Below are 144,179 nucleotides of genomic sequence, written 5' to 3' on the forward strand. Positions count from 1 at the left end.
CACAACAACATTTACACTGCTCACTTTATTCACACCCACAATTACAAATAGCAAAAATGACAGGATGGGTAAAACAGCTAATCTAAGCCCATCAACTGGTGATAGATCTGGAAACCACATCTCTTCACCAGTGCCCCATAACTTACCAAATAAAAACGACGACGTAAACCGAGGAATGCAAAACCCATACGAAAATCTCAAAGGAAGGGACCTTTTTATTACCATTTCATAATTTCAACCTGATAAAAAATTTGGCTAGTTAAGTTGTACAGCTTCTCTACGATAAATTAAGAAATTTGTTTTTTTAACGAATAAATGTAGATTAAATCTCTTTGTATATACAAGGGGAAAAGTTAAAAAAAAAAACAGATTGAAGGTAGAGATTCAACTACATTAATATGAATGATTTCAAAAATTGGAAGGCTTTGGAATTCAGAACATTTTATATGTATTCGGATGACCTTAAAAGATATTTTTCCGGAGCCCTGAGTACAAACACGTTGTTTTTCTCCATTAAGCCACTAAAATTCTTATCTCTTCAAGTCATCATCAAATATTGATGATGCTCATCGATGTTTTATAAATTTCGTCAGCATTTTTTACTTTATTTAGGGCCATTATCATCTTTTGTATAATTTTTACAAACTCGCTCATGTTTTCTATGACTTTTTTCATAGTCCTCTCAATTCATTCAGCTGCTTTTGTTTCAAAAATTATTTTGGGAATTTTAAAAACTTGCTGCGAAGTGCTATAAAACCACTTTATCAGTAGGTCAGACAGAACCTCAATAATGAAAAATTCATTTTATTAGCTGTGCAACGACATCAATAAATTAAAATTTGAACGATCCAACTCCTTTTTTTGATCGGAAATGGAGCTGTGGTAAAAGTACAAAGGGTTTCTGAATATGTTTTTAGGGGAATTCCATTAGCATTGAAACATATATCAAATGGGGAGTTACTTTATTTTACGAATGTCCCTTTATAGCAACTAATCCTGGAATTTTCATATCAATTTGGCTTGAAGAAGGTCTGGATGAAGAGTGCTATCCCATTCATTTACTTCACGATTGAATAAAAGGTCTCACTTTGCCCTTAGTGAAATTTGATGGTTGTGAAGAAAAAAATCCCAAACGAGAATATGTTATCATTCCCTTACTTTCATCAAAAGTAGTTATTGTGATACTGGTATATTTTTCCGTTGAAACCTTATGTACGTATTTAATATTTTGAAATATGTGTCCAATATATCTAAAATAAAATATTGGGCGTTCATAAGGTTTACTCTGTTTCTCTAGCAATTTTTGCCCGTCTATGTCGATGATTGTAGTCCCAATATTGTTTAGAAACCGTTATACGCTACTCACAAGATATCGAAATACATGGGTAGGGAGAGCATAGCTTTGACTTAAAAATCAAACACAAATATTGTTTAAGTGATTTTTTTTGTTCTATATGTAGATGATTTGTAGTCCAGATATTGTCTAGAAACGGCTATTCTTTTCCAACAAAACCTTGTTTTTAAGCAAACATTTTGCAAATAATGCAGCTCGAATTGCAATGTAGAAAAATGTGCCATTTCGAAAATCACAGATTTAAGTGTTTGCTGTAGTGCTGTATGCAGAATCCGCATAAAAATTAGGACATTTGACATTTTAAAAGCATAAAACCTCAAATATCTGTTTCAAATATATGAATAATACGTGTCTTACCCACTTCCAACATACGATTAGAAAAACGATATGGGAAATACAGAAAAAATATACGTAAATATACAGTCCTAGTTGGGATACAAAGACAAACTAATATACTGTGATTATCGTCTCACACTACAGCCTATCAAAGAGTTGTGCAGTGAATCTTATACTATTTGAAATTTAAAAGGCATACATTAGATTTTCAATAAAAAAGGTATGTGATATACAATTTAGCTTCTCCAACTCTCCCATGTGCGACCTGAAGGCGTAAACGTTCTGCTCATATTTCTTCACGAGGACCAACTGATCCTAAAATTATCACTGTACATTTATTCACACGACAAATTGCACAAAAATCAATTTTTGGATGAAGAAGACTTTTAATATAATTGCAGTTAACTTTTCTGTTCTGATCTGTGATCTTGTGTTGAGTATTTCATCGTTTCTCTGATTCTCTCCCTGATTCTCTCCCCTTTTTGACTGTTTGAATTTGAGACTTGTTTGAGTCACATGACAATTCTTTATTTGCTCTTTGCAAGAAACACAAGAATCAGATATAGATAACTACAACGAGCACTGAATAGAAAGATATGGAGGAGGTATTATTATATAGACAGATTTTCTTAACAAGTGTGACGTAAATAACGCATGGAAATACGCATATCTTTTTTAGGAGTCTGAAAGTGAGCGTGGGTCCGAGGAAGAGAGTGATTCAGGTTCAACCAACAGCAACAGTAATGTTCGCCTTCCTCTAAAAGTTGCAAGAGTAGGCTTATATGATGAGAAGGAAACGTTATTCATTTCTGTTTGTAATTTATGTATGTTTTTCAGGTTGAAGATGATTCTGAAAGCTGCGAAGAAGTTTCACAACCCAAATCTTCCTCAAATAAGGTGAAGATGGGTTCACATTCTTTTACCGATGAGTTATTTTATTCATGTTGTAATTTTCAACTCTTTGCAGGCCAAAGCTAAAAGCACAAAAAGAAAGAAGAAAACTCGTGCCAGCTCACGTTTCCTTGAGAGATGGAAACAAATCCCTGAATTTAAAACATGGCTGCAATCACGCCACAATCCTAATAGGAATATAAGTACTGCCTACTGTACTGCTTGTTCAACGTATTGAACTCAAAGAAGGATCTGCAAAAACATTCAAATACTCAAAAGCACATTGTTGCAATGGAAACGGTTGCTAATTGTTCGAAAGAAACCCAACGTCTGTTTCAATACGTAAACAGTGGTGAAGACAAGAAAATTGTTTTAGCAACCATCCGGCTGTGCCTTTTGATTGCCGAGAAGAATTTGTCATTCAACCTCATCGACTGGCTGATTCCAACGTTAAAAGCATCATTACCAGACAGCATAATTTTGGAAAAAAGTTATGATGAGTCGCACTAAGTGTGGCAGTGTTATGAGATTTGGTGAATATTCCCTTATTCATTTGTATTTTGAAAATCAGTACAACAATAACAATATTTCTTTCTTATTTAGGAATCGGGAGCTTTTTGATTTTGACATTACTGGAAACACTGAATTCCACACCGTGATCTTAAGTTATCGACGAGACCACCGATGTTTCCGTCAGTGCAGCCCTTGCAATAGTAGCACAGTTTTACAGTGCTAAAGACAAGCGTCTCATGGTTAGTCTGATAGAAATAGCGAACTGTTGCGATGCTACTGCCACCGGTATAACCGACACTGTTTTTGAAGTTTTTTAGAAGGTGGGCTTGAAAACTAGCATGCTAGTTGGTTTTTGCGCCGACACCTGCAATGCAATGTTTGGTGCACACCACTCTGTGGCAAAAATCCTTCGTGAAAAAATTCCATTGTAACTGTGAAGTGCAACTGTCACATGAGTCATTTATGTTCACAAAAAGCATCGCTTGAATTGCCCAAAATTTGTGAAGACGTGGTTCGTGGAACATGCAGTCATTTTTCTCGTAGTCCGAAAAGGCGAGAAGCGTTCAAACGATTTCAAAAACTCGTCGAATGCGAAGAACACATGCTGGTATCATCAGGTCAAACGCGATGGCTAACTCTGGAGTACGCATATATATGTGTGTTAGAACAGTACGATGCGCTGGTGGATAATGTTCGCGAACTGTGTGAGACAGACCCAACGACTGCAAATGACGTGATTTTGTGTGGACTGGAAGATCATATTATCAAAATCTACCTGGAATGCATGAGCTACTCTTTAAACCAATTTAACGAGTTCAACACCCTGTTTGGTTGGCGGAGATATAGGCCCGATCGAAATAGGCCCCGACGAAATAGGCCCGGCCAATAGGCCCGGACGAAATAGGCCCCTACGAAATAGGCCCACTTTATAAATATTTTTAAAGTGGGCCTATTTCTCCGTCAAAGTGGGCCTATTTCTCCCAATTATTTCTAAGTTCCATAAGGTACTCTGAAATATTTTATAAAAACATTCGACCTATTCTACATGAGCGAGAAGGCGGAATAATCTGCGAGAGATCCGCCACCGTATATATTCATTGCCGTAGCTCAAACCACGATGAGTGATTTCACACATTGCCGTTTCGTTTTTCACATGTTAGGCAGCTGATTCCCGTCTTTATTTTTTGATGAACGTATTCCCCTTGATCTTAACTGTAAAACTCATTTGTTCAAACGTCGTTTTCACTTATTAACTATCGCTAATTTAAAAAAATGAACAAATTTCCGTGTTTTCTTCGCCATTTATTTGTTCCGTAGCTCGATCCCCCCTTCAGCGGCTCAGCCTTGAACGCGTCTCTCCCCTTTCAGCGGCTCAGCCTTGAACGCGTCTCCCCCCTCTACCTATGCCAGTACTCAGGTGAAGTAGGAAATGAACATGTTTGATGAAATAAATCTTACGGATTGATTTCAAACATATCCATAACAATTTCATGTTTTTTTTTTAAGCAACAAACGCATATCACTTTTAAGTTTCTTGTTTTATGGGGCTGACGCGAGGTGCTGCTCAAGCCGGCCAGAAGGGTGGTCGAGCGGGGGAGGCTGCACGCACTCATGGGAGAGGGGTGAGTGAAGGGGGGTTTACCTGGGCCATACCATACACGCCCATGTTTTCCCTTCTCCGTATATGTTAAAGGATGGACTAGTAGTTAGCAACTCGGGCTATGAATCTCAAGCGCCGGTGTTCGAATCTCGGCCATGTCGATAAAGATTTTTATTTACAAAATATTTTAGAAAATTAATAGCTCAACAGCATAAAGCGGTGTGGAACTATCCTGGCGAAATTGATGGTTTTTTCTTTTTTTAATTGATTTAATATACAGCACGAAAAGGAAATTTCTATTATAGTTGAATACCAAATGTGGTTTTGAAGATTTTCATCTATCGGTGATAGTAGCGTCACTAGCGTGGTTCAATAGCGTCATGAAGATGGCGTCATCTGCTCATCGTCAACTTCAGCGTTTAATTTACAAATAAGAAATAGAAATCTTATAAAAAAATTAAAATAGCTTCAAGATGTGTACATTTTATTTTTAATCATTTTAAAATTTGAATTGCAATTTTCGTTACATTTGATCTGTAAGAATTCGATTCTGAATCATTCTCATTTCAAATCGATTCACACACATAGCAGACGCTAACACATCAAGCGTCATCAATAGCGTGGTCTATGGTGCAATGCTATCACTGGAGTAAGGCGTTTATCTTCTATTCGGGTATGTTAGAGAACTCTTATCATGTTATTTTCAATCTTTAGTTTCTAATATTGTAATTATCAACTTGTGTGGATAGGTAGCGTCATGATTGGCCTACCCTGATGGCGTCATGATCGCTGCTGATTGCCTTTCAAATAGGTTTTCAGCATTCTGCTTACACCTTTGGCATAGAGTCACATATTTCACAATCCAACATCAATTGGTACCAACAGCAGCCCTTCTCTCCATCATCCAGAAGGGTCTGAGATCAGTGTTGGAGATGTGTGTGACAATTTTAATATGATGAAATTTATCTACCACCAAATTTTTACTCTTATGTTTTTGTTTTTCAGGATGGTTCGGAACAACCCATGGAAAGCTTATCACTCATTGATGCTGTGATGCCTGATGTTGTTGCAAGTCGTCAACAGCAAACCCAGAACAAACAGAAACCACAAGTGGTAAAGACAGAACCACCAAATTCCAATGGAGATGAACCCATGCATTCCAATCGTAAGATAGTCACTACTTTTTTTTGATCCCCTGAACTGCTTACTTATTTTCCCTTCAACTATTTAATGAAGGCTGGGAAGAGGAAACAGGAGTAGAGATACCTGCCAGCAAATCTACTGTACTTCGTGGCCATGAATCTGAAGTTTTCATCTGTCTGCGCCTGAACCCAACAACATTCAGAAGGGTGGAACTGAAGTTCCGAGCAACAAAGATGTCACCTCACTTGACTGGTATGTAAGTTTTGCTATGTAATGCTATGTGTAATGTAATGTGTATGTAAGCAAGTGCTTTTGACGGAAGTGTAAGTTTGGTTTTACTATTTCATTCGATTTGTTTTAATTTTATTTCATTTCAAGGTATTTGCTGGGATAACTGAACAGAAGTTTTAAAGAAAGACTGAAACAATTGACCTTGAATGAGAATGCAAATACCTTGAAATGAAATAAAATTAAAACAAATCGAATGAAATAGTAAAACCAAACTTACACTTCCGTCAAAAGCACTTGCTTACATACACATTACATTACACATAGCATTACATAGCAAAACTTACATACCAGTCAAGTGAGGTGACATCTTTGTTGCTCGGAACTTCAGTTCCACCCTTCTGAATGTTGTTGGGTTCAGGCGCAGACAGATGAAAACTTCAGATTCATGGCCACGAAGTACAGTAGATTTGCTGGCAGGTATCTCTACTCCTGTTTCCTCTTCCCAGCCTTCATTAAATAGTTGAAGGGAAAATAAGTAAGCAGTTCAGGGGATCAAAAAAAAGTAGTGACTATCTTACGATTGGAATGCATGGGTTCATCTCCATTGGAATTTGGTGGTTCTGTCTTTACCACTTGTGGTTTCTGTTTGTTCTGGGTTTGCTGTTGACGACTTGCAACAACATCAGGCATCACAGCATCAATGAGTGATAAGCTTTCCATGGGTTGTTCCGAACCATCCTGAAAAACAAAAACATAAGAGTAAAAATTTGGTGGTAGATAAATTTCATCATATTAAAATTGTCACACACATCTCCAACACTGATCTCAGACCCTTCTGGATGATGGAGAGAAGGGCTGCTGTTGGTACCAATTGATGTTGGATTGTGAAATATGTGACTCTATGCCAAAGGTGTAAGCAGAATGCTGAAAACCTATTTGAAAGGCAATCAGCAGCGATCATGACGCCATCAGGGTAGGCCAATCATGACGCTACCTATCCACACAAGTTGATAATTACAATATTAGAAACTAAAGATTGAAAATAACATGATAAGAGTTCTCTAACATACCCGAATAGAAGATAAACGCCTTACTCCAGTGATAGCATTGCACCATAGACCACGCTATTGATGACGCTTGATGTGTTAGCGTCTGCTATGTGTGTGAATCGATTTGAAATGAGAATGATTCAGAATCGAATTCTTACAGATCAAATGTAACGAAAATTGCAATTCAAATTTTAAAATGATTAAAAATAAAATGTACACATCTTGAAGCTATTTTAATTTTTTTATAAGATTTCTATTTCTTATTTGTAAATTAAACGCTGAAGTTGACGATGAGCAGATGACGCCATCTTCATGACGCTATTGAACCACGCTAGTGACGCTACTATCACCGATAGATGAAAATCTTCAAAACCACATTTGGTATTCAACTATAATAGAAATTTCCTTTTCGTGCTGTATATTAAATCAATTAAAAAAAGAAAAAACCATCAATTTCGCCAGGATAGTTCCACACCGCTTTATGCTGTTGAGCTATTAATTTTCTAAAATATTTTGTAAATAAAAATCTTTATCGACATGGCCGAGATTCGAACACCGGCGCTTGAGATTCATAGCCCGAGTTGCTAACTACTAGTCCATCCTTTAACATATACGGAGAAGGGAAAACATGGGCGTGTATGGTATGGCCCAGGTAAACCCCCCTTCACTCACCCCTCTCCCATGAGTGCGTGCAGCCTCCCCCGCTCGACCACCCTTCTGGCCGGCTTGAGCAGCACCTCGCGTCAGCCCCATAAAACAAGAAACTTAAAAGTGATATGCGTTTGTTGCTTAAAAAAAAAACATGAAATTGTTATGGATATGTTTGAAATCAATCCGTAAGATTTATTTCATCAAACATGTTCATTTCCTACTTCACCTGAGTACTGGCATAGGTAGAGGGGGGAGACGCGTTCAAGGCTGAGCCGCTGAAAGGGGAGAGACGCGTTCAAGGCTGAGCCGCTGAAGGGGGGATCGAGCTACGGAACAAATAAATGGCGAAGAAAACACGGAAATTTGTTCATTTTTTTAAATTAGCGATAGTTAATAAGTGAAAACGACGTTTGAACAAATGAGTTTTACAGTTAAGATCAAGGGGAATACGTTCATCAAAAAATAAAGACGGGAATCAGCTGCCTAACATGTGAAAAACGAAACGGCAATGTGTGAAATCACTCATCGTGGTTTGAGCTACGGCAATGAATATATACGGTGGCGGATCTCTCGCAGATTATTCCGCCTTCTCGCTCATGTAGAATAGGTCGAATGTTTTTATAAAATATTTCAGAGTACCTTATGGAACTTAGAAATAATTGGGAGAAATAGGCCCACTTTGACGGAGAAATAGGCCCACTTTAAAAATATTTATAAAGTGGGCCTATTTCGTAGGGGCCTATTTCGTCCGGGCCTATTTGCCGGGCCTATTTCGTCGGGGCCTATTTCGACCGGGCCTATATCTCCGGCTTCCCTCTGTTTCAGTCATAAATCCCTTTCTTTCATTTGATAAAACGAGAAAACAGCAGACTGATCAATGTTTTCGCTCGCAATTTCATGGAAGAGAAATATGTGAATTCGGTGAACCCTTTACTTCTGAATCCGTTGGAAAGTGTTAAGTACTTGCCAGAGCATGAAATTTATCTTGATAGGTCCATTTCTTATTATTTTAATATGCATGCTTTGACAACTAATGAACTGAAATCTATTTTCTCTATAAATCAAGGAGTGAGAGCTGCAGAATCGGTATTCGACTTACAACTCGAAACGAGGAATCCTTTTCCAAATATGACTGGATCAAACACACAAGAGACATCAAGTATTTTTAATTAAGCGTATTTTAAAGCACATTTTCTTATGTCTTTCGATGTCTTTAGCGACCGTGGCAATCCAGCCATTAAGTCAACATGATGCTTCACAACAAAGGACGAAAATTGAAAAATTGGAGAGGGATCTAAAGACTCTGCGTCACAATTGCAGAAGATGGTACACTGTTGCTATCCGACAACTTCAAGAAAGATTTGATTTCAGGGATCTTATCTACGAGATTACGGAGCTGCTTGATCCACTGAATACCAAATCGTTGAAACCAAATTCTCTGACTTTATTATTCGGGCGATTTCCAAACTTAAACACCATGTGTAATCGCCAAAAGGCGGACAACGAATGGCGTGACCATGCTTCCCTCCCACCTTCTTTATTCAAAGTTGAAACTTCAGATGAAGTTAAAAAGTTGTCAGTTGAATCGTATGGTCAACACGTACGTGCTCCCGCAGTTACCGTCAAATATCCGGGTCGAACTATAAGCTGAGCTTGCATAAATACGGGATGAGATAACCACTGCATATGTGGAATTCGGGCGAGTAAAAACTGAAGACGAGAGACAAGTTGAATGAATCAACTTCATGGTACGATACAGGCCTCTTAAAGAAACTGAAAAATCTTTTATGCCGTTGCTCATAATGGCGGCTAAGACAGATCTCAAACGAATACGAGGTTATCCAATGTTAGGTAAAGGTAAGTCGTCAGTCCACCACTGGCTCCGATGCACAGCGCAGTGCCTAAAATTCAGGTTACCCAACTGAAATTCTCGGGAAAAGCCCTCAAGTACCACGGGAGGTGACAAATGTGAACACTACCCACAACAGCTTGGCGTGCGTGGCTACCAAGAAAATCACGACAACCACGGAAAGCTTCAAGCTTTTCAGGGGAAGTTACGAAGGCATCTCTAAGTGTTAGCTGACAGATTTAGTAACCCGATTCATGTCATCGAGGCACACGAAGCACTGCTTAGGCAAGCCGCAAGTAAGCCATTACCAGCCGACTGATCAGCAGCACAACTACGAGAAGAACACTATCTCACAACGGAATAAATAATGTGATCTCTACTGAACTCTATCACAGAGAGGTTTAGATTTGGTATGAGGATCAACAATGTACCAAACCTAGACCAAGTTCTGATGCGTTCTGAAGCAGCTCAAAACGCTGAAAAAAGACAGATAATGATGGATGACGAACAATGCCTACACTGTCTAGGAAAGGGTCGCCTATATCACGACTGTCAGACAACTTAAGCTTTTAATTACTGCCAAGCCATGTCACATGAAACAGTACTCCGTACGCTAAAAAGAAAAGGCCGATCGTCCGGTCCAAGACAACAAAGCACACGAATTCAAATCTTATCGATGGAAATTGGCAACCGGGGTCGCTCTCTAAGACCCAAACCGAGACCGTTTGTACAAATGCGAACAACTCAGTCTAGAGTCTCACAGAAAAGAAATGATCACGAAAGAACCGTTGAACGAGAAAGAAAAGGTCAGTGAACGGTCAGTGAACGGCGAATTTCTTGAGCAAGCAAATTGCTCTATGTTTTTATATTGAATTGCCGGTAGGTATACTAATTTAAGCACCTTTCCCCCTTTTTAGATTTTTTTGCGCTTTTCCATTCTCTTCTTCCCTTCCTTTCCCTCTTTCAACTTTCCAACCAGGACGAACAAAATTAGAGGAACTGTAAGCTTCCTCAGCTATACCTTCTGTCAATAAAAAAAACATATAGAACCATTTGCCTGCCCAAAAAATTAACACGCCTGACTATATAACTTTTTTAACGGCATTTTCTATATTATTAACCAAAAAGAAATGAGATGACAACATGGACAGGCAATTCCGGCTGTTGTTTCTAGAAAGATAACAGTGGTTGATGGAATGTGTCCTGAAAGAAATATTGAAACGAACGCACCTCGTTTACCAGAAGTCAACTTTTTTCACGATTGAAAAAAAGAAGCTTATCTGCAAATTAATTTTGTAATGCGATATTACTGTGTTTATCGATCCAAGCGGTTGGTAGTGTCATTTCGAATCAAATTCAGCTTGCGTTGTGGCGTAACGATCAAAAGCTTCTGCTTTTTAGAAAGGCCCTTTAATTTGGCAAATTTTGTGTAAACAGTTTTCAAAACATAAAAGTAACAAAGAATGTAAGTTGGTACGGTAAAATGTTTTGCGAAATCTTCGGATTTCGGCACAATCTTTATGAGTTATTGTTACTTTGGTAAAAATACACGTCGACGTTTTGAATGAATGGTTACTAAATTTGTCGATTTTATGGCAGAAATAATGTAAAACTCTGAAAAACTTCGAGGAATGTATAAATTGCGTCGACCGTTTCATCTTTGGTAAGGACATTCTGAACAAGTTGCCTTCTATTTCCTTTTTTATTGCTTCTTATATCATCAACAACCCTCACAAATGGTTGTCGCTTTCAAAAAAAAGATTGTAAAGGAAATAGCCGGTATTTGCTGTCCTATAAGTGCCATATATCTCTTTGACATTACCATAGGTTTTGTACGTTTTTTGCTGCTTATCCAGCTGTTTGTAAATTTTCTCCATCAGCGTTGTGTGAAACTTATACGACATACATCCCTTTCGTCTACTGTAACGTCATTAGAGTATTAACCGTAGCTTTCCACTCTTTTACCATTTTCCGATTATAATATTGGAAAATTAGGAATATGCTTGTATACTGGCAAGTTTTTACATTTTATTAATACCATGTCAAGGTTTGTTTTAATATAATTTGATTTTTGCTGATAAAATTAGAACAAAACTTGACTTTCAGTAGATTTTAATATTTTGGGGTTGGGCATCTGCAGAAAGTGTGTTTTTTGAGAAAGCATGAGCTTAAGGTGAAATGTCAAAAACATATTTTCACTGAATTACTCTGTTTGCGCAATTAAGATGAATTATTTAGACTTACTTTTTCCAAGCGTTAGTTGTTACATGTTGCTCAGAAAACGGATGGTTTTCTATGAGCTACGTTCGTTGCGCAATATTTATAAAATTCTCTGGTTTAAGTGACAACTGAAACTGAATCCGTAAGGGGACTCTGGGGTTTAATAGGAAAAAACGACTCTGAAATGCGAACTTCGGAGAAAAACACTTTATCTCTATTATTATTATTTGTCTATTATCTATTATTTGTCGATCTCTGTTTAAGTATTTTTATTTATGGAGGTCTCTTACAAGGTTAATCTAAGACCCCATTGCGGCCAGATAGATGTTTGGGTCGTTTTATCCCACTCTTGTAGCTGATCCAGAAAAAGTAAATCTTAAGGTTATTTTGCGTGTTGTGATATTTTATTGGTAAAATTTACCCATGAAAAAACCACGGATTAGAATAGGCATTTCTTATAAGGTCATTGAACGATCGATGGCTCACCTCCATCACATTGTTTGCTTGGTTGGCGTAAAAAACGAGTCTCTGCAGGCCGATTCGTTCTAGCCAGAAAGAGAGAATGTAAATCTTTTACTGTTACCAATTTTATTGTAATGTTACAATCACTTGCTATTGCTGATTGTAGAGGTTAGGCAGCCTATATATAGTATTCTTCGGTTACCGTTTAAAAATAGCTTGTCCCTCTCCCCTGATTTGACAGCTTGACATGACACAGACGTGCATTTTGTTATCTAAGATTATAATCTTGCTAAATACATTAATATTCTAAATCTGACATTTGCTTGTTTCTCTAAACTTAACAAATTACCGAGGACATGGCCTGCAAAATCGCCAGATCGTAAAGTCTCATACAGGAAGCCTGGGCTTGGAAATTCTTCCAGTCTGTTCTAAACCAACTTCTATTAGACGATGAAGAAAAGCTTCATAAAAAGCATGGATTTTTCGGTTCATGAGAAAACGCCACTTGTATGCCCTACAATCAATAAAAATAAATCCTTTCATAAGCATATCGAGATTTTATTTAACACAATTTTGTTGAGTTGATTGTCGTTGTTCATTCGTTCGTTGTTCATTGTCGACAACCACCTGCTGAACAAAAAAGCATTATTTACCGTCTTGAAAGATAATTTGAAGATATTTTGACATTTGAAGACGTACCAAATTGCTAGAATCCTCTTCGTAAAATGTCGCATCCAGGAAAACATTCATCCGAAGAAAAACACATTCACTTCTTTAAATCCGTACGCTACGTGGTAGACCTACTGCGAATCAACAAAAATTGAATAGTCAGACAGAGAAAACCTTGCATGATGGGTACTGTATGATCGTACAGAATTCAATGCTTTGGAACTATTCTTGCAGCAATGCAGGTCAAAAGATTTTTTATGAATTATCATTCTGGGTAGTGCAGGGAAGTACCTTTGAAGCAATCAAACGTCGTATTTCCTTCCAAAATCCACATGGTCGCCATGCAAACGACTATCCAAGATCGTTTGAACAGGTTTTTAAAGGATTTGGCGGGCACAGGGTAGTCGATGTACTCATTCGATATTTTCCAAATCCAAGTCTAAAAGAAACTTAGTTCTTTACAACAAGATGTAAAATACTTCAATGGAAACTGGATGACCTTGAAATCAATTTTGTAAATTTCTAATGTACAGTATCCTGCATGGAAATCGGGACACCGATTTTTGTTGTAAATCCATCTAGCGGTACATAAAATAATGAAATTGTAAATCCATCTAGCGGTGCATAAAATAATGAAACATGACAACGGCAGTTTGAAGTCCTATGCTCGTCTGCTATTGCAAAAGCTAATGAGCTCACCCAAACAATTGTAGCTGGACGTTTATCTGTTGTTTTCGTGTGTCATATCTCGGAATGGACTATTTCCATCGCACTCTAGTCACACAACTTGGTGCTATACACATTTTCTACCATGTAAAGGTAACTAGATATACTTATTCCTAAAGTTCAATGAAATAATAATGTTGTGTTTCATGCTAGGGGAATAGCTTACGAAAGTAGTATGCAGTAAAATGAGAAGGCTTGTAATTTTTATGTGAAGTCAAGTCTCAGCAAGGGTAAATGTAGTCTATTCATTTTCAATACTCTTTCAAAATTCTAAAGTCCCTTATAAAAAAGGTAATTGAAAAATTAGACACTGCATTATCCACTTCACTGCAGAAGTGTCAGTCGGTGTCACCCTACACAATCAAGATTGTTTTTTGTGTCCATCCGTTAAGTCAAAGAAGGAAGTCCCTGTGGTAGACAATAATCAAGATGTGAAAACCTCATCAGCACAGGAGGAAAAGCCGAGCATCTTTATTTTGACATTATTCACAGACATCAGTATCCATCCTGAGGTAATCTAACCAGCTTCTCCTCTTAATTTAAACAAGAATGAAATATGTGTTATCTAATGCAGGTATTGAACAACATCATCCGTGGCTGATGAGGACTGTGACATGTCAATGGAGGGCTGCATCTTGTTGTGGCTAGCAACTTGGGACTTTGCAGTGGTTGAATAGACGAATTCTTGTCGAATACCCTTGATTGACTAACGTTACCCAAACACATGTTGTTACAAATCGACGATGTTCTACCTAAGGAGATTCAAGGTATCCTTACCTGTTGCTCGCCCATCCCTTCGCTCGTTCGTTAGCATTTACTTCATCTCCATGGAATCATATTAAAAGCAAGAGAGATGCCTCTCGCCACTCTACAACATCACGGCCAGCCAGTAGAAAAGCAATGAGAAGTTGAAGTCAAGTTAATTTTTTCGATGGTTCGTTTGATGTTTGCAGATGCTGTTTTCAATCGTTGTTTTTTCCGTTCTTCTACTTTTGTCGGATTTGTTGTGCTATGTCTTTTAGGTGTGCTGCAGGTTTGGGTCAGTTCTTGTTCTGCGAGTGACTTGTCCCAGTGTTAGCTGTGATTCATAGGGTTGAGTCACATAATCTGGTGAGTTGGGAGTTGCATAGTTGAATTGCATAGTTGGTGAGTTGCGAGTTCAAATGATTAATTAAATGGTTATTTGTTTGAAATTCACGCCAAATGAAATTGAAGCATGTTGTAAGTGAAGAAAACCATGCTTTGCCTTTTCATTCAAGTAAAGAACGTTGAAAATACTGATTAAACATGAGAATGTTAAATTTATCACCATCCATCCATATGGTGGGAATTGAGCACGATAACCACAATGCAATAATAATATATTAATTTGGTTTTGATATAACAATAAAGATATATTTATCAAATAAGGATTTAGAATCTTAACTTAAAATTTGACCGTTAAGACTAAAGCTTTTTTCTCTTCATTGTAACCTATTCTGTCACCAAAATATTACCAACAGAAGGAATTTTTATGTTCGGATTATATACAGGGTACTATACTGGACAATAACCGGAAAAAATCGGCTGATTGTTTGTTCAAAACTGAAATACAAGTAGGTTAAACAAGCTGGCCGTTACATGTGGAAACAATGTTCGAATTCGGAATATTTCGGAATACTTCGAAGGTCATTCGCGAATTAATTCGACTGAAAATGTACTGGAGTGGTGGCCAAAAACAACTGACATGCAGTAAGGTTATGCTGTTACTATTGCTGTCAAAATAATCAACGTCATCGACTGAATATACATATCTCTAGATAAAAAAGCCTTTATTCAATCAAAAAAAACAATTTTATACAGAGATACAAACAGGAGCTTTTCTCTATCGGGGGAATAAACTTATGTGAAGATTTACCACTTTTAAGTAACTGTAGAGGGATTACAAGGGGATCGTGACACTTCAGGAATTCTAGTGTTTTTTAATGAACATCACGATGACCTTCAACTTACGAAAGCACTAACTCAGACAACTGAAACTTGAAAACGGACATTTCTTTCTTTTAATACACTAGCAGACTGCAGTAAAATACAAACAACTTCACGTACCGCTATTTCAATCAAGCCAAATCTGCAGCAAGTTTCAGCTTTCCCCCGCCACGGTTCAAATTAGTCGACTAGCCGCACGACTTTTGACTATGCGGATACGAAGCAATTTGAAAAAGCTCTATACAATCAAAGTGTTTAGGGAAGAGCTTTACGAAAAAAAAATGTATTTAGTGTCTACGAATTTTACATATGCAGAATTAGATTTTTTTTTATTAGCGGGCTTTTGGGCTTGAAAGTGAAATACAAGGAAAATAAATTATCGAAATTTTCTATAAAATTTTGTACAGTTGAACCGGCGAAGCTAAGATAAACAAAGACTACGACAAACATAGACAAAGCTACCAGACAAACAAATCCGAGGCACTATGAACATGGAATTTCAATGTCTTGAGTTGACATTTTATTTAGCTCTTGCTTTAATGCTCAGAAGGGCTGACTTTCCAAGTTCAAATCTTGATTAGATCCCAAAAAAATACTTATGGTATACAACCACCGTTTTTAACTTTTAAAATAACTAAAACTTACATACTCAAAGTACACATTGACAAATCCTTGAGATTAACATTGATCTCAAATACTACTTCTTGGACCACATAAAGAAATATAGTCTCATGGACCAATTGGCTGCGCTTAAAATCCATGTGCGAAAAGCTGTCAAGACATCGATTCTGGATTTAAGATCATCAGAAAGATTTTGATACAATAGCCTCCCACGATACAATTTGTTTAGACCAATTTAAGTGGGGCAAATAGTGTCATCCCATCTGGCTGGGTGCAGCCAAAGTTACTCCTTACAGCTTAACTAGATAAAGTTAGATTTCGGTAAATAATTAAATTTAATTGAGTTACTAACCTTTCGGTACAGATGCCAATTATGTACAACGATGCAAGAAAAATTGTAGGAAGGTTATCAGATCAGACCCAGTTCTTTTAGCATTTCACGATCCAAGTCACACAGCTCCAATAAATTCGTTTCTCTCTTGTGGATATCATAGCGTTCTTTCACCAGAGGGTTTTTTGTAGAAAAATCAGCAATTGCGATTAATTGCTCCTCAGTACAAACCATCTTTAGTTCTTTACTGAGTGTTAAGAGCCTTGGTAAACGAATGGGTAATACCCATTCGTCTACTTACGTACCCATACGTGCTTCATTGCGTGTGTTGCGCCTAGAAAGTCTCAATCATTTCATGTTTCCGTCCTACGTCGTTCTGTGTCATCTTCTTTCGATGAATCTTCATTTCATCTGCGGTCATAGGGTTCTCATCCACACCTTTCAGTGACTGATTCATCTTCATTTCCTCACCAACCCGTAGCAATCTTGGCACGTTGAAGCGTCGTTTGTTGCTTATGTTTCTGTTAGCGTCTAGGGTATAGTTGAATTATTCCACACTCTCCCCATGGAAGCTTGCTTCAATAATTCCCCAGCTGACGTAGCATAGTCACCGAACAAACTTTGTTTTTCAGAGAAGTCAGCATCTATGATAGAGGCTTCTACTTCCAGAGGGTGCAGACATTGAATTGCTCTTGTGGTTTTACAGGTGCTCCGTCTTCATAAGCTGCATAAGCAGGAGTTTGACTTGTCTTAATTGCATGTCTTTACCGTAGACTAGTTCCGTGACCTGTCCTACTAGCTAATTGATTCTTTTCCTGTTCGTCTCGAACGCTATCACCACTTGACCGAGTTGGATCGGCTTGACATGATTTGTAGTGACGTAGTTACGATTCAAGTCTCTGAGGTAGTATGCGTGGAATACTAACCACCAAAATGCTACTAATTGTCTACGTTCAGTTTCCCTCTTCGTTATATGCTATGCGTTTGAGCTTAGTTCTGAGTCCTCTTTCAGAGGTACAGCATCCATTTGATTTACGAAACCACCTTTAATGAGCTGGTTCGGCGTTATTGAGTATCGATGGTCGGTGACGAAAAGTAGAGGTATTTTGTTCACTATGTCGATCGCCTACCTCTGTTATGACTGTACAGAACATATCGTACTCATCTGTTAAGGATTAAATGTCTTGTGCAATGTCAGCTTCACTGTCCTGACCATTCTTTCCCAAAACCGTAAGTAGAGTCTTGGTTAGACTCCCCATACAATATTGTTCTTTAACATGTAAGTCCCGACTGATTCGTTTGAAAACATTCGCTTCAGTTTCTTAGCGGCACATTTGAACTCTTTTGCGTTGTCTGAAGTTAATATCTTTCTTGCCGACCCTTTAGAGCGCAGAACCGTCGGAAAGCGTTTAGAATTTCTGCGATGCTCTTTTTTCCACGTGATTTTTAGGTGGACTGCTCTAGTAGAAGCGCACGTGAACAACAAAATATACACCTGCTTCTTCTGTACAGTCATTTGAGGGTTCATGTGCTGATATTTATAATTTACATTCCCTGATACGCCTGGCACTTCACTGGTGTTAAGTACCGTGGGACCGATTGACGGCTCGTGTACCAAGACCTCAAAGGAACCAGTAAGTCCAGTAACCGAGAATGGGTCTTCAATTCTGATTCTCTGGGCTGGTAAGTCTGCGCGGACTTCATCGCAAGTAGGCGCGTTTTGTCTTTGACAGGGTACGGATCGATCTAGGATCTTCCGTATGACTTGTACATGTCTAGGTAGCCAGTAATCGACTTTGACTGTGATTGTAATGTCGTTTATACCTAAGTGACATGTTTAATGTTGATGAATTTCTCTTAACAGGACCTCTGTAAGGTAATGTTCTGGTGGTAGTAGAACTAACGCGTCCTGCTCCTGGTAGGTCAGGTATTGCCTTTGTCTACCGGTGCAACGTATCACCTTATTTACCGCGTCATAATATGGTTTGAGCTTGCGGAAAATCTTGTTTGGCGGTTTTTTATGATCTAATATTGCCTTGAAATCATCGGGGTATGATTCCCTTTGAACTTGACTTATGAAATCAAGTTTCGCTTGGTACAGCTCGTGAGGCAAAAGTCTCATAAAATTCCTGACTATTGTCTTCCCAAACTCACCAGATTCTGGGTCTATTTCCGCCATCCAATACTTGTCAATTTGAGTTACTTTATTGCTGGTAACTTTTCTTCCGCGGAATGCGTCTATGGCTCGTTTGACCATGGCTCGGATAAGAACCACTCTAGGCCACTCGCTGTATTCCTTGTACCATAACGGATGTATGGGTCTGGTTATGTTTGTTTCAATTAGATTTACTGTCACGTTGAGTGGTTTATACTGCAGAAAATGGTTCAACCAGTCCGGGCCGTTCCCCCACTTTGACTGTGCGAGGTCTTTTAATGTAACTCCCCTAGATAGGAGATCGGCTGGGTTTTGGGAACCCTCGCAGAAATGTTTTTCTGCTCCAAATTCTTGGATTTTTGTGACCCAGTTCTGTACCCAGATTTCTGGTTTTTTGTCTGTGGCTGTGATCCAACAGAGCGAAATTTGGGAGTCCGTTCATGAGACACGTACATGAGTCTTATGCTCTGCTCTATTTTGGGTACATATAGCTTGACCTAGCACTGTGGCCATTACGTTGCTTACCAGTTATAGTCTGGGTATGGTAATCGATTTCCTGGGTAGCGGGGCTACCTTTGACTTGGCGGCGATCAGTGGAATTTTTTGGCCTGGCTTTTCGCATGAAACTGCTCTGTAGGCCGTCTCACTTGCGTCACAAAGATATGAAGCTCACTCGGCTTTATTTCGTCGATCCGCGTCCACCGTGGGATCTTTATCTGACCTAGGTTGTCAAGCCCGGAGATGAACTTCTCCCAGACTTCCGTTGATTCAGAGCTTATGAGCTGGCAACACTAAATTTCTAACATCCAAGTAGTCTGCATAGATCGCTTTCCTTTAATCATTGTCGGATTGATGAGTCCCAGAGGATCATACATTCTGAGCGCTAGGCTTATAACAGTTGTCTTTTAGTTAGCCCGTCTTTTATTCTTTCTGCTTCGCTTATGATGCGATCAGCGCTGAAAGAGAATTCGTCTGTCCGTGGGTTCCAGAGAATATCCAGCGCCTTCTTATTGGTATTCTTATAGATTTAATCGATACCAAGCTTGGAGGGTTCGTCTGAGAATTTGAACTATCCCCGTAGAATTTCTTTAAGCTCAGGCAAGTTAGTCGTCGTTTTGCAAAGCTTCATCTTAATCTCCCAGAGAATTTTGAATACTAGACGAATATTTTCCGCTGCTCCTTGTGGGCTTTTTTCTCCCCCAATCCAATCGTAGACATAGATCTGGTCGAGGACTCTGGATGTTATGCTTGGATGTTGTGTCTCGTACTTCTCTAGGTGTTTAGTGAGAACAACCCTAAGGATAAATGAACTTGAGGTCAGCCAGAACGATAGTCTTTTCCAGCAATAGACTTTAAAGGTGGGATTCTCTGCGTTCAGATCGTCTACCCATATGAATCTTACTATCTGACAATGGTCAGGGTGTATCAGGATTTGCAGAAACGCCTTCTCGCCCTCTTCTTGCTTTTCGGGGCGGAACCTCATAAGGATCCCCATGATATGTGTTTTCATGTTAGGTCCTACTTCTAGATTGGCATTGAAGCTTCGCATTCCCTTATGATGGACGGACCCATCGAAGACAGGTCTCACCTTAGTGGTTTCTGCTTGTTCTCGGAATACTGGCCTATGTGGGACCATAGCTAGAGGCCCATTATATTCTGGGTTTGCTTCTTCGATGAAACCATCCCTGATGTATACAAAACACAGAAATCTATTCCATCGGGAAACTGTTTAGCTACTACAGCTCACATAGTAGCTATTCAGGAGATCATAGGTAAACATCGACATGGGCTAAAGGTTGGAGATCTTTTTCTATAGGACAAAATGAATTACGATGCGGTTCGTCACCTTTCGAAGCCAGGCATTCGTGAATTATTGTTGCAATATGTGCCAAAACCTGAAGGGACTTGTTTTTATCTTAAAATTATGGATAGTTTAACATCCAGTTATCTCGATAAGAAAGTTCCCCCTTTAGATCGTGTTTACAAAATAAACGCATCAGTTTGTTTATCAATCAGGCAACCACTTTATTACTTCAAATGCATATTTATGTGCGGAGATAAGTGCTCATGCATTTGTGATGTTGATAAGTAAGCTAAGATGAGATAGCAATCCAAAACTCTTTAAGCCGTGGCTATTTTCAAGTCAACCGTGTGAATCTTACTTTAAACCTTGCTGTTCATTAAACTCCGGTAGGAAGCACGAAATTAAATTTTACCCTACTAGATTTAATTTATACTCGTTGCAAAAAAGTTGATGTGTCCCTACGTTTAACTGGACTTTGACTTTCCGACAACATATCGTATATCTAAGACATACTAAAACCTTGAGCGATACGGTGGTTCTGAAGAAATTTATGTGTGCAATATACTACCATCAATAGATGAGATTAGGGTAACAATGGAGAGAGTGAGTTCAGACGCAAAGGCAGCTTTGATGAGACTTGGTGTTGATGTAGCCGATCCTGACGATCAGGTGTTTAATTTTGATTTACTATTAGCTTCCAGATTAAACGAACCATTAGAGAATCCTGCACCAACAGAAGATGATATAAACGAATTTCACGAATGTCAGAGGTTCAATACGAGGGCGACCCATTAGATAACAATGTACTATATGAATATAAGCAAAGTCTTCTCAATGTGATCTGTCATTTAATTTCCTCTGATGGTAATTTAAATGACTACTCAACAATCCTTGAAAAGTGTCTCGTGAGAAACTGTGCTGCAAACAGTACAAGACTCCACAATGAACCAGAAGCTTTAATTCATTCTAGTCCATTCGTTGTTGTTACCAGAAGTAACGGTTGTCAAGTCGCTTCAAAAAAAAGAACTCGTATGGATGTGTGAAAATGGGGTTAAAAAGCAAAGTAACGATTGATTTAAGCGGGTAACTCAGGGACATAACTTTTTGTTAGCGAAAAAAATAATTTTTCGAGTAGTGGAAAAGAGAAAAGTCAGGATAGGATATTTGTGTCTGATTCTGTTCTGGAAAAAGAAAAAATCTAGAGTTTTGGTTGGACATGTACTGTCTTTGAGTTTAATAGATGCTTAAAAAAACGATGAAGCCAATTTATGATTGGAAGGAAGGAGATAAAAATGTTGGTGTTATATGTGATCATAGGTTTAATCTAGATCATACAAGGCAACAAATTTCAGGTCAGTTAATTGAACAAGCAATGTTTTCTCATGGATTGTACCCTTTTGAATATTATGTTTGCAATCTACCTTCCGTAAGTTTCTCTGTTACTTAAAATAAATCTGATGTAGGGGAGAACGGGGCTATGTGGGACATGGGGCTACATGGGACATCACAGTTTAGAGCATGTTCCCGTAATTTTGTTAAAATAATTTTTTTACCAAAATGAGGCATGGTAAATGCTCAAATCAGCTTTCCCTAGGAAATTTATAAATACATCTATAAAATTTTAAATAAAAATATCGTTTATTATTGTTGATAAGAAGATTTTCAATTCAAGTGAATTTCCATCCATGAGTTGGAAATGGGAGACATGGCCAAAGAAAATCCTTTCATCCTGACCAACAATCTTGTAAAAAATTTATTAAAATAAATGTATTACATCCCCGCCATTGTCAACAAAGCGTATCTTTAATCTGCTGTATCTTTCAACATTAAAGCTGGATTCCTACAGGCCGGAATCTAGTATTGGCACGTTAGTGATTTTCCATTTCGTTATCGTTACCGTTAAGTTAACGAGAGAACTCAACTAACGATCGTTCGTTAACGCCTTAATAACGTTAACGATAACGCGTCGTTAACGTGCGTTAATGAGACTCGTTACCGTTATTTTTCTTGACAAAAAAATGGCTGTAGTTTAACTTTAGCATTATCTTGAATGTTTGTATTGTTTAAATCAAATCAATTATCAAACAAAAGCTGAAAAAAAATGACAATTTAAGAAAAAAAAATATATCTGCATTTTTGATTTGACATTTGACTGATTGGAGAGATTTTCATTGTCGTAACGTGTGGTACGATTGAATGTGCAATGAGGCAATTGGGATTGAGCGAAATGACGGAATGGGTTGGGACTTGGAAGTATTTCTTCAGAAAAGGAGTGGCCTAAGAAGATCCTTATTACAGGATAAGAAAACTTTTGTCGCAAGATTTTCCCCTGTTGTCCTGTTTTTTCGTCCAACTGTTTGCTAGCCGGCAACTGAAAAGCCCCGTTCCGACGATACTGGTGACGCCGGAATAGCCAACAGACTCAGTGAGAGTCTTTGAAGAAAGGGAAATCTAAGTTGTTGTTCTTCTTTCGTCCAAAACAAAATTGAATTGATCTGAATATGATCAGTCGTAGAAGCAATTTCAGAGTGGGAAGAAAAGTTTAAGAAATCAATTAATTCCATTTCAATAGCGCAGTGGCCTTGGACGTCGTTGTTAAATTTAAATCCGTCCCCCTCTGAAATTTTGGAAAGTGAAGATGATGATCGACTACCAGCATTGGCACTAATAGTCTTCTGGTACAGTCGTCGAAAAGAATTTTGAAATAAATTGTTTGGTACATCTTCTTCCGTTGTTCTTCTTCCTTCCCTGTCATTCTCGGAAACTGGTTTCGAAGAGTAGGGGATTCCCATTTGTTTTGCAAGTTTAACAACATTCGTAATTGCCACGTTACGCAAAGCAGAATCGTTGATTACAAAAAAATTGTAGTTTGGATCTAACATGGTAGATACCAAGTATGTGGGATCGAAATTTGACGACGAAGGGACGGTTATAAAATCAAATCTTCTTTTCAGGTCAGCTAGCATAGCCTTAGATACTAGTTTCAAACCCACGACTTCATCAGAGGCTTCTAAATTAAGCTTCAATTCTTCAATTGTTGGGAATGCTGCTGAAAATGTCACATATTTGCTTCCACTAACCAGCTGGGTGTAGAGTGCAAATGAGGCCAATAAATCCACTATGGACTTCAACATCTCCCAGTCAGAATTAGACAATCCATCCCAGCCTAGCTCTTCCCAGACTTCGTTCACATACTTTCGCACTTGAGTGAGGCGATCGAATACAAGGAAGTTGGACGACCACCTTGTTGAGCAATCACCAATGAGTTTCTTGTTGCATTTTTCGATCAACATTGGGGTGGCTTTTGAGTAGGTGTTAAATTTACTCACAAGCTTTTTTGCGCTTGAAATGACTTTAACAAAGGCGGGAACGGATCCTGTTAAATTGGACAATGAGTTTGACTTAAATTTGTCAAATATTGCCATGACCAGTTGCAGCATATGGCTTATGCAGGGTTTCCTTGAGAGTTCTTCTAGGTCTTCAGCTGATGAACCCGAGCTTGTCTGATTTGTGAATGTTCGCAGTGAATCAGTAAGTTGATTTTCAAATTGCTGATATTCAACCTCCTCATTTTCTATGTTGATCTCAAGGGTATCTTCATTAAAGAGCTCAACAGAAATGTTTGAACAATCGTCGGAATCAGGGTCAGTGTTTGAATCTGAGCGTGAAAAAAATTTATGAAATACTTTCCAGAGTTATAAATGTAAACAAAATAGGGAAAATGCCTCGTCTGTTCTGATCATCATCTGAATATAAGCTATCGTCTTCTGATTCCTTGTTACTTTCGTTCACCACAGACTCAATAATCTCTTCCATGTGGTTAGATCGGACTACTTTGAACGCCTTTACCATGTTGTTCCCATTATCAGTAACAATAATGGGAACTTTTAACTCCCATTCCTGAAACGTCTCTTTCACAAGTTTGCCAATCGCATCCCCGGTGTGGGGAGGTGGGAAAGGAATCAATTCAATAAAAGCTTCCTCAAGTGTCTTATCAGCTGAGACGTAGTGAACAGTAATGCGTAATAAACGAGAGGTATTACGTAAGTGAGGATACGTTAAAGTATGCAGTGGTCAATGTAAACAACATTACCTAAATAGGACGATGTAAGTCCTTTTTTCGTCCAAATATCGGCAGTAGAAAGAGGCTCTGTTAACGGAGCATTTTTCGGCCCCGTTAACTAACGAATAACGTTAATTTTTTTCGTTATTTAAAAAATAAATAGTATGCAAAAAATAGGAAAATTTACGTGCCAACCCTACCGGAATCCCTTTATTTTACCATAATGGTTTCCATACAGGAGCAAACTACAACACTGGCTATGCTACGAATAGAGTCTTGAAATTTCTGTCTTTACCGATGAAAGAGTTATGTCATCTTTTACTGAGCCACTTACATTACAATTGGCATTTTTCCGGATGAAGTGGAGTGTGATTTGAAGCCTGATCTGGGACTTTTTGTGGAGCCTGATTTAGAGCCTACATTTTCTAGGTTCACGTTCATGAATAAACACTTAGCATGTGAGCACTGGCAAATTCTATTCAGCAGCTACAGCTCCCAGCCATTTTGTAAATATTTTATGTTAAAGACGTGCGTTTGGTTTTCAATTACGGTATGGGAAAAAAATCTAAAAAAAGTAATCAGTGCATCTACTATAAACAAATCGAATTGTATATTTGGATAATATTGCTGACGGTTGACTGTTTCTAATTACAAAATCCATGTTGATATTCAATTTCGTCCAATAAGAAATTGTAAAAAAAGTAAGGATACGACCTGCTTTTATATCGACTTAGTAGTCTGTACGCGATTTCCGTAAAGATTGTGTTTTCAGAAATTATATTGTTAACTCAAAGGTATCTGTGACAAAAACAAACAAAAATAATAAAGGTATTTCTTTTAGTTTATTCTCATTCGGTTACAACCATAGTATTCCTTTCCATCACAAGTCTAGATCCAATTGTCTTACGTTCAACCACATTGAGGGTAGATTCTCTGGGTTCTGTATTCCGGGGCAGAATTTTATGTCCACACCAACAGTTTTTATTTAAAAGATTCGATTCTGCCCCCATTGCAGTTAGTTCTATTCCAATGATTTTATCCATCCTGCGGATATCATAGAGTCCATCTAAATTTCTACTTCTTTTTCCCATGCATATGTTTTCTGTAAGTATTTTGCAGTGTGCTAGCTATTAAACTTCCCAGGAAATCTAGCCTAGGTATAGTAACTGAACTTGTTTAGCTGGGTGCCACTCTTGCTTTTACCGCAATAAATGCAATTATCTCTCCTTGGAATAGGTATGTACTGCCGCTTATGCTTTCTCGCTAGCATCACAGAAAATGTGCTTCTCGCTCGTCCCAATTTTTACTATTCCTGTCTATCTACTGATCCAAATTTCTTTCATTACCTCTAATCTGTCTATGAACTTATTCCATTCTTTCTATGTTGAGTTGAAACGTATTCGTCTAACTTTGTAAGTTCACTTCATAATTTATGCATGCTTAACCTTGCTTTCATGGTTGCTGAAAGCTTGAACATCATTTAGTCAATGGAATTATGGCTTCTTTGAATATATTTTCTGTCCACACTATCGGTTCTGTCACTACAACAACATCGTCCTCACTACCCATCCAGTCATCCACCAATAGCTGTTTTTCTAGCCCATTCACTCTGTCTGGGTATTTGTCTTCATACGAGCTCAAGTGATGTGTGATACCGCTCATAAAAAAAATGATTCAGGTCAAGCCGAAGGAAATTCTTTTTCATTTTTAATGCACGATTTTTTTGTCTTTACTTGCTGGGAAAGATCACCATAGAAATATCACCATTTGTGAATGATCCTCGTTTAGCTCTTGTATCAAGAATGTCATTTTAATGTCTAATGTTCATCTTATTTTGTTCCGCCTAAATCTCATAATTGTTTCCTGTTTTGCCATTACGGCTGGATTTAGGTTTCGACCTGCTTCTAAGAAACTGTTGGAGCTTCTGTCACCTTTCTGTCTAAATGATCCATGAAATACTGGTCGTACTTTCGTAGTTGTTTCCCACTTCACCTTATGTATACAACGACAACATCTTGTTGTAAAGACCGTAGAAGAAAGAATTGTAAGGATCGATGATTCTTGTATTTTAAAAACAGATGATGACTCATTTGCCTCGAAAATTCCTGTTGGTAGGATTTTTTCTCTTTCTCTACTTATTGAGAGTAAAAAAATAATTGGGAAAACGGGTTTTAGAATGGGAGTATGATCATGATCAAACTAATTTAGGCGCTTAATGCATTGTGTGTGAAATCGTGTGGGATTCAAACAAGAATGAGATCAAGTTTGACTTAAAGGACATTATAGTCTCGTCCCTTGGTTTCCACCTTTGCGAGACGTATATTTAGAGGTGGTAGTATTGGTAGCATTCCGCCACCAACTGTAGATCCCAGCAATTCCAGGTTGTTTCTTCTTATTGATATAATTAGTGATCTATATTCATTTTTCAACGAACTGTTACTTCCTTATCATGCTAAATTTTAATGATTGGAACCCAATAGAATCTTTAAGATTCAGAAAACTCGTACACCCACATATTGAGTTACCAACCCCCCGAGTTTTAATTGCACGAATAAAAGCCAACATCTTTATACAATGAGAAAAATTTATTGATGAAATACTGGTCCCAAAATGTGTGTATGTGGCTTCGAAAATAGAAAAATGGCTTTGAATAAGATCAAGCTATCGATTATTATAAATTAATATCAACAATCAAACGCTGTTTGTGTACACTTTGTTAGCAATTACTATTGAACCGCAATTGAACACAAAAAAGTGGTTGCTGAACAAACTGTGAAAAGTAAAACAAACAACCGAGTGTTTAATCGCACACTGTCGTTAACTCTAAAAACTTAGGCGATGTTAGAAAAATGAATTCCAATGAAATAACTACAGATATTGTTTGATTTGAAACGCAGTTAACATCGTAGTCGCTGGGACAGAACGCTCTCCATAACATTTGTATTGTCAATGTTGATTTATGCTATGAGAATACACCCCAACACTACAATGTGCTTTACTACACTGCCCTACACAAAACCACTGTTAAATGTGAAAGTTTACCACAATCAGGCTGCCAATGCAAAAAGAGAAACAATCCCTCGATTACTCTCCGTTTGACTCTTTTTAGATTAAATAAACTTACAAAAAGAAAACATTGTATTCCTATCTATATACCATTTTTATCATGACGTCTCTGTCTTATATCTCCTCTTTTTTTCTTTCCTATTCATTATTTTAAGATTTAATTTGCAGCATGTCTACTCATAACGCATAAAAGAGATTGGTGTCAAATGGACGCCTTTCGTTTTAAGGTTACAACTCCCAAATAAATGACCCAATTTGATTTATTTTCTGTTTTTATTTTTCCAGTGCTTTTCTCCATTCCCAGTATTAAAATTTTTTATTTTAGAAGAAATGTTTTACCTGGTATCGAATATCAAAGTTTCGAGAAAATTTAGGGAAGAGCCTATGATATTGGGTAAATTGGGGCATTCTCAGATAAGTGTATTCAAACTGTTGTGCAACGGCACAATGATACCTGGCAACATCGAAAGGGAAGAGGATGAGAAAGCAGAGCAACAGACGACGGGCAGTAGAGAGCAAGAACCTCAAGAAGAATCACGTTTTTTTCTCGTTCTGATCCGTTCCGTGAAATAAAACCTGTTTCTCGTTTCATCGTCTATTTGTTCCCTGTGACGCGAGTAGTTCACACAAACATCGGAATTTTTTTATGAAATGCTATTCGCATTTGATAATGTAGTATATTAGAATTTTTACATTTGAATAAATCGGAAAAAGATAAAGTTTTTTTTCAGCAAAAGAAACTGCTTCTCACAGAAGGGTAATAAATCAAGGGGGCATGATTTCGGGATATATATTACTTAAATAAATTATCAAGAAATATTGATGGCACGAAAATCCACCTCCCTAGTCCCCACCCACTGATTTGAATGTTGGACACATCAGCTGTTAAATCATCCAAAACAACGTCCTATTTTAAATGCTGCGTTGATTCGAAATAATGCTCAGAAAAAAAAATTAACTGTAAACGAAAAAGAAATTGAAAAAGAATATGTCAGTATGTTTAAAACTAAAAAAAGTTTTAAATAAATTCAGTTGAAAACAATATGGAAACAATTTCACAATTGTGCTTCACAACAAAGTAAAAAGTGCTCGATAGAATTGTGAAAGATTTGGCGACATCCCGTAAGAACGAATAAATTGAAGAACAAAATGCAAGCGCCACCGCCACCCCGCCTAACAGTTCACCAGTGCTGAAGGTCTTCGATGCAGAAGACCATTTGCTGTCCAAAATTTGCCAGCAGTGCACATATTTCTAAATAAATAAATAATAATATTGCAAAAATGGCGGACCACAAGCGGTGGCTTTGAAAATACCCAAGCCTTACTTCGCAAGCTTTGAATTCTTGTTATCGTGAATCAAATCATATGATTGAAAAGAGGCCTATACTTATTTCGGTTAGAAGAGATTTTTTGTAGATTAATTTTCACAAGTGCAAAACTGCAAAGATTAAGATTTTTTGAAAAGTGCAATTCTAAAAAAACCTAGATATTTTTTAGTGCCCTGATTTCAGAAATAAGTCTTTCTTTTATAATTGTAATACGACATTCTTTTATTTATAAAAAATCAAAGTAGTTGTCAATCTTTCTTGTGTTATTTATAAACTCAAGTTTATGTCCATAATTGAGAAAAAATACATTTTATTTTCTGTACGTCGTCATATCAACAGTTTTTGTGATCAGCTCTCATTTGGCTAGCCGAAAATTGTTTTTTTTTAAAGCCCATTGGCTTCTCCTCGTCAATTTAATCGCCGCCCTTTCATTTTGAGAAGCCCAAAAGCTCTTTCCACGATATGACGGTCTGATTTTCAGTACTCAGTTTAATTCAAGCTTGTGCTGAGAATGTATCAAATAGAAACAAAGAGATTATAATTTTGTTTTTAATAATCACAAATACTGTTATTACCTGTTCTAGTTGCCCACGATTGCGGAAAGGAGTTAACACTTGTGCCAATAACTTGTATGTGGGGTCAGCTATTAGATGATTATCTGTTGCAATAAGTTTTGGCCCAATAGCTCTAGATGGTGAACTGTTTCGAAATATTCTGGCATCATGTATGGATCCCGGCCAGCCTACACTGATGTCTATGAACTTTAGCTCCTAACCAGCTACAGCTTGCACTTTGATCGTTTTTTTGCATTTCCTACTAGTATAAGCAGGGAGTTCTTGCAATGGCTGCCGTATTTCAATCTCGGAGCTATCCAATGCGCCTTTAATTTTTTTCCAATTGTTATGTGTTCCAATATTTAGTTTCTACAAATTTGTTTCACAAGTGTATATGTAATATATTACGAATGGTATTTCGTAGATGAAATTTCTCGTTTATTTGCTAAGAATCTATCGTTTGTTTTTGCTAAGTTTTTCATAACTATTTCTCAGCAAGCTCCTGAACATGCACCTGCGTAAGATCCTCCACAAGCTTTTGAGGTTTTTGACAACTTTGTTGGCTGGAAATCTTGACATTGTTGGGCTCTCGAGCATTAGGAGTTGCTTCAAAGTTTGCAGAGACAGAGCGTGTTCTTGTTAAAGCCTAAAAAAGTTTGATCTAACAAAAGCAAAATAAAAATTTTAATTAGTGGAGCTTGCAAATTATTTCTGAAATTTATGGAACTTACCGGAAGGGAGACCAGCTAAATCTGCCGATCCCATCGCATTTACCCGTCCAGCAATCAACGCCAATCCAGCCGCAAAGGGCAAACAAGCCGATCCATCAGCTACTGTTGATGCATCAGCCTCACCAAACGCAAGTGATGATCCAGCATCTTCAGCCGATCCAACTGAGAGAAAAAAAAACAATAACCTTTATGTTATTTAAATATTTAATTTTTCTTTACCATCAGCTCCTGACGCACCCGCAAATCCAGCAGCCGGGACCCGCCAAGTCCAAACAGTATCGTTGTAGAAGGAGATAGAAGATGAACACCCGCATATTAAGATGCACCTTTTTCCTATCGCAATGCCAGAATTCTCATACGTGCCCCCGCATTAACCGTCAAATAACAGTAAAGAAACAAGCAGCGTGAAGAAAAAGCAGCTGAGTTGAATAAAAACCACGTCATTCAAATAAAAAGAAGAAGCATTGGGGAAGAATGGTCCACAAATGAAGACCAGCATCATCTTCCGAATCAAATATACTCCAATAAGTGAACAACTTTCCTCCATTGTCTCCTAATTCTAAACAAATTAAATTAAATCATTTATTCTTTACGATGAAAATAGTATAAATAATAAGTATTCTTACTCTTTGTAGTATTCTTGAATTGGCTATGGCATCCAACACAAAAGTAACTGTAGGGTACGCAAGAATAATGGGACTTAACTTTGTACGTAATTTTCTGGTTGCATAATCTACAAAAAGGTAATTACATTTAATTGCTGAAAATGTATTTTTAATAGAAAAACACTTTCATTTGCAAATCATAAAAATTTAAAAAATATATTTCTAACTTGCCATTTATAAAGAATGTATTCCACGTCATTAACTCCTGGCTGTTTTCACTTTTTACAAAACACTGTTCAAACAACGTGTTCCATGATATTCAAATTTTTCATAGGGATGGAAATATCCAGCCCTTCTCAAATATATTTGTATCGAAACCCAGGAGTAACGCAGGGTTTTACTAATACCATGACCAATCATTTGCTATAAACGTTTCCCCATGATATAACCTGCCTCTGCCTGAGAGCGATTAATCACGGTAGTCATTGGAGAGCCTAGAGTAACTTTGCGATTACACTGAAAATTCACTCTCAAGAGTCGAAAAACTTACTGACCAATAAATACTAAACCAATATCCTTTTGTCATGGTGCGAAGAATTACCCAAGGAAAGGCTTCGCCTAATTCGCAGACTCAAGCCTAGGTGTTGACTAAAGTCCGATTAGATGCAAGTGTATCAGGTGCCATTTGCTTCTTCTACGCCGCAGGTAAACTGACTAGAAACGCTTTAACGATTTTAATTCTAAAATCTCACATGAAATCAAACTTTGTAACAGTATCTGAAACGCCAAGTGGATTCAAACAAATAACCAAAATACATGGCTAAAGGGCAGCTTACTATCTCATCTGGGTCTCAAGATTGTCAAGGTAATTGTGGTTTACAACATTGTAAGACTTGAGTATAACCAAATTCTTGAATAATTGTGCTACCCTGCCTGTTTGATCGCACTGGTCAATTGTCTAAGCCTTATCCCCAGGAATACATCGACATCGACAGCCAACTTGTGATAAGGAAGTAAAGAACCTGATGCAAGTTGAAGCATTCCAATGGCCGAAGACGGAATAAAGAATACGTGCTGGATGAGGTTGCCGCTTTGGTCGAACTGGTCAAATAGTTTCGCAAGCTGAGCAGAACCAACAAATTCACTAGACTATCCAGAACCATCGCCCTGGAAAATGCCGATAGCAGAAACAAGTTGCTCAGATGTTGGAATAAAGAAACACCTTAACGGAGTTGTACGAAAAATGCCTTCGACTGCACGCCAAATACAACGATGTTGTTATGAGTGGGGATGACGAGGGACAGGAACTAGGATTCAGTCAGTGAAAAATAGAAGAAGCTCAACAGGAAGTAACTAGGACGGTAGACGCTTATGTCGTGGAAGCCGCCCAAGCAAAAAAAAATAGGCCCACTGGAGGAAGACAACAGAATGAGTCGTAAGCCTGAGGACGGCGATGCTAGCTTATCCTACAAGCGAAAGGCGGGAGGTGAGAGGTGAGAGACGGCAGTTGGAAGGAGGCAGGGCCGGACAAACGGTAAGGATATGATGAAACGGATAACAGCCGAAGCATAGAGTTCTCTGCACCTCGGGCTTCAAAATACTGGACGCAAGACTTATAAGAGGGCCTGCAGCATGCCCTTCGGTCTAAAGTAAAGGTCAAGAACGAGCAGCTTCGGCTGTCACCAAAAGAAGCGCGAGGGAGAGATTATAAAAATGACGACTAGACTGGGTGGGAAATTGGACAAATGAGCCCTTCACTAGATTACTAATAACTCGGCCAATCTAATCAGAAATGTAAATTCCTTTTGGATTTGTATTGAGGGATGGCCCAGCAATCCTTTGGGAGAATTAGCTGTTTTTATATGTTCACTTTTTCCCATAAAGCGATACCAAAGACCCCCCCCCCCCCCTAACTAATGGATTTCTTGTATTTTTTTATTCTTTTTTTATATTTTAAGTTTTATTACTACTAGTTGTTGGAAGGGGGCGAACTTTAATCTTGCTGGTACAAACCATCTCCATATCAGCAATTGGAGTTCTCAAAGTTTGTTGTGTCAGAGTAGAAACCAAAACTGGGGGTAAAGGAAAAGCCGCAATCGGAAAAGGATTATGGCTAAGTAAAACTGCACGTTCTGGGTTCTGAAGCAGCTGGTTTTATATATTCTTAAGCTGGATAGCTGTCGTAGCTGTTGTTACTGGATGAATGAAGAACTACGAAAGATGTCGTCAAACTCGAAACGATTTGACAATGTTCTATTTACATCTTTTGGAGAACCATAATATCCAGTGCTAGAAAATAAAATAATTTACTGACCATACTAAAAAAGGGAACACCAATTAATATGACTTGTCAACTTTTCTTTTCCCTTAAAAAAGTCCATCTCGATCTAGTGTTCCGACCCGTGGAGGGTTATACGGGCTATTGTATTGGGTCAGGCAAAAAAAGGACATTCAATGGACGGTCTTTCTAAGGGAGAACTATTTTTTTGTGTGGGTTTTAGTGTTCAGCATCTCTCAGCCTTCGATAGTCTGTCAATACAGTTCATTCTAAGTGCAAAAAATTAAATTTAAAATATTAGATTTCCAGTAAAATAGTGAGGTATTCATCTACTCATGTCAGAGCAATTAGAAGTAGTTGGCAGGAACCCATTTGGGTTGGTAGGTTTTATCATGTTGCGCCACGTTTATTAACCGTTTATTAGCCACCTCTCTCGATTGGTGTATTCTGGCGTTATGTGGTAGACCACATAACCAAACCTTAAAATTACAGACTCCCATGGTTATCACCTAGCGGAGAAGTCGTTTCACTAAACTGAAATGAGTTTTTTTTTACCAGAGGTTTTGACACATATGTCCTAAAGCTTAACATCCTTTTGTCAGCGATAACAGATATACCCCACGAGTTGAATTGCGAAATGTGTTTCGGCAATCACATCGTCTGCCAAGAAGAAAATCGTGTCTCTTTGTCTGTGTCTACCAATTTCGTTTTATTTCCATATTGACTTGTTTACAAAAATTTATCTTCCGTTTTTCTTATTCAACTAGCAAAAAGTTGGAAAAATTTGAATGTATTGTATGCATTACTATTTAATATAAATCTCTACCAAGACATATCAGTTTTTAATTCATATATTACACAATCAGTGTCAGTCAGGTTGTTCATGAGGAGAAAAAAAAGTTTTTTCGAAGAAATTGTTCAGTTCCTCTCTATTATAGGGATGGGGAAGAAAGGTACTGGTAACTGGTCGCTTCTTTCCTGTTTTTCACAGTCTCTTCCCGACGACAGGCGTTGATGCGGCGTGATCAGTGCTTGTGTCGAAATTCGCGTGCTTTTATTTGTTGTTTTCGATAAGTTAAAATGGGCACGTTAGATCGACAAACAATTTGGAAGCGCACACTTATTCAAATTGATACTGAAAATGAGAAAAATTTGAACAAGAGTTACTAACTTGTTTGAATCCATCAAATGCTTTGACAATCGAGTTTCCGTACACTGAACGGTCCGAGCACACAAAAATGTATGACTACAGAACGGGTTCATGAATCAGTGGTTCTTTTTAAATCTTTTTGTTTATTTTAAAGTCTTCTTCAGTGTTTCTCCCCGCCAAGTGTGTTTGGGCTAGTCACGTTCCCCTCCTTCCATAAGCTCGTTGAGAATCAAGCAATTTGGTTCTAGGGAATAGCAAATATTTAAATTTTTAGCAATTTTCAAATTTATATTACACGATAATGTTAAACAATGCGAAACAATGTTAATATGATGTAGAATAATGTAAATATTTTGTAAAATTTATCAAATTTTGTTGGTTTTTTCAACAAAATCTCACAAGTAAACGTTGATTCGGGCTCCACATCCAATCAGTGCATCGGTACAGATACCAAGAAAGGTGAAAGGGTAGATCTTATTGAAATTTCAACCGAAAACTTGCAGCACTACAAGAAGACTAAAGGATTGCGGCAAGCCACTTGGGAAGGTGAGATAACCAGCCCGACTTTTGCGAAACTGAGAGTAAAAGCTTCCAAGGTCTGTATAAGATTATGATGTAAAAGCAACAGTACATTCATTTCTAAATTTTAATACCGTTCTAGATACAAAAAAATTCCGAAATTCTATGCGTTACGATACCTGTTGTATTAAAGGAATGTATATAAGTAGAACCAACAGTTTGGGATACTATCGGAAGATTTAAGACGACGGATGTTTCAATAGTTAAAATCTTTCCAGCGACCGAAGGCGATGAGATTAACTATTTCAGCTTCATTAAAAGAATGCAAGACAGCAGACATTTTATCGAACTTCGGCCTTTGTTAATGCTAAATGAGCAAATGTTTTTAATTTTGATGCCAAAAGGCAGTTCAATTCCACAAGTGCTGTCCTCTATTTCGGAAGCCACTCAGAGTAAGTCTATTTCTATAATTTTGAAGTTGTTTCCTTAGTATTTTTTTCTGTTTTGGAGATCTTTGCACTAAAAAATCCGGTCTGCTGGTCGGTATCTTGCTTCAAAAAGGGACAAACAGTAAACCCGTTGTCGGTTCCGCTGCAGCTGTTTATAATCCTACCGTTAGCGCAAAAGCTTCTAAAGACTAGTTACCGTAAAAGAAAGCTGCCGAATAACGAAAACACTCTACGACGTTCTTGACAGGTGTCCGTCTTACCAAGAAATGACTCCTACGTCGAAAATTATGACAACCAAACTCTATGACTACCAAAAGTGGAGACTGAGTTGGCTCTTGTGGCGTGAAACTGAATCGCCAAAAGGTGATTGTGGTTGTGATTTCGATGCATCCAATTACCCTAATCAATCATATTTTGTAGGAGGAATTTTAGCAGACGACATGGGCTTAGGGAAAACACTGAGTATGATTTCTCCAATCGCTTATCAGAAAGAAAACCAGCCCATACTGCCTTCTGACTCGAATATTAACGATCCCAATGGTGGAACGCTCATCATTTGCCGTCTGGTGTTGTTGGTATTTTAATCTTATATAAAAATTTACATAAACATAGACATGCGTGGGAAACAACCAACTTTTCGAGATAAATATTATTTTTTTAATAGGGCATTGGAACAAGATATTCGGAAACATTGTGTGTCCCTAAGCGTGGCGGTTTATTATGGAGCTGTAAAAAAGCGAAAAGAAATGCAACTTACGCTACACACATACGAGATTGCGTTGACTTCATATGGGGTAAATATTATTCTTACGAAATACATTGTATTTACCTAAAATTTTATTTTAAATTGTGTAGTCAATTAAAAGTGAACTGTCGGGTGGGGAGAGCCCAGTAAGCGTGAAAAATGACAAAACTCAGTCTATACTGGTTCGAATTACATTCTTCCGCGTTATTTTGGACGAAGCTCATGTTATTCAGTCGGTCGTGCTCAAGCTCTTGCTGCTGCTGCTGGAAATGCTGCTGCTGCAGCACCAATTCGGGCTCCAGTCGGTCGCGGTCGAGCTCTTGCTGCTGTTGCTGGAAATGGTGCTGCTGCAGCACCTATTCGTGTTCCAGTCGGTCGTTGTCGAGCTCTTGCTGCTGCTGCTGGAAATGCTGCTGCTGCAGCACCTATTCTAGCTCCAGTCGGTCGTGGTCGAGCTCTTGCTGCTGCTGCTGCTAATGGATATGCTGCTGATGGAGCACCTATTCCAGTCGAAATTTCACCTATTCTAACATGTCATAAAGAAGTGCTTTACGACATGTTCAACTTTTTGACAAAGCATGTTCGGGCAGCAGCTATTCTTAAAAGCGTCGAAATTGAAGGTGGTTCCCGAACAACTATAACTGTACCCGGTATGAAATTTAAAAAAAAATTTGTTATTCATCTTTTTCATTCTTTTCTTAACATTGTTACAGGTGACCCATTTGTGGCCATTTTCTATGCCCATAACAATCGGGTGTCGGAAAACAAAAGGCAATGTGCCACCATATTTGTTAACCACCTGATTGTTATGGGTGCAATGACCATTGATGGTCAAAAAGGAGAAAAATTCAAGGACTATGTCGACAGCCTAGAGGCTGTAAATGCGTCAAGGGGCTACTTCACAGTCCACAATGCCCGTACAAAAGTGGATAATTTCCTTGACCGCAAAGTGATGAAAAGTGAAACTGGAGAACCGGGGGCATATTGCTGCTACCTGCGGTACCTTCACAATAACCAAAGTAAGTTAATTTTAGAAATTCCAAAATTTTAACTGTTTTATAATTTTTGCAATTTTTTTTAGTCGCAGTTTACGCAGAAAAGATCGCTTCCCGTAAGCAAGAGGCTCTTAATCTAGCTTATCTGGAGTTTGCTGAAAAAATGTTCGCAACTGGATTAATTCCGGCTGCTCGAGCCTAAATACTTTCTGAATTGTTCTAAACATTTTGATTTTTTGAAAGACCAGACCTATAGACTACTAGTCTATAGCTCTGGTTAGAATCAGAATTTCGCTCCACTAATTTTTTTTTCATTGGAAGATAGATATTCTCACAAACCCTATAGCTATAGCTAGAGCTATAGACTCCTAGTCTATACTGTGTATCAGATTTCCTTCTTTACGCTCCTATATTTTTTTTTATTGGAAGAGGGTTTTTCTCACAACCACAACACAGAACTTTTTGTTGTAAAAACACAAAAATACAAAGAAGTTTCAAATTAAATCAGCAATACGAATTCAACTTTATTTGGCAACGTAGCATAACTTTTTGGCCATTGTGTTTGTGTCAATTTATAAAATTTATAAAATTTTGTCAATTTTGTAAAGTATTTTAACAGGAATGGGATTGTTTGGTTGGTGAGGAATCTGGGGTTCGTTAAGTAATAGCTCTAGACTGCTCACTGTGAGTGGTATGCGATGTTGCCAAATAAGATATTAATGTTTTGAAAAAAACAGAAAACAGAACGTTGTGCCTTATCTAAAACTCCTGAAAACCCATAAAATAAATTGATATATCGATTGAAAATATATATATTTTTTTTTTAATTCTTACTGTGTTGAGTTGGCCCATTTACAACTCAGACATAGTCTGTTACAATTTGGCGCGTCTGCGCAATTTGCTGAGACATGGCAGCTTTGTCAGGGGTATGGAGAGGAAGGTATGGGGTCTCTCCATACCCCTGGCTTTGTTAAACACACTTTCCGTGCCGTGTCTAGAGTAGGCTCAAGGCATCATCTTATTGGATAAAATGTGGCTTCACCTGATTTTTGGCAACGTCTATTGGGAGTTTGACTGTGAGCAAACTTAGGGTTTGGGATGAAACGTCTTCATCTCCAAGTTCGAAGCATACTACTACGGCGCACAAAAAATTAAAAGATCGCTGGAAGTGTAACTCCGCTTTTAGTTATGCCCACTAAGTATGGCAACAGATCTCCAGCTCGATTTAACGAATGTACTTTTAAGTTACGCAGCAGGCCATCCTAGTGATGATATTACGCCTAAGACAGGTCTGCTCGCATCCGGCTCTGGTTCTAACGATGTTTGAAGACGCTGATTCGGAATTCACGGGTTTTTACGCCGAGAGTTGGAGCGACGCATATTTCCATAAAAAACCCCTGTTTTCCGAAGAGAAAAAATGGGCACAAAACTGAAATACATTCTAGATGAAGTTCAGAGGATTCTTTCGGTCAAAGAAAAAATTGTGATCGTCTCTCAATGGACAGCAATGCTGGATCTTATAGCTACTCGATAATCTTTCTATCTTCTATCAAATCATAAAAAGGAAACATACCTGCCAACCAACGCACAGACATAGTAGATGATTTTCATGGATATGAAACGGGGCAAAATCTAATTGGTGCGAACCATCTCTTCCTGGTCTATCCCCACTGGAATCTTCAATTAGAGGTACAAGTTACAGATCGGATCTTTTGAATCGGCCAGACAAAAAGTGTTTATGCTCAACGAATCGTGATTAAAGACTCGGTAGAAGAAAAGTGTTGGCACTGCAGTTAAAGAAGATAGCCACTGCCAACATTATCATCACGGGAGAAAGGAATAACTCCAACGCGACTTAAAGTCTGGAAGACATACAAGACAAGATCGTAAACACTGACGAGAGCGAATAAAAATTCAACAAATAGATTTTAATTCCTTTACTAATGGATACTGAAAAAAAATAATTACTGCCCTTTTTTCCTCCTTTGTACGAAACTTTTGCTTTTGAATGTATCACACCCAATTCGAATGTTTCATTCTCGCTCAAAACTTAAGCAACTATTAACCTGTAAAAATTGAGTACAAATGGTTTGTTCTTCTCGTCTCTGTAAACACATTTTCTTCGTCTCGTTCGTTCGTCTCCAATACAAATTTGATATACTTAAATGTTATTAATTCACAGAATAAATAACAATCCATTTCGCTTATTGAATAAATAGTCAGTAAAAACATACGTCATCCGGTATATCTTGATTGAGATGATGGGGCTGTTCAACACTTTCACTTGCCATATGTACGAACAAGTCATAGAACAAGTGAAGAGAGAAATTCCCCAAAAAAACGAGAAGAATGAAGCATATATCTACAATACGTTATGACAAAAAAAAGGTGAATTCACGTCTGAGTGATGAAAGCTTGATGGGATAAAAAAGAAAAACATTCACTTGCACTTCTTGCTATTTCTCAAATTTCATTTTGAATAAGCGGAAAAAAAGACCAGAACGCAAGTGAATCTCCCTCGGAGAGAGGTCGTCGGTAATAAGTGGTTGACGTTGGACAAAGGTCGCCGTCACGCGGACTCCTCGGCTCCCGCTTCTTCCAATTCAGATCAAACAGCGCATCAAAGAGTATGGCCAAACATAGGCTACGTATATTATCCGTGTGAGAGACTGCAAACAGGTGAATTAACACCATATGCTGTCTCACACGACGGACAAAACAGCGCAGCAAACAGTTGTGGCCACACACTTGCTGCGCATATAATCCGAGATCAGATTACATACGGGAGCTTCAGAATACGATGTCAGCTTCTAATTTGAAGAATATATAAAAATCAATTAAAGTACCTAAACGAAACAATTTCATCTTCCCATTCTTACTTTTGGTCACCTGTAAGGCCCATCATTCAGGAATAAGAAAGATCGGTTGATCAATCAAATTATTTTATTTTATTTGCAGCTCTTTCACTTGCCCTACGTGATTTTGTGTGTTGCAAAATAGTGGAGTGACAATCAGCCACAAAGCAGAGAGGAGACAATAAATATTTCCAGTGAAAAAGTAATTACATATGGTTTAAATAAATCACATGCCAGATGAACGAATTTTAGATCAGCTGGCTTTCACAACTGTTCTTAACTTAGACTAATCTCATAAACAAAATCTAACCCTATCAAGAGTAACTCTACAAAAATTCTCAACAAGGAAGAAGACTATCACATTAGGAGAGTAAACGATATCCATCAAAGAGCTATCAGTCGGTGATTTTATTGCCGGAAAAACAAAACTACCATCCACTTCCGCATTAATCTTCCAATACAGATCGAACAGCGCAGCAAAGAGTATGGCCAAACATATGCTACTCATATCATCCGTGTGATTTTAGACAACAAATACGTGAATTAACACCATATGCAATCTGACACAACAGAAAAAACAGCGCAGCAAACAGTTGTGGCCCCACCTATGCTGCGCATATAATCCGAGGGGAGATTCTCTTCGGGCTTCAAACGGGTCTGGATTCCGATGATGGGTCAGAGTCGGATGAGGAAAACACGGTCGTCTTCTTAAGCGCCCACCATCAAATCGGGGAGAGATCCACATGCAGGCCGACACTCTGCGAATAGCAGCACATCATGGGAGAAATGACAGGGATATCCTCCGCTTTCAAAATCTGTTTTACATGGAAATTTAGAAAAAGAAGAACATATTAGAGGAAAAACACTTGGACAGGGTAAAACGAAAAAACAACACCAAATAAGAAGAGCTGTTGTATAGCAACACTCTAAATGATGATAAAAAACGCAATACCTGTCAACAAATACCGAATTATGCAAATTTCAGCTTCCAACTTGAAGAATACGTGTCAGCATGAGCACAAAGTATCAGGCATTATCCACTCCACCAACATTCGTCACGAATTGCACCAACGCTATTTGACGTATGATCTACTTGCATCTAAAACTGTCATAAATAAATTTAAATTATTTGGAAAAAACTTTTCAAGTTTTTTGTCAGTTGTTCTTCCATAATATAGAAGAACAACTGACAAGTTGTCACTCAGGTATATTTGTTGTTTTTTTTCCTTTGTTTATCTTTCTCGTCCAACCTTTCGAGTACACCCTTCACTTCCTCCTGATGGCATTCTTCTTCCTGGAAATTATATTCTATCTCTTGCAATTCCATTTTTACCCGAATCCTTTGATTGTGTTCTTCTTCACCCTACTTCCTGAAATCTTCTCTTGTGAGTATACTTAAGTAAAAAAATCCAATTAGAATCTAGATTACAATTTATAAGTTGATTGAAAAATTATGCATGCATTATACCTTTTCCTTAGGTACCAATTTGTCGAAAACCACTTTATCTACTGTCAATGCCTTGGTTGCTGTTTTGTTACTACAGGTTTTCTCAAATTTACATTTATATGAAACTTAATTGATGCCATTAATTCCCATCAGATAATTACCGTCAGGATAGTCGCAGAAGTAACAGATGAATTCCTACTCATAGTACATGATGTAATTGGAATGATATACTTCTTGCCAATATCGTGGCCCAAATTTGTAAGTACTCAATGGATTTCATGTATGACACTGTGCTTAGCTGACATTTTTTACATGGCCTTATAAGTGACAGAAGAGTTCCAACTCATATATGACATGATGATTGATTATCTGGCAGCTTCGTCTAGGAAAAAGACTACAAAGTTGAAATGTAAAAAAAAAAAAACGAAATGTCTGATCGTCGTATCTCATCCAACTTTATCAAAATTGTTGACGTTACAGTTTAAAAGGTATAAAATCTTTTTAATTAAGTTTTTGATAATGGTGGGAGAGTGGGGGCTTTAATTATGAAGAGTAGAGCGGTCCAAATTTGTTCAAACCTTGGTTGTTGTCTCTTTGATAAATTCTCGAGTATGCCTCCTAGTCTCAATGCTGCATTCCATGTAGACATTTTCCATCAAAATCTGTAATGTGTTTTTGTTATTTCTCTTTTCCCATCAGTGTGGTGACTTTAGTTGATTATGATAATGACTGGCTATTACCAAAGGAAAAAAAGCTTTGCAAATGATTTGTACCTATCTTTGACTAGATTTCACAGGTATTTTTGATGATCAATGATTGTGTATGACCCATAGATAGCTAGAGTAAGGGTTCAGGAGAATGTAGTCACTAACCGCAATGAATAATTTTCTTTGCAGATACTCAGCTTGTTGTCCTCCTTACTAGCTCTCTAAGCCTAATTAATTCTTTCGGTTGACCTTCTCCTATCTGTTGTTCTGCGTACAAAGCCGAACCATACTGCCCCAGTCTCATGTCTCCTCCAGGTTATATATTTTTTCCGACTTCGTCCTATAAATATGAGTTTTTATGTATATTCTGCTGGCAAGTCGACATTTTTTGGCGTATTTACTTGTTTATGGTTTTATTTATCAATTACCGATTCATTTTAATGTGTTTTTCATTTATATCCCCCTTTCTTCCTCATTCTGATCTAATAACACCGTCTCTTCATCATCACCCTCTACGTTACGCTCCTCATGGTAATCCTTCTCCTCGTCATCTTCAAACCAGATTTGGGATCCGTCGATCCTGTCAATCGCAGGATCCCACCCGCCTTCCTCTTCTTCATCTTCACCTTCTTCTTCTTTTCCCTCCTCTTCTTCATCTTCACCATCTCCGTCTTTTCCCTCCCCTTCTTCATCTTCACCTTCTTCGTCTTTTCCGTGCAAAATTTGGTATTTCTTCATAGGTATTGCTATTATTTCCGTCATCACGTGTGTCACAATATAAAAACGCTTCTTACTAATTTGTACAGGACGATTACAGCGCTTATTGTAGCTTTCGGGCCGTACACCTTGCACGACATTTACTTTTCCGTGTCGGATGACTTCCTCCGTATTTTTCATGTCTCTGTATTGTCCCGGTCCAGCCTGGGCTGAGGGTTAAACATGACCGGGTTTGTGGACTCTGCCTCAAACCAATTCAAATCGGATCTCCTTGGATTATATGCGCAGCATATGTGTGGTCACAGCTGTTTGATGCGCTGTTTTTTTCCGTTGTGTAAGATGACATATGGTGTAAATTCACCTATTTGTAGTCTCTAATCACACGGATGATAATGCGCAGCCTATGTTCAGCCACATTCTTCAGTCCGCTGTTTGATCTGTTGTGGGAGATGGATATGGTAATAAGGATGTGGTGATTGATAAATATGGTAATTGAGAGATATAGTAATGATATCAATTGTTATATGAATTTATTGATGATGGTGAATTGATCGATGATGATGAATGAAGGACAATAATAAATAAAAGAATGGAATGATGGATGATTGTTTTGATTGATAGATGGTAATTGATACATCGATGGATATGATATTTGATGCAAATTTCGTCCTAATTTTGGTACAGGTTAAATAGGGCGTTCACTGATGTTACACCTTGCCTTATTTTAACATGATTTTCTTTAACGAGTTAATATTATAAAGCTCAGTATAATTGAAAAAATATTAGGATTAAATGAGTCAGTAACAAAATATCGAAATTAAAAATTGCTTCTAGAATGTTTTTAATAGACTAATGGGCGAGCAGGTTTTTTCATGTTGCTGTGATCCTACGTGTTCGCCTACGTTACCCATGTTACTGATGATGACCAATGGCCACTGGAATATAGTGAGCAAGTCTGTCATTTGTAAACACAGCGAAATAATATTTTCTCTTACCGCATTCTTTTCTCTGTGAAGGGATATTTTAAATAAATCACAGATTTTAGGTGCCCAACCGCTTAATGTTTTAGAAATGATCACCAAGAAAAAAGTTTTCATATATCTTCCCTTAGTTTATAATTTGGTCGAGGTTTGCTTAATCACCATTACGTCAAGATTCTGGTTTCTTCCGCAATTAAGTATCGATTAAGTATTTCGTTTTATGCTGCTTGCGCTCTCATCAAAACTTTATGATGACACTTTATGATGAAAAGAAATCTATTCCACCGTCATGGTTGGAGTTCGGAAATAGAGGGCCTTCAAGGTCATCAACGTTTTGGCTCCCAACGTTAAGCCAATACATCAAATGTCGTTGGTTATTGTTTTCCTATTTTCTTAACAAATGAAATTGTTAAAATATTAGGGATTGATGATTGGTTGACTACCCACTTAACGGTTAGGTGAACTTTACTATTTTAATGATCAATATAACAGTAACTGCCCAACGAAATATTTTCCAATGTCATGGGGGAGGGGCCAATGGCCATGGTTATGGGAATAGAGGATAGAGGGCAAAGCAAGGACAGTTACGTTTTTTTTATCTTGGCCGTAACTCACCAACGTTACAACGTAGTTCGTTAGATAAACTGTTTGAATTATAGCTATAGTATTGTAGCTAGTCACTTTGCATTATAGCTTTGATTGCAAAGCATAAAGAGGCCATGTCAGCTCTATCTGATACACCTTCCGTTCAGCTTCCTAAATGGATAAAACAATCATCCGTAACGCTGATGGTATGTCCCACAAGTGTTCTAGGTTCGTATCTTATTTGATTTTTATTTAATCCTAATTTGTTTAAATTTTATTACTTCTGTCCATTTAGGGCAGTGGAAACTGGAACTTGAAATAAGCATTGCAAGGCGCAGACCGTTGCTACTTTCCACGGGAAAGGACAAAAACAGCTTGAAGCGACACTACACGAGTGTGGCGTGGCGCTGACCACTTATTGGGTAAACAGATTAAAAAATTTAATGATCAGTGAAGAATATATATTTATAAATCTATCGTTTTAGATTGTTGCTTTCGAGATAAAACATTGTGGCCGTGAAGATATTACTGGTACTTACTCAAAACCTGTTAGTGATTTTACACGGCCGGAACTCATTCGTCAGTCAATATTGACTCAGATTGAATTCGATCCTGTTGTGCTGGATGAAGCACACACAATTCAAAATCATCAAACGAAGCTCTGTAGTGCTATTTGTCTTCTACGAGCATAAAGGAGATGGGCCGTTACTGGCACCCCTTTACAAAATAACAAGACAGATCTATTTGCTTACTTCTGCTTTTTACGAGCTTAGCAATTTGACGATCTTTCTGTGAGTAAACAACAATTTAATTTTTCTTCTTTGAAACTTTGTTTTTATTTTTAACCAGTGGATTGACTATGACGGGGAGTGCCTCAAACTTCTCGTTGAAACGGTTGTTTTACGTCGCATGAAGGACGACAAAATCCAGGAAACAGATTTGCCTCTGATTCCGATGCCGAAAAAGGTGCATACAAAATTTATACGCCAAAACAAAAATAATGGTTAAATTAATTTATTGCATTTTACTTATGCACATTCATAAAGTGTCAATCAAAATATCAAAAGAAGAAATAGAAGTTTATCAAAATCTACTCTTCATTATTTACGTAAAATTTCGGTAAATAAATTTTAATTTTGAGAGTCACTTTTAATTTACCTTGCTAAAATTGTTAAATGCCAATTTTTTTCTTTACGAACAGGGTGAAAATCCTCAACAGATTGTCTTAGTACTTCTTCTTCGTCTACGGCAATGTTGTTCCCACCCGGCTTTGATTGGGACCATGTTGGCTAAAACCGACTTCGAATGGATTTGGGCTGAGGAAGGAATGGCAAAGAATGCAAACTCCATTCTGGAAATGTCAAAAGAAAATCCAAAGGAAGTTTTGTCGAAAATCTTTGGGCCAGAAAATCCCGTCTTTGACCAAAGTTATGTCAGTTCCAAATTGAATTATAAATGATTATAAATTTCCCAAATTGCAAAATGTCCAGGACATCATTGACAAAAAGGAAAAAGTTGTAATTTTTTCCCAATGGACGGCAATGCTCGCCATCTATGCGCACCACTTTACGCCGGCTAGTTATCCCATTCAAGACTATTCCTGGTATGACCTCAAGCCGAACGAGAACAAAGATTTCCACTGATAAAATGTAAATATCGACGAAAAGATCACCCGTAAATTTTAATATTTATAAATAGATTTCATAGATTTTTTATTCTTATTTTATATTTCAGGTTTTACTAGTGTCCTTGTTGGCAGGAGGAACCGGACTTAATCTCATTGGTGCCAGCCAACCATCTCTTTTTATCGGACCAGTATTGGAATTCCCAAGTTGAAGCGCAAGCTGGCGACAGGATATATCGCGTGGGGCAGAAAAAAGAGGTTCATGTTTTTTAGTCTTTGTGAGATCTTGGTATATTGTATAAACGCAATACTATTAGAACACAATGTAAATGCAATAACTGAAACGGACATGGAAGGTAAGACCTTGCTGCGATGGGTTGTGAGCCCGAATGCCGCCTCTCAGCTTCTCCATCAGCTGCCGCGATCGCCGCGACATCTGTATCTGCATACAGCATTGCCTACAGAACATAAAAACTCTTCCCGAACCGACGGTCGGTATCCCTTCCGTGTACGGCCGACCAGGATACCTGAGTGTGGTAAAGAGTAAACATGTGATTGACATAACTAAACAGAACAAGACAGAAATATGATAATACATAACTGTGACGTATAGCAGCATAGGAACATGATAATTAAATGGAGAACATAACGCGCGGTTTGCGCGTTCGGGTGGTTTGGCGTAAAATTGCTTAAGGTCTATCCGGGGTTGCTCTTTCCCTGGTACCTCCACGTCCGCCTTTGCGTTGTGAACGTCTACTGGTAATGACGTGGATGTATCACTGCTCCCGCTCTCGATCTTTGTTGAAACCATCAAGCGGAGGAACCGCCTGTTACGCCGAAGCACACTGCCGCTGGCAAATTTTTCCCGATAGGACCGGTATTTTCCGACCGCAACGATACTCCGCTGTGGCTCCATAACTTCGTTTTCGGATCTTGGACGCATACTGGTGCAACAACAGGTAACGATGGCAGCGAGTGCGATCATAGGTCATAGCGGAATTTTGTGTTCACATCTGCTTCCACCTGACGCTCCCGCGCGGCCATGACTTCTTTCCATTGATTGGAGTAGGAAGATCGATGGGCGGGCTGCACCATTGACCGGAGCTGATGGCCGAATACAATTTTAGCCGGTGACAATCCCGTTTCCAGCACGCACGCCAGCAAGGAACTCTTCCGACGATAAATCCCCTGATGGAGCTAGCTTCAGTACTTACCACTCTTTCACGGTTTTTACAGCTGCTTCCGCGTGCCCATTGCTTTGGGAGTAATGAGGAGTAGAGTTGCCCCATACTACAATCAAGCACTTCAGTGCCGCTTGAAAAAGGCCCGCTTCGAACTGCGTGCCGTTGTCTGACCGGAGGCGCATTGGCACTAAATTAAAATTATTTTTATTAAAAACTCCACAAAATTGTTGATGACGGCCTGCATAGTCTGTCCCACTTTTAGGGTTTTTTTTTCTTTTTTGGCAACCTTTGGAATTGGATTGTGTTTCCTAAAAACAAATCGAAATCCAAAGTATGAATGAACAAAAAATTTTGTATATACCCCACCACTTGAAAAACCAATTTTTTGGACCCTAAAATTTTCTAAAAAAATATATAAAATTAACTACTATATATTTCTTTTTTACCTTTTGACAGTATGTGTAGTTATATGTTTCCAATAACTTTATCAAATTTCAATGAAATCGGATAAAAACTTAATACCCCACTCGTGGTTTTTATTAGGCAACCTTGATGAAAACGGGGGAGGGGAAACATAACGATAAGTCAGTAGGGCGCGAGGCGCTCTGCGAGAATGGCGGTTAAGAGAACCGGAAACTCAAAAACCTTATTAGATATTTGACTGGCCAGTTAAAGCGATAGACTTATTGTTCTAATAAGTGAAAAATCTAGTATGGAAAAGCCAAAATTATTGAAGATTCCATCGATCCAATGTTCAGTAGTAGTATGTATCCGCCTGCACCACCTCCCGGGCCGTAAGATAGTGGCGCCACTAATGAACCACCAGCCATCCTGACAATCGGTCGGCATAGACCAACACATGCAACGATCCGTGTTGAAATGAGTCTGCCGATACATCCTCAAAAACGTATGACGGCAATGGGTTCGCCAGTAATGGTTCTTGAGCTTGGCTAGCCAATCGTTCCTGGCAGATGTCACAACGTTCCACCAGCATCATTATGTTATTGGAGATCCCTGGCCAATACACAGTCTGTTGCGCTCGACGTTTGGTCCTCACAATCCCCTGATGCAACGAGTGCAATTTTGCTAGAATACCACGGCACGAAGCGGATAGAATCACGAGACGTGATCCGTATAACACGATATCGCCATCTGTCGACAACTGCTATCGGATAGACCAATATTGCCGGAGATGCGGTGAAGTGTGTGTCCGGTTGGTCGGAAATCCGGTCTCGATCACCGCTATCAAATCAGCATACTGGGGATCTGCTGCAGCCTCTGTCCGTAACTCCTCAATCAGTGTGTCCTGTAGATGGGGTGATGAAGCTGCGTCGTCTGCAGGGTCAATGATGGTATTGACGCCCTGGATGGCTACGTTGTACACTGAAAATGCCAGCTCCGTTCCAATGCACTCGTCCTCCGCCACGTCCCGTTTACCGGAGTGCGCGATAGCGCGTCCGGTCAAGGTATAATCAACACATAACCTGATTTTCCCGTTTGCGCCGCGAATCACTACTAACGGAGCTGCCCAATCCGATGGTTCACTAACTGGCACAATCACTTTTTCTGTAACTATATTATCAAACAAGGGGATAATATTATCCAACAAGGGCCCACCATTTGGCGGAGCTCATCCTTCTGGTTCAACACCGTCTCAAACTCTGCTGCAATGGCCGTTTCGATGAGAGAAATTTGCTCCGCACTGGGTTCCATCGGGATATAAACTCCACACGAAACTGCACAAAGAAAGGGGCCGCCAGGTAAGGGTTTCTATAGCTTCCGAAAGTGATGAAACGTCCGCTGCTGCCACCGAAGCTACCGATGGTTTCGGGTAATCCTGATGTAAAATGTTCAAACTGATGCAGTCTACCCGGCATAACAACATTCCGTTAATCTCGGGCAAAATACGGCCGTTATGCGGGTGTATCGGTCACCGTATCGCACTGAGAGATCCCGTTGCCCAATCGACAACAGAGAGGACGAACGGTCGGTCATTACCAAATCAAAAGACGAGGCTGACAGCTGTTTCTCAGATAACCCGATGGCCACCATGATGTCTTTCCCGCACACACTCACTTCAGCTCCGGGTCCGGAATGAAGTTGGTTAGCGTCACCGCTCCATCACCGTTGTCCTTCAGCACCTACAATGAGATGGTAGGAGATACACGACGCTTGTGAAGTGCCTGAAAATTTCCGATAATGATGTGCGCCATTTTGGATTTAGCGCCAATGCCAACGCCCTTTCCGCCTCTATCCTTTTCTCGATTAGGGAATTTAGGATAAAAATGATCCGGTTTACCACATGTGTGGCATGACTTGCCGCTTGCTGGCCAAGATTCCCCCTGGGCATGAGATATCCGGCCACACGAACTGCAGTCACCTTTGGATGAACGACGGTCTGGTTGAAATTGCTTTGCTGATATAGCTGCCATTCCCGATTGTCCACTGAGGGTGCGTTCTTTTGCCCGTGCTGATTCTTCACTACGACAGATGTTGACTTTTGCTTGCAATGAAGGAAACGGGATGGTGGCCAACAACTTCTTTTTTGTTTCCGAGTCCCGGGTTTCAGCAATAATGCGTGTCATGAGTCTCGTCTCTGAGCATGTTCCGCACAAATCAGCCGCATCCGCCAGACGACGCAATCCGATGAAGAAATCGTCAAATGGCTCCGACGGTCCCTGTCGACGCTCCTCGAAGGCTAGTCGGTCAAGCGCAACATTTCGCTTGGCTCGGATGTAGGGGAGACCGGGGCTATGTGGGACTAGGGGTCTAAAATGTACAGGACAATTTTTTATATGTACAATCTGTCTAAAAATTACGAAATATATACAGCGTATGTGAAATGGACAATCACTGATAAACATTGGTAACTTTCCCAAATAACGTGTTTTGGCCTCAATACTAAGTCCACTGGCATAATTAGACAGTGACATAGTTAAACACTAACACTATAACGAACTAATATATAAAGAAAACACATCATAACTTCTAAACAACCCCCTTTTCTATCACTATTTAAAAAAAAATCATATTTCGCAGAACTACACAAGTCACTCGTAGCAGACAGAAAACACATGAGTTGCTGCGTTGCCACGATGGCAACACATGTTAAAAATGATGTCGAACAGCTCTATACATGTGCACTCAATAGTAATGGAATGGAAGGCACAATTGAAGAGCAAGTTCAAGTTCTTCACTTGCAAAAAATAATTTGAAATATATTTTGTTTTGCTGAAGTTGTTAAAAATTACTTATTTTTGTTTATTCTATTTTAAAATAATTAAAAATGAATTTGAAGACGTCAATCTTAACACTGAGTCCACCACTCAATCAGGCCAAAATTGGGGGTTTTGCGGGTTTACAATTTTTTTAAAAGGGTGACGAAGGCATCGTAGCCAGTCTTCGTATAAACCATTTTGTGCAGAATTTTACGGAAAACCCAATGGTGAAATCTGCAATGTTCTAGCTAGCATAGTTTTTAAGTTATTTAATAAAAAATTGTAGTGTTTTTCTGATTTTTGACATCAGTTTTCGGGCAAACCAGACCTTTAAAAAAAAATCTAATTTTTCAGGATGAAAGATTTTTGCCCCCTCCAGAGACATCTCGCCCCGTTTTTTTTTTAAACGGTTATTAGCAGAGATATTGGCAATTGAAAATCTTGGAAATTTTTCGACATTTTCTGAAGATTTTCGCCATTGACAGACGTCATTTCTCCACGCCATCTAGCGGCCGATTTGAAAAAACAAGGGAGATCTGCTATTCTTCTGGCCATTAATTTTTTTTTTTCGAACTTCAACTATCGATAGCCAACCAAGCCCAGCAGTTTTACATCGATTCCATTCTTTTCTCAATCATTCAATCAATCAAAAATACTTTTACCCTAAAAGCGGGATAGGGAAGCCAATACAGCCGTGAAGAGACCAGGAGTCTATAGCTCTGCTTTGGGTAATATTAAAACTTAAATACGCATCCGAAAATAATTAATTCTAATTAATGTTTTCCCTTTCACTTAAAATATTACAAACTACTTAAATTTACGCAGCCTACTTGGTAAAAAAGTTGTGTTCTTGTCCGGCCCCGAACATGTAACATAATATATTGATTTAAGCTTGAAACTCTAACCACAAAGCCAACTAAACTATTCTAATCTAATTAAATTTTTGATAACGCATATATGCTAACGAGAACTTTCCGTCCTTAACTTCTTTCAGACAGTGTAGAGTATTGAACAAAATAGATTTTCCAATTAAATGAAGTTTTTGAATTATACTTCAAAAATATAGTTGCATTTTTAAAACAGGTAATAAAAATAAAATATATATTAAAACGTTAATAACTGATTATATCTCACGTTACTATATCAAATATGAACGAATTTGATCAGACTGTTTTCTAGTAAATAACTTATTTTTTATTGAAGACTTTAAGCCAAATCTGTCCGTGGCGCCCGCATCTTTTACACGATCATGGCGGACAGATTTCCTAGTATTAGACTACGGGGTTCATTATTTCTATATGTTCCAGTCATTCTCTTATGTCAAACGTGAAAAAAACCTAAAATTATGATTGTTTGACACTTTCCAGTCTTTGGAAATACAAGAAAAACAAAGGAATCCGATAAACTGAGGGAAAACTCGGTAAAAATAGAAAAATGAGAAAAACGGGAAAAATAAGAAAAATAGGGGAAAAATGAGATAACCCCGGAAACGTCGGGAAAAAAGGTTTTCTCGGCTTTCTCATTTTTTCCATTTTTCCCGAATTGCACTGCGAAAAGAGTCGGACACCCCTTTTACAGCCTGTTCTCAGAGTGGTATCAGATTCTTGGTTAGGACTAAGTAAGAAAAAACGTCAGAATATCGCTGGCCTTTTTGTAAAATTTCAAGTTACACATTTAGCTGTTTTTGCAATATAGGCTTAGCTGTAGGTAATTGTCTCAAAAAGTTTAGATTTAGATCAAAGTCATTGATATCGTAATGTTGGCTGATTTCCATCTGGGTGCGGGACAGCATATAGGCCTAGGTCGTAACTCGTAACCAACACCAAACCACACTAATCCTTGTCTTCACCCTTCATGACAACAAATGAGAAAATTAACATTTTTCTTTCGATGTTTGCTGCATAAGGAATCCTATAAAGAATCTAGCGGTTACAGAGGACGACGGAGGAGAAAAAGATAATAAACCTTTATCGCGCCGTTCAATAAAGACGCTGAAACTCCCAAACCTTTTCTATATTTTGTCCACAAAACCAGAAAAATTCTCGAAATTTTATAGAAATTGCTAAATTGCATACTCCAACAATGGAAACTTTCATCCGTTGCGTAAGAGGTAAGACGACCGTTAAGCTATTTTCAAAGGCGCCTGCTACTCACGTAGGTCTGTTACAGCATCTCACACCGTTCGCTTGTTAAAAAGGGAGAGACGTATAATCATAGGAAAGTGATGGGAAAAGGAATATGGAACCTCTGGGAGAGATCCAAAGAGCGCAGGCCACTTTCAGTCGAAAGGAGAGGACGAGGGTCGAGAATAAGGACAAGACTCGACGACCAGCTTCAGTGCAGAGTGCACGCGATCTTGTGGACATCCGCAAAGAAGACAACCTAGGCTCAAGCTCTTTTAAGATTCTGAACTGTTCTACTGGTACTGGCTTATACGTCTTTCAACTTTTACATCAATATTACTTCTAATCGTAAGTATTTCATTTTCTCTTCAAATCTCGTACACGAATATCCATTTCTGATTTTAATTATTAAAAGTGTTCCTTTGGTTTGAAATTGATTTCCGAGTGTTATTTCTGAAAAATTTATGCTAATAAGTTGTCAATGGCTATCGGCAATTTTTACTGATACGAAATTAAATCAGAAGAAAGATAAAAGTATTTGTGGCAGTAGATTTACTACTATACAAAATACATTCAACATTAAAAGATTAAAAGGCATGTAAGATCATCGTAAAGAGATCGTAAGTAGATTGTTATAGTACGTAATATTCTACGTGATTTCCAAGAAAAAAGCAGTTAATAAAATATCTTTACTGCATCTGTGAACTCATGGACAGCAACGGTACCTCAATCCATGTTGAGCCTTATATCTGATAATTAGTCTGTTCGAGGGTAGCAGTAATACGCAGTAATAGAGATTAACTTGAGGATATTATTACATAGCAACTTTTTTTCTGAAAATGATCTAAGCTAAATTATAATGTAGTCTACAGCGGTAAGCGCATAGTTTTTAATATCTGTTATGGCATCCTATCAATAAATTTGTGAATAAAACCGAAAAAAAAAATCTTGTCACAGATCAAATATACAACTACAAAATCAACTAAAATAGTTACAAAAATAGGCTTTTAAAAAATTCTCAGAAAAGACTAGAAGAATTCGTAGGAACGTAGGACGCATGATTCCCAACTTACGAGCCCATTGAGTCCTATTAATTTAGAGCTTGCGAATTGCGACAGAACAAGGTTGGCATTCATATAGATGAAACGAAGGCCAATATACCATAAGCTAACCCGGGTATAGGAGAGTGATGGAATGAACAAAAATCAAGAGACGTGCTCGTGCTACATATAGCCACTGTTGCTGCACTTCTCACTGGATCTGGATATGACTTATAGCTCTTCCCGTTCTATACGCCACCGATGTAGAAAAAAAGAATCTTTTCTTCTAAACAGTGCCCATATCTATATAATACTTCTCCGTTTAAGATATGGGTTCGTAATTTATTCACCGGAACATTCAGATTCGATATGCGATGTGATGTGATTCGATCCAAATTTGATGCGATGCAATGCAATGCTCTGCTCGATTGTTTTCAAATATAGTAGACGGGCGAAATCTATGACAGTCGTTGCCTGAACGACAGCAGCAGAAAACGGGTGACAGTTTCTTTTTCTGGGTTGATGTTCTTGACGGCGCGATTTCACGCTTCGTCCACACGAGCGGCGATTGTCAACCAAACGATTGCGGAGAGAAAATATTGACACAGGGGATGTCAAAAGACGATGCAATCGGCTCTCTCTGAATTTATTTACAAATACAGATTTCTGATATACGAGATGAAGACCGTAGATATGGGCCTATAAATATCGAATACAGTCTACATTAAATATACCTACATCATACGCAGTAGAACCTTTTTTTTTTTTTTGTTCCACTATTTCTGCTTCATCGATCATTACGATGGCACGGACAAAAGGCAAGTTATCATTAATCTTTTCTTCAATTGGTTTAGCCTAGACAACTATATAATATACTGATGGGGGGTTCTTGTGTTTCGTTTGTAGTAGCAGTTTGCTAAACACCGTTCCAACAAAAAAACAATGATGGTCGATTTATTTTTGTTTCCACTTTTTTCCCGCGAAACATTCGACCGCAATTTTTCAAAAGAAACCCTCGGCCTCGTGTTTAAGGGTTAATTTATTAAATAGAAAAAAAAAATATATAAAGTTTCTTTAGTTTATTCATATTCTTCACATTCATCTTGTTATTTGTATCATAATATAAGCTGACCGCGTTAGGCTATGAAGTGTTAAATAGAGTTGGCATAACATCGTTAGCTTCATTCTCTTTTTACGTATCTTTATCCTCATGTTATTTTTTAATTTCTTTTTTCTGTCGTTCAGAAGCGCTTCCGCCCCTTTTTTTTGTGTTGTCTGTGTATACCCAAGTTAATGTCGTTCGTGACAATCCGGATAGACATCTATTCGATTGATGATTCAGTTCCTCCCTCTCCCTTGCTGCAGTGCTATGTACCCCATCACCAATAGATTTCTACTATTTTTACACCGAGAAAAGCATCGAAACAAAAAACAGAGGGATGAACACAAGCTGCACAACACGATAGAATGGATGCGCCTGTAACAGTCCAGTGTTGTGATTGAGATTTATTGTCCAAAGAGTCTCCCTCTCTTCTTTTGTTTTGTACAAGGATACGCGGCGGAGGTCTTTTTCCGCCTTTAGTAAATCTCTCCCTCTCTCTATCGTCACCAAACTAACTGGCAGGATGTTGCAATTACATTAGATTCCACACTAATAAGTAATAACAGACAGTTTGGACACTGCGCATAAATAATAACGTTTAACTCGGATTAGTTACTGCAGGTTACTAAACAGCAATCATCAATCATTCTGATACGGTAGCTATTATCTATATGTAATAAATTATAAAATGATTTCATAACTTTTAATGGATTCCAAAATAGCAGAGTATTTTTTTTCTTCAGTCCTTTAATCGAATATTCAATCTTATACAACCAGAAATTTAACAAAAAAAAAATGTCAGGGGTGAATAATGTGAACGAGGCCGGGGTTGTTTTACGCCTGGTTAGAGAAAATCAGTTAGAGGGAGTTTGACAGTCGATCATCATCAGCTAGCGTGACTCCCGAACAAGCAGCGCAAATACCCGATAATTGGGTACTGTAGCGTATTTAGTTGTTTAATGGGCCGGCGGTCGTCGGGACATATAGCGCTGAGTGCTGCTGCAGCACTGCAAGACTTTTCAGTCTATAAAAAAAAATTGAAAGACCCGGAAAGAGAAGAAGACCCTTGTTGTTGTAGCGAGTTGGCGGAAAAGGAAGAAAGCCGAGTTTTGTATGATTCGTCTTTATTATTTTTCCCCCTTATTACTCGGTTACAAGAGGAAATAAAAATAGCAAAGAACAAAATACTGCGCTGATTCTTTTATTCGTGTTTAGATGAAGGAGAGACCGCAAAGGGAAACGTCAAGTAACAAAGATTTATCTGATTAGCTATGCCTATAGGTATACCGTATTTTCTAGATGAAAATTGAACCGCAACTCTATACTTATGTAAACGAATCATTTGAAATTATACTGTTGACTGTAAATTTAAAAAACTGTGAATTCAAACATAGCAAAGCGTTAAATGTTTACAAAGAATCAAATCAATAGTTTACAATAAGAAATTGATATCAGATTATTATGGCGATAATGCGATATATGCTGGCTTTCTTGTCCATTATTTGGATGTGATGAAAATTACGTTTAGAAATAATGGGCGATTAAAAAATCAAGTTGAATTTATTTCTAAAATTCCTTCCAAGCGGCTGATGCAATACGATTTCTACAGAAATTTCAAACAACTTTTCTCCCCACTTTTTTTGTTACCAGACTGCTGTACTACGTAGACGCAGCCCCTACATCTTGATAGTCTTCCTATTTTGAGATCAAATCAGAATAAGTTACTCGGCATATAAAATCGGAGGAGAAAGAATGAAACTCGTGACGACTCTTCACTTATTATGTGTACTTCAGTGGCGTCGGCCTCGCGAGCCGGCCGGCCAGAGTCTATACTCTATAGTCTGGCCTTATACTTTCTCGTTGGTCGATACAGCTTTGATGGCTATTAAAAGCAAGTGGCCAGAGAGAGAGAGAGAGAGAGAGAGAAAGAGAGAGAGAGGAGATATAGGTAATAGCGCAAGCAAGCTGTCAAAATCGGGTAAGGCACCGTTGATTTTGATGATCCATCGTCCGATGGGAGTCTTTCTTAGCCGGGGCTATTCTCTTTTCCCGTCTTTTATTCTCTCCGACAACCGTCTTTTTTTCTCCCTCTCTATCTTTTCTTCTTTTTTTTCTCTTTTTTTGGGGGGATCCTATAGATCCTTCTCTCCCTCCTGCTCTCGTCTCCCCTAGTCGTTTGAGTTTCTTTATCTTTATTATTCCGCTCCGTCCCAGTTGCTCCATTCGTGGCATTTCGCAGCCACGGCGCACGCAGCACGCAGTCCAGCCCGGCGTAGGCTACGACACGATGGGAGATGCGCTAGGAGAGTTGCCCAAGCGAAGTTCCTCAAGACCTCCCATCGTTTCAAATAGCATTTGTCCTCGCGGTTTTTCTAACTCATTACACAATCGAAAACGCTATTGCGACATCACAGCAGCACAAAAAAATGAAGCTAAGCAGTTTTGCATGTACGGTATACAGTCAACAGTCATCCGTACATAATACATTGGTTATTGTAGGATCCTCACCCGAATCAAATTCCATTCTTTGGATATCCGCGCTATTGATCTTGGCCAACTGATATGTATCGCACCCTCTCCTCATCGACCCCTCCCGCCGGATACATTGTTTCACGCCTTGGTTAGCAATCGTTCCGATTTTCCTTCTGAAATTCTGACGCCAGTCGGTCACACGTCATAGATCGGTCAAATTCGGTCGAACTCGGCGGCAGTGACTGATACACAGTGTCTTCCCAACTATGCGACTCCGATTCATCAAATATTCTAAAATGATTCAGTCAAAATCGATCATTTCTCTTTGATCGCATAAAATTTCAATAAAAAATGCGTTTGCTTCATCACGCGGAAATTTCCTGTTGTGACTGAATATCATTTGGAAAGTCTCTGTGATAATTAATAGACGTCAGTCTACAAAATTATTGTTCAACAAAATACTGAGCACTTTTCCAACTGTGGGTGTGTATTTATCGATCGATGGACTGTAGCACTCAACTGAGGTATAAATAAACGAATAGAAGAGCTAAATAGAAAAGTGCATATCTATAATTCTAGATGTACACCAAATGGGGTTATACATTTGCGCGGAGCGTAGTAAAAATAACCCAAAAAAAAGGTCAAATTTGGTCTCGAGGCAGGCTGGTGCTCACATGTTGAAACGTCATCATAGATAGCGCACAGATCGTCTACGATCTGGTCAACCCCCCGCCAGCACTCTCACGCCGGCAGCACTCTTTTTCCCTACACAGTCTGGGATATGGTTTTGTGCGGTCAGTTGGGGTGGCCTAATACAAATAAAGCCGTCAGAGAAGCTTAGATGGATCACGTACTTGTAATACAGACGAGAGGCGAAAGTGCCAGACGGAGTTCCCACAGTCATAAACTTGTATTCAATCCTCTTTTCCCGCTGGCCCAAAATAATAATGCACAGCATAGGCCCATGCAGCGCAGGCCTACAGCACTCACACACAGCACAATTTAACATTGAATCCGCGCACAGCACATCCATTTCGTCTCAAATTTTTCGTGCACAAACAACAACAAGATTTAGCGTGTGAACACTAAACTATAGCGACTCCCACAACATCTCAGTGAAGATTTTGACGATGCTGTTCTATAAAAAAAAAAGTTGGGGGGAAACGACGATGTTTTAATGATTATATTTTGGTATAGATTTATTTATTTTCAAAGAGAAAAAGTTCAATTGTTGATTTTCCATTCAGATGACGTAAGAAGAGTGGCCGTGGAGAGCTCCCGCCAGCCGAGAAAGGATTTTTCGTCCGCCACCAGCACACGCCAATCCAATGGAGTTGCACTAATGCGATGAGATCCCGCAAAATGGCGCAAAGGATTTGGATAGCTTTCGTGACGGTCCTTGCTATTCCAGGTTTAGTATCGACATGGGGCCTGTAGTAGTCTGAGAAATATTATTACATACACACTACTACTGCACGCACTAATATAAATAAAATAAAATAAAATAAAATAAAATAAAAACAGACCACATTACAATATAAATACCCACCAGCGGCCAGCACACACCCTACATAAATAAATGGCTGCTGCATTTCTTTTCGGATGATTCGCTTGGGTATTTTTTTTTCTCGGGTATTAGTTAAGGCGAAGAGCCAAAGGATTTGGAAAAGGGATTTCCTCCATTTGGCCCCACACAGCAGACTAGCGTGGCAAACGTGGCAAACGCCAGATTGGCTCTCATGACTGACTGGTTGACTGTTGGTTATACTTTTCTTTCCGGTGTGTGTGTGTGTGCGAGGGGTGTTATAATAACTATAGTCTGTTTCCTTAAGATTCTAAATAAGCGTGTAATGGAGTCGCTGTAATCTAATGCTTTCAGGCCCTTGCCTTTTTTCCGACTCTAATATCATTATCAAAGGATACGTAAATACAAGTCTGCCTGGTTCTATACAAAAAGCTTGACAAAAGGATGAACGGTTAAGCAGTGGTCTTGTACGGGCGTTACGCAACGAAAAGCGGAAACAAATCTTGATTTCTTTTTTTAAATGAGCTTCATCGAATAAATGCGAGATGAGCCAACACAGAAATCTTATTACGTCAGTGATCTTTGGCTTACTAATTTGTTACATTTGAATTTGAATAGGTAACCAAGGAGATGACGGTGAATACATTCGCCCCATCGTGTCTCACGAGTACCGTTTGGTATATAAACTTTAATTTTCATGTCTCTCATAGGCTCATAGCTCAAACCTGTTAAATGTAATTTAATATATTCTAAGAATTTCATTAAATGTTTTTTTTGGGGGGTTCGATGAATTTTTTCAATGGAAAAATGTTGGGAGATTGATGTGAAATATATACTGTATAATACTGTATGCACCGGCAGATCCAGCATTTGATGGCGAATTACGACCGTTCGGTGCGACCTTCCCGAAACGCCGCCGAACCATTAAACATCACATTTGGATTGGCTCTGACTCAAATCATCGACGTGGTGAGTGCTGATTGCTAGCGATTCTTCCAGCTCTCTTGTCCGGCTCTCGTCCTATCATCTCCGCCTTTTTTGTTCCAATGCCAGCAGCCCCTTTTCCCCTCAGATCTTGACGTTGTCTTTTAGATGGTATGCACTATATGCAGTGTAGCGCATCAGCAGTGGTGGCAGATATCTCATTTTTCTCTTTTCTTCTTCTTCACTTTGTTCGATTTTTCCATCCTTTTTCTTTTTTTTTAACTTACACGAAAGTTGCCGCCCGTTTCGCCAAGTCGGGCTCTTTATTTTTCGCTCCTGTTGGAGAGAGCGTGGGGCACGAGCGATCTCGACGGATGTTAATTGATTCCATGTCTCCCGCCTGCAGCCATCGGGACTTTTTACTCGTGCGGCCCCGGCGGATGAGAATGCGGAGTCGTGGGCGCGTCGGAATCGGGGGGTGGAAAGAGTGAGTGGATGTCGCTGACCCACCCGCCAGATTTATGGGCACCCGCAGCATATGCGGTCTGCTCTCTGGCAAGTGGCAAGCGAAGCAGGGCGACGGTTAGACACATCCTCTGCTGGTGAAAATTCGTTGAAATCCATCAGAGTCTTTGTTCGGCTGACACTCCCGACAGAGATGGAGGGCCGCTCGGATTAGTAGTGCTCTATTGCAGTTGAACGAGCCAGTCAGGGAGCCATGGGCGGATGGCGGGGTGGGCGGACGGAGGAGGAGGAGACGGGAGACCGTGCGAATTCTTTAGATGAGATGAGACGAATGGTGTCGACTACATTACAGCATCAAATGTTACCATATATATAATCTAGCACGTCGGTATAATACGGCTATAGCTGCGGAATAGCTCAACCCATCGGGATTATATACATTTATGCATTACTGCACTCAGTTCTGACTCAGTTGCCTGCTGCATGCGCTTCTATTTTCCGACTTCATTATACACATAACGCCGCAGCAAAGGACGACGTAGTTGGCATTACTTCGAAGAGTACCAGCCTACTATATACCCAAGCCCATTACGCTTTTACAACCAATATGCCAACGCAAACATTTGTGTACAGCCAACACATTCCCTTATAAATGATTCAACTATTTTTTGGTTTTCTTCAACAGGATGAACGGAATCAAATTCTGACTACAAATTGCTGGATGAATCAGGTATGGCATTCTTTTAATTACACAACTATTAGAATTTCCAATCAACTTTATCGCCGATTAGATTTAAAAATTTTCTGTCGATCATTCGCCGTTTGAAATCCCTGAACAAAATAGAATTTAGTCAAGCGTTCCTAATAATTGAGAGTCATTTTGTATTACATGTCAAACGCATATTATTAATTTATTGTAGATGTGGACCGATTACAGTCTCGTTTGGAACGTCTCCGAGTTCGGCGGGATCCGAGTGGTTCGCATTCCGGCCGACAAAGTGTGGAAGTCGGATATCATTCTGTATAACAAGTACGTCACTTTTTACGACAGCTCCCGCAAAAATAACATTAAATACTGCACTAAGCTATAGTCGCGAGAGCTATAGCGCTCGCACTGCTTCTATTGCACAGCACAGCCAGCCATTCTAGTTTGTCACGATTTTAATGATGGAGAGCTATATCTTTGTTTTGTGAGCTCTTTTAATGGCCGAGTGTTTATTTCGTATTTCTTCTTCTTCTTTTCTCCGTTTATTCGCGATCCGCTCGGCGTTTTATTTTTCTTCTTTTTCTTGATGCAGCGCCGACTCTGAATACAACTCGGCTTTATTGTCAACAAACGTAATCGTTACTCACGACGGCAATCTCACGTGGCTCTCGTCCGCCATTTTCAAATCATCTTGCGGTAGGATATTTTCGCAGTTCAATAGAAACCAACCGCATAGCCCTCTCCATAGGTTATTCTCTGCTTTTGGGGCGTCTATTGACGTCGTTTCTTGTTGGTTTTCTCCTCAGGCATCAATGTTGAATATTTCCCATTCGACGAGCAGAAATGCTCCATGAAATTCTCCAGTTGGACCTACGACGGCTTGCAAGTCAGTCTCCTATTCATTTCAATAAATGTTTGATTTGCCAATTCCGATTGGCCAATTTTGAAATGATGACATTTTTCTTTAGGTGAATTTGTTGAATCAAGCCGAAGAAGGCGACTTGTCCAATTATGTTCCAAATGGTATACAGCCTAAAATATACTTCAGTTTAATTTTAGTCATTTTCACTTGATCGGATGTTGTTTGTTCGTAAAATCATTAAAGGCGAATGGGATCTCATTGATTTGGTGGTCGAGCGAAATGTAGTGTTCTATTCCTGTTGCGAAGAACCTTATCCGGATATCACGTTTCACATTGTTCTGAGGCGCAGACCTCTCTTCTACGGTAACATTTACATTAACGATGCTTATAGAAAAATTTCAAAGAAAATTCTATTTTGATTTGTTCTTTTTTGTTTTTTTCTCTCCTTTGACAGTATTCAATTTGATCCTGCCATGTGTTTTGATAACGGGGATTGCATTGATGTCGTTTTACATGCCCTCCGATTCCGGCGAGAAAGTGACTCTCGGCATCACAACGCTACTCTCCATGACAGTTTTCCTTATGGTGAGTCCGTTTTTTTTTACCCCAGGGGTTTCCCATTTGAATGTCAATTTTTGCCGCCGTTATAGCGACGGCTCTGAGCAGAATACAAATGACTTGCGCCTGTATTTTAAGTCTTTACCATTTCCTGTCGAGGAATATAGTCTGTATGTTTACTGTACATAAAAGTACCTGTAAGATTTTTCGTGACTAATAGTGTTTCATGTACATTATTTGGTATATAATGCTCCTAGGATGTTTTTAGAATCTCATATTTGCTATACGTACTAACATCTTTCTCCCCTCCTTCGGCCAAGATTTATTAGCATGCAGTGTGTCGACACCCTCTGTTCCATTTCCCAGTCGGTACGCCCATGTCGCACCAGTAATCCAGCAACAAAATAACAGCTAGGCTTTAGTTTGGGGGGTTTGCCATTAGGTACACACAAGCATTCATCTTGTCCGGAGTCGTAATATGAAAATATAAACCGGTCTAACAGGGTCATTAGAACGTGTACATAAATATTTTATAAAAATTCAGAAACTAACACTTTAAATGGGTTTTCAGGTTATCGGCGAGAGTATGCCACCAACATCGGAGAAACTTCCACTTATAGGTAAAATATCCTACGCATTCCATCGATTTGTTTCTTGAAAAATAGTCGACGGTGTCTTATTATCCACCGATATTGTGTTGACACGGAATCACGAAGTTGGTGTGCATTTCGGTGGAGCAGATGTCGGCAGATGCGAGGTTGTATTAGGAAGTCAATGGCGTGCGCCAATGCGCACCAGACGGCGTAACAATAACAACCTTTCTCTTTTTCTCTTTTTTCCCCTTACACAAATGTCACGGCCGCAACTATCATTTTCTTTCAAAATAAATGCCTTTTCTTTTCTTTTTTTTAATAAAAGAAAAGCGGAAGCTTTTTCTCGGCTTAAGAAGAGACGGCCGATCCTCATTGTTGGGCTGGCAGAAAGCGCGGGCGGAAGCGGGGCGGGGGGACAAGTCGGGAACAGCGTGTTTTGTTCAGATAACGGCGCAGTATATGCAAAGAATACGACGGCCAGACGAGCTGCTATAAAGACAGAGAGAGAGAGAGAGAATAGCAAAAATAAAAAATAAAAAAAAGGGGAAAAAATAAGAGGAAACCGAGGGACTTAAAAACTGAAAGTGCACAGGATACACAGAAGCAACGTATATATAGCAGTCCGTCTCACCCCCTCGTATAGGCTGGGACATATCCATCCGCCTTTGTTATCTCAGTTTCGGGAGGGGATTTTTATCACGGGCAATTTGGTCCCAATGTGATTTAGTGGTTCATTCACGGCTGGCCTCTTATTACTACTCGTCAAAACAGAGGTTATATAGCCTACTACCCCCTTTTTTCCTTTTTTTTTCTTTTTTTCTCTGGGTCTCTTTACCTATTGGAGCACACAGATAATTGTCCAAACGAGAAATGCATCAAATGATCACACAAAAAAAGAAAGAGATTATCTCTTATTCATTTCCCAATTTTTTTCTTTTAGGGTTATATTACGGCGTGACCATCAGCCTCGTCTCGTTTGCCACTGGCCTGTCCGTGGTAACGCTCAATATTCACCACAGGTAAAAATTTGTCTTTTTCAATCAATTTGGCCAATCATACATAAGCAATGAAAGATTGTCTATTTTTTCTTTCGTTTTATTTCTCCTGAATTTTGTCGCAGAGGGATGCGCGGTCGAGGGGTGCCACCGTTGGTGAAAAAAATCGTTTTTGGGGTTCTGGCGAAATTACTTTTTATTCATCTGGACGTTTCAGAAGGATGTTCCTGTAGTACCAAAGCCAAGGTATAGTAATAACAAGACTATATTATATGGGCATCAATAAAAAAGAAGAAAAGAAAAAAGACTTGAAAAGACTATCGTTTTTCTTTTATTACCACTCATCCCACTTCCTGAACTGTCACCCGTCTTCTATTGTATCCCTATCTATATGATAGTCTCTCAATCCCCATTTGAATCGATGGCCCATCTTCTATTGGGAATATTTTGGCCGGCTTTCAACAACTCTCTCATCACTTATTACCATATATCCTATTTCTTATTCAGGAATTCCAGCAGAAAAATCAAATGGAAATGAATGAGCGTTTCAACGTCGATGTAGGAGACAGTCTCAAGAGCGACAGCAACGGCAGTTTGCCACACCGGTATAACACTATAGCGATTGTCATACGCCCATCATCTCTTTTATTTTTGTTATTTGCTATTTTTGTATATTATTATATATTACTATTGTTTATTTATAACCGCAATCTGATGAAGACTGGTTGTTGTTTTTGTTGCCGCCGCTTGGTTTTATTTCCGGGAATCAAGTTTTGGCGCCAGTGCCGGATTGATAAACAGCGTTCCGTCCAACATTGGGCCCGTCGACAATTTTGAGCGACAATTCTTGCGGGTGCTCAACAAAGTCTACCAACACATTGAGCGCAGTGAAGCCCGATTGGCCGATCAAGATCGTAAGGACGTCATCAAGTTAGAGTGGCAGCAAGTAGCTCTAGTGATCGACAGGTAGACTTTGAAATTGGATAGTAATTAATTACAAATGATGTGAATGTGTATAATCTGACGCATCTTCGTTAGGTTCCTCCTGTGGATATTCATCATTTCAACCGTGGCCGCCACTTTTGGCATTCTTTACATGTCTCCTCACTCGAGACTGTTTAGCATGTAATCAGACCAGTAAGCGATCGAGAACGAGCTCGACAATTTATTCAGCCGAATAATAATAATTTACGTAATGAATAGATGTATAACCATGTTTTGTCTTTACTTAATCAGATCTTTAGTGGGATTGTACAGTTTTTTTTTAACAAGTATATCGTCAGTCCTTTGTCAGTATTCGCCTATCTGAGGTGAAATATAAATCATATTCTGATTTAAAAAAAAAACTATTAGGTATACAAGGGAATACCAAAATTAGCATCTGTGCCCCCAACCTTTAATGTCTCCGAAACAGGTAAAAAAAATCCTCCACGGAGCTTCCTCACATGCTCTATATACGTATCGAGTCTCTTCAAGTGTTATGTATAAAAAAAATGTAGGCTAACATGTTTTGGGTTGCGTAATGATGTTTAAGAATGTTATCCATTTGGGCAACATAAAGACAAAGAAATAAACAATAAAGAAATGATTAAATCGTGCATATTTGTTTACAATTTAACATTTAGTTCTTTCTCTTTTGTCAAAAATGAAATAAAAGTTGCTTTGACCCCGACGTGATTTGAACACGCAACCTTCTGATCTGGAGTCAGACGCGCTACCGTTGCGCCACGGAGTCATGTCTGTATTCACTACACAATGAGATGCAATTGTAGAAATAAAATACAGTACTTGAAATTTTCCTGTGATTTAGCTCGTTCTTCGTCGTAAATTAGTTACTAAATTACTTATACTTGTAGAGCAAATGGCAGTTTTGGCAACATGAAAAGAAATTTTCACAATCGCAATCCAGATGTGGCAACTGCGTTTCAAACGACAGCAAAACAGAGAAAAGACAAAACTGAATCGTCTGCTGTCATGCTTTGAGTATCAGAGTTACATTGGCGCGAGATTGTTGCATGTTGTTTAAAGCTGGAGAGAAGGAACACGACCTCTACTCCCTTGCAACAGATAACGATCCATAATCATTATTTTCTCTATTATCAATGAAATCATTCTCATTGTGAGTAAAGTGTGAAGTCTCAGTGTTAGGAGAAAGATTGTAAAATACTTCAATAGGAGTACATATCACTGATATCAGATTTTGAAAATGTCGAGAATCGACCAACTTTCTATTACAGGAATTCGAAATTTCTCGTCTGATAGTGCTGAGGTCATAAAATTTGAACCTCCAGTAACACTTATTTTGGGAAAGAATGGCAGCGGCAAAACAGTAAGTTTGAGTCATGGTTTGTGAAGTTGTGTTTGAAGTGTTTGTGAGTAAATAAGATTTTCTTGATTTCACTTAATACATTTCATAGACTATTATTGAATCCCTCAAATATGCCACCACTGGAGAAGTGCCATCTGGAACTGGTAGAGGACAATCATTTATCCATGATCCTAACCTATCAACAAATAAAATTGTCAGTTATATTTTTTAAATATTATTTACTACTTTTTCAAAATTGTTCTCTTTAAAACAGTCTATAGGTTCTATAAAGCTACAATTCTTTGATGAGCACAACAATAAATTCATTGTTACACGCTCCATGGAAGCACGAATACTGAAATCTAAGATGGATTTCAAAACAATTGATGGTACCATCTCTATAGTCCAGCCTGATGGAACGGTCTGTTATCAGATTTTGTTTTCAACAAATGATATTGTTTATATAGTAATATTTGTTGGTTTCAGCTAAAAAGCCACAAGAACAAAAATAATGACCTGAATACATTTGTTTGCAACACACTTGGTGTTTCTAAAGCACTGTTAAACAATGTGTTGTTCTGCCATCAGGAAGATTCAAATTGGTGAGTATATAATGTTCAAATAGTTTAACATTTTACTGATGGATTTCTTCATTGATACTTCTTGGTTTTAACTCCAGGCCATTGGAAGAAGCAAAAAAAGTCAAAGACAAATTTGATGATATTTTCAATACCACAAGGTATGTACCTAGTAGCTCTTCAGTTAAATAAGATTACACCTTGTGCACATTTTTTTATGTGGGCAGGTATGTCAAATGCCAGGACGAAATTAGGAAACAAATGATTGAAGTTAAAGCCAGTAAGTGTAGCTAAATATTAGAAATCATCAATTGTCTTCTAACAACAACATTTTGAATATCGTTGAAGAGATGAAGGATATTGAGAAAATGGTGGATCGTTACAAAATGCAAAAGGATCAAGCTGAAGAGTTTCAAAATGATCAACGTCGACATACTGAACGTAAAGCGATCTTAGAAGCGGAGATGCAACAACTCCAAAAGACCAAAACTGAACTTGACGCCAAGTTAAAACAGAGTATGGATCAGTATAGGGAAGCCGAAAAGACGAAAGCGGAAATTCAAAGGAAAAAAGTTCGTATGGAGGAGCTGGAGCGTAATCGGCATGACTTGGAGTCGGATATTACTCGGGTCATCACAGCCAGTGTTGAAGATTTGGAACGAGAAATTCAACGATTTCAGATGACCAAGGTTTCTATTGTTTTATTTTTTGTTTTTTTCTTGACTTTAGTGTACAATTTAATTTTTGTCCAAATAGGGTGAACGAGAGAAAGAACTTAATGTTCTACAAAGAGAATTACAGCGGGTGGATCAAAGTGGAAAAATAAACGCTGCAGCACAACAAGAACAGCTTGTGCAGTTAGGAAAGCTGCAATCTGAAGAGGAGCAGCATAATAACCGTATTAAAGAACGCGATTGCCTTCTGAGCAATTTGGCTCGCAGTTATCAATGGCCTGGCCATTCTGCATTCCCGTCAAACCAGCCACTCAGTAAACAACACCTTTTTAATTTAGTTTTTTATTACCCCTTTTCTGATGTGCTTAACTAATTTACAAATTTAATTGGCGAAATGTAGGCTCTGTCCAAGTTTCTCAATATCAAGATCTGCTCAAGCAAACTGTTGAACAAGAAAAGCATAAAGAATCAGTCTTGAAACAAGAATTGGAAAATGAAGAAAGGAGACTCCTTAATTCCCTTAACAAACTAAGAGAAGAGTGTGTGCGTCTCGAACAAGACATTAAAGCAAAAGACACATTTCTGAATACTTGTCAGAGGTAAGAATGAACGTTTTAGCCATCATTCTAGCATCTGCGAAGTATATAGTATATTCTGATCAATTTTTTGTGTTTTGCAGAGAATTGTCCGAGATAGAAGCCAAACTAGACGCTATGGAAGAGAACTCTCGTCAAATGACTATTCTGGAACGTCAGCAAGTGGAAGCACAGACATTGGTTGATCGTGCAAAACAGGAGCTGAACGAAGATGAATTAATTCGCAACATTGATCGAGCCAAGTTTGCTAACTATTATTCAACCTTGTGTTAATTCGAAAGTTCACGAATTTAATTTTTAAACTTAGGTCTGAAAAAGTGATGCAGGAAGCCGAACTTGACCATTGTCGTTCACAACTAAAGAAAGTAATGGGCCAAAGAGACATTCGAGTGAAACTTGAAATGCATCAAAAGGATTTGTCTAGTAAAAGAACTCAAGAACGTCGGCTGATGGTAGGCGAGATTTTACAAATGATTAAAAAATTTTCTAAATATATATTTTAAATGTTTGTTTGACAGTCGCGAGAAACAGTGGAAGATGCTATAAAAATTCTTGTTGGCAATAACGCGAATCAGGACAATTTGCTTTCTTACTACAATGGTCGTTTGAAGTCGATAACTGCTTCGCTTTCAAGTAAGCAGCATAACTTGACCAAACTGGGTCAAGAAGGAGCAACTTGCGAAGCCAACTTACGAAACATTCGTAGTCAGTTAGATTCTAAACAATCCGAGTTGTCGGGTAAGAATGTCCCACTTATTTTCGTTGTAATCGGTTTTTTCATGTTTGAAATGTTAGTGTTGTTTGTAATATTTATGTTTGATAAGAAGTCTAGCATTAAAATTTTTTCCCCCCAAAAGCCCACCAACAAAAATTGAAGAACGCTGGGAGTTCTGGCGCTACTGAACTTGAAAATGACATTGCCCGACTAGCGCTAGAAATTCAGGATTTGGATGATCAGCGCGGATTAGTCCATGGCTCAGAAAAGATGTACAATCACTTCATTGAAAAAATGGAAAAACAGCGTGCTCACGCAGACTGCCCGCTTTGCCATCGTGAATTTGATGATGCCGATGAATCACTAGTACTGGTTGATGAACTGAAAGGCCGAGTCGAAGCTATGCCTACTAAGGTATTTGCAATAAAATTACAGATTTAATAAGGTTGAATCCTAAAGTATTTTGAAGAAAGCGGATTTAGATCGCAAAATCGCAGAGAAAAAAAGTAAGCATGGCCAGCTACTCCAATTGCGACCGGTCGCACAATCTATAGCTAAGTTGGCCGAAGCAGAAATCCCTAAGCTGGAGTCCGGATTGAAAGATCTCGAAAGCCGTTCCAGCATCATTCAGGTTGATCTGAGAGATCTGGAGGAGTCTATTGAGTTTCTAAAAAATGAGGAAGATATTGGAAAGAAAGCCCATCCAGACATCATTCAGCTAGATGCCGTCAAGGTTTACTATTCATACTAATTTTCCAATTACAACTTCAAAGTAACATTTGTTTTGTCGTTTCAATTCTAGACTGACATAAAGAAGCTGCAGTCTCTAGTTGACAATATCCAGGCCCAGCTAGGTCTTTCAGGAGCTGAAGGCAGTTTAACGGTGGAAGAAGTTCAGGAGCAGGTAGAAAAGGCCGAGGCGTCCTATCGGTTGACAACGCAAAGCATCGAGTCTATGAATGACAGATACAATGGACATCAAAATAAACTCACGCAGTTGCAGCAAAACGTGAATCGCCTAATGGAGCGCAAGCTTCAGTTGAACAACAATTTACAACAGCGAGGTAATCTGTTGGAGCGCAAGACAACTTTAGAGACAGATATCGAGAAAGCGCGTCTCGACGTCGAAGAATGGAAACAGAATCTTCAACCAATGGTTGCCAAACAGTTGGCGGCTCAAGCCACACATGTCGATTCACAGAAGAAACGCAATTCCTTAACTGAGCAAGCAAGAAGAAAGGTTAAATGTCGTTATAAGAGTCACGAATTGCAAAATATAAGAAATATATATTTTGCTATTCTTTTTTACAGGTTGAGGAATTGTTGAACCAACTTCGTGCGCTGGCCAGTTTCGATAAGGAAATCGAAAAGTGGAGTGCAGACGGCAAAGTTGCTCAACTGCAACACAGTCAGCAAGAGGTCGAACGGCTAAAAGTGGAAAAATTGGCGCTGGAGCAACGAAAAATGGAAATTCAGGAAAACGCGAAGAAAATTGAGTTAGCTCTAAGCAACTGTGAAAACGAAGAAAGGAATTTGCGAAACAATCTCAAACTAATTGTCAATACGACCGACAGGCAGGTTGTCAAGCAAGAACTTGATCAACTCATTGCCACATTGGAAACCTTTAAACTGCAGCAACTAGTAAAAGAGATCCAAAGACTTGAAGAACACTTGGAACGTTGCAAGATCAGGGTAAGTAAATAATTTTGTTTTTCTCTAATGCGATGTCTCTCATTACTCCTTTCGAACTTTCAGTTAGGCGAATTAAATGGAACATTCCAAGAAATCGAGAAAAGCATTCGTGAGCTTGAAGTGAAATTGCGGCGTGAGGAATTCGCTACAGCGGAGGAGCGGTACTTGGATCAGGTCAAGGATTTTGAAATTCACCAGGGTATCAGCGAGGATCTCGCTAATTTTTATAATGCCCTCGAGTCCGCACTCATGAAATTCCACAAAGAGAGGATGAGCGTCATCAATAGAATGGTTCGTGAAATGTGGCACTCCACATACAAAGGCAAAGATATCGACTACGTTGAAATTCATGCAGAGGAGTCGGGTGCATTGGGTACATCATCTATATCTTTGGATTAGTGTTAGCCTGCTTAACGAATGAACCCAATTCTTTTAGGCGTTAATTCGCGTCGCCAGTATAACTACAGAGTCGTCATGGTTAAAAATGGGGTCGAAATGGATATGAGGGGGAGGTGCAGTGCCGGACAAAAGGTAATTACACATTTTATGATTCCTTTAAAATTTTAGAATTTTTACCTTTTATCATATCTCTTGAAGGTTTTGGCATCATTAATCATTCGAATGGCATTAGCTGAGGCTTTCAGTTCAAAATGTGGCGTTTTAGCTTTGGACGAGCCTACAACTAATTTAGATGAAGATAACATTGCAAGTTTGAGCGATACTATTTTGGAGTAAGTGCATTAATTGCCATAGTTTTAGTTTTCCATTTCGTTAATATAAACATTTCACTTCTAGGCTATCCAACGCGATTACCCGTCAGAAGCGAAAATTCCAACTGATTGTTATTACTCACGACGAAAAATTTTTGGAACGAATGTCGCGTGATAAACGGATGGAAAAATTTTACCGAGTTGATCGCAATCGATTGTAAGTTCCGTTAAACTTTATGGGCAAAATCTCCAGATTGGTAACATGCTATTTTACTTATTATTTTGTAGCAATTTGTCCGAAATCCGACAGTACGACGTCATGGGTGGATCCCAGTCAACAAATATAGTCAAGAAAATGCTAAAATAATCCAAGGAATCGTTTGAAAATCAAGTATAATAGTTGATGCGATTACCTTGTTTGATAATAACCAGTTATCCATCCGTCTTTAAGACCAAGAAGTTTGTTTATCTATGCTGTTCTTCGGAAGAATTAAACGAGTTTCTCAATAAAAATGTCATAGTTTCTGTTGTGTTACCTTCTCTGACTACCGGTAGATTTTACTGTTTCATTTCCGCAATTTCTTGTGGCCATCCATCTGCTATAGGGTCATTCATTCATTGGCTGAATTTATCTTTTTATCTCTTACTCAAACATTACTTTCGAAGCAGTGAAACTCGAAGAGGTTTGTAAACGGAGCGATTTCATTCTCATTGGGGTTTTTTCAAAAACAAACAAAAAAACATTATGCAGACTTTCTCTTTGTTCGCCCATGTAAGCCATAAAAAGTGTGTTATTTGGACTGCCAAGAAGAGCAGTATCATGTCTCGGGGAAAGGGAGAAAACCCAGCTGGAGGCAATTTTCCGTGTGGTTCGCACACATACAGGTGAGTGCGTAAGGCTAAGGCCACACCAGTCTCGATTGTGCCAGTCTCCGAAAAAGAACTAGAATTCGCCGCTTGAAAGCAACTTACCAGAATGACTAATCGTCAAATGTTAATAGCAGTTCTTTCGCTTTTTGTTCTACAAGCCCAATTCGTGTTGCCTAGTCCTACTGATTCACGTCTGGTAAGTAAAAAAAATTAACAAAGACAAGAAAACCTGTTTTCGAGCGACGGCTTGACCGATTTCACTTTGTATTTGGGACAATTTTAGGTAAAGCGTCAAAGTTTGCAGTCGGATTCTACACTCTTCTTAGATTCCGTGGGCGATTTGGTAATTGGAGTGATAAACACGGGTATTGAGACTTGATATAGAATAAACCTTCAAGACGTGATGGTTTGACTTGGATTTTTGGCATTTATTACAGGCCTCCGGAGCGTTGCGGCCTTGATTACATCCGGAAACGAAGCGACTCAAAAAATGGCCGTGGTAGCTATCATTTGAATTTATATTCTGACGCAATTTCGTCTATTCGTGGCTGAAAATTTTTATTGTTATACGAAAACCAGGCAGTTGGATCGGCGGCTCTTCCACCACTTTTGAATGTCACACGCGCTTTTACTCGCGTTCAGCAATCTTCCACGCGTCTTTTCAATAATACGCAGTCTGTCGTACCGGAGCCGGGAACTTTACGTGACGTAACACGAGTAAAATTTGCGATTCAATTATTTAAATTTGTAAAAAAAAAAAAATATTAATGTATACATTTTACTCTCAGCGTATTGCCCAAGGCATTCAGCCGGCCATCGGGCTTGTCGGGCAGTCTGTCAACAGCACATTTCGAAGAACATCTGGTAATGGGATCCTCGGCGCTTTCGGTGGATCATCTAACACCACAAGAGTCAACCCCAACGACAGCGAGATCCCACCGGAAGGTTTCGAAGATTTCTAGATCAATTAAGTCCTAAACATTTGAAACCTTGTAACTCGAACCTATGAAGTGTTGCAAAAATCCGCTGGCGTGTTTTATTTCCCTGTATCAAAGTTAACAAAACAACTTTCGAAGATTTAAATAAGTTCAACAATTTTTTCAAGCTGTTTACGTTTCTTTTGTTGGCATGACGTGGCATTTCCTGGAATTTTCGATTTCACAATACAAGCCGTTGGCAAATCACAACACCAATAAATTACCCGTCTTGAATATTTCACAACTGTTCGCTAGGTAAATGTAAAAATTAGGACTTGTTCACCGTCAGTCTGTATCCGTGATACCATAAAATATTGCTGGATTTTTTCAATGTATTTTTAGCATGCCAATTTGAATAGCGACATGGTTCTGTTTTCTTTGGCCTTTATCAAGCGATCTCCCTTTCAAAGCGTCCGATTTTGGTGGAGGCTGTTTTTGGAAGGGATAAAAGAAAAGGACTGGTAAATTCTGGATTAAGTTCATCCTGTGTAGAATTGCAAGGCAATTCCAATGGCACCAACCCCAGATTTTTATCTGTTATAGTTCCCGTGATAATCAGGAATGAAAATCGTTTAAAATCACGAAAACTGAAGGTCTCTCCTTTGTCTACATCATCACTTTTCGTCGTTTATATTCGGCTCGCGAAAAACGCAAAATAAAATACCTTGGAAATCGTTGTAAATGGGGTGTCACGAGAATCGTGATATCTCAATGACTGTTCATTTGTACACCCAAAACCCTATGTTAAAAGTGATCGTCGAGACGAGATCTACAGCCCTGAATTATTCATATTTAGGATAGAAATATTTCAATAGGATAAAAATTTCCTTGCTAGGGAACAGTCCATTTTCTAAATCTAACAGCAATTTATAGCAATAAGATGCGATGATTGAAAGAAATATGTGCTTAGTATCAATATGTTTTTAATGTTTCCCTCCATTGGTGTAACTTATCGTGGGCTATGATAGTCCGAGAGCCAGCGCGGGTTTAGGGGTAAGGTTTCTAACATTTGGCAGATCCCCCAAAAATATAAAAGTTATAATATTTTATCGGGGGAAATGAAAGTCTGCCGTGGAGCAAAGGGTCCCTCTCGGCGGAACCGGCTCTCGAAGTTTCCCAAAAGGGTTAATTTTTAACAGGGATAAGCTTAACAAAAAAAAGAGGACCAAAAGTTTAATTATAGCCCCCAGACCAGACAAAAAAATCGTGTTCCTAATACCGAACAGACGCAGGTGTGTAACGATTTTCACCCTATCAAATGCCGTTATCAACAATGGCAACGTCGCACTAAGCCACCAAATTTAAATCTTAATGCCTAATTAATTTGTATAAGCAGATTTAGACTATTAATAATAGACTATTCCTTTGGTTTTTATTATTAAGTGTTAGTTAGATTACTTATTATTATTATTAGTTAAATGTTTAAAAATGCAAAGGGCCAAATTTTATTATAAATTCCTACTGGTCCGCTTGACGTTGATTGTGCTGGCATCTTACGTCATTTATGTGGCTCTCGGCTTCGGCTGACGATAATTACATAGTAGTACAGTCAATCCGACAAAAAATATGAAACTACGTACGAGCAACAAACCGATTAAAAGAATTTGGCAAAACTTATTATGTCTTGTAAATGTTATGAATTGATCAATGATACAGTGTGTTAAATAAATGATATTGTTATTTTAAAAACCACAGGGTATTATAAGTTAAAACAAACTTTATAATGTAGGAAATAAGTTGATTAACAAAGCTCATTTATTGGTTTTCATGAAAAACTATAAATATCTACACAATCAATTAAATGAAAATTACTTTTTCATCCTATCGTTTTTTATTAATTTAAATAAGTTCCCATCGAATTTCTCGGGAGCTTTTGAACTGCAGATTCTCCTAAAAATTACCTTTTTTTTATATCAGAATTTTGAAATTAACACGTATTTTCAAATTTGATGCTTTTTTTGGTCAGATTGACTGTACTATAGTAGCCGTGATGTCGGCAGATATAACCATCGCATGCCGTGTCGTTCGGTCATTTCGGTGTAGCGTATATCTAACGGCCTTCTTCTAACTTGGCAATACCGCAATGCTCCGTTAACCGAAATTCCTGTCTGGAAATAGCCTACGACATATCCTTATTCACTCTTGGGTAACGCATTACGTTTTTTGTTACGTCAACCTAATCAATCTGATTTAAGAGGGGGATTTTTAAAGGATCAACCCACGATATCTCAAATCGACTTTTGAGATGGGTGATGATTGTGGACTGATTTAAATCATTGAGACATTTAGCAAACTGTCGCTGGGAACCTAAAAAATCGTCCCATTGTCGCTGTAAAGTGAAGCCGGTACACCACAACGATTTTTGAATCGACCCAAAGCGGAAATGAACGAGCTTGTGGCGAGCAAATAGGCCATCTCTAGATGGACGCAGCCGGTAGCAAGGTTGGTAAATAAAACGCCCCAGCGTTTCACAGTTCACCTAAAGATGGTGACTTTGATAGGCCCGAAGTAGTCTTACCTCATATGCGTGAACGGAGGGAGACCGCACGTTAGACGGAAAAACGCGAGGTTGGCCATTTTTAGTGTACAGCCTTCGGCATTGGTAGCATAAATTGTAGACTCGTTTGGCTGCTATACTGCCTTTCGGGATCCAGTGTTCCTTTCGTGCTTCATGATGGAGCTGATGATTGTTCACGGCGGAGAAGGAACAGAATAAGTTCGGTAATACTCCCTCGCCTAGGTAAAATAATTGGATGGGGAGTATCGAGAGGAAGTGGCGCCTTGTCAATTATTCCACTGACCCGTAAAATCCTGTTGTGATCCAGATGGGGAAAACTTGATTAGATTGGACACGACTTCGTTAATCTAAAAATGGATGGAAGGCTGGTTCGTAAATCTTCTACTTCTTCGCAGTAAACGTCTCTTTGGATGCGTTTTAAGATAAAATTGTGGGCGTATTCGACTTCTTCCGTGGAAAGATCGCTTATTCCTTGCCACGTACGGATTTTTATCTCTCTCCCGATCAACCAGAATACGCTACAGCATTAAAGATGATGTAGATTTTGGACCTGTTCATGTACAGACAATCGATTGAATCGGTTTCACGTTTGGTTAAACCAACAAGTACTTTTGCGATTTTCAAAAAGCTTGATTCTGTTAAATTAGATTGAGTGAGTTTTACTGAGTTGCAGAGGATAGCTGTCACGGTACACACTTGATGAAGAAGAATCGCAGCAGGCTTGACAACACAGAAGAAAAAGGCTCAGCTGCGTTGCTAAACTGCATCCCAGCTGACAAGTGGGGGTTGACGAGGTTTTTGCCGCTCAACAGATTCCACCAGTGGTAAAGTCAGAAGCGTCGGCTAATCTGTCAAAATCTTAGGAAATTTGGGGCTAGAAAACCTTTTTCTTTTATAATTTATAAGAAAAGTATTTTAAACATTTATTTGCATAGTTAATTTCGTCTTCTGTTGACGACGACGAAAGAAGAATCCGGATAGCTGTATGGAAATACAAAAATGATGGTTCTGTTCATCAGAGAGAACACCTTTGAAGACTATCAACCCGCTGTATAGAATAAATGTACATCTACCAATTTCCAATTTTCTATGTCCTCCAAACTTTGTCCTTCCGCAAAAACTCCACTGGGAAACATTTGCTTAACGTAATTATTCTTTTGTTTATAGCTTCCTGGGCAATTGGGGTTATACGAAGAATTTGATCTTTTATCTCTTGTTTATCTTGTTTTATCTTATTCATCTATGTACAATTCTAATTACCTAACCAAACAAATCCATAACCCCTCTGGTAATTTTCCATTATTCTTATCTATGTGGTACTTGAAGAAAAGATCATTTATTCAGTGGTAATAGAAGTAGCTTTTCTGTGTTATGTTGCTCAGTTTTGTTATTCTAACAGGTTACTTTTTCGCGTGTTTTTAGTTTTCGCTTATTAACAAGTATGGCCATCAACATCAACATGGCTGGGAATGAAACAAAAGGATATTTCAGGACAAGTTTTAGAGGACTTGTTTTTCTCTATAGATATTTGGTGTGCTTCTCATAGAACGAACGAATAATTTAAAGTAATTTGATAATATGTTAAGTAGTGTGGAAAGATTGAGAGTGATGCACATGGGTTTAAATTGAAAATTATGTATATTATTGATCATGCTGGAAGTTACTTGATTAGGTCTCTATGATACGTGAAGGTACAAAACTTATCCGGTATTGAATAATACCGAAAGATGCTAACCAAAACACATCCAAGTAGACAATTGAATTATACTGCTGATAAAAAACTGAATAATAACGTCTATGGCTGGATGTCAACATTTTGATGGAAAAGCCGAAATGTCAATAGCATCAACATTCTGGTTAGAAGCAACAACAATTGTCATGAAATGACAAAATGTTTTAATGTTAGAATCCGATTGAGCCATGAGCCGATCCAGCTTGAAGAGATTCTTCAATATTTGTACAGAATTTATGTTTTTTGTGATATGATAATCTGATTCATGACTGAGTGTGACTTGAGCTCAGCATCACACAAGGAAATATGAATGAGTGGTTTATATCTTCATAACAAATGCCTTTACGATCCGCTTATTTTAAAGTGTTCTGTTTGGAATTGTAAACCACAGATGCGTAATTCCTTGATTAGCAAAAACTTTTTTTTTCAATTTTTGAATTCATAACCAGTTCTTGAATCCGTTTATCACATAAATTTTAATTACTTGAAAATCTATTTCAAGTCATTTGATTTTGGTAGATGACTGGGTCATAACTGCTGGAACAACACTATTTTGTCATTGTATTACATTTTCATTTTTTATACAATAAAAAAGACTACAGAAATTGAGTCGAAATGCTTCTACTAAATACACTACTAAATAAACACAAAATTTTGAAAAAAGCTGCGGAAAATCAATTCTACAATGTGTTGAATCGGAATACCTTGGCATAAGATAGTCATCTGCCATGTTGGTCTTTACCTTTTTGCTGGAAATGGTCGTTGATTTTTTGTGGAAGAGGGATCAGATTAGTGATGTATATGGATTAGTTCATCCAAAGCTTGTTCAAGGACGTCTCACTAGTCAGATCAGCATTGGAAATGGTAGGATTTATTATAAATAAGGAGAAATCAATTGGAGATTCTACTCAAATGATCTAATTCATTAGGGCTGACAGTCGACTCAGTCAAGATGTCTTATCGCTTCCGACGAAGTTCAAAGTACATTCGTTAATTGCCATATGTAAAAAACGAATTTATCTTTCAAAGTCTTCATTGAGGGAAATCGCCAGTGTTATGGGGAATTTTTCATGGGCTGTACCAATTTGACCATTTGTCAGAGCCCATTACCTTGATGTAAAAGGCCTATACAACAACAATTTGAAAAATGCAGAAGAATTCGATGGTAACTCTTTCACAGGGAGTCATATCACACCCTCATTGGTGGATGACTCCTACGCCTCTATGTTAGGGTGGGGAGCGTCCTGTGTTAATGAGGTTACAAGAAATAGACCTTGGTTGCCCACGGATAGTCGGAATCACAAAAATGAATTAGAGTTACAAGGGCCATCCAGTGCACTTCTAGCGTTTCCCAGGAGACTAATCGAGAAGGAACCTATCCATTTAGGCCCTAACTCATGATGGACAAGATAAATTTCGCTTCAAGCTATTTATCTTACAGGATCATTTAATTCGATTACAGACATGGGGTTGAGGCGCATCCGCAATGCAGGTGATTGGCCACTGGCAAATACGACCTTCAGGACCATAACGAAGATGTTAGATAAACATAGACCTCTTTGTGGCGTCTTGGGACGCGCAGACACAAAATATTTTCAGATAGTTCCCGCAACCAGGAGCGGCTAGACCTATGCCCTTCCATTCAGTTCGGTGGTCTAAGAGGCCTACAAGTACCCCCTTTTATAAAATAAAGAATTGCCTTTCCAGGATAGGAAAATAGAGATCGGAATTAATTATAGTTTGACTATTTTTGACCGAGCCATTTCTGGTCCATGCGGTGTGCTCACATTCTGATAAATATCATATAGTTACTTTTTCTCATTTTATCAGTCACGATAACTTGTGTTGTTTGTATTTTAGTTATTAATACAGTTAAGTTTTTAAGTTAGTGTAGTAGTTTTGCACTTAAGGTAATCACGAATAGATTTCTTTTTGGTAGATCCAACATATTAGATCGAAATAATTTAGTTTTACCATCCTTTTTTTAACCCTCACAATTGAGAAGAAGCAAATCGATTACTTAGTTTTTCTTCAGTTCCAGAATTGTACAGTCAAGCTAATCGTTAAAAAGCTCCAAGTAGCAGAAGACTAATAAACCCTTCAGCTTTTTTAAAAATGCATCGACAACACACTTCGGTTTCAGGCAGCTACCTGGTGCAAGTGTTTGGTTTCCTAACAGAGTTCATGGGAACCTTCTACATCATGAAAAAACAACAATCACACAGAATCATACCTTAGTGAACTTCGCCGTGTGCATAGTAATTTCACTATTTAAGTTTTTGAAAATGTATCTTAACAATTTTTGGGAAAAATATAGGTGATCCTGTAATAAAAAATTGTTCGTAAAAAAATTTGGGATAAAAGTAGGCTATTATGCATTCAGGAATACCTCAGTTATTGAAAATTATATGTTATTTTCAATAACCATGAGGAATTTCTGTCCTGGTGAAGATTTTGCAATTTACAATAGTGATATTCAAAAAAATTTGTTAATTGATGGGGGATTTCATCCACAAATTGTTGTGCGAGTATATATTGACAAATTTGGATAGAAATTAATTTGCAGTGAGTAATCCAAAGGGAAAATAGTGTTATCAAAACGAAAAGTACACTCGCAACATTACGGTCGCCGTCAGAGGACGTGGTTAGCAATATGGTAATGTCACAAACATTTAAATACATTAGTAATACTTTCATTTACAGTGTTTCTCTCATCAAATAAAAGCCACAAACTAGTGATTGCTCGTACTGAGGCTCATATGAAGATTTCTACATTACTTTTTCGTGCAAGAATGATAGACCCATATATTCATGGCCAATACAGCCTCAAGAAAATCCTTATCTGCATAAGGATTTTCTTGAGGCTGTATTGACAGAGAAAGGCTAATATAATATATAAGTTGAGAAAGGCTAATATAATTTCAAACAAGATTGAAAAGATGACGTTTGTGATGATCCCTGCACCTTCTTCCGTAAATTTGAAATCGCAAGTCATGGAAGAAACTCGGGTCCCATGCACTCCGTTGCAAGTGTCACCCCACGAGAAGTTCCTTTCTGGTCTTTTCAGGGAATCGTCATTTCAAGAAAAAGACAATTCAATCGTTCCATCAGTAAATGCAGTAGAACAAGAAGATTTTGAAGCAGTAATAAAATACAATGGACGTGGACGAGGCCTACTAAGACCTTCCCTAGAAGAGGAATTACGCCTGTTGGATGCAGTTAAAGCTATTCCAGCGTAAGTTAAATTATTGGTTATACTAATAGTCTTACTAATTTTTCATTTTCCTTTTTCTGTAGTCGCCGTGAATCAGTAGCTCGTATTCCACGAGGTAAAGGAATGAGCCGTGAAGATACAGGATTTGCAGCTGAACCAAATCTCAGTCCATTTCCTATTACTTGGACAACCAAGCCTGGATTGAAGTTGGCATTTCTTGGCGTTCAAGGTTGTAGGCATTCTAGGATTGTTGATTAACGTAACGTCTAGAACAACTATAATCCAACTATTCCCAACAATAGTTTATGTGTGACATTTCTGTAAATTAAATTTACTTCTGGAATTGGCCTTGGGAATCCTAATCATTTCCAGGCCGTCAGAGAACCTGTTGCTGTCACCGTTGGGCAAACCACACCCGTCATTTCGTTTCGTTTTTCCGAATTTAATTATAAGTCAATTTATTTTAGGTTGTAAAAAACACACTGGCACTAATTGGAGGCGCATCCAAAGAATTGAACTTCCGGCAAAGCATCTTCAACACCCCTCATCTTTTTAGTAGACATTAAAATAAAATGTACCATTTTTCTTCCGACATTTACCTCGCCTTTATCCGCTGAATATCCGTTATGTGTTATCATCCGCTGTTATGTGTTATCATGTGTGTCTTTCATTGAAATCGCTGGGATTTTTTGAGAAATTTTAATTTTCACTTTATTTAGCTAATATGGAAGGAATTATTTTATCCTATATCGAATCCCATTATGAATTTATTCAGATGAGCACAATGTTACCCAATATCTGTTCCTGTTGATAAGCTCTGAGAAGAAGAATGGCTCATTTGGAAACTTTGCCTTCTATCCATTCATTACCTGCAACTGACAGTAAATAATTTTTTAACGTTTTAAATATGTTCACTTTGTTGGTGGCCACAAAATTACCTGCAACACCGACTTCCACTCCAACTAATCTTCCTAATGCGTCAATAGGGCAGTAACATGAAACAAAGTTGAGTTTAAATTAATTCTAGTCGGTAGAGTTTTTTCAGTGATTATTTATTCGATAAATTAATTATTAAAATTTGAAGCCAATTCCAAAAGAGGCCCCCGCCATGTTTGGTGGTGAAAATAGCAGACGAGTGGTTTTCAAGTTTGGAGCCCCATTGGCAATTTTAAAAATATTTTTTTTTCGGTTTTCCAGACGAACATTTAGCCCATTGTAATATCGTCATGGTATGGAATGGAATCTAATCCAATACATGTATCATGAATAGTCAAACATTTTTAGAAAAATTAATTTTACGGGTATTCTGGCTGTATTTTCAATTTGAGAGAGCACTAGCGAGATTTTCAAATAATTTTTAAATGTCCTTCAGGCGATACGAACTAAAAAGACCAGTATAGATACTCGAGCAGCTAATGCAATCGAAACCCACCCCGCTGTCACCAGAATCTGTCGGTTCAATTCAAAATATTTAATAAATGATGGTAACCAATGAGTAGCGGCAGTCAAATTAATTTTACGGATTTCCTTATTACTGTGTATGAATTCGGGAAAGCCCTGATGCGATTTTCGAAATAATTTTCAACATGCCTTCTGTGGGATTCTTACTAAGGACCAAAACCGACAATCTTATACCCAGGTTGTCACTGGACTCACCGTGCCACTGGAACCAGATGAAGATAAGATAAACTTCTATATATAATAAAAATTAATGAAACCAATCGTAGAACTTAATTAAGGGGGATGGCGATTGTGTTAAAATTCCGGGCAACGTTCGTACGTTTATCCATATAATGTTCTTAAATGTTTTCTTTGGACTCTAACCCAGACCTTTTACATCTTATGTATGGTATTGATCATGTTATCCTTTAGACCAGAGATGCCGTGATTACTTTTGTTATTTGTTGAAAAAAAATTATTCTCACTACACAGCCAAGGGTAGATGGCACTGGTGGTAAACATTTCAACTTTTAAGAATTAAAGGAATGATTAATAATGATATTAATTGAACAGAATGGATAAAAAAGTTATAGAAACACGAGTTTCACCAGATGCCATAAAATTGGCAAATGCCTATATGCTTTGTTCATTTTGACGAAAACTATATTAGTATCAAGTCCGCTGCCAAATTTAAAACCATCTTTTGTTTTTCTTTGTTTTGTAACATCAATGCATTCATAACAGTTAACTTTATGAAGTTCAGTTACAGTTGTTGATTTGGGATTACAACCTCTCTGCCCAACCTATAACATCATTAGAAAAGAGTTGAAAGACATCTCGCTGGAGGCGTGTAATACCTGACCACCTGAGTTGTCTATGATACCACAATCCGATGTAATGTGGAGAGCCATGACAAATTTCATATTCAAATCCAAACGTTTACACCCAAATGTCCAACTAAGAAAGTAAAATTTTCGTGGTGTATGGGGACTGCGGGAACCAACTACCTCTCCTATCCATGGCTATGCCGGTGGCCCCCTCGTGGGGCCTTGAAGGTCCAACCATACCGGATAGGCTTCAAGAAGGGTGTTGAGGCTAGCTGGCTCTTTTTGCCCGAACCGACACCAGAGTATTCTCGTCCGACAGGCCCAGGTTCCCAATAAATTTTCAATGTTGTATATCCTTCTTGTACAGTCCTATTTGTCTATATCACTATATCATGTATTCACGTATCAAAAATTGTATTGAGATTCTTATTATCCTTAAATGAATACACGGCAGCACTCAACACTCCGTTCTAGGAGTATGCGCCATAAAAAAAACCTCAATTGATCATTTTAGCTGCGCATTTCAGTAATTTCTTGAAGCCGTAAAAGTTTTTTCCCCATTTTTTTAAAGCACATGTGTGGCAAAATTGCCAAGAAAGTGTTGTTGTACTATTGTCTGGTATTCTTTATTTTTGCCAAGTTCCACAAGCGTGTTATAGAAATTTCTTTTTTTCCTCATTTATCATTTAAAACTAAAATATAATTCAAGTTTCACCCTCCACTGTAGTGTTGTGAGCCCCCATTTCAGGGTCCTGGAAATTATTTGGCTTTGATGCTCATAGTTTAGGTTCATGCCCCTTTTCAGATGTTATATTTATTTAAGAATAAAATTTTTTTAAATTGTCGTTACCGATAAAATTTTATTGTTAGAAGTGCAGCACAAAGAAAAATATTTTCTGTTGACCTGTCAATACGTCAATGATGTCAATATTATAGTCAAAAGTATGACTATAACATGGATTCATTCTGGATTGATATCGTCCAAGCAGAAATCAACATGGGACAATAAGACACAATTATACAAATTTTAATATATAAATTATATTTGTATTAACAATGGCTTTATTTCTTTAAAGACCTACCCTTATTGTTAAGGACTTGACGGATACATTTTTTGGCTGCCTGCTGTAGTAAAAGTGGTGTAGAGTCTTTAAACTTTCACCGTGCATGAGCAGTATAACTAATACTATTTACAGCAATAATTGAATTGGAGAGAATGGCTGAAGATAAAACAAGTGATCAAGAAACCATAATAGGAAGTGAAGTTGGAAATAGCTTAAAAACAGGATTCAGACGTAAACAAAAGAATTAAAAAAAATATGGAGCCAACGTAGTTTGGTTTTGCTGGTTTCCTGGTTTTACTAAATGTAATGCCGGTTTCGGCACTTTTTTGACACTTCGAAATTTGTCTTTTTCGGCACAGACTTTGTCCGTTTTGGCACTATGTTTGTCTTTTTCAACACCTTCACCAGATTTAGTACTATGTGTCATTTTTTCTTCGTATGTGTTTGTCCGTTTCTGCAAACTTGGAATGAGCCAACGAGGTGGACCCTTTAACATACTTCGACACAGGCATTCTGTTGAAGGATCCACCGCGTTGCCCTTTTCCACATTCATTTTCCATTGTTAAACTAGAGTCCCCATCGGCCAAAGGGTGAATCGGATTTCTTTTGAAATGTGATTCGTTATCTTTTCAGTGAATATTGCAATGGCGAGTTATTCGTGTTCGTACTTTAAATGAAGATAAGGAGCAAGATAAAGAAGGTTTTGTGGATATAGTGAATGAAAAAAATCATTCATTCTTCAATGGTAGCTGAATCTTTTAAAAACCGCAAGAAAGGAAATGTGCCGAATATAAGTTTTCCAGAAATAAGGGCATAATTTCCCTGTTTTTTGTGAATTTGTAAAAAAATTGAAGGTAACATTTTGATTCTCTGTATCGTAGGATAAGAATTCAAATCACAAGAGAAGGGGAAAACAATCTTGGGTTCTCCTACTTCTACTTTTTTAACAATCAAATAACTAGAATTTCTTTCCTGAAAACCAAGGTAAAACAATTTTGATTTAATTTTACTATATGTAGTGCAAATGAAATTTGTTTATTCAATCAATTGGCCAATGAAAACAGTGCACACCTGCTTGTATTACAGGCATTTTGAAATGAAGTTGTTTATTCTACCCACACAAAAGATTATGGATTGATTGCCAAGACTTTCTTGGATTCCAAATTGGGCAACCTTTTTGGAATGTCGTGGAAAAAATACATGGATAAGATTAACCAAAAAAGGATACGAGATCCTACTTTATCCCAGCTTAAGGCAATTTTGTCTGATCTCCAGACAGATGTTTGTAAAAAGCTTTCTATTCTGTCTAATAAAGAAAATGTAAACCATTCTTCTGCATCTAACACAAAAATTATAAGTATGCAAGGCTACTATTTGTAACTTGTTTTGTGCGGAAATTACTTATTAGGAAAATGATTCATTTCTGTGTAACCAACAGCAACTGTTCAACCACCAATTATCACAAGACTAGTTTGATCCAGAAGACAAGCCCAGTGGTTCCCAACAGTTTTAAAGTAAATAGTTTTCTCTTGCACGTTAAGTCACACCCGTAAAAACATTTATTTTTGACTTGTTTTTAAAATCTTTCGTCGGTTTCCGTCACATCCAATAATGTAAAAAAGCCAAGCAATGGAGCGCCAAAGTCTGTTGTTCAGAAAGAAAAACCTCGTAACATCAGTTACAGAAAGTGTTAACAGTCCAATAATACGCATATATTTGAAAAAAAAAGAATAGTATCTGTCTCTTTATAAGCAACTGTATCCAAGACCAGAATGGTAAATTCCTGTGCACCGAAGAAAAGTCTGGCAGTTGCAGGTGTCAACGATGGAAACTAAACGAAATGTAATTGCTGCGTATCTGTTCTTTAACTATAGTTTTTTATTCTAGTTCGATCTAGGTATTAGTTTTTGCCTCGCCGAATCGCTCACTTGATCAAATTCAAGTGTGTAAAACATGTCTCTCATTTTAAAGGTGACAACATCTGATGCACGTGCCAACAGTGTAGTTGTTGTAATTTTATTTTGCAAGAATATTAAGATATTGTCAGTATTCATATTCCATTTAATTTTAGAATCCTCCAAGTCCTTCTAGCTGATCAACACTTGCTGTATCAAACTTTAGTGTGTCTAATATTCAAAAGACGACAACGATAATGCAAGTGCCAACATTGCAGTTCTTGTAATTGGTTTTTCAAAGAACATTAACGTTTTTGGCAGAACTAAAATTTAATTTTATCTTATAATCCATCTAACTAATCATCGACGGTCATCGCTGTATCAGATCCAAGTATGTCTAACATTCAAAAGGCAACAAAAATGGTGCCCGTGCCGACATTGTAGTTAATGTATTTTTTTTTCAAATAACATTTAGGGTAAAACAGTGAATTCCAAACAGTGATCGGACTTGTGGCGTTTGTGTGTAAACCCAAAATGCGAATTTCCGGACAAAACGCGAATGCCCTGGACATTTTTTCGAATTCCAAACAGAAATATTTTTAAAAACTAATTATATCAATCGACGCAGTTAATACAACTATGAATTTGGCTTGGCTCAACTTGATTTGGTTACTGTTAGCACAAATTGAACAAAAAAATTGCATTTGGTTTCTTTTAAGGAAACAAATTATTGAATGTATATGAACTTTTTTATTTAAACAAATTGATTATACCATGTTTATTCCAGTTTTTTGCTCGATTTGTTTTCAGCGTGAGCCTATATTATAATGAATACACAATCTTCTTTCTGAGAAAACTCTCTCGGAAGGTGTGCTTTTGGAGGGAATTGAAAGATAATGAAGTACTGACAAAATAGGGAATACCCTGCTAGGACAGTTGGTCTAATATCCGTCTATTTGATGTAATCTTCATGAAATGATTCTTATCCAAATCAATTAATTATCAAAATATTTTATTGTTTGAAGACAGACCTTTTTCTTACCTATAAAAGATGTACAAAAATCTTCATAATTTCAACAGTCGCTTCTTCGTGCGTCATGAAATATTTTTTTTTGAAATTTATTAGGAGAGGCGTTTTGCGACACATTTTTTAAATCTCTCTGTGGAAAGGCGTTAATGCACTGTAGAACCTGAAGATCCCCAAAGATATACCATTTATGATGTAAATTTTTTTTCAAATTTGGACATTGATATCGAAAAAATCTTTAAATATCTAAACGACGTAAAACATGTACAACCCCTGAAGATAAAAAGAATGCTGGCAACTTTGCCATTCCATCCCATCAGGTGCGGATTGAACAACCAATGCTGCAAAAATGACAACAATCCCATTCCCCAGACCTCAGCTGCAGCAATAATTGTGTATATTGCCACAGCCTATCTCACGAATCAGACGACAACTGCCCAGCATACCAGGAAATAAAGGCCATCCGGAGAACGGCTACTATCCAGGGCATCACCATTATAAGGAGACTAACTCGCAACACAATCAACTACGCAACAATGTGGTCCCACGCCCAGCGTGCCCCTTCTACATTCGCGACAACTCCAACCCACCCCTTCCCCCTGATAATTGAATCTTCAAGGCCCTTCAAGAGGGATTTAATCACGTCAGACTAGTTAACAATTCCCGACATAAAACCATCCATTAAAAAACTTATAGTAGATCTTTTAGCGACCAAGAAAAAATTGCGCACTTCGTATCAATCCCCTCTTCGATTTTACAGAGTTTTCGTCGTAGTTACTTAAAAATCCATTGTTTTTTTCTGATATACAATAGGCAACACAAGTATTCACAAATTTGCGAATACCTATAAGACGCCGTGTCGTTTGCGAGGAATATACTGGGGCTAGATCTTTAAATTTTTTACAAATACATTTTTTGGTAATGTATTCCTTAAAAAAATCAGAACTGTAAAACCCTCCACTCTGGCTGTACACGACTTTCCATTAGTATTAGAAATTGTTTTACCCCGTGCTTTTCTTATGGTGGCTGAGATTTTTCTGCGGCCATATCTTTTGTACAGATCAAAATATAAAGGAGGGGATAAAAAAAACTGCTCAACGGGCACTTTATTTCATGAGCGTGAATCCATTGTGATTCATCCACCCCCTCCCTTGGTTATTTCCCAGGAAAAAAGAAATTTTCATTCACGGAATAGATACGGTGAATAAATCCGGTACAACGACACAGTTACCCCCGGGAAAACTAGTTGTACGTTTCTCAACCGGTGGTGCGCCAGTCTCTTTTTGTCGCGGACACTTATGCTCGCGGCAATTTTGGAACCGGTGGGAATCTCGATTCATATAAGAATATTAAAGTCTGCAAATAATAAACGGAGAACAATGGGCTAATAACAATTTATTTAACATCGCGTGTGTCCTCCTTTAGCTAAAATTACAGCGCGGCATCTTGCTTTCATAGTATTTATATATTTTCGTAGCTCCTGAACTGAAATTTCACTCCGAGCTTGTTGCATAGCGCACCATAAACCTTGTTCGGTGGTTTTCTGTATTTTATTTATTTTTGAATGGAGAAGGTTCCACACTTTAATTTTAGTTTAATGGGGTTCAAGTCGGGACTCAGTGGAGGCCCCATCATTCCCCTAAGAATTCCTTTTTTATTCAGATCTGAAATGAACTGAACAAGAGTTTTTATTACGTTAAGTAAATGGCCTTTGTGTAAATCGTTACATGACATGGTAACTTAAATTTCTTTTTTGTGTATTATCCAAATAGTAATCTTTTATTTGAATGATTTATAGGTCATACAAACCAGGAGCCAGATTCGATGAGTATAAGAACAGAATGGAAATTGAATTGGCCGAGATTGGCAATTACCATCCCCATGTTGCCATCCTACAGTTGGATCAAGCTTTCCGAGGACCGGCGAAAAGATGTGAAGAGACACCAAATAGAGGATTCCCGCAAGGAACTGTCCCACGGTACAAATGCAACATGAACACTGGCATACGTAATTCATTTTGAACATCAACTTAAATCGAGATTGAAGTCTTGAACATTTAAATCTAAATGCGACATTGGGTCGATGCTGTGATTTCATTCTTGGAATTTTGAAATTCCCCCTCTAAACCCACGCAAGCACTTAACACATTGACTAATTATCATTAAAGGCATTTGCAGCTAGTGTACATCATCATCAGAACACTACCCAGCATTTTTGCCAATTTTTGTTAGCATTGAATAATCTTCAACCAGATTACCTATTGAAACATATAATCTTAAAAATACTTATAACCAATCCGGAAATTCACACAGCAAGTAGAGCTGACTATGGGAAAACATCTTGCAATTCAATTTTGGAACATTTGGATTTTGGAACAGAGAAAAAACTAAATTTCTATTTTCTTAGTACGAAGCCCAATTGCTAATAAAGCAACTACTAACCATTCTTAATTTTTCTTCCCATTTTTCACGAAAAATTCAGAAAAACAAAGAGCTAATGAACGAACAACGAAGCCTAAAATAACGGTTGAATCGGGATAGCAATGGTGATTGACATCATGAAACGAAATAAGAGACGAGTCGTTTGTCGTTCGAAGTTCAATTGGTTCGTTCGAAGTCGTTCTTCAGCAGTTCGAGCGGCTCTCAGTTCGTCTTGCTCTATAGTGATTCGCGTTAGTTGAGACGGAGAAATTGTCCAAAATTGCAGGCAAAAATAAAATATAAAAAACAAAGCCAACAACCGTTGAAAAAGCAAAGATTTTTTGAAAACAAATCATTGCTCGCATTTGCCAAAGGAAAAAGGCACCAGCGTTGGTTTTGAAAGTTCGAGTTAGGGGTAAAGCTACCAACGGTAATTTATAATAATTTATGTTCACACATTCTTTCATATTCATATTCACTTTTCTTTTTATATGTAACAAACAAAAAAGTTTTGCCCAGTTCATCTGTCGACGTAAGTGAAGAAGTGATGCCCCAAATTTTAAACGCGCTTAAACATGACATTTTTCTTTAGAAAAAAATAACGGAGAGAGAAAACTGAGAGAGAAAGAGAGAGTCAACCTTCCGTGATGCGGGCGAGATGACGTCTGAAAAGAGAGGGCAAGAGCGAGAGAAGCTGCGACCTACCTCGGCGGAGCCAAGGTCGCTTCTATAGATTTCTAGAACGAAGGGGGGGGGGGGTTAGAAAAAAGGGTGAGAGATGGTAGCGAAATGAGGTGCGACGTTGCAACATGTTAAGAAATTCGGAGCGAAATGGATATTTCCGACATATTCCTTGGACGGAAGTTTCTTGTGTTTCCTAATAGATTCCGGATCTATTCCAGTGGGTTTGTGTCGTGAAGAATGGTAAGATATGATTTGTGACATCGATGACAACGAAAGCAAGACGTGATGAACGCTAGTTGTGAGCTATTGTAGATTAAACGGTTAGCGTGTGGAGTAGCAAAATGAGAACAGACTGAGGCTACAGCTGTCTTGAGGAAGATGAAGGGCAGACATCCAGTTATTATGATTGTGTTAATAGTCGTCAAAGATGACGTAGGAGACATCCAGTTTGAAAAAGATAATTTCAATAGATGAGCAGCAGCAGAGTTTTTGTCGTCACGTGATGCGATGAGACAAATAGAGTCTGCCATGTAGATTAGAATGGGCGAGTTGAAGTCGAGGAAGTGGCGTATGCAGCCACGTGATTGAATGAGAATTATCGTTGAATTGAGGTTCCGAACGATAGATATACTATACTTTTATTTTTTCATAATTCTTATTTTTTTTTAAGGCAGCGTAAATAAAAAAAATGTCCCACATAGCCCCGGTCTCCCCTACCAGACTCTTCTAGACAGAATCGTCCACGCTACGAACGAAATTCTTCTGCCACAGGAGACAACAAAAAAAACCAGTGACAAACAAAAATTAATTAAAAAATAACCAGATTGAATTGGGAATAGAAATAAAAATTAGTTAATAAAAAAATGAATCATTTATTCACTGTTAGGAAGAAAAGGGGGGGGGGGAATCAGAGTCATAGATAAGAAAGCAATGTTTTTACCGAGGGTTATTTAGTACACGATGTGTAAAAACAAATCCCGTTACTTCATTTTATTCAAGGACGACTTCGGTGGCTGGTCAGAGTTATATTTTCTTCAACACAAGAACGAAGCTCTTCATCAATTAAAAATGTTTGTGGCTGTCACGAAAAATCAACATAATCATCAGCTTCGCACACGATCAGACAATTGGGGGAATAAGTAAATCAAGAATTTGAAGAATAGCTTGATAAATTGGGAATCAACCATGAACTCAGTGCCCCATATACCCCAGAACAGAACGGTGTCTAAAAAAGGGCAAGTCGTGCCATAATGGAAGCAGCACGCAGTGTGTATCTTGCATGGAAGGTTCCTGATTACCCATGGGCCGAAGCAGTCAGGCGCCTATTCAAAGTCTACGTACAAACCAGATCTTAACAAGAACTGGGAGCACAACACCTTGTGAAATACTACATGGAGAAAAGCCGGATACATCACACCTACGTATCTTTGGCTAAGTTTCTTTTGAACATACTCCTCATGCATTACAAAGGATACTTGATCTTAAGGCTGTGTAAGGTATTGTGTTGGTTGTTGCGTGTCTACAAAAGCTTATCGAATATAGCTCCCATCAAAGAGAAAAGTCAAAATCACTCAAAACGTCATATAAGACGAATTCAATGGAGTCATTCTTGAGGTAAACAAACAACAAATATCTACGCCATTTGACCTTCTTATTGTTTCACAAGACGACATAAAAGCTGAAATACAAAACAACAGAGGATGAAATCGAATGCAGCTAAGAAGCCAACTGAAGTTGCCGAACAACAAATTCAAACTGAAGAAATTGAATCTACAAAAAAGAGATGTCAGACAGAAAAATCCACAAGTACAGAACAAACCTCAAGTTCAGAAAAATCAGCACATGAAAGATAGAACTCCAGCCTATCACCAAGCAACACGACGACGTCAGTCATCCCCAGTTTCAGTCCACAATAAGAGATTTTCTAGAATGGACGAGAAAGAACATAACACAGAAAATCAGAAATCGTAATTTTGGATGGAAGCGCAACCTCTTTTTCCCAAATTGAAAATCTTGAGCCGAAAAGCTATAAATTAGGAAGCAATGAAAATTGAAGAAGGTTAACTACGGTCCAAGACTATCGAAGAAGAATACAATTGAATTTTAAAGAAAACTTTTGTCAAATGGAACGTGTATACTTGTAAAATGGCCTGACAACAGAAACATCATTGGCTGCAAATGTGTGTTCAAGATAAAACATAGGTATCCTGGGTACGTGATTCTGAAAGATACAAAGCGCAAGACTAATGGCAAAAGGTTTTGCCCAGAGCTAGGGTATTAATTATAGTCAAACTTTTGCTCCTGTTCTAAAAAATTATTCTCTTCGGACAAGTCACTCTGTTAGATGCAAAAAAAATTCTTTCCTCTATGGCAAGCTGAAAGAGAAAGTTTTCATGGAACAACCCAAAGATTATGCAGTAGCTGGTAAAGAAAATCATGTATGCCTGCTGGAGAAAATTCTTTACGGCTTGAAACAAGCCCTTAGAGTATGGAATGAGAAGTTCAACCTGTTCCTTACCGAGTTTGGACTTTTAAAATGTGAATCCAATCCCTGCGTGCATTATAGACGAAGAGGAGACTCATCGTCGCTATCTTTGTAGACGATGGTATTGTCTGTGGATCCAACCATTCCGTTGTAAACCATATCATCAGCTTTCTTTCAAGGTAATTTGATATACGCTGCCTACCAGCAACCAACTTTCTTGGCCTTGACATCCATCGGGATCAAGAACAACGAAAAATTTTTAAACCAGCCAGATTTCATCAAGAAAGTTCTCATCAAGTTCAAAATGGACAGTTGCAACCCCACCCGCACTCCTGCTGAATCATGCACTCGCCTTACTTCAATGATATCACCAACTTTCGAAGAGCAGAAACTTGAAACCATCCATCCACACGTAACTTATAGTGGAGAATTCGGATGTCTTCTATATTTGTCCATTACCTGCAGACCATACATTTCATATCCTGTTAATCAAGTCGCAAAAATTTCATAAATCCCTGTAGGGTACACTGGAGTGCAGTAAAACAAATTCTTTAGTACCTCTCAGGAACTACTGAATTTGGAATCTTTCTTGGCGAAAACTCAAACCAAATTCTTATTGGGTACACTGATGCCGACAGCCCGACATAAATTTTCTGCTAAAACTTATAGTTTGTAGTTATAATTATGTACCACATAGTGTTTGTATTACAGACTATGTGTCGGCGCCTGATGTTCCCTGTAATTTTTATGGTATTATAGATAGTTGAATTGCTAATTTAGCTATAGTTATTGTTATGGTTATAGTAGAGATAGTTAAATTTTTGTTACTTATTCCAGTTATGATGCCATTAATGTTATATAATTAATCACCTCGAATTCAATCACCTTAAAATGAATAATCCTGTGTTTTGGGGTTGACCAGACGCTTCTTAGCTGTAGTGAAAATTCTGTCTGTAACTACTACTAACGCAAGAAAACACTAAAACCACTTGGTCATTTTGACTGATTTGCAAACTTCTGTTCTATTCACAAGTTTCACTCATCCGTTTGAGGCAAAATGTGCAGCCATGATGGGGCCATTAATGGACTTAGCAGATTTCCCCATATATAGTTTAACACTTAGCGTCTCTCTAAATAACTCAAGCTTCATATTCATTAGTTTTTCTAGGATAGGAAGATATGTGATTTATTCGCTGGATTATTGTAATGCCGGGGAGTTAAGTATAAATATTTTCTGATCTATTCAGGAATTTAAACGAAAATGGCTTCTGAGACGTAATGAGACGAAGAGATCCCGTCTAAAATGTGACGGAATCCAATCAATCTCTTCAAAATGTAATGACTGAATTGTTGAGAGAGAAGTCGTCTTCGGAGTCGAAAGTCGTCAATTCAAGTACAGGCTTGATGAGCAGATGATTCACAATGACAGGAAGCAGGACTTGTTGGTAATTAGCTAACTCAGAAAAATTGCTACAGATCTCAGATGCTTGTTGTTGGAAGATGACTTTATTGAAACGATGGATGGAGCGATGCAATATTATTCAGCTGAAATTGAAAACAGGGTGGCAAGTGTACGAGAAATGAGAGAGATAGAAGCAAGTTGGGGGTGTCTTACATGCCATTTCCTTTCAACACTACGAGAACGATGTTTAGTGTTACTAAGTTCCGCTATGTCAAGAGCACTGTCACAAAGCGATACTATTCTCGGGATAACCAGTATGCTGGCCGAGAAGCAAGAAAATACCATTTTTGTATTAGTGAAGAAGACAATCCAATGTTGCATAGGGATCAGCAATGAGTAGCAGCTTGACAACGTCATCAGATAAATTCTTCAGGTAAATTGTAGATATGAAGCGAAATTTAACGGGTTTAATTTGGGGGTTGGGTCGCAGCACTCGAACAAGAGGGGTGAGAGAAAAATAATCAATCATACGGTCAGTAACAGTACAGAGATGGAATTTTTGGTAGCGCGGATATTACAAGTTCAAGAGTATGACCGTGACGGTGGGTTGAACCAAAAATATGTTACACAAGGTAACTTTGATTAAAGATAGAAATTGGATGGAAAAACCGTAAAAACTCGAGATCACCAATAATAAGAAGTTGGCCTGGTGAAACTGCAAGGTATTAAAGAAGGGAGAACAATTGCTAAGAAACACAGAGATAAGATGATAGTAAATTTTGTGAATGATAAACTACGACAGAGGTGTTAAGTCCTTTACCATCAAGAATACCAGACCAATCTCTTCCACAACCCCCACCCTGCCTTCCACCTATTCCTTTACATTAAATGGTTTCCCATCAACAAAACTCAAGTTACTTAAAAAACTTTAGCAGTCTTGGCCATTTCCAGCTCTCTTCTCGCAAATATTTGCCCACCCCATATAAACACTTTCACTTACGGCTCCCTCTCGATGAAGGCATCGATCTCAACTTGCGCTACCTACATCTCCAACATAGACGTTTCAGAGAACTGGAAACTAACGAAAGGATTCCGCATGTTCTTAGCCGAACTTTACGGCATCCACAAAGCCGTAACCACCATCTATTCCCTTGACCAAATTCCTCTGGAACTCCATATTTTCTGACTCCAGTGCAGTAATTGCAGCTCTTACATCCACTCAACCACCTAACAACCGATTTTCAAATGGCATAAGAGACTTTACTGTTTCCCTAGCCATGTCGGCATAGACGAAAACGATGCTGTGGAAAAACTGGTCAACGCCTAGTCTCGTTCTATCTCCGGAAAAAAAATCCAAATTAAATTATGCAAGGGTGAAATAACATCATTTCTTAGATTAACTTGAGAAAATTACTTCCTTAACAACCTCTCGAGCTTCAAAAAACCATGTGTACAAATAAAAAACCAAACCAGGAATCATTCCATGGCACCATGCAAAAGATCACGCCACTTCAACATGCTTCTACAGACTACGCAGCAACCACACCTTCCTTAACTCCTTTGCTCACCGAATCAGGAAGATCCTGAATTGACTCAAGCTGTCGACACGGATGTTCTGCCATTGAAAATGCTAACCGCGTCTTGATCGTCTGCCCCATACACACACAACGTCCAAAAATTGTCCAATTTTCAAAATATTAAGTCTCCCTCTGAACACTGTAGCGTTACGGCAATCAACCCAAAGGTATAATTCAAAGCTATTGTCGATCTACTTAATCAAAAACGTCCTCAGATTCATCACATTATCAGCCATTTCTTCTAATACTTAATCGCTAAACTTGTATAAGTTGGTGTTCTTAATTAGTAGTGGGAGCTAACAAAGGATTTGTCGAAAGTTTTGAAAGCAAAACAAACACTTTAAATATGGAAGCTACATCATCAGCAATGTCAGTATTTACTTTGGCATGATTGACTTGGTTCATCACAACGAATCCACTGAGAGATTAGGTACTGTAAATGTCTGAATATAGTGGTGCAATAATCGCTACCCTAAATTTCAGAAGGTCAAGTTCGTTTTATGGTGTAGCTAAAGAAGCAGAAACTTAAAAAGGTATAGAACTAACCGAATTCATATCGTGAGAAGTAGCGGTAGTCGAAATTCCTTGTCAACGAAAAAGTGATTGCGATTCATTTGTCTTCTGAGAACATGGAGGTCTAATCAGAAATTTTGAAGAAATACTAAAGTGAAATTTTATAATCGTGTAATAAAACTAGTTTAAGTATTGTTATTAGTAAAAGGCTACAAATTTTGGACAACTTCGCATCTCAATATAACAATCTCGGAGGCAAATATAACAGAAGAAAGATGAGGAAGGGTGTCTGGGTTTTGGGGGTTGTGGAACGTGGGACCGGTTTATTTTATTGTTTTGGATATATTTATTTGGTTTGATTTCTAGAAAATAAAACTCAATACGGCCAATCGGTGTTCAAGTGTTGTTCAACGCAAGTTCAATAGCAAGTTCAAGTGAGAGAAGTTTAAAAATTCGATTGCAGTTATCTATAATTTTATTTATTTACAGTCTAGAGGGATACGAACGCAACACTGTAAATCACTACCAATTTAAAAAAGATACAGTTACCGGGGTTCGTACTAATACAGTGGACGGCATGTGTGCTTACGCTAAACGGGATTTTATTAAGGGAGGACGACCAAATTTATACATGTACGGATACCTGGCTACTTTCATTCTAAAACGGCAGCTGGCTGGCGAGCCAATTCATCTTCCCGGATCCCTCCTGTTTAGCCGAACGCCACCAGATCCATAACATCTGTGATCAGCTTAATCTCGTTTACAAGAACAACGGTAACGCCGACTCAAGAAGGCTGGTTGTCACGAGGCTCCCAATAACTCCCGATTGAGTCATCTGCGTGACTCCCTACGTGACTCCAAGATATGATATTCCTGACAGATCGTTAAACACTTCTCCAACAGCTCTTGTTTTACCCATTGAGTATCCTGAAGCAGATGATCTACGTTTTCCATCACCAACTAATATAGAGCCCAGAGCAAGCAAACGTCAAAATAAATTACCAACTCATTTATCTATTTATCAGCTTTGACCAATTCATTTTTTACTTTATTCAACTTGTTTTTTATTATCATGTTTCGTTTTTTATTACATATTTCGTTTCAAAAGCTTTATAAAATGTGTGTCCACAAGACTTTCCATTCTTGATGACCATGAAAAGAAAATCTTAGAAGAAATTAACGAAGAACAATATGAGATAGCCCATCCTAGCATAATACACCATAACTGCATTAATTTAAATAACGGAAAAACAATGTGTTTATAGGAGGAACAAAAGTTAACGGAAGAAATGGACGACGTCCACAACACATTGAACTCCACAGATGGAGAAGGAGAATTGAGGAAAGAAATTGTCGATGACGCTTTCAGGGTGTTTCAGAAAGCAATGCCTTTTATCGCCAAAGCACTTATGGAATCTACAATTCCACAAACTTTCCTTGAAGAGTTTAGGATCTGTAGGAATTCCGGTGGGATTTGGATAAAAGCAGTTCATCACACACTTCCTTTTTCAACAACTGGAAAAAATGTTTTTCTATGGCAATTCGGAGAACTTTTTACTTAAAAGGGGCTTAAGCTCTACCACCTTTGCCTCACCCCTTTACTACGCTATTGAGAATATAAGTCATACCACATAAACATTGAAATAACGACCCTTAATCACTTGAAACGACAGTTGAGTCTTCTTCGGGAGAGAAAAAAAAAACTATGCCGAAAACTCTGTTGAAGTTGACTCTTCAGGGGAAACAGTGGAATTTGAAAAAAATTCCCAGCTCATTTTTTGAACCACAGCAGGATAAATTGACTATACAGGTAGATCAACCTAAAGAAAAAGAATAAGTGAAGTAAGCTTAAGTAGAAGGTATTTAAAATAGCAAAACAAAAGAATCTATTAGATATAAAGATTGGATTTGGTTTATAAATATTTAAAGAAGCCGCCAGCACTACTTATCACCCTGATTGGCATGTAATATGCTCAAAATTTGAACTGCTCCGCTCAAATGAGGTACCCAAAAAAAGATGAAGCCCAAAAATGTCGAAACCTGGGATGACTAATGAAATCCGTTGTAAAACATGTCACGATTGGTAACTTATTACTTTATCTGTTTTGTTTGTACTAAATTTTGATCTTTTTTGTGATTTAGATTCATTTTTATTGCATTCCCGGTAATGGGCCTGAGTCTTCCCGCAGCAACCCATGCTCGAAATGTTTAATAATATCGTTTAATTAATTGTTGTGCAAACCTAAAACATAATTTTACTAAATCTTTCTATATTTTCTTAAAGGATGAACTTTCAGAAGATCCATGCGTTGTTTTTGTTGATTTAATCATGGAAAGTCAACCAGAATAAAAAAATTACCGTAACTCGTATCCGCCTTATGGATGAGTTCACAGTTTTCCAAGATGGAAAATTTATTTCACTTGAAAGAAACTTCCAATTTCATATGCTACGAAGCATAAAAAATACATGCTTTGTGATTGACACACTTAAAAATCTTTTCAATATACCATATTTCATGGAAGAATTGAAACAGATGGTAAACATTTTGAAAGATTCTGCTTCATCTTTACCCATCTGTGAGTGTGTGTGTGCCATATTTGAAAATTTTACGTCCAATAACAATGGAAACTGCAGAAACACGTTCGTGTAAGTATCTTAGTTGCCAGAACTGTATCTTGTTTACCTGCACACTCGAAAATTCCCCTGAATATCCCTGAATTTTTATCACTACACCTTTGCACCAATTAGAGTTACAGAAGGACGCCTTAGTGAGTAAAAATAGCACAACAATGTATTGCAACATGTTTTAAGCCAACGTAACTCTTTAACGCTAACTCTCTTATGCATTTAGAACTCCTTAGTATACTGAACTACTAAGTGAACTTCCAATGCTAGATTTTGCAAAAAATTTATTCCATTATGGAGACGCTGGTATCTGCTCTTCTATCTTTTGGGCCATATAGCATACGGTGACCTTTCGAAGTTTTTTCAGCAAAAACCTCACGTTAATCCCGTGGAGCAGAATTTTGCAAATGCAAATTATAAAAATAATTAACTGTGGAGGGTAATTCACACAGATATAGTGCACAGACGGTTCGATGAACCTAACTAATATATTTTGTTTTAATAAGTGTTATGCGGAGTATATCTACCAAAAGATAGTAAGAGAAATACACTTTAGGCATTATTCTTCCTTCGGATGTTCACTCTATTGACTTTCTAGATTTGTTGGACTTAAACTTTGATTATGAAGAAAGAAGAACATGCAACAGTTTTGGATCATCAGTCCGTGGTGTTAAGCGACGCATCACGTTTCCTCCCCTCCCCCTCCCCCTCCCTAGCAGACGAATTTGACTGCGCTGCTCCTTTCGGCGAGATCTGGAAACTTTGCTTTACTTAGCGGTATGGGTGGTATGGTTCAAAACGTGAGGGGAGGGGGGCAACTACTGGAAAATGCTTCCGGAGCTCCGTCGGATAATTTTAGAAATCACACAAACATATACTGAACTTAATTTTAATTTGATTCCACTATACAAGTTACACAGATAGATAGCCAGTGTTAAATATGAATACTCTTTTTGGCTTGTCGGGCCGTACTTACAATTTAGGATGAAGAAAATAACGATGAAACTGCTAGGCCGTGTACTTTCACAACGTCTATTCTGGACACATTGATTATAATACAGCACAAATTAGAGGTTGAAACAATTAGGAGAGAGATCAAGGTTCTAGTGATACGCCAAAGAGTGGTTGTCCGGGCCGGCAACAAGTTTCCGTTGATTTCAAGATTCCGATTCCGTTCCAATTCTGATGGGATTGACCAGCTCATCAATATTCACCACGTTGAAGTGGACACTAATTAATTCTTCTTTCATGACTATCAAAATATAAGTATTTTGGCTGAAACGAGGTTATTTCGTACAGAAATTAAGGTTAATCTAATCAGTAATAAAATTTTGTAGATTTGTTTCCAATCGTTACACGAAATAAACAAAATATATGCAAGAGGTGTGAAAAAGTCAAATGTTTTGACAAAATTTGGAAAAAGAACACACTACCTTAGCCTGTCCAGTTGATTTCATTAATTTCTCCCCAATTTAGTTACAAGTGAAAAAAAAAGAAAAGAATCTGAAAAAGATTTCGAGTTCGGACTAGTGTGGAAATCACCGTTGACAACGTGAAGGTCGTAATATATGGAATACAGAGTGAATACTGTAAACAAACGTCTTCATCGTTACGTCAACGACTTCATCTATTGTAGAGGCATTCTAGGTCAATTAGAAAAACTTAAATAACAAAGAATGAATCTAAATAACTTGGAGGTTGCAGTTGTTTTTATATTCCGAGCCACGGTCAGCTCCAATTTACACATTGATACTCTTTTCAAGGGAGCAAGTTCTTTACTGCTTTAACATGACAAACAATCACCTGATCGTCTCTGTAGAAGAGTTTGAGGTAAATGATTAAAAAGCCAACACATTTTTCGATTTGACATCGTTCAAACGCGCTTCAAACTTCAAATATTAGTAACACTACTTTGCTATCGTTGTGGTTCAAAGGCATGGATACATATATTATACACATATACATGTGTAGTGACAAACGTAAAAAAGAGCATTGTTACTACATAATAGTTTTAGTTTTTAAAACCCTGCTTACAGAAAAGAAAATACAAAAGAATTTTTGCGAGATAAGTTGCATTATATCAAGATTATATTCTTGATCTGTCAACATAAACAATGATAAGGATAATTATTATTATTAATTATGCTTGGAGAATTTTTGTAGTTTGAGAAGATGGGCGGTTATCAGGCCACTTCTGTTATAGACGCGATCTGAAATAAAAATTAGAGTTGGAATGCAGCACACAACATATTAATAAAATTAAACTTACGTATAATCATATTGAGATCTTGTTCAGTCATGGGCTCGTTATCACCGTCTCCCTTACTTGTCATTTGTGTTTTTTAAAGTATTCTTTTCGGAACACTATGGAGAAAAGATTCCCAGTCCAAACGGACATTTTGACGCCGACACAAGTTTGGAATCTTTTCTTCTGTAAATAGACCATCATAATCCTTTATGAATATTAAAATAGTTCGATACTTACAATAAAAATCATGGTAATTGTAAACTTACGCTGAACTCGTTAGTCTCAGAAGGAATAGGTGTTTAACAGAAAGAAGAATTATCGATAAAGGAGCAGACGGTCAGTGAGAGGGTAAATGAAAGTTTCTGACGGCTTATTCTCTTACAGAGAAGATGTAGCAGTTCAAAACGATAAAAAAAAAATTTCGCTTTTGATAAAGATGAGCAGCAAGAAATGAATAATCCTTAAGGTTGTTGAAGTCTCAAAAAGAAAAAAAAATTATAATTTTTTTTCATTTTTATAGATGTTAAATTCACAAAAACTTGTTCATGTACAAATTAAGATCATCCTGCTGCACCTCCAGAAGATGAATTTTGTCTTCGCAGCATTGACAATGAATTGTCTTTGACTATAAACAAAAAGATATGGAATATCAATTTTAGTACGAGTATTATCTGAAAATATTGCAAAGATTTTTTTACCTGTAGTTCAGTGTATTTCACAACATTAAAAGTACTGATGCTGTCAGAAGGAAAGACATTGTCGTGTTCAAAATAGTCTTCACCTTCATCTTCACTGGTGCTGCTTTCAAGATCTTGAATGGAAGCAGACACAGAACTGCTATCAGATTTTTCTTCGTTGTGATGTTCCATGTGGTTTCTACCTTTCGGCTGCTCTTTTACTTTTATTTGCTTCATGGTCCAAAGGCTTACGTCTAATTTTTAATGGTTGTCTTTATTGTCTAAAAAAATAATCCTGTTAAAAAATAATTTTTGTTAATAATAACCATTACGCATCGGTGATGATGGGGCAGCAGGACATGCAATTTGAGAGCAATTATTCAGTGTCTCATGCAGGTAAGCCATTTGTGTTTGAATATCGGTTAGTTGTTGTCTACACTTGTTAATTGTGGATATTTTCCATAGATCACGCAGCAATGATGCCACAGTACAACGGTTGTGTATGAACATCCAGCTTCATGGTATTTACTTCAGAAATGTTCAATACAAACAGTGTCAAGTGCAGTAGCAATCTACAGCTACACTCCCAAGCACTGAAAAAAAAACGAAAAAGATATCCTCGTCCAACAGGAGGTCATCGGTGGCAAAAGTAACATTGTCACTAACGGCGTTTCAATTTTGCTCGTATGCTTGTCTTTATGTAATTCATAAAATAATTCTATATCAGTTATATCTATAATATCATCTCTTATCTATCAATATGGAAATTACAGAAACCTACTCGATTCAATCAACACTGCCATTTTCTGGTACAAGACCTCTTCCGATGCCAAATTTGGCAATCCAGTCATATAGGAAAATATGACAGGTAACCGTACATTTAGTTCCGCAGTTGTCGAAAATGATTCCAAAACCTTTACATTAACACTAAAAATTGCCAAATAAATATTTGATTTTCTGTTTCTAGCTGCCATAGGAATTTTTTAAACCAAGAGAATGTGGCTCTTTACCCAACCTGTTTAAAGAATGGTATGACAGGTTCAATGATTCTTTGTGCTTGACCTTAACATATTAATAGAGAAAAGGGAGACAGAGAAAAGCTGTCATACTTTCTTCTCCAAAATATGTTGCTTACATTATAAAGAACATATCTTTAATTTATCCTTATCGAAATATTTAAAAAAGAAAACCTTGTTGTACAAGTAATCGGAATTTTTACAAGCTTATTACCTGGTGTTCTGATCTAATTGCCTTTTTACAATGATTCAGTACTCGGTAGTTTTGTTATTTTGAATTTGACCCATACAAATGAAAGTTTTATTGTATCAGAATGTGTAAGATTTTTTTGAAGCTCACAAAAATAAATAAAAAATACACGATTGCAATCCGAAATGGCATCGTTTCAGGTCAAATCTATTACTCTATATTTTTACACACATAATTGACAACAACACTACAAGAAAAAAAACAACTACTTGAATAGAAAAACTATTGTTCAGTGGACTAAAAAGATTGGTAAGACGGTCAAGAAAAACTCAGCCAAGAGTTTGATGGTTTTTAAGAGGAAAATTCATTGCTAGGTGTTTGCCAATGCTGAACTTACCAAAATGTCATAACACTAAGTTTTTCTTAGTGTCAATTCCAATTTTCAGCAATGAGGCCAAGTTTAACGGGTTTAAGCGTGAAGATATTTTAATTGTTGACAAAATTTTTCTTGGTATGAAATGTGAAGTTAACGTCAATTTTTTACTTTATTAATTTTTTTACTTAAGTCACGACTTAAGTAATTTTTTTCCTAGATTTTGACGTTGACTTTGACCTTGACGTATGAAAAAAAATTTTGCTGACTTTTGACGTTCACGTTTGACCTCAATAAAGCGAAAAATCGCAATTTTTCAGTCAACGTAAAAAAATCTGACCACACTTGCATATTTGTATTGGGCTATAGCAGAAGACTATTTTCTGCTACTTACATAAAAATCTGGTGCTACAATGTCTAACGCAAATTTGGAGTTATCATATATGGATCTTGGTATGAAGGTGGGGTTTTTTAATTTTTCCCAATGAGCCCTGAAGTGATTGAAGAATTCACTACGAAGCTTTTAGTTTGTCGAGTAAATATTAAGATGTCGTGAATATTTGATCTTATATGATACATATATTTAGGAGTAGCTATCAAGACTCCATGTGCAACAAGGTTGAATACCACCTATGAAAGCCTTTGGTCATTCATCAGTAATTACAAAAGATTAGAGATAGCTAACACTTTATTTAGTGTACTTCGATTGGAAGACATTGAACTTTTAAACGAATATATGCTTGTCATGAAGCCCTTTGCAGGAGTAATTGATATTTTTAGGGCGAAAAGGGGTGTTTCCTAGGATTGGGAATAATTCTGCCTCTGCTGACAAAGCTTTAAAAACAACTGAAACAGAGAGTTTTCCCAAATCTAGGAGCTATCCGTGATCGTATTATTTCGTCAATTGACTTGAGGTGAGATATAGTGTCTTCCCCAGTAATATATATGTAACATTATTTTGACAGACATTTTTTGGAATTGTTATCTAGTTTTTCAAAATTGTATGAAGATCCATTAGCAGTTTTGGGAAAAAAAAATATAAATACAATCAAATGTACTGAAACATAATAAAAGAATTTTTTTTTCTGCTTGTGGTTGTTATGACAATTGTCTAGAATGACATTACATTCACGCTGATCAATTTCTTGGTCACACCCTGAACAGTGATGATAACATCACCAGACTCATCTCCATCTTGAGTAGAAAGAAGTAATTACAAAATTCAATTCTTCTACCTACTTTAGAACAATAATAATACCAAAGTTAAAATACCTTTGTTCTAAAGACATGAATGCTCTGAAAGCTTGGCTGTAGAAGAAATTCACACAGCATTCAATTTTTGGTGGAATCCGAGGCAGCAAAATTGCACTGAAGATATTGGTCAAATGATTTTGGCATGGCATTTCCCGACAGGCGATCCAACAAGAAGAAGTAATGCAGAAGGCTTTTTATGTCAGTGTTCAGAAATTTAACAGCCTCTCTATAGTTAATTTCATAACCAGAATTCTTCAAATCTTGACCACAAATTGGGGGTTATTCTATTTCGTGTGTCATTGAAGAGCTTCTGCCAAACCAATTCCTTGCTTAAGTCTACTAATCATGGTTAACAATGAATTCTGCACCTCCTTCAATTTCCTTTTTGTCTAATTCCTTCTGCATGTAAAAATTCAAAGGGTGAGCGTGAGACAAGAGTAATGAAATACATCTACAAATAAAAACAAAATATTTATACTTGACATTTTCCATCAGAGTTCAAAGTTTACTTTAGATAAACCCATGCAGATGAAACTGGCCTCACTGAGTTCATTTTGTGCGAAAATTTTGGGTTTACAAGCCCTTAGAAAAAGATACAATTTTTATCAGAACTTAAGACAAAAAACAGAAAACTTTTTATTTCAAAAAATGCCCTAATTTATTTTGTCTGCTTTACTACACATTTCCACCCGCCAATGAAAGAATCGACTACTAGAAACGTCGTCAGTGTTATTCTACGGCTGGATACCAACAGTACACTTTTTTAAAAAATAATTAAATGATTCCAGAAATAATATTTTTATGTTCCACGCGCTAGATTACCTGTTATTATTTTTTTTTTGAAATTTTTGAAATCTGATTATTAGATCAGCTCATTATTAGTCGGCAATTTTTAAAATGGATTATTAAATAAATTCGTTTCCTTTTTTATTACATTTCGACATGGCGACTTTTCGACATTTAGACACCATCTTTTATTTTTCCACTGAATCATTCGTTTATATCCTTCCGCTGAAAAAAATAATTTCAAAATTTCCCCCAGAAAAGGAATGACGTAAATGTCATGGGGCCGGCTGTTGTTTTCAGTGCCATCCTGCAACAATCGCCTTTCATGTGTCCATTATTCTTCCATCTTTTTCTCAGTCTAAAAATTCAACAAAACACACAAAACGCCAAGTTTTTCATTTGGGTTCAGCATATTATTATGTATAGTGAGAAGACTTGTTTTTGTATTGTAATTTTTATTCAATGATTAGTTTTATTATTGCGTTTATTTTCGGTTGTTTTTCTTCAAGAGGGAAAACAAAAGTTGGAACTTTTATTTTATTTTTTTTATTTTTACATAAACGACTCGGTTCGGATTGTGGTTCTATCGGCGTTATTGCATCCGGACTGACCTGTCGGATCTCCAGTTCTCTCCACAGGCGCAAAATCGCACGGCATTCCAGCCGGACATTGTTATTACGTTCCGTTAAAGAATTAAGGCGTGTAGTGAGATCCTGCTGAAACGCGCGGGAATTTCGTTTTACGCGCGCTCGAGTGGACACCGGTATATATTAAAATCAACAAAAGCAGCAGCAAAAAAATAAAATGATTTTTAAAAGGTGGAAAAAAAATAAACGGAAAGGTAGAAAGAAAAATCTAAAATAACTGCTGTTTGCCCGTAACAACACAATCGTCCTCCGTTGGGTGTTCCTACCAAAAATGTCGTCGTAATCCTTAAGAAAAACAAAAGATGCTGAGCATTCGCATCGTCCATGGATTCATTTAGATTCAGTACCGGAATGTCCCTTGTATAAGATTGAAGAAGAATACAATGCTTATTCAAATGCACAAGTACTACCAGTTTTCTTTTTTTCTATCTGCTCTCATTAAGGCATCCACGGGCATCAAATAATAAGGCGCGTGTCTGGTCGATTGGCAAGTGAGAGCAACTGAGCAAGGAAAAGTCGGCTTCAAACGATCGAACGTATAAAATCTAAACAAATAAATTCATACAAAATGAAAATTCATGACCAACTTAAATTGAAAGTTGTAGGCTAATGTTAATTTCATTCAGAGCTTAGAAAGTACGGAGCAGACACTTAGAGTGGAGTTGATCCATGTAACCATTTTCCTACATATTATATTGAGTATTAGACTTTCAAAGTGACACATTGTCAAACCCTCGTAGCCTTGTGGGTAAAGCGTCTGATAATTTGAGGGACTGGTACAGTGAGTGCATTGGTGTGTCCTGCCGCGCAGCAGTTGATGGTATGTGTTCTACAGGCACGTGCTTGATACTGTGTAACGAGTGAAAGCTCGTTCGTGTGTTGGCTATCATGTTAAGTTATCGAAAGTAGCTATGAAAATTGCTGTTAAATATCATTTAATTGCAATGCAGGATATGGGACATACTGGTTCTGAACTTGAACGACTTGGGATGGGGACGAATCAGAGATGTTCGTCCGGGTCAGTGGTTGCACCTTGCACAGGCAAAACTGTATAAAACTCGGTTTAATCTCAGGTTTAATTTTTTATTGTTTCTTTTTTAGCTGATACGTTCCTTAGTCTGAAAAAATATATAGACTTTGCTTTTATCTTACTTCTGTGGCTCAGGAATTCCTGAGCTAAGATTATTCCTCATTAAGATCCGGCTTATAGAATGGCCATTTTTCTTTTTCTATCTTCTGACGTCTGCAATTTGTCGTCAACACAATTAATCACCAGAATTTGTTTTATTTATAGCTAAATTGAAAATAAATTCCAATTTTATTTTTACCTCGCGAATTGCTCAATGGCTGACTTGTTTGAAAATTTTGATTAATCCGAGTTCAATGAGCTCACGACAGACGAAAAAAAATGCATGTGTGTTACGTTGATACTAGTACGGTCAATTTGGTGCAGGAGGGTGCAGGTGAGAAGCCTTGTCAGGCCTCTATGCTGTGTAAAGGTAAATGCCTTTGAGCTAAAAGGTGGCGCAATTTTAATTTTTTTTTTACCCGCTTGCTGGAAAATTTCACAATAGAACCCATCCTCTTTTTCACTGCAAAAATCTTGTACCGTATCATAAAAAATAATAATAAATAATAATAATAACAATAATAATAATAATAGCTGAATATTTGAATTTTATTTTCATATTTTGTACCGGTTCAGCGCATAAATTTTCCCTTGGCTCAACAAATAAAATGCGACGCAAGGTGCTCAGGAAGATGTATTTTTTCCGAGTTTTTCTTTTCTTTGCATTCATTCTACAATTTGAACTGACAAAAGATACCCTATGTATGGCGAAGGAGACTAAACATGTGTAACTTTCTCAACGGAGCACCGAATTCTCGTCATAACAAGTGTTTTGAATGCGCGCTCTTTTGTTCACATTTTTTTGTTTTCCCTTGAAATAGGAGCGCACGCGTTATAATTTTTATTTCAACTAGTAGCGATGGAATAAAGTGGGTTTTCCGTCTCGATTACTTTTTACGTTTTGTTCTTTAAACGTCACCCGAGGAAAAACAACAACAATAAAAAACACAAACAGATTTCGTATTAAGGTGAAAATATATTTCCGGATGTATATTCATAAGTCTGAAAAGGGTTTCTAGATGAAAATTCAAGGACGGAATGAGTTAGCGTAAAAGAAACGTCTCTTTTATTAATATCGGTCTAGAGTTCGAGCTTTTCTTTGACTCGGGAAAAAAGAGTGCACACATCATCCCGTCACGTGTGGGACGGAAGAGAGCATCGACTCGTAGAGCGCCGCTACATAAGGACTATACAGCAACTTGAATCACTTGTCATTAGGCAGATCAATCAAAGCTATACGTGATGAGAATTGCAGACCCATACAATTTTCAGGGAGGCTCACTAGCTCAAAGTGTGTAGAAGGGAAAATTGAATGAATAACACTCCATGGGTATTTAAAAAAACAAAAACAAAAAACTAGTGGTATTTAGCGAACGGAAGAGCGTATACTCGGCGGGGTAATCAAATATTTAATTGGCATCTTTAAGCTCAACACTTTTTTACGGTAGGCCTATGCGGCCTATAGTTGTGATTGATACAATACACAAGTTCTAAATCGATTCGGTGTGATTCTAGGCTGCCAACGATTGGAGAACGTCGAGTCAATGATAAAATTGGACCATTGTGTTTTCCAAAATTTTGGGTTGCTGTTGAAAGTTATTGCTTGATGGCTACTTCAACCTTTTGATCTGGCAAAGGCAATACTTAAATTGCAAGATTATTAATAGGCTTCAATTAAATTTTTTTTTTGTTTTAATGAGGGGTGGAGGCACTTTTGAAGAATCCCCGACGGGATTTCAACCAGATTTCAACGTTACCTGGGCTCGGGCAATCAAAGATTACGCACATCAGATCATAGAGCTGGCTGTTTGTTTATTTATAGTCCTCAGAACAAATACCAACGGCCTTTTTTAGAAGTTTTTTTCGACCTTCCTCACAAGATATAATCGTCTCAACTGAACAGATTTAGCCTCCCGCTTTATTCTCCTCCAAGATTTCATTTATTTTATTTCAAAACGATAAGCTGCGCAGCGCATCAGTTAACAATGACACAAAAGAATAATAATAAAAAAAAGATTCACATTTTGATGAGAGAAGCGATGCGGCGGATTTGTTCCGGAAATTCGAGCCATTCGACCTCCGTCTCGGAGGGGTTATTGCATTAATTACTAGCGCCATCTTACATGTTCCGAGTGATTCTTGGCACGCGGAGTGACGTCACAGCCATTCTCGAAGCGCGCAGTTAATAATAAATTGGCTAAGAATGTCCTGGGGGTATAGGTTCCTCAGCAATAGATGCAGTTTAGATCATTCAACTTCCTCCCTCCCCAGTCGGATTACACGCAATGAATGCACATGACAAGTTACAACTAGTCATAACGAGAAACAGCTATCCAGTTGTAGAAATATTTATCTATTCTTCGGCCAAAAGATCTTTTCTTCTGGCAATTCCATTTAAAAAAATAGTTTGTTCTTATGACAAAATGTTCTGATAGATAAATCAGCCAACTTACGCATTTTAATGGGCTTAACAACATTTTAATGATTAAATGGTCAAGCAGACTTCTTAAAAATTCAAACGTTCGTGCCTGGCGAACGCGCCATTTTTTTCAAAATCACTCTAGGATTTTGTTTTTCATTGATATGAATCGAATATGCCTAGTGGCGATCAAATCCGTTTGATGGTCGCCACAGGTTTTGTTCGTTTTCATATGGAATCAATCAATTTTGACTGATTTGCAAACTTTTGTTCTATTCACAAGTTTTACTCGTTCGTTTGAGGCAAAATGCACAGCTATGATGGGGCCATTAATGGACTTAGCAGATTTCCCCTTATATAGTTTAACACTTAGCGTCTCTCTAAATAACTCAAGGTTAATATACATTAGTTTATCTGGGATAGGAGCAATGTGATTTATTCGCTGGATTATTGTAATGCCGGGTAGTTAAGTATATAAAGATTGTCTGATCTATTAAGAAATTTAAATGAAAATGGCTTCTGTGACGTAATAAGACGAAGAGATCTCCTCTAAAATGTGACGGAATCCACCAATCTCTTCAAAATGTAATGGTTGAATTGTTGAGAGAGAGTCTTCGGAGTCGAAAGTTGTCAATTTGGGGACAGGCTTGATGAGCAGATGATTCCCAATGACAAGAAGGACTTCAATCAACTCACTCAAAAATATTGCTGCAGATCTAAGATGCTCGTTGTTGGAAGATGACTTCATTTAAACGATGAATGGAGCGATGCAATATCATTCAGCTCAAATAGAAAAGAGAGTGGCAAGTGTACGAGAAATGAGAGACATAGAAGCAAGTTGAGGGTGTCTTACATTCCATCTCCTCTCAACACTAAAAGAACAACGTCTAGTGTTTCTAAGTTCCGCGATGTCAAGAGCACTGTCACAAAGCGATAATATTCTAGGGAAAAGCAGCATGTTGGTCGAGAAGCAAGAAAAGACCATTTTTGTATTAGTGAAGAAGACAATCCAATGTTGCATAGGGATCAGCAATGAGTAGCAGCTTGACAACGTCATCAGATAAATTCTTCAGGTAAATTGTAGTTATGAAGCGAAATTTAACGGGTTTAATTTGGGGGTTGGGTCGCAGCACTCAAACAAGAGGGGTGAGAGAAAAATAATCAATCATACGGTCAGTAACAATACAGAGATGGAATTTTTGGTAGCGCGGATATTACAAGTTCAAGAGTATGACCGTGACGGTGGGTTGAACCAAAAATATGTTACACAAGGTAACTTTGATTAAAGATAGAAATTGGATGGAAAAACCGTAAAAACTCGAGATCACCAATAATAAGAAGTTGGCCTGGTGAAACTGCAAGGTATTCAAGAAGGGAGAACAATTGCTAAGAAACACAGAGATAAGATGATAGTAAATTTTGTGAATGATAAACTACGACAGAGGTGTTAAGTGAACACTACCATCATGAATTGAAAAGAGCGTTTGAACCAGTATCTTATCAACCGCCACCACCATTGAAATCCTTTACCATCAAGAATACCAGACCAATCTCTTCCACAACCCCTACCCTGCCTTCCCCCTATTCCTTTACATTGAATGGTTTCCCATCAACAAAACTCAAGCTACTTAAAAAAAACCTAGCAGTTTTGGCCATTTTCAGCTCTCTTCTCGCAAATATTTGCCCACCCCACATAAACACTTTCACTTACGGCTTCGTCTCGATGAAGGCATCGATCTCAACTTGCACTACCTACATCTCCAACATAGACGTTTCAGAGAACTGGAAACTAACGAAAGGATTCCGCATGTTCTTAGCCGAACTTTACGGCATCCACAAAGCCGTAACCACCATCTATTCCCTTGACCAAATTCCTCTGGAACTCCATATTTTCTGACTCCAGTGCAGTAATTGCAGCTCTTACATCCACTCAACCACCTAACAACCGATTTTCAAATGGCATAAGAGACTTTACTGTTTCCCTAGCCATGTCGGCATAGACGAAAACGATGCTGTGGAAAAACTGGTCAACGCCTAGTCTCGTTCTATCTCCGAAAAAAAAATCCAAATTAAATTATGCAAGGGTGAAATAACATCATTTCTTAGATTAACTTGAGAAAATTACTTCCTTAACAACCTCTCGAGCTTCAAAAAACCATGTGTACAAATAAAAAACCAAACCAGGAATCATTCCATGGCACCATGCAAAAGATCACGCCACTTCAACATGCTTCTACAGACTACGCAGCAACCACACCTTCCTTAACTCCTTTGCTCACCGAATCAGGAAGATCCTGAATTGACTCAAGCTGTCGACACGGATGTTCTGCCATTGAAAATGCTAACCGCGTCTTGATCGTCTGCCCCATACACACACAACGTCCAAAAATTGTCCAATTTTCAAAATATTAAGTCTCCCTCTGAACACTGTAGCGTTACGGCAATCAACCCAAAGGTATAATTCAAAGCTATTGTCGATCTACTTAATCAAAAACGTCCTCATATTCAACACATTATCAGCCATTTCTTCTAATACTTAATCGCTAAACTTGTATAAGTTGGTGTTCTTAATTAGTAGTGGGAGCTAACAAAGGATTTGTCGAAAGTTTTGAAAGCAAAACAAAAACTTTAAATATGGAAGCTACATCATCAGCAATGTCAGTATTTACTTTGGCATGATTGACTTGGTTCATCACAACGAATCCACTGAGAGATTAGGTACTGTAAATGTCTGAATATAGTGGTGCAATAATCGCTACCCTAAATTACAGAAGGTCAAGTTCGTTTTATGGTGTAGCTAAAGAAGCAGAAACTTAAAAAGGTATAGAACTAACCGAATTCATATCGTGAGAAGTAGCGGTAGTCGAAATTCCTTGTCAACGAAAAAGTGATTGCGATTCATTTGTCTTCTGAGAACATGGAGGTCTAATCAGAAATTTTGAAGAAATACTAAAGTGAAATTTTATAATCGTGTAATAAAACTAGTTTAAGTATTGTTATTAGTAAAAGGCTACAAATTTTGGACAACTTCGCATCTCAATATAACAATCTCGGAGGCAAATATAACAGAAGAAAGATGAGGAAGGGTGTCTGGGTTTTGGGGGTTGTGGAACGTGGGACCGGTTTATTTTATTGTTTTGGATATATTTATTTGGTTTGATTTCTAGAAAATAAAACTCAACACGGCCAATCGGTGTTTTTTAGTTTCGGTGAAAAACAGCAAGGCGTCAACTCTTATACCTATCATTAATTATTTTAATCTGCCCGACACGCTTATTTTATCAGATTCCTGGATGGGTAATAGCAAGTTCAAGTGAGGGAAGTTTAAAAATTCGATTGCAGTTATCTATACTTTTATTTATTTACAGTCTAGAGGGATACGAACGCAACACTGTAAATCACTACCAATTCTAAAAAGATACAGTTACTGGTGTTCGTACCAATACAGTGGACGGCATGTGTGCTTACGCTAAACGGGATTTTATTAAGGGAGGACGACCAAATTTATACATGTACGGATACCTGGCTACTTTCATTCTAAAATGGCAGCTGGCTGGCGAGCCAATTCATCTTCCCGGATCCCTCCTGTTTAGCCGAACGCCACCAGATCCATAACATCTGTGATCAGCTTAATCTCGTTTACAAGAACAACGGTAACGCCGACTCAAGAAGGCTGGTTGTCACGAGGCTCCCAATAACTCCCGATTGAGTCATCTGCGTGACTCCCTACGTGACTCCAAGATATGATATTCCTGACAGATCGTTAAACACTTCTCCAACAGCTCTTGTTTTACCCATTGAGTATCCTGAAGCAGATGATCTACGTTTTCCATCACCAACTAATATAGAGCCCAGAGCAAGCAAACGTCAAAATAAATTACCAACTCATTTATCTATTTATCAGCTTTGACCAATTCATTTTTTACTTTACTCAACTTGTTTTTTATTATCATGTTTCGTTTTTTATTACATATTTCGTTTCAAAAGCTTTATAAAATGTGTGTCCACAAGACTTTCCATTCTTGATGACCATGAAAAGAAAATCTTAGAAGAAATTAACGAAGAACAATATGAGATAGCCCATCCTAGCATAATACACCATAACTGCATTAATTTAAATAACGGAAAAACAATGTGTTTATAGGAGGAACAAAAGTTAACGGAAGAAATGGACGACGTCCACAACACATTGAACTCCACAGATGGAGAAGGAGAATTGAGGAAAGAAATTGTCGATGACGCTTTCAGGGTGTTTCAGAAAGCAATACCTTTTATTGCCAAAGCACTTATGGAATCTACAATTCCACAAACTTTCCTTGAAGAGTTTAGGATCTGTAGGAATTCCGGTGGGATTTGGATAAAAACAGTTCATCACACACTTCCTTTTTCAGCAACTGGAAAAAATGTTTTTCTATGGCAATTCGGAGAACTTTTTACTTAAAAGGGGCTTAAGCTCTACCACCTTTGCCTCACCCCTTTACTACGCTATTGAGAATATAAGTCATACCACATAAACATTGAAATAACGACCCTTAATCACTTGAAACGACAGTTGAGTCTTCTTCGGAAGAGAAAAAAAAACTATGCCGAAAACTCTGTTGAAGTTGACTCTTCAGGGGAAACAGTGGAATTTGAAAAAAATTCCCAGCTCATCTTTTGAACCACAGCAGGATAAATTGACTATACAGGTAGATCAACCTAAAGAAAAAGAATAAGTGAAGTAAGCTTAAGTAGAAGGTATTTAAAATAGCAAAACAAAAGAATCTATTAGATATAAAGATTGGATTTGGTTTATAAATATTTAAAGAAGCCGCCAGCACTACTTATCACCCTGATTGGCATGTAATATGCTCAAAATTTGAACTGCTCCGCTCAAATGAGGTACCCAAAAAAAATGAAGCCCAAAAATGTCGAAACCTGGGATGACTAATTAAATCCGTTGTAAAACATGTCACGATTGGTAACTTATTACTTTATCTGTTTTGTTTGTACTAAATTTTGATCTTTTTTGTGATTTAGATTCATTTTTATTGCATTCCCGGTAATGGGCCTGAGTCTTCCCGCAGCAACCCATGCTCGAAATGTTTAATAATATCGTTTAATTAATTGTTGTGCAAACCTAAAACATAATTTTACTAAATCTTTCTATATTTTCTTAAAGGATGAACTTTCAGAAGATCCATGCGTTGTTTTTGTTGATTTAATCATGGAAAGTCAACCAGAATAAAAAAATTACCGTAACTCGTATCCGCCTTATGGATGAGTTCACAGTTTTCCAAGATGGAAAATTTATTTCACTTGAAAGAAACTTCCAATTTCATATGCTACGAAGCATAAAAAATACATGCTTTGTGATTGACACACTTAAAAATCTTTTCAATATACCATATTTCATGGAAGAATTGAAACAGATGGTAAACATTTTGAAAGATTCTGCTTCATCTTTACCCATCTGTGAGTGTGTGTGTGCCATATTTGAAATTTTTACGTCCAATAACAATGGAAACTGCAGAAACACGTTCGTGTAAGTATCTTAGTTGCCAGAACTGTATCTTGTTTACCTGCACACTCGAAAATTCCCCTGAATATCCCTGAATTTTTATCACTACACCTTTGCACCAATTAGAGTTACAGAAGGACGCCTTAGTGAGTAAAAATAGCACAACAATGTATTGCAACATTTTTTAAGCCAACGTAACTCTTTAACGCTAACTCTCTTATGCATTTAGAACTCCTTAGTATACTGAACTACTAAGTGAACTTCCAATGCTAGATTTTGCAAGAAATTTATTCCATTATGGAGACGCTGGTATCTGCTCTTCTATCTTTTGGGCCATGTACCATACGGTGACCTTTCGAAGTTTTTTCAGCAAAAACCACACGTTAATCCCGTGGAGCAGAATTTTGCAAATGCAAATTATTTAAAAAAACCACTGTGGAGGGTAATTCACACAGATATAGTGCACAGACGGTTCGATGAACCTAACTAATATATTTTGTTTTAATAAGTGTTATGCGGAGTATATCTACCAAAAGATAGTAAGAGAAATACACTTTAGGCATTATTCTTCCTTCGGATGTTTACTCTATTGACTTTCTAGATTTGTTGGACTTAAACTTTGATTATGAAGAAAGAAGAACCTGCAACAGTTTTGGATCATCAGTCCGTGGTGTTAAGCGACACATCACGTTTCCCCCCCCCCCTCCCTAGCAGACGAATTGGACTGCGCTGCTCCTTTCGGCGAGATCTGGAAACTTTGCTTTACTTAGTGGTATGGGTTGTATGGTTCAAAACGTGAGGGGGGGGGGGGCAACTACTGTGAAATGCTTCCGGAGCTCCGTCGGATAATTTTAGAAATCACACAAACATATACTGAACTTAATTTTAATTTGATTCCACTATACAAGTTACACAGATAGATAGCCAGTGTTAAATATGAATACTCTTTTCGGCTTGTCGGGCCGTACTTACACTTGAGGATGAAGAAAATAACGATGAAACTGCTTGGCCGTGTACTTTCACAACGTCTATTCTGGACACATTGATTATAATACAGCAAAAATTTGAGGTTGAAACAATTAGGAGAGAGATCAAGGTTCTAGTGATACGCCGAAGAGTGGTTGTCTGGGCTGGCAACAAGTTTCCGATTCCGTTCCAATTCTGATGGGATTGGAATGACCATATTCACCAGGTTGAAGTGGACACTAATTAATTCTTCTTTCATGACTATCAAAATATAAGTATTTTGGCTGAAACGAGGTTATTTCGTACAGAAATTAAGGTTAATCTAATCAGTAATAAATTTTTGTAGATTTGTTTCCAATCGTTACACGAAATAAACAAAATATATGCAAGAGGTGTGAAAAAAGTCAAATGTTTTGACAAAATATGGAAAAAGAACACACTACCTTCGCCTGTCCAGTTGATTTCATTAATTTCTCCCCAATTTAGTTACAAGTGAAAAAAAAAAAGAAGAGAGAGATTTTTGCGAGATAAGTTGCATTATATCAAGATTATATTCTTGATCTGTCAACATAAACAATGATAAGGATAATTATTATTATTCATTATGCTTGGAGAATTTTTGTAGTTTGAGAAGATGGGCGGTTATCAGGCCACTTCTGTTATAGACGCGATCTGAAATAAAAATTAGAGTTGGAATGCAGCACACAACATATTAATAAAATTAAACTTACGTATAATCATATTGAGATCTTGTTCAGTCATGGGCTCGTTATCACCGTCTCCCTTACTTGTCATTTGTGTTTTTTAAAGTATTCTTTTCGGAACACTATGGAGAAAAGATTCCCAGTCCAAACGGACATTTTGACGCCGACACAAGTTTGGAATCTTTTCTTCTGTAAATAGACCATCATAATCCTTTATGAATATTAAAATAGTTCGATACTTACAATAAAAATCATGGTAATTGTAAACTTACGCTGAACTCGTTAGTCTCAGAAGGAATAGGTGTTTAACAGAAAGAAGAATTATCGATAAAGGAGCAGACGGTCAGTGAGAGGGTAAATGAAAGTTTCTGACGGCTTATTCTCTTACAGAGAAGATGTAGCAGTTCAAAACGATAAAAAAAAATTTCGCTTTTGATAAAGATGAGCAGCAAGAAATGAATAATCCTTAAGGTTGTTGAAGTCTCAAAAAGAAAAAAAAAAATTATAATTTTTTTTCATTTTTATAGATGTTAAATTCAATTAAACAAAAACTTGTTCATGTACAAATTAAGATCATCCTGCTGCACCTCCAGAAGATGAATTTTGTCTTCGCAGCATTGACAATGAATTGTCTTTGACTATAAACAAAAAGATATGGAATATCAATTTTAGTACGAGTATTATCTGAAAATATTGCAAAGATTTGAGTAAGTGGAAGCGAAGAGTGAGTAAAAGGAGAGATTAAGTGTACTTGGATTGGAAGACATTGAACTGTTAAATAAATATATGCTTGTCATGAAGCCCTTTGCAGGAGTACTTGATATTTTTAGGGCAAAAAGGGGTGTTTCCTATGATTGGGAATAGTTCTGCCTCTGCTGACCAAGCTTTAAAAACAACTGAAACAGACAGTTTTCCCAAATCTAGGAGCTATCCGTGACCTTATTATTTCGTCAATTGACTTGAGGCGAGATATAGTGTCTTCCCCAGTAATATATATGTAACATTATTTTGACAGACATTTTTTGGAATTGTTATCTAGTTTTTTTAAATTGTATGAAGATCCATTAGCAGTTTTGGCTGCAATCACTCATCCCATTTCCAAGTCTAACTAGATCGAAGATGAGGGTAAGAGAAGAGATGCAAGAATGCAGCTGAAACAACTGTTCAGCAGTGATTCAGTTTCTCCAATCAGTGAAAAGAGATCTACTTCTATTACAGAAAATTTTCTCAATTTCACCCAGTCTTCTGAGCACACAAAACCAGTCGTCGTCGATTTCTTTTGAAGAGATCCAGAAACTGACATGAAGATGCTGAACCAATATCCAACAATTAAAAAACTTTTCAATAAATACAACCCGGCAATCCCTTCCAGTGTGCCGGTTGAGCGTTTATTTAGTCAGGCCGCATTAGTAATTACGGTGAGACGGAATAGGCTACCTGAAATCTTATTAGAAAAATTTCTATTGCTTAAAATGTCTTTCAAGAAACATTGAAAATGCTAAATTCTGGGCAAAAGGAACGAAATACATGAATTAAATGAAAGTGATATTTTTCTGACTTAAGTCATGACGTTTGAAGATGAAAAATTTTGCCGATGACGTTTGACGCTTTGACGTTGACTTTGACGTTTTGACGTTTGACTTTGACGTTTTCTATAAGCGCGGTATGATTGATATCTTCTTCATCACCGGGCAACCAGGAACAGAGAGGCGATGAATATCTTTTGATCTTGAATAGGAACTTGTCAAGGATCCAGCAGTGACTGGAACCTAAATAGAAAACGAAGACAATTCATTATAATACGAGGTCTACACAATAGTCTTATTACTTCACCCTCTTTCAAACTGGCATCCACAAGTTAGACTTATGAAAATAAAGAACGTTGTTCAGTTTGTAATTATCTTCATGTCACAGTTTTCCGCGTCGCAGTACCTTAACCCGTTCTACAGTTATCCCCCATCAAAGTACCCTAATTTGCATATAGCGGCTAGATTAAAAACTTACCTATCTCTTGATCGGAAAAAAAAAAAATCAGCATTATCCTACCCATGATGGCTACGGCCAGAAAAAAACCGTTGTGTTTCGACGAAAATTGCATTTTTTGGGAACGCCGAGAAAAACGCCTTTTTCCATAAGGTTCTATCGTGCGTTCCCAAACTTTAGGTAGGTACTGTAGACCTGGACGCCCTCCCGGTTCACCGAACCCTCGGACTAGAATGGAACGGTGAAGGAGACCATTTCTTTTTCCCCTCTTCATACCGACAGCGATGACGAAATGACAAGTACTGTCCGCCGTATCCGCGATCTACGAACCGATGGTATTTTTGGTGGCAGTCACAATTACCGCCAAGGTATTGTTGCCAGATGGGTGGCATGTAGGTCATGATTTACAGCCCGACGGACGGCGTCCGAAGAAACTGGAGTGGAATCACCCGCTACCACCGGCCTTGCAAGAGCGGTTCTGCTTCGCAAAGAGCCTGGAGAGCTTTCAGGGCCTTCGGGTACCACGTTGTCTCTGACCAGCCTCGTTTCCCAATAGCTACACGACAATTACCTCCACCTCTTCTGCGATGCCTCACTATCCGACATTGGAGCCAGCTTGATCCAGCAAAGCGAGTGCTGCAAAAATCGCTCTCCGGCTGGTTGCAGTCCAATCAAGAGTGGTCCCGGTAGAAGAACAAACATTGACTCGGTTGGAGCTAATGGCCACTCTGCTAGGAGCAGGGATCCTCAAACCGTACCTGCATCAACTACAGCTTCCTTGCTAGTCGCATTGGTGTTGGTCACACTCCAATAACGTTTTTTACTGGCTGTGTTTGGAGGCTACGCTGTATGCACAGTTCATCAGCAGCCACAAGGAACAGATATTGGCCGTCTCACCGTCCAGTTGACGTCATGTTCCTTCACAACTAAACCCCGCTGACGACCTCAGACGAGAAATAGAAGCGAGCGAGCTGACGGTGGGCCACCAAAGCCTAGTAGGACCTGCCTTTCTGCTGATGGGAGAAGATGAGTGGCCATAAAGCCTTGGAGTAGGAGCCGTGCAGCTAGAAGCCCTGGAAATTAGAAGACCAGTGGCTGTATGTGAGGAGGTGATGGTGAATACCGTGGTGGTGACAGAAGCAGGAGCTGCCAGCTCGCGACGATCGGCAATCTAATCAAGTCCAGCACCTCGCTCTACGCTCATAAATTTTGTCAGCATACAGATAATGGAAATTATTATATAATAATTTATCTACCTGAAGCGAAAAGAGTGAACCACAACGACCAAAGAGGTTTTATGTACAGGAATAAACGTCAAGGAGTTATAATTCACTTTTAAGTTAAACATGTATTAAAAAAAGTTGTTGTATCATATCTCCTGATAATTTGAGATTACAACCGCTAGTAAAGTTATTTTCGATCACAACTGTTAACTCGAAAATTCGTTCTAGAATATTTGTATATTATACATCTTCCGTAAATTTTCTATTGCAATCGCAAATAAACTTATCAGCTTTTGCAACCTTTTATCAATATAGTATTAGAAAATCTGAAATGCATGTTATTATTTGCGGATAGCTAATTTACGTAAATTGTGGTTGCAAGGAATCTTACGGAATACGGAAAGTTTTTTACGAAATCTGTAAAGCCCATATCCATGGCCAACATAGATTTGGAGTGTATAAGCAATGGCAAGCTAATCATTCCCAAATTTTTTAGATACCCGTAGGCCCATGAACTTCTAAGGTAATTTCTAATAATATTAGAAGTATATAAGGTTTTCTAATACATTTTGCTACGCACTGGAAAAATTGTGAATGAGATAAAAGAACCGTCACCACTCATGGTAATTTTGCACTTTTTACTACGTTAAGGCTTGTGTTCCGGATCACCTTCATTCTGTGTTTTTGTGAAGGTATCATCAAGATTCTCATTAGTCTTCGGATCAGTGCTACACACTAAACGAAGCCTTTGTATCTAGACATTAAGAAGCGAGTACTATTTAATCAAAGAATAAAAGAAATGAAGCCTACAAGCGAAGTTATTCTCACATGTCGTTTTTTAAGATATCTCACCGTGAAAAGCATTTGAATGTAGAGTTGTTGCTCCCTTTTATTTCCCTGTTTTTTAGGGTCTTCTACTGAAAGAATTTCACGATAATTTTTTTCATTTGGTTTACGATTTTTTATTCAAGAAACGGAAATGAAAATGTTTCTCTGGAACTCGTAAAAGGAACTTGGTTTGTTTTATGGCATTTTGTGGTCAGAGCTGTTGTCCCTTACAGAGAAACACGTAATATGCATCTCCTAACTCATCTACGTCACAGTGTGGTTGACTGGTGGTGTCTTTTGATGACCTAAAATTCATTCCGAAATGGTTTAATGTAACAACTAGTTGCTATGATAAACGGAGCACAGTATGTTGTCGATCAAATAGTTCATTTTGTATTTTTGCGTCATTTGAGCTGAAGCAATTTCAATTTTGCCTCGATATATTTTACCAAGCAATGTAGTTAAACTTCTCCAAGACTTGCTGAACATTCCAGTGCAAATGGGCGGGGAAGAAGAAGGTTGTTTTCATGGGACACCTTGTGGAATTAAACTGCTTGGTCGTTCGACAAAATAAAAATTACCTTAGGTTACGAAATTGAATTTTCCAAGTATTATACAAATTTTCTTTAATTAAAAAATTATTGGAATGCAACACACGTGTAACAAACTTCTGATTTCAAGAATTCAAGAAAGAATTTATTTGTGACAAAATTTATGGGTAGAGTACTTGACTGAACAGTCTATCCCAATCTTTGGTATAGTATACAGGGCGAATGATATTATTTAAAAAATGTGTCTTAGTGCTCGAGCCAGGTATTCATGTACACAGTTACATTGAAACAGCTCTTCGAATTTTTTTAGAATCTGACTTATGTATGTATGTATGTAAATTTATTTGTATAGCGCACTTATTATGAAAGCATGCTCCAAATGACGCTGAAAGTGCTGTTATCGGTTAAAGAAAAACAATTTCATTGGGAAAACGTGGTACGGAGAAGGTGAGTCTTGAGTTTTACTTTGAAAGAGCCGAGGCTTGTCAAGTCAGTGATGGTGGGTTGGAGAGAATTGAGAAGTGTAGGACCAAGAAAAAAGAATGTTCTGTCGCCGTATTATGCAAGACTCGCACGGGGGACCTGGAGGGAGGTAGTGCTAGAGGACCATAAGGATCCGGCTGGGGTGTAAGTTGAAAGAAGAGAGAGATATACAGGGCTGCGAGTTAGGGAGAGAGACAACAGCGGAAGGCAAAAGTTGCGGCTTTGAAAGTTATCCGATGCTTGACGAGTAGCCATTTTAGTTCCTTAAAAAATGAAAGAAGCTGAATCTGCTGTATCCAATGAAGAATGTGCTGAAATTGAAGTAAATGAGTATTCTCCATATCAAAGTCAGCAGTCGTCACCTGCACCATCTTTCCAACTTTCCAAATCTGGTTCAGCTGAGCTTAGTGAAGAAGTAGTGGACGAGTATCCTCAAATCCAACGTCAGCAGTCTTTTGGTCCTTTGGTCAGTCCATCTAACACTCCATTGATTCTGTTCATCACTTATGCTGCGACCATCGTAATAGCTTCGCACTGGGTTGGATTGATGTAGAAAATTATCCTCACTGGCATAGTTCTGCTTTACTACTGCCCGGGATTTTTTCCCTGGCTATAATTCTCGCGAATTGCACGATTTTCTTGAATGGAAATATTTCTTCGTCGACCACAGCACCACAACATTGCACATTTTTGCCCTGTTGGCTATTTTATCTTTGCCCCACTACCAATACTATGTCACGACCCATTTCTTTCGATAACCACTGGCCCTGTATTATTGTCGATTGCCCTCAATTTTTGAATTCCGCCCATACCCCTCCATTCTTCTCCAATCTTGCAAAAACAAATTGAATAAAGCAAACTTATTCTAAAAAGAAAATTCTTTCCTTCTTTTTTCCTTAGACCATGAGTTTCCACGTTAACATGGACTTCGTCGAAATCAACCAAAATTTCTACAGTCTTTCTTTCATCATTTTGAAAAACTCCGGTTCTAGTTCACTCTAGAGTTCTAGTCTCACTTCTTTTACCGTGTTCACTGGAACAAGGATGTACAAGCACCGAAGAATTTCTACATTCTTGATTTGGGCCTGAACGGTCGCCATTTTTCCCATCCCTGCATGCACCTTTCCATCTGAGTGAAGATGACTGCAGCTCTTGGTTTACCTGGTCGACTGTCCGGCCAATCAAAGGTGAAGGAGAATTAAAACCTTAAAATTCCGTGGTGACCCCGAAGAAATATTGGGGAATCCTGAAACTAAGACTGGAATCCCTGCTCATCTCCAGCTTTCTCTTTGGGCTGATCAACTCTCATCTACGCAACCTGCCTTGGGAAACTTATCATCTCGTATGGAACATTTGGTTCGCCAAACTATTACTACTCAACTACGTAATATTCGAAACACAATTGCCAACAAAGTAAGATACGAATTACGTGAGCATGGCCGCTTTAACGACGCAAATCCCGATCACGATCGCCTGAACGACGATCCTCTATACTACGCCACCAGTGATGCAGCCTCAAATGGTCTTTCCACAACAATATTACGTGCCTCAGCAGCAACAAATCCTGCCTCCTACGCAGGTTCTACCCCAACAACAAGTCCTGCCTCCACAACAGATTCAATGGAATTCGGCAGTAGTCACTACTTCTTGGAATAACCCACAACCTGGCCTTCTCTATGCCCCTCAACGTATGAATCCTTAAAATATTTTGCAATCCTTCAAGGGATCCACTATTCAATACATTCTTAACCTAACTCTAAATTTCTTTAGTCCCTTATTAAAGAAACTTTATTACAAAAATTGATGGAAATTACACCCCGATTTATTCGACTCCTAACCACAAATTAAAAAATTACTTGAAAACCAAATCTTAATCAGTCCGTATCCACGGCAAATTCACGTATGAGAAATATTTGTAAATCCTTGGCGATGTCCTGTTTCGTTGATCATCGTTTCGTTTATCCACCCAAAAAGACTAAAACTGAAGATGTAAATTATTATTTTCTAATGCTATAATCACGATATAAAATGAAAGGTACACTCTCGGCTATCCCCAAGACCAGCGGGTGTTTAGTAAAGGGTTCCAAAATTCCCCACCAGGTTTGCTAGGTTAGGAGGCCCCTCGCCTCTCGGGGGTATAGCAAAAATAGGGGTTTTTCATTCTTAATCATATAAAATTATTAATCAATGTAGCCAGAAATTGATTTCATTTAAGCTTTATTTCATTCCCTATACTTTAATACCGAATTCATGTAGATTAGGCAATTTTTATATGTCTAATTTGTGATTGAAAATCACAATTTTTTGAAAATTGCGCCAAAAAAATCAAATCAAATGTATCCCTGAGGAATTTAGTTGACTAAATTACCGAAGGTTTAGGGGCCTTTAATGCCGCACAAGTTACAGTAGTCTGCTGAGAGAGGCACCCCGAAAGTCTTTATTGGACATTTTCTCGACCAATCAGAATCGAGGAAATCCGAAAAACACGATTTAGGGTTTTTTGGCTCTTCCCTACCAAGACAAGTTTTTTGCTATCGAAAAACGATTAATACAGGGTTGTAGATCTTTTTATGCTGATCATTTTTCATATATGGTTTAGGGTGTGCAAATGAGCGGGAGTGCCCTTAAAAAGTTTTCAAAGTTTCGAGTTTTACGGGGCTGACGCGCAGCCCACGCCGGCCAGAATGGGGGTCGAGCGGGGGGGTGGCGCGTACCCATGGGAGATGATCTATTTTTGGCAAATTTAACTTAAAAAGCTCTTCGTCATTTCTACCTTCTTCCATTGTCCTCTCCACAGTCATCACGATATTTTCGCGGTCGTGACGAGTTACCATGATGCATGATACACCATGCAGATGAGTTACCATGAGTTACCATGATACCGGAGTTAATGGAAGTGGAAGATACCTATCTTCACCAATCTATCTTCACCAACTCCGGAAGCTTTTCAAGTTAAATTTTTCAAAAATTGAATTTAGTTTTCCTAATCGACTTGACCGGGATACGAACCTCGATCCTTTGGAACATCAACCCGGGTTGCTGACCAATAGACTACCAGTGACATATCGAAACGGAAAGCATGAGCCATATGATAGCTAGCCGTCCATTACCTAAGACATTGACTTATGCAATTGAACATGTGACCGCACGATATAGCAGTGACAGGTGCTATTGTCTTTTTAAAATTTTAAAATTTAAATTTTTTAAAAATTTATTTTTCGACTTGGTCGTGATTCGATCCTCGGTACTTCGACATGTTACTCCGATCTTCCACTTCCATCAACAACGTCTTTATGTAATGCAACATATGACCGCATGATATAGCAGTGACTGATGCTATTCCCATTTTAAAATTTTTGTTTGCCATTTTTTTTTGTTTGCCATTTTAAAAATTCAATTGTTTTAAATTTCTCTTTTCGATTGGGCCAAGATTCGAACCTCGGTCCTTCGACCTATCAGCCCGGGATGCTGACCATTAGACCACTGGTGACATAGGAGTAGATGGGGAAACATGGGTTAGTATAGTATGGCCCAGGTATACCCCCCTTCACTCACCCCTCTCCCATGGGTACGCGCCACCCCCCCCCCCCCCGCTCGACCCCCTTTCTGGCCGGCGTGGGCTGCGCGTCAGCCCCGTAAAACTCGAAACTTTGAACGCGTTTTACGGGCACTCCCGCTCATTTGCACACCCTAAACCATATATGAAAAATGATCAGCATAAAAAGATCTACAACCCTGTATTAATCGTTTTTCGATAGCAAAAAACTTGTCTTGGTAGGGAAGAGCCGGTTTTTTAAGGTAAAGTTTTTAATTATAACCCATGACAAAGTTAGGTATAGAGCTTTTTAGACGTTCCTGAGCCTAAAAAAGGAAACTATGTGATTCTTTTCACCTTTTCGATGCATTTAAAAAGTGAGTAGCGTCCATTTACTTTTTGACGGCTGTGATTTTCCCAGATCTGATAACAGATGGCGCTACATTTAGTAAATATCAAACCCCTCAAAAAGCCATAGTAAGAATCGGTTAAAATAGAGGGGCCTTTTTCAACGTTAGGTCAATCCCACCCACATCTTAAATTACAAACTTACATCTAAAATTTAACTAACTCTAAATTCCGAAGGCGCCCAACGGGCTTTATTTTTTATTACTAATTTTTGTTTATTCTATTTGAATGAATTTTAAAATTCATTTTTAATATTTTAAAATTCAATTTAATATTTTAAAATAGTTGTAAATAGTTGGGATGGCCAATGCTCATCAGAACCCCAGAGGGAAGGTCCCATTCTCCCTCTTCTCCCCGTTCTCGCGCTACAAAAGTGCAAAGCCATGTTGCGTTGCCAGATAAAACGGAAAAAGAAAACAGATCCCGAAGAGCCCTATATACCTATAGGCAGAGCTATAGAATACTGGTACCGCCACTCATATGGCGAGCAGCGAGCTCTTCCATTGCTTTTTTTCTCCGGAAGTGAAGCCTGCTTGCCTACCCTGCTCCTTAGCTATAAGCGCCACGGCGGGTGTGTGGGGAAGTAGGGTATAGGCATGGTAATAGGAATGGAGGGAAAAGTGGAGGAGTGGCAAGGAGCGAGATCGCTATCTTAGCTCCGATTTTCACTATCGATTGTTAAAGTTGGCTTCAGCCCCAGAGAAAATTTCCGAGAGCAGAGCTATAGACTACTGGTCACTTCACGGCTGTGTTGGCTTCCCTATCCCGGTTTCAGGGTAAAAGTAAGCCAATTTGGAAACTTTAAAAAGCGCCTCTAGTGAGTGTGTCAGCTACTACGCTCAGCTACTTTTGAGAGCCTTGATGGCTCTTTTTAATGTTTCCAAATCACAATTCTGACAGGCTCCCCCTAAAATCTCTGAAAAGCGGCTTACGTTTACCCTGAAACCGGGATAGGGAAGTCAACACAGTCATCATATGGACTTCTTATCTTCCTAAATGCTGACGATCTCTGGTGATCATTTCCAAATCAGTGTGTTATTACTCATACGAGATAAAAAAATGTATGTCATGAATCATGATATGCAAAACATCATAGATAAGTCACGATGATATGAATCACATAAATTTAATTGCAGCGTGATCCGTTTAGGTAGTCTTATAGTGAAACGGACACAACGGCACAAGTAGGAATATACTATAAAAGTGAAACTCACTGCCATGGGATTCTTATTCATTTTCTTTGTTTTGTGCTTTGGAACCATCTTTGGACAAGTAGGTTGAGTTTGATTACGATTTTCTCGTGTGGGTAACGGGTTTTTAGATAATATTTGTAATTTTTGTTGTTGTTTTATTTCAACCAACTGTAGGATTTACCAACGTTGGTACCGGCCGCTCCGTTTGATCCAAACAGCGATGCCGCTCGATTGTTCGACGCAATGAACGGTTTGGGAACTGACGAGAACAAAATCATCAGCGTTCTTTGTTATCGAACTGCCTCGCAACGAGATGTCATTACAACAACATACAACAATCAGCACGGCGTAGAGAAGAATAATTTCTATTAAATCAATATTAAACAGTGACTGTTATGCACGTGCGCAATTTTCAAGGCAACTTTTTTTTTTAGAGTTTGGCCAAAGATCTCCAGTCAGAATTAACTGGTAGCTTCCAAACGCTATCCATCATGTTAACTCATGGAATGATTAAGTTCCTCTCCATTGAACTGCATGAAACAATGGCTCGACCAGGGACAGACGAGCCTTCGTTGACTGAAGTAATAATGAGTAGGTCTAATCAAGAATTAGACGAAATTGAAACATTCTTTAACAATTGTAAGTGGGTGCTCCGTAAAAGTATTTTATAGCATTTAATAACACAGCATAATTTTAGATTATGGACACTCTCTTGTGTCAGAGATTGAGGCAGATACCACCGGCTCTTACCGTCAACTTTTGATTCAGATGGCAGAGGTAAATATAATAAACGTTTATTAAAAACTGCCTAATTTTTATTTCCCATACAAAAATCTAATTTTTTTTTCTATTTGATTGATGTGCAGGGACGCAGGGACGAAACCATGCTTGTAAATATGACTGCAGTCCAGATAGACGTCGTCGATTTATATGAAGGAGGTATACACAGTAGTCAAATAGCTACATATAATATTTTTTTACGAATTGTTAAAAAAAAAACTGCTTCCGTATTTAAACACTTCCGTTAAGGTCCAGCAATAGATGGAACAGACGAAAATTTATACATAAATATTTTTACCTTGCGGAACTTTGTCCATTTAAACAAAGTTAGCATTCTTTACGAGGCAACTTACGGAACGTCGCTTAATACGGTTGTGACGACCGAGTTTACAAAGGACATGGGAAACGCGCTCGTTTCTATTTGTAAGTTTGAGATCAATTAAATAATAGTTACTGTATCAATGTTCACGAACTGCGTATGTTGTCTTCGTTTGCAGTACAATATAGTGCCGATAAAGCACTTTATTTTTCCTCACGTTTTCACACGACTATAGCTGGAGCTGGCACGGCTGATCGCGACCTGATGCGTTTAACAGTCAGTCGTTGCGAGACAGATCTTGGAAACATAAAAATTGCATATCAAAACATCTATGGCGTATCGTTAAGTACCGCTGTATCGGTAAGTACATTTTGTTTCATTTTTATAGCGTGAATTAAGTTTGATTATGTTTCTTGGCTTGGCTTTTTTTTGTAACTGCAGGATGATACTTCTGGATCTTATCGTACAGCTTTGCTGGCATTGATAGATTAAAAACGCATCAATCAAATCTTATCTTAATATACAAGTTTCATACGTACAGTATATAAAGACATTATATAACATATATAAGTGGCCTGCCATATCTTCTACGCCTTTTGTTTTCTGTAAGAAGAAATTATAAATTCAGGTATAACAAGAATTATTTTGGGAATTGTTTTGGCTGTCTGGAATTAACTGTCGTAATAAAGAATTTGTCCGAATTTATCTTTCCTTTTGATTTACAATCAAACAAAAATTTATTAATCATGAGGATTTTATACGCCAACTAGGTGTCGGCCTGGAATTGGGCATTGGGGTAGTAAAGAAGATGAGAGACTTGTTCCTGTCCGTTAGAATGTGAAATAGAGTAATTAATTAATTATTATGATGGCTATAGATTAGATTAGGTACGATTAAGATTGAAAGTCATAATAAAACTAAAACGTCCTCAAAACACTCAAAGCCTCACACGAGTCACGATAGTGAAAATAGCCTAGCTACAGTATGTATAAAAAATTTCATAAAAACTGTGTTGTAACTTTTATTGATTAATAACGTGCAACTTTTTTCTAGCCGCTGCAATTTACTGCAAAGCTATACGCCAAGCCGCCGGCCAACCAAGCGGGTGTATATTACTATCAACTATCATATGATAGGTACAAATATTTTAATATAGTAGATATAAATATAATTACCTTTAAAATAAAACTCATTGGAGGTCGGCGATTCGGCGGGTTGTTTTGTTAAGAAATAGGAATTTTTGAAAAATAATAATTTGCGGTTTCCACCATCACCAATCGCCACGAGACACGGCTCGAATATTTGTCGAATAACTCGGCCGTGCAGATTTTTCCAACAATTTAAATTTTTTTTAAATTTAATTATTAACCAAAATATACAAAACTTGATATACGTATGGATTAAGGCATCTTCTATTAGCACATATTTTTTAAATCCAAATATTTAAATAAATATATATAATTTTTTATAGGGCTTATTCACATCGTGAAAATCCAACTTCCAGAAATCTGGCAACGCATGATATTTCTAGTTTTTTCCGTTTACATGGCAAAGGCCATAAGAAATCTAAGTGGCTTCAATAAAAAAAATCTAGTGTTTTTAATTCGGAATATTTCTTCAAAAGAATTACACAGTGCTCTAGGTAAGATATCGGTCGTTAATTTGATGTATAATTTACTAGGACTTAAAAATTGTTTTGGGCTAAAAATTTAAATGTAAAACTTTGCTTTTGTTTTTTTGAGGGAAGAACGGGGAGAAGAGAGAGAATAGGACGAATGGGGGAGAAGAGAAAACGTGGGTCCCCTTTTTTTTCGTACGCCCTCCTCCCTCATATTCTCCCTCTTCTCCCCGTTCTTCCCTCAAAAAAACCAAAACCAAGTTTTACATTTAAATTTTTAGCCCAAAACAATTTTTAAGTCCTAGTAAATTATACATCAAATTAACGACCGATATCTTACCTAGAGCACTGTGTAATTCTTTTGAAGAAATATTCCGAATTAAAAACACTAGATTTTTTTTATTGAAGCCACTTAGATTTCTTATGGCCTTTGCCATGTAAACGGAAAAAACTACAAAACGCATGCGTTGCCAGATTTCTGGAAGTCGGATTTTCGCGATGTGAATAAGCCCTATACTAAACAAATTTGTAATAAAATTTTTTTTTTGCAATTCGTATTTTCCATAAAGGTTTTACTCGCTTACTGAAAAAAATTATAATATAAATAAAGTTTATTTGAAAAAAATATATTTTATTTAAGCATTTTGGAATTTTGTTTAAACAATTAGGTTGTAGGCGCGAAAGTTGTGAATCCTTGGGATAAATTTATCCTAATATATTTAATAAATTTTGCAAAGCATTATTTGTGAAAGAGTATCAAGCGACACATGTTGCAATCATAATAACAGCATGGAAAGATAACCCGCTATAAAGTTGTATAACAGGTGATTTCCATTTATCGTTGTTTATGTAACCATTAAATTTAAACTAGGATGTTTCATTATAATTCTCCTCTTCAGTTTTATTCTCCGTACTCTAATTATCACGCATCATTGAAAACAGTTTATCCTTTTTCAAATGAAATTGATTATCTTGGATTTCGTTATCGTTATCTGAATTAATATCTCCTTCATGAATTTATAAATCTTCCGATTATGTTGATTGGTTAGATGCCACATTTCTTGCTTTAATCCAATCTGAAATAACCAAAAATGACATTGATTTCGGATTTCATTGATTTTCGATTCACTAAAAATCCTTTGCAGTTCTTGGTTATTCTGCGATTCATCTTTTAATTGGCAATGAAAGAAAGGAGAAATGTGTATCGGCAATACCGTCCTCTTCCATCAGCGGAATTTGACCCGAGTAAAAGAAGTGAAGGAGCTGCTGGAACACTTGCGGCTCGATATCGCTGATCTGAATGACTTTGGCAGCTCCTGCTGCAGACTTGCTAGCTTTGGAAGGCTTGCCAGCTTTTTGGGAGGTCGGCTGCTGCTACAACATCGAGGCGAAAACGTGGTGGTACAAACCGGAAAAAAGCTCCCAATCCGTTCACGACTTTAGGTTGAATTGGAAGGAAAAAAATAGATATCGTCATTCTTGTTTGTAGCTCGCTCCTCGCCTAATTGTATTTTGATAGGTAGGCCGTGTGCTTCCTTTGCAAATGAGCTGTAAAGCGCACAGTAGCTAAAGACAATTTATGTGCAAAGTAGATTAATCCAGGCCCCCGCGTTGTTATACCATCACAGACGGACCACAACCTGAGCGCGACGCGTCTGAGTAAATGTCCGCTATTTTCGGAAATAATTTTTTTCCCGTTTGCTTCTTCAAGATACCATTCCAAGTCAGATCTAGACCCCACCGAGAGAACGACGTTAACGTTGAGGTCTCTCAGCTCTTTCTGAGATTAGGTTATATAGATTCACTGCACGCTCTGATAGTGCGATTGGGCAACGGGTATGATGAGGATTGCCCACGTAAAGTTGCCCCAAATGGACGCAACATCTAAAGAGAGACTTGTCCCGTATTCAGAACTTTTTCGCCCATATTCTTGACTTCTTGGACCTTAGTAGATGTAAGGGCACTTCTCTAACGCTAACGAGTTTGAAAATATCTTTCTCTTTCGTCCGGCGGCTCATCCAACCATCCAACTTTGCGAAACGATGAAAAAAGCGAGAAGTCTTAGTCACATTCGTCTTGCCGTCAGTATGCGAATTTATACCATGTGGTCACCACAGACGCCCGATTTCAACAAGAGCCTCATCATCGCCTTCTCATTCATCTTCCTGATTCTTTTCCAGTGCTACGTCCTCTACATTTTCCGCATCGTCCTGCAGAAAATAGCCATGCGTTAGGTAGGATTGAAGATCGTAAGCCTCTTGTAGACGTTGGTGTAATCGTACGGTCCGCAGTTACCCCCATATTGATAAAGATACGGGGAATTGCTGTACCTTCTCAACGGAGATCTCTCTCGATAACTGAATTCATCTCTAGTTTCCGGGTAGTAAGGATCGAACCAGCTCTAAGGATGCTCTAAGGACGCTCTCGACCCTGATCGTAACCTAATTGATTTGATTTGATTTGATTTATTTATAACGCGCATTATCCAAATTAAGTTCTAATGACGCGGAAAGTACAGTCAGGGTAAAAAGTCACAGAAAAAGCATAAGAAACATCAATCGAAAAGGTGCTCGAATAAAAGAGAACGAAACTTGGGGAGTGTGGTGGCATTACGAACAGCAAGAGGGAGTCGGTTTCAGATGGATGGAGCGACCTTTGCAAAAGATCGATCACCGTTGAATATAATTGACACGTACAAGGGATTAGCCTTCAATTAGGGCAATATAATGATTGTATTGAATATACCGTCTCTTGTCGTTCAGAGGGTCTCTTTGTGCCGTCTCGATACAGCGAGGGCAAGATGCTCTTATGGCTCGAATACAGTGTGACCTGATTACAATAATAGTAATGTCAAAACACTACTTGAGAACATTAGCATACACAGATAAAGAATTGAACTCACGGTTTGGAATATACCAAGATGAGAAAGTATGAGGGAGAGTAAAACGAGACGAATGTCTTCCAACATGAGACGGGGAGAGAGAGAGAGAAAATATATAGAAACGTTTCTTGATGTGAGACACACAGAAAGGATGCAGGGTCGATGACGACGCTAGAGACGAACAGATGACGTTTGTGTCGTCAAGGAGAGATGGGAAAACAAAAGACGATCGGGATGCGTAGGTATGGTTTTGATGTTTGAATTCTAACAATCACCAAGATTAACATGGCGAGTGCGAGGAACGCGAAGTAGAGCAGATGAAGATGAACGTAGGCTGCGTGAGTTTTCTAGAGGAATGATTAGACGAGACAGGTAAGAAGGTGTGGAGCCATTTAAACAGTGATAGGTCAGGGTGGCAATACGAAAAGTGATTCTGTCGTTAACACAGAGCCAATTAAGGTAGCGCAGATGGGAACGAATGCTGTCTCTCTTCCTCACACGAAGAATGAGACGAGCGGAAGCGTTTATCACGCGCTGCAGCTTAGAGAGCAAAGTGCTAGGAAGACCAACGAAGAGAGAACAGGCATAGTCAACGCGAGAGAGGACGAGAGACTGAACAAGGCACTTAGTAGTAAGAGGATCAAGAAAGCGCCGAACTTTGCCAATACGCCACAAGTGAAAGAAGGAGGACCGACAAACATTGCGAATGTGGGAGGACATCGAAAGATGAGAATCAAAAGTGACGCCAAGGTGTTTGACTTCAGCGGACGGTTGAAGAATGCTGGAGCCCATTTCCAACGGTAGAGGGGCAAGTTTGTGGTCTTGATGAGGGGAGACGGCGTAGAAGAGACTTTAGAAAGGTTGAGGATGACGTGTTGATCAAAAAGCCATCGATCAGTGCGCCAAGTCCAGTGACTAAGGTTTGCAATAGCAGCCTGTTGGTCAGAGTGGTTGGTTTTAGAGTGTAGTTGGAAAGTGATTCGGCCATTTATGTCATCAGAATACTGATCAATGATGACACCATCGGTTTCGGTTTGGTCAGGAAGGGCAGAGACCAGAAGAATAAAAAGGATTGCACCATTGACGGAGCCTTGAGGAACACCATAAGGAACTGGAACACTCGAGGACAAGCAGTCACCAACACGAACACACTGGGTGCGACCAGAAAGGTAAGATGAAAACCAGAGTAGGGCATCAGCAGCAACGCCACAACGAGTTGAAAGAGAGTCGAGAAGAATGGTGTGATCGATGGTATCAAAGGCAGCTGTCAGATCAAGGAAGCAAACGGCAGTGGCCTGATCGGCATCGACAGTGCAGAGAAGGTCATTGTAGAGTCCAAGAAGCGCAGTCTCAGTGGAGTAATTTGTGCGATAGGCAGACTGAAGATCAGGAAGAAGGTTGAAAGCCCCGAGATGAGTAGAGAGTTGGCGGTGGACTACACGTTCAATCAACTTCGAAAGAAAGGAGAGTCCAGCAATCGGTCGATGGTTGGCGAGATCCTCAGGGTCAAGTCCAGGCTTCTTGATGAGGGGTGTGATGACTGCATGCTTCAAGGTGGAAGGAAAGCAGCCAGTAGTGATGGATAAGTTGATGATGAGAGAGATCGGACCGGCGAGAAGGTGGACAAATTTTTTCACCAGTTGTGTGGGAAGAGGATCAAGGCTGCAGGACGTCGTTTTGGAAGAGTTGATGAGTTTAGTAACATCGTCTCTCGAAACCGGGACAAAGCGGAGCAGCTGCATGTCGTATCCATGAGTGGAGACGAAGGAGCTGGTAGCTGGTCGTGGTGAGCAACGAGGAGAATCGGTGTCGGAGTGAAAGCGCGATGTGAGAGCAGAGACCTTGGAGCAGAAAACTGGTTCAGGTCATCTGCAACTTCTTGGTCACTCGAGCGAGTGGGAAGTGATGGCTTGGTCGTTGATCCCATGAGGTCACCGACGAGACGATATAATGCGCGCATGTCACCTCGACACTGACGGACTTCAGTGGAGAAAAAAAGAGTTCGAACAGCCTTGAGCATCTCCGAGTAGGTGAGCAGATGAGTCTGGAAAATTTCAAAATCAATCGCCAGCTGCCGAGAACGCCAACAGCACTCAAAATGACGAAGCTTCGTCTTAGTGTCAAGAATCTCAGTCGTCATCCAGCGGTTGACAGGCCGAAGAGTTACAGTTCGGGTCCAGACAGGAGCATGAAGATCAAGCACTGCAAGTAAACCATTGTTGTATTGCTCAACAATTCTGTCGAGGTTGTCGGAAGGCGCAGAGAGAAGAGGCAGGTTGGCGATCGCAGTAGCAAATTTATCCCAATCGATAGATTTCAGCGAGCGAGTCAGGAGCTTCTTGGTGAGCCACCGAGGAGGATGAAGGTCGAGGACACACAACACTGGATGGTGATCGCTGATAACGCGGGGACCAACACACACTTTGGAGACAAGATAATTGCGCTGACGAGACAGGACGAGATCAAGAGTCATATAATGAGCCTGGACTGTCAAAGCGATAGGCAAAACGATGGCCATCAAGGCCATTTGGAAACTCAAACCTATCACGCGGGTGTCTTGGTATTCTACTACGAAATCACGGAAAGCGAGAAGCAAAAAACGTTGAATAAACTTGAATTGAATAACTGCAAGGAAATAAGGGTTGACGAAAGAAACTTTTTTTAACGACACAAATTTAGGTGACGACTTATTCTGCGAGAGCTTAAAAAGTCTGATCGGAAAGGGGCGTCGTAAGGGTTGAAGTAACCTTAAAACTTTAAATAGCTAAAATAAATATCGTTTACACCCTTAGGGTCGAAAGAGTTACTTTCGTAGGTATAATCGAAGATTGAAGCCTTCTGAATTCGGCTGTGTTTCCGTGATTCCGCGTTTGAATTTAATCCAACTTTGTCCAAACCGACCGATCAAGTACGCCAAGCCCGGACACACAAAAAATCAGCAAAGATGGCAGGTGAACAGAAACAAGTCTCTTTACGATTATCTGGAAAACCAGTCTGTTTTGCGAGAATGAGCACAGATTACCGAATTGTGACGATTTAAGATTATTTTCCATCGGGGAGCGTCTTACTTTCTGTATGCGTCGTCGCTTATGTTTTAGTTGGTTATCAACCAAACATTCAGTTCACTAGTGTGAAAAACGTAGACCGTGCAAACATTCCGATTGCGGATATTTTCATCACCCACTGTTACACGATGCTGACAAGGAAAGGCCGTTGACTAAGGGTGAATGAAGAGCTCTGTCGTCTTGATTGGGCTGGATCACGCCCACCCACTGGTCATCCGAGATTCGAGAGTTGGCGAAGAAAAGGAACCTATTGATTCCAAAACCACTTTCGGATGGGTCATGAGAGAAGTCGTCAGCGGTCGAGTAAATTCCGCTGCCGACCGTAGCTGCAAGAACTAAGGATTTACTTCCTTAGCCAATCTCGCTAGTCAATTACGCCGGTTTTGTGACATAAAGATTATGGGATGGAGCGTCAGGTTGGCTTTGTGTCACCCGAGAACAAACGCGCTCTCGTGATCGGTCAAAAGAAACCAGAAGGTTAGAAGTCGGATATGAAGTGCCGATCATTTGGCGAGAATGTGAATCCGGTTTGGTCAACAATCGTCCGATGGCCAAAAATAGGTTCCGTAGTCTGCTGAATCGATTCAATCGCCAGCCAGAATTTGAAGGGGGTTATAAAAAGCTGTCCAGAAGTATTTCGACCAAGGCTACGCTTCCGGTGTTGCCGATCACGCCAACACAAGATATTTTTTAGCTCGCCATGGAATTTGTAAAGAAAGGAAGCTGCATGCAGTCTACTACGCCGCCGCTTTCTTTAAAGGAAAATTTCTCAACGATTCAATCATCAGAGGTCCAGCTCTTACCCGCTTGCTAGCAGTTCTTACCCGCTTTAGAGAAGGGTACATCGCATGGGCCTCCGACTTTAAGGCCATGTTCAGCCGCTTCTGGTTGTCCATTAAAGACCTTGATTTTTTATGTTTCTTGGGGCAGGAAAAGAACGACACCAAACCAATAGTTTGTCGGATGGACCAACTTCCTTTCGGAGCCAGCTTCCTCCCATCTCTGGCCATTTACGCAGTGCGTCGCATCGTAAAGGATACATGAGTGGAGGATAAAAGAAACCATAACCATTATGGTCTCCTAATTTGCCTCCGATCTCAATCTCCAAAGTTGAATTTTGAATTCTCTGGAATTCCTACGTGGAAGGGAAAGAGGTGTTGAAAACCGATTGACCGGTACCAACTTCTCTTTCCGCCCAACCGCTCACCAGTGAAAATACCAAAAAGGTACTTAGCGTTGTCTTTCAGTTCAGACACCAGTTCTGACTCTATAGGATTTAAAGTGACCGAATCATATGATAATGCTCTGACCCGAGTGAATTTAGTCAGCGAGGTGGCCAGTGTGTTCGACCCGCTGGGAACTACTTCACCTTTATTCGTCAGGGCCAAGATTCCTTTAAGATCATTAGATGGACTCAAAGGACTCGAATGGAACGACGTGATTATTGGCGACGATGAAACCTGGTGACGATGCTGGTTTCTCGATTTGGACCAACTTAATACGCTGAAAATTCCGAGATGCTTATTTCCTGAAGAAGCCCAGATCGTCGATGGGGAGCTACACACCTTCTGTGACGCTTCAGAAGAACCCTTTGCCTCAGTAGTTTATATCCGTGTCAACTACTCCGATGGTCGCGTTTTTTTTCGTTAGGTGCGGGAGACAAACAAACTCGCATCAGCAAACGCACAGAAAACGATTTCAATTTTCAAGCTTGAGCTCAATGCCACTTTGTTGTGCGCCCGACTTCTAGGGGTTGTCCATTCGACCCTTGAAGCAAATATCCGGCGACGGAAACTTGTGACGGACAGCAGCACTTTCCAAAATTGCATTTGGGCCACCGCGGCTTATTACCAAATTTTTGTAAGTATCCGAGTGTGTGAAATTCAGACCAGCACGCAACCGGAAAAATGGCGTTTTATCCCGGGAAAATTGAACCCAGCCGACCTTGCCACCTGCTCCTCGTTGGAGGAGCAGCCTATCCCAACTTGGTAAAATTGGCCGAGCTTCTTACTCCAGTCGGAAGACCATCCGAAGTTTACGAAAAAGAATTACGACGACTCAAAAGAGGCAAACATCTTAATTCAACATCTAGTTGGCTGGCTTAAGCCCATTTTTTAGTTTCTGATGATGTAATACGACTTGGAGGGCGAGCTGGACGCGTGAAATCATCGCACGGCCAGCTTCACCCTCCTCTTCTTCCTGGAAGTCACTAGTTCTCAGAAAAGATCACTCGCGCTTTCTACGAGCATCTCAAACACGTCGGCACGGACTTTCTCCTCACTTACATCCGCCACATTTGTTTGGATGACCAGTGAAAGAGAAGCAGAAAAAAAGAGTCTGTCGTAATATTGCACCATCTGTCGGCGTAATCGGGCCAAACCTGGCGAACAATCAATGGGAGCTGATTCCCGGCTTTGATTCCGGTTCGCTCCCGTTTACCCGAACTACTGTCGACTTATTTTGGCCGTTTGAAGTTGGTCTTTTCCGGAACCAAATCAGCACTGGGACGTCTTATTTACCTGCTTGGCCACACGCGCGGTCTTCCTAGTCCCCTCGCTCTCGACAATTGATTTCAAAAATCGAGAGAAAGTTGGCTCTACGAAAATTTATTTCTTTATACAGAAAACCCGAAATAATTCATCCCGATAATGGGACTAACTTTATCGGCGCCGAAAAGGAGCTAAGCGAAGCCGTAGAAGACATGTACCCGTCCGAGGAAATTCCAGATTTCATGAAGAAATTTAGCATCAAATGAACCTTTCAACCACTTCGGACACCACATTTGGGAGGCGCCCACAAGTCACTGGTGTTTCCACCAAGAAACATACAACACTCTGGAACAAGAAAAGAGCAGTTTCCGTCATCTGACGGCGAATTTGCTTCGCACATTATTGTATGAATTAAACCGGGTTACTAAATACTCGGCCGCTTACATACGCCACTTCTGATCCGTTGGATTTCCGCCAGGTTACCCCGAATGACTTTCTAAATCGACCGCTGACAGCCTGATCTATCGCTAACACCTAACCTCGAGAACACGAGCTATCGTTATTACTATTCGATAAGGTACGAACGGGATGACGTAGGAATAACGCCAGAAATTTTAGTCATCATTTTGATTTCATTTTTTAGGATTTTATTTTAAATTAATTAATACAAATTATTTTGACATCTTTAGACTTGACGTTGGCGGCTGGTACCACCGTATTTCATATTGTGATCTAGGACTGTTTGAACTATTACCGTTTAACCAGTTAACCGGTTAACCACTAACAAACCGGTTGAAACAGTTAACTTGGAACAAAACGGTTAACCGGAAAATAAACAGTTAACCATTAAAATTATTGCAATGCCAAAGCTAAAAAATATTTGATATTTAAATTGAATGCAATGTAGAATAGCAGAGTCTAGAACTGATTTTAAGTTACAAATTTTGATTTACATTTATATAGATTAGTAAGACATCCCGTGTTGCGACTTCTTTCTAAATGCGAAAATCTCATTTATTATTTCGTCATTAACCTATTTTTTTAGCCATAACTCCATGTTATTTTTATTTATTGTTTTTATGGGTCGTTTTTTGCTCGTCAATTGTAGTAAGAGAATTTCGTCTGTAATCGTTTTTTTTTTCATGAAATTACAAGAACTGCCAAAACTATGCAACCATCCGTTCAGTTAATTGGTTGGGAAATAAACAACAAATGGTTGGGGAAACACGTTTTGTGGTAGTAGTTTTAGCAGTTGTAGCAGGTGTAGTAGTTGCCATCGGTATCTATGAATATATAGGCTTGTAACATAGGCGTCGGTCCTCAAGAAAAGAAAAGAGGAATTTCACATCATTTGAGGAATCCATTATTCCACACTTGCTACGACTTGACTGACCGACACCGTCGCCGTCGCTGACCCAGACACTCATGGATGAGGAACCAGCGAAAAGCCGGAAAACGGTTTGCGTTTGAAGAATTATTACAACTCAACAACGAAAAACACATTAAAAAAAAACACAGCTAACAGTTCAAAAAACGTTCTGTTATAAAAAAAATTATAAAAATCGGTGCTTTAATTACAATTAATTTTTAAAGTGGTCAAACATTTGAACACTTTTTTCACATAACTCGATTTGTGAATAAATTTTTAAAATTAAACAAGCATTCGAAAGCAAATCAAATTTTCTATCGAATAGTTATAATGTTGTATGTTTAATGAATAAGGGGACGAGACATAATGAAAATTAAAAAAAAATGAATTCAAAAGCGGCCCACGGGAAAGTGTCAAAAATCAAAACTAAAAACACCATAACTTTTTAACGGCTACATATTTTTAAAATTCCTTTAAGGGTTGTGATTGCACAGTAGTTCTTAACCTACTGTAAAAATTTGAAGAAAATCGGAGGTTTCATCGCGCCACCGATTTGTAGAGTTGGCGCGGATTGACCTAACGTTATTGTTTCGTGCGTTTCAGTTGTTGCACGGGCGTCTGCATAGAACGCGCTCGGCGTGTGTGTGTGTGTGTTAATTCACCCCGCTGTTCGTGAGAACAAACCGAGGCAGCAGTAGCCAGAAACTTTAGTGGTAAAAGTTGCCAGCTTGTTATAGTAGTTGTAGCAGTTGCCATCGGAATCTATGAATATATAGGCTTGTAACATAGGCGTCAGTCCTCAAGAAAAGAAAAGAGGGATTTCACATCATCTGAGGAATCCATTATTCCACACTTGCTACAACTTGACTCGCCGACACCGTCGCCGTCGTCGACCCCGACACTCATGTGTGAGGAACCAGCGAAATGCCGGAAAACGGTTTGCACATTATGTTGAGGTATGGCCGTTGACATCAAATCAGTCGCAATTATCCGAACCTATTTGCCTCTAAATCTATTACTTGTGCTTTAGATCTATCTTTTTTGAAATGCCCGCTTATCTTACCAAAACAGCCCAACTAAGGGCTGTTCGATCTACCTGGCATAGATATTGTAGAGTCTAAGCCAGATGCTGTGTGCAGATACAACCGACGTAATAGCCTCGTAGAGCGTAGTAGCCTCTCGGCTTTGCCGAAGAATATAAAGAATATAAAGAAAAAATGCCGATTAATTTTCGTGGCGCAGGGACGAAATCCTAGCCCGGGGGAAGAATAGAGGGAAGAGAATAGGAGAGAACAAAGGGGTCCGGTGGTTTTACCTCATCTATTCTTCCCTCGGGGCAGGATACGCTCCACGCGACGTGAGAAGAAAAAAACAAAATTTAATTAAAAAATCGGCAATAATCAGCGTTTCATTAAAAAATTTTAAACTTTGTCCAAATTTAGACGACTATGTCGTCTACCGTTTGTGCAAGTTTCAAGTATAAATTGACATATTTTAATATTTTTTTATTTTTTAAGTAACATACACTTTAGTTTGGAAACATATGGCGAATGCACCGATGTTTCCAAACTTTATATCTAGGACTTTGGGGCTAAACTACTTTTCACCTTGATTTACAAAAAATCATAGTGAAATGTAATTTTTTCCTCAACAAGAGGATTTTTAAAGATTTGCTTTGCGATAACTCAAGCTTGAGTTATTGCGTAAAAAAGAAGACACTTTGGCCCGTAAGCCGCCGTGTTAGAAGCGCGGAAATACTCGACGTGTTTCAAAACTTCATTAGGGGGCCCATCCAGTTTTTTACTCCAGATTCGCCTGTGTTTTCAGACTTGAAAAATTCCCTGCCGTTCGAGAGATATTTTAATATAGAGTTCGGGTTTTTTTTAATTTCTCCAATTTAGAGAGGTCTTTGGTATCGCTTTCTGGGAAAAAGCGAACATACATAAAAAAACTAATTTCCCAAAAGTTTTCTTGGTTATCCCTCAATATAAATCCAAAGGGAATTTACATTCCGGATTAGATTGGCCGAGTATTAGCAATCTAGTAAAGGGCACTTTTGACCAGTTTCCCACCCAGCCTAGTTGCCATTTTTTATCATTCTCTCTCGCGTTCCTGGCAGATGACAGCCGAAGCATACGAGTTCTCTGCACCTCGTGCTTCATATTGCTGGCCACTAGACTATATGAGAAGGCCAATAGCAAGTCCCTCGGTCTAAAGTGAAGGCCAATAACGCGAATGTTCGAGGCAGTATTTGAAGGGATGCTGTTTAGAAACCATATAATCAGATATGTTTTGGTTTTCTCTGCCCTTTTTTTTTGTTTTCATCAGCTGTCAGTTCCCTATGTTTCTAAACAGAATCCCTTCAATTACTGCCTTGAACGTCGACATTTCAAACTTAAATGTCTACATTATGACTTGGAGAATATCTTGATAATTTTAAAATATTGTACTATAAATAAACTTACTTTTTATTAAGTAAATTTACCATTATACCTGTCTAAGTATTAAAAATAAATGTTTCAAATCCCGTTACATGTAAATGTGCCATAAGAGCTCTTGAAACCGGGAGAAGCGACGGTAGCACCGTAGTGGCCTGCCTCAGCATACGCTTCAGTTCCGTTGTATGGCGTGACTTCACCATTCTTCTCATCACCCATGGTGGAAGCTTTCCACATAGAGTCCCAATTTTCTTCAAACTTTTTTCGCTCTCTCTTTAAGAGATTACGGAGTTTCAGAGCAGTTCTTTTAAACAAGGTCTTTTAGGGATTCGATCCACGCATAGTTTCTCGACCAAATTGACGTCACCGGGGTATAAGAATCGGACATAAATTACTCCACAGACAACCTTGAGGCAAAAACGGTCAAACACTCGCTTTCTGCAAGCTGATAGCAAGGCCTCGACAATTCATCAATTCCATCAACGCGACACTTGAATGCAAGGGGCGGGTGTTCAATAAACTTCAGCGGTAGTGTTCGCAGGTCATTCGTGTTGACTGTGTAATGATTAGCATAATCGAAAAAGTGGACTTGGGCTGTGGAACCACTGAAGGTGACGATTCTGGCATGGTACCATTTGCCGTCCGTGAATATTACAAGGTTTCTTTTAGGACGCTCTTAACTCGCAATTGACGAAATCAATAGGAACAAATTTACGAATTTTTACATTTTCAAAAAATTCTATGAAAAAATTGAATGCAATCATTTTTACTTAATCCATTAGACGTAGAATCAAATTCTATACAAAATTTATGTATTTTAATATTTGATTTTAAATATCTAGAATAGTGTTTTTAACGCTTTCTAACTTGGTACGCCGTCCAAGGTGGGTATGGTCTTCCCTACACATTCATTTGTTATCCTGGAATTTGAAATTACTTCCAAATACCGAAGATATGGGAAAGCTTTGAATTTGGCGAGATTTTGAAAAGCATGGTCTCAAAAGCAAAGACAATAGACATCATTAGAGCAGGGGACGAGGAGAAATTCAGTTGTAGATAGACTCCACACAGCCTGGCTGAATCTTGAATATTTTTTTTACAGAGATCATGTTCCAAACCAAGACCAGATTCAATATCATCGCAACCTTTTTGAAACATTAGGAGAACAGGGTTATCTAGTCCACTGTTGACCAAGTATTCTAGTACGATAAAGATGATATTTTGAGAATACTTGATATTCAATTGCTTAATTTTTCTTTTTACCTCCGTTGCTTCGCATTAGTCTTTTCTCGTCTCTGAACTGCACCAATAAGTTTACAGATAACTTAGTGATTTTTTGGAGATCTTCGATAAAAGGTATCTAAAGTTTAATTGTTATCAGAACGTTAAGTAGTCAGATGCAATAGTCTATACTATAAAGATACTTACTACTGTCCCATAAATGCCATGTTAACAAGCTTATCAGAAATTCTAAAAAGACTCTTGTTAGACAGCATTCTCGCTCTATTTCCTTCCATAAAAGATTGTCTTAGACTCCACTGATCATCTGGTTCGAATATTTTTCTGTTGAGATAAAAAGTTTACAATTTTTTACTTCAAAATACCCGAGATTTGGGAAAGCATTGAATTTGGTGAGATTTTGAAAAACATGGTCTGTTAAGCAAAGAAAGTTACTGAGGTTTTTAGACATTAGAGCAGGGGACGATAAAAGCAACTATAAATTGGGACAATAGCAGGAATACAAGTTCAAAGTTGCAAGGTTTTTTGGTATTTTTGGAGGGGTGGGGTATTCTAAAACCTCTCGAACTCTTGAAGATCTTCCACGTCAGGCTTCTCCTCTTCAACGATGGATCGTAACGAAGTTTCCTCAACGCGAGCAGGTTGTTTAATAAGGGCGATGAGACCCCCAGGTTTTTAGTCAACCCTAGTTTTAGTTACATTTAGCAACTCGATAGCCTTGCATTTTTTTTTCAATTACGCATTGGATATCTATATCTAATACTATGCTATCATTAATTTGTCACTCTCTGTAAATATATCAAACACATAAATTAATTTTTTTTTACATATTAGAAAGCATTAAGTGTGTTGTGCTACCTGAGGTCTTCACAGTAGCTCACAACAAGAGGCAAAAGAAAATGACAAGGCAAGACAAAACAAAAGGCATAATGGACCGGTCGGTAAGCAACAATGTCTAAACTTTCAAATGGGTTCATTTAGGAAAATATTGATAGAGACTCATTTACAAAGTTTGTAAATCTTCCAATGCTTAAGATTTGAGAAGCTGTAATGGAAACAAGTAAATAAAAAATGTAATGCAATTTGATTCTGTAAAAATCCAAAGATTAATTACATGGAACTTCTTAACAGTAGAACTCAGAAGACCAGGAAATGAATCATCATAAACACTAGCGGATAAGTCTATAAGAAATAAAGACTGGGGGGTTATGAGTAAGCTAATTTCAAAATGTTCATTTAAATTTGTTTATTTTTGTCTGGTATCTTAAATTGAAGATAATTTTAGAGATCATGTTCCCTGATAAATTGGTAAGATTTCCATGTAGCTATATGATAATGTTACAAATGTAAAACATATTTGCTATAGTTTATATTTTTTATATTACCTATTTATTCCAATATCTAAACTTGAAGTCCTGAAAAAAAAACGTACTGGGTTACTCTAACTAGTGAGTGTGTCATCGTGTTGGGAAAGGAATACCATTATTTAATAAGGGTATGGCCATATCATTTTGACCCTCTCATATTTAAATTGTTCGTGATAAGGCACAGGTGGTGTAATTTTTGCATACCGTGATTTTCTAAAT

General features: G+C 38.3%; 6 protein-coding genes, 3 long non-coding RNA genes and 1 other non-coding gene across 11 annotated transcripts; 6 read left to right on the plus strand and 4 right to left on the minus strand.

The window, feature by feature from the left end:
- Positions 1-5,246: 5,246 nt before the first annotated feature.
- Positions 5,247-6,269, plus strand: LOC124327862 (F-box-like/WD repeat-containing protein TBL1XR1-A). Its single transcript, XM_046786882.1, has 5 exons — positions 5,247-5,367; positions 5,444-5,628; positions 5,700-5,859; positions 5,931-6,089; positions 6,216-6,269. Exons 3-5 carry the CDS (start codon positions 5,718-5,720, stop codon positions 6,233-6,235), a joined length of 321 nt encoding a protein of 106 aa, XP_046642838.1. The 5' UTR covers positions 5,247-5,367; positions 5,444-5,628; positions 5,700-5,717; the 3' UTR covers positions 6,236-6,269.
- Positions 6,270-6,418: 149 nt separating this feature from the next.
- Positions 6,419-7,258, minus strand: LOC124327864. Its single transcript, XR_006916227.1, has 4 exons — positions 7,139-7,258; positions 6,878-7,062; positions 6,647-6,806; positions 6,419-6,575 (listed from the first exon to the last, which is right to left on the minus strand). It is a non-coding gene; the product is annotated as an uncharacterized LOC124327864 (long non-coding RNA).
- A 6,415-nt stretch (positions 7,259-13,673) lies between these two features.
- Positions 13,674-14,398, plus strand: LOC124327448. Its single transcript, XR_006916156.1, has 4 exons — positions 13,674-13,787; positions 13,848-13,924; positions 13,986-14,206; positions 14,269-14,398. It is a non-coding gene; the product is annotated as an uncharacterized LOC124327448 (long non-coding RNA).
- A 5,440-nt stretch (positions 14,399-19,838) lies between these two features.
- On the minus strand, positions 19,839-20,405 carry LOC124326952. Its single transcript, XM_046785665.1, has one exon. The coding sequence runs from the start codon at positions 20,403-20,405 to the stop codon at positions 19,839-19,841; it is 567 nt and encodes a 188-aa protein (XP_046641621.1).
- Positions 20,406-52,706: 32,301 nt separating this feature from the next.
- Positions 52,707-65,321, plus strand: LOC124327580 (neuronal acetylcholine receptor subunit alpha-10-like). 2 transcript variants are annotated; one of them, XM_046786552.1, is made up of 17 exons: positions 52,707-52,844; positions 58,358-58,521; positions 59,254-59,312; positions 59,497-59,604; positions 60,710-60,754; positions 60,945-61,054; positions 61,323-61,426; positions 61,537-61,616; positions 61,699-61,753; positions 61,836-61,955; positions 62,047-62,177; positions 62,722-62,770; positions 63,684-63,762; positions 63,864-63,984; positions 64,246-64,343; positions 64,459-64,704; positions 64,777-65,321. In XM_046786552.1, the coding sequence occupies exons 2-17, from the start codon at positions 58,458-58,460 to the stop codon at positions 64,865-64,867; spliced, it is 1,560 nt and encodes a 519-aa protein (XP_046642508.1). In that variant the 5' UTR covers positions 52,707-52,844; positions 58,358-58,457; the 3' UTR covers positions 64,868-65,321. The 2 variants fall into 2 exon arrangements, with proteins under 2 accessions (XP_046642508.1, XP_046642510.1); XM_046786554.1 differs by having other exon boundaries at positions 64,510-64,704.
- An 80-nt stretch (positions 65,322-65,401) lies between these two features.
- Positions 65,402-65,473, minus strand: Trnaw-cca. Its single transcript has one exon. It is a non-coding gene; the product is annotated as a tRNA-Trp (tRNA).
- Positions 65,474-65,690: 217 nt separating this feature from the next.
- Positions 65,691-71,536, plus strand: LOC124327571 (DNA repair protein RAD50-like). The gene is made up of 21 exons (XM_046786534.1): positions 65,691-66,067; positions 66,156-66,260; positions 66,321-66,467; positions 66,533-66,648; positions 66,726-66,785; positions 66,852-66,904; positions 66,973-67,313; positions 67,381-67,612; positions 67,699-67,897; positions 67,978-68,136; positions 68,202-68,346; positions 68,413-68,632; positions 68,752-69,023; positions 69,079-69,342; positions 69,412-69,849; positions 69,921-70,301; positions 70,365-70,674; positions 70,738-70,832; positions 70,899-71,032; positions 71,097-71,228; positions 71,300-71,536. Exons 1-21 carry the CDS (start codon positions 65,945-65,947, stop codon positions 71,376-71,378), a joined length of 4,005 nt encoding a protein of 1,334 aa, XP_046642490.1. The 5' UTR covers positions 65,691-65,944; the 3' UTR covers positions 71,379-71,536.
- A 369-nt stretch (positions 71,537-71,905) lies between these two features.
- Positions 71,906-73,078, plus strand: LOC124327603. Its single transcript, XM_046786584.1, has 5 exons — positions 71,906-72,077; positions 72,165-72,246; positions 72,319-72,380; positions 72,461-72,598; positions 72,670-73,078. Exons 1-5 carry the CDS (start codon positions 71,988-71,990, stop codon positions 72,841-72,843), a joined length of 546 nt encoding a protein of 181 aa, XP_046642540.1. The 5' UTR covers positions 71,906-71,987; the 3' UTR covers positions 72,844-73,078.
- Positions 73,079-126,316: 53,238 nt separating this feature from the next.
- LOC124327596 (annexin B11-like) lies at positions 126,317-128,199 on the plus strand. Its single transcript, XM_046786576.1, has 8 exons — positions 126,317-126,474; positions 126,570-126,743; positions 126,830-127,034; positions 127,093-127,172; positions 127,262-127,334; positions 127,425-127,598; positions 127,673-127,854; positions 127,936-128,199. The coding sequence occupies exons 1-8, from the start codon at positions 126,421-126,423 to the stop codon at positions 127,984-127,986; spliced, it is 993 nt and encodes a 330-aa protein (XP_046642532.1). The 5' UTR covers positions 126,317-126,420; the 3' UTR covers positions 127,987-128,199.
- Positions 128,200-131,825: 3,626 nt separating this feature from the next.
- On the minus strand, positions 131,826-132,263 carry LOC124327612. Its single transcript, XR_006916197.1, has 2 exons — positions 132,015-132,263; positions 131,826-131,941 (listed from the first exon to the last, which is right to left on the minus strand). It is a non-coding gene; the product is annotated as an uncharacterized LOC124327612 (long non-coding RNA).
- Positions 132,264-144,179: the final 11,916 nt, after the last annotated feature.

Source organism: Daphnia pulicaria, chromosome 2 (genome assembly GCF_021234035.1).
Source record: "Daphnia pulicaria isolate SC F1-1A chromosome 2, SC_F0-13Bv2, whole genome shotgun sequence".
Taxonomy (NCBI): Eukaryota; Metazoa; Arthropoda; class Branchiopoda; order Diplostraca; family Daphniidae; genus Daphnia; species Daphnia pulicaria.

Bases quoted from the DNA above. Each gene is read 5' to 3' on its own strand.
- LOC124326952 (XM_046785665.1), bottom strand. From the start codon at position 20,405: ATGGTCCCACATAGGCCAGTATTCCGAGAACAAGCAGAAACCACTAAG.
- LOC124327603 (XM_046786584.1), top strand. From the start codon at position 71,988: ATGACTAATCGTCAAATGTTAATAGCAGTTCTTTCGCTTTTTGTTCTA. The intron at 72,247-72,318 runs GTATTGAGACTT...CATTTATTACAG, and splicing joins AATTGGAGTGATAAACACGG to GCCTCCGGAGCGTTGCGGCC. The intron at 72,381-72,460 runs GTAGCTATCATT...TACGAAAACCAG, and splicing joins CGACTCAAAAAATGGCCGTG to GCAGTTGGATCGGCGGCTCT.
- LOC124327862 (XM_046786882.1), top strand. From the start codon at position 5,718: ATGGAAAGCTTATCACTCATTGATGCTGTGATGCCTGATGTTGTTGCA. The intron at 5,860-5,930 runs GTAAGATAGTCA...TATTTAATGAAG, and splicing joins TGAACCCATGCATTCCAATC to GCTGGGAAGAGGAAACAGGA. The intron at 6,090-6,215 runs GTATGTAAGTTT...TTTCATTTCAAG, and splicing joins GATGTCACCTCACTTGACTG to GTATTTGCTGGGATAACTGA.
- LOC124327571 (XM_046786534.1), top strand. From the start codon at position 65,945: ATGTCGAGAATCGACCAACTTTCTATTACAGGAATTCGAAATTTCTCG. The intron at 66,468-66,532 runs GTCTGTTATCAG...TGTTGGTTTCAG, and splicing joins TAGTCCAGCCTGATGGAACG to CTAAAAAGCCACAAGAACAA. The intron at 70,833-70,898 runs GTAATTACACAT...TATCTCTTGAAG, and splicing joins GGTGCAGTGCCGGACAAAAG to GTTTTGGCATCATTAATCAT.
- LOC124327596 (XM_046786576.1), top strand. From the start codon at position 126,421: ATGGGATTCTTATTCATTTTCTTTGTTTTGTGCTTTGGAACCATCTTT. The intron at 126,744-126,829 runs GTAGAGAAGAAT...TTTTTTTTTTAG, and splicing joins CATACAACAATCAGCACGGC to AGTTTGGCCAAAGATCTCCA. The intron at 127,335-127,424 runs GTATACACAGTA...ACTTCCGTTAAG, and splicing joins CGTCGATTTATATGAAGGAG to GTCCAGCAATAGATGGAACA.
- LOC124327580 (XM_046786552.1), top strand. From the start codon at position 58,458: ATGAGATCCCGCAAAATGGCGCAAAGGATTTGGATAGCTTTCGTGACG. The intron at 58,522-59,253 runs GTTTAGTATCGA...GAATTTGAATAG, and splicing joins GACGGTCCTTGCTATTCCAG to GTAACCAAGGAGATGACGGT. The intron at 62,178-62,721 runs GTGAGTCCGTTT...ATGGGTTTTCAG, and splicing joins CCATGACAGTTTTCCTTATG to GTTATCGGCGAGAGTATGCC.